Source organism: Phoenix dactylifera, chromosome 2 (assembly GCF_009389715.1).
Source record: "Phoenix dactylifera cultivar Barhee BC4 chromosome 2, palm_55x_up_171113_PBpolish2nd_filt_p, whole genome shotgun sequence".
Classification (NCBI taxonomy): domain Eukaryota; kingdom Viridiplantae; phylum Streptophyta; class Magnoliopsida; order Arecales; family Arecaceae; genus Phoenix; species Phoenix dactylifera.
In genome coordinates, this window is record NC_052393.1 from 9,047,139 (window position 1) to 9,162,922 (window position 115,784).

Genomic DNA, 115,784 nt, shown 5'->3' on the forward strand with positions numbered 1-115,784 from the left:
CTCGCCGCCACAGCCGCCGCCGTCCAGCCTTTGTCCCAGCCGCTCCTCTCTCAGCATGAATGAAAGGACCAACTCTTCCTGTGGTGCAACGAAGCTAGCTCAATCCTCCAGCTTTGCAAGCTAGCCTTGAGGTTCTCCCCACCTCTCAGCCCATGGGGCATCCCTCACCGGCGCGTCCTGAGCTCGCATGGTGATCGACCCCCACCTCCGCGTCCCGCAGCGCCCCCATCGACCTCGCCGGCGGGTGCTTCACACTCTCCACTTGCACCATCACCAACGTTTCCTCCATCTCCGCCGCCACCACTTCTAAACTACAGTCAGCAGCCACATAATAACAAGTAGACACCAAAGTCAAATACATCATTTTTTAGCAAGACTTCTTGAGTGATAGGTATGTCTTCTTTCTACTACTTATTTGGTATTGTACATATTGCTTCTTCGTGCCTATGTTGAATGGAAAGGAATTCAAATTATAAGTTGCAATTGGACAAGAAAAGCCATAAGCATACAATAATTTGGTAAAATTATTTTTTCTTTCTTTAGCTTGATCGGAGATTCCTATTATTTCAATAAAAAAGATTAGGCTTGGCGAGAAAGAGGCATTCGCTACTTCTGAATAGGCTATATATACATGCTTGCTCGAACCGGTGAACCTCATGGTATTGTTGCGGCATGCCTGCGTGGGTTTGTATCAAGGTTTCTAAATCTTGACCAATCTCGTTTATCTTAGTGGGCATGGTAATTTAGAAAATCTAGGGAGAACCGAGATACCGAGGTAAATCCATACCTAAAAACTATATTAGTTTAAACAGACTCCAAAACTTATTAATTGAAAAATTAAGTTAAAAGAGATAAAAATATGATCGAGAAATATTGGCCAATATCTCGAGTGTTATTGGTTTATATCAGCAGAGATTATAGAACCAAGATTTATACATATATCCTATTGGTAAATGATTAGTATCGGTATAAACCAAGATCAAGGCTGTTTATAAAAACCTTGGTTTGTACGAAAAAAGCATGAGAAATATTAAAGAAAAAAGAGGCTCTAAACTACCTAATAGATGTCTTCATCTTTGGCGGCGACAATCTATCTTGCTAGAGATACCAGACTCTATGGCTATATGACAACCACATGCCATCGATATTTTATATTTATGTGGATGGCTGCTGTTGCGCTATTATTTGGCATTATAACTTGTCTTGGCACTATGCGGGATCGTGCATCAAGCTGAGGTATTGGGCCCAAAATGTAGGTCTATGTTGTTGGCAACTAATTTTCAATACGATACATACTTTTCTATTGTAGTATCTCTCATTATTTATCTGATACTTTAGAAAAAATACTTTGCAACACTAATAGTTGTTGGCCTAAGTTCCAAAAATGTACTATCGTCTCATCTCATATCTTTTCATCATTGGAAGATTTGGAGGAGCAGAGAATGAAGAGAATAATGGAATCATGGAACCATAAGAATCAGGGGATGAGTGATCTTTTTTTATTAATATTTTGATTTCTGCACAACTTAGCTGAATGATGACTTATTTAATATACTATGGCTTGGGCATTCATGTAATGAATGTGACGAATGTATGGATATATAATAAATATAAGAATATATGTTTCCATAGCCATTACGTGCATATTATTGTGTATACAAGTTTGACATTGTTAAGAAAATCAAAAAATGGTTAAATAACTGATAAAAGATTACGACTGGGGGCCTCGTCTCAACCCTTTTTAGAGAATACAAGAAATATGGTTTCCTCTCATCCTCGTCTAGCCTTTTACCATAGCCATCAGATCTTGGACTCACCTTCCCTTTAATTAATCCTAGCCCTTAATCTATTCCCCTCCTTTTATATATATAAATCATATGATTCATGTAAGGACTTTAATCTAGATTGTGGTGAACAAATACTTACAGCAACATTTTTATTTTGGGGGCTCGTCATCTATTTTGCCCTTTTGGGATGATTCTCGCACACCAACATATAGTGTAATAACCTGTCTTAGGATGATGTGTATCTGTGCATCAATATAACATACACCCTAATACCTATCTGAGATGTCCCACAGAACCAGTAAAGCATCAAAACACGATCCATGTCTGTCTCCAGACCACCTCTGCAGCACCTCAGTTCCCTACACGTGTGACTCAACAGGCTGGAACATGCAAGCACCTCAGTCCTACAACGTAACACTGCCAGGCTGATACGTGCAAGCACCTCAGAACTCCACAGTGTTCTTTAAAAAGATGCCCCTTGTATTACGACATGGTCTCCTTTTTATTTAGAGAGAGTGATTTTGAGAGAGTTTCTATAAAGCATGGCTTTTAGACACAATTGCACCATTTTTTTTCTTCTCCTAAGTTTGGCATTTCTAACTATCAAGATTATTTCTTGACATGTTCTCTCTTTTTTCTTTTTTTTTTTCCTGAGCAAATGAAACTGCGCTTATGTGCAGATTTGAACTCCTGAATACTTGTGTGCATTTTGGACATGTTTTAAATTACACGAAAGACGACCAGCTTTAAATTAAACATTCTAATCATAACAAAGAAGACCGGCTTTAATTTGTCATTCTTTGCCATTGCTTTATGTAAAACTTCATTGTCACCATCAAACCAAAGCAAACTACTGCAGCTTATCTCCCACTACTTCTTTCCTATAGAAACTGCAAAAGAATTGTTTGTGACAGTTTACAATAAATATGGAAAATCAAATCAGCTGCTTCAAAATATTAGATCTTTGAAGCTATTTGGTAATTCTGCTCAAGAGCTGGGAATCGAATGCAGCCAGATAATGCAGCTACAAGCCTTCTAATATCCTCCGAAGAATGAGCAGCACTCACAGTAATCCGTAACCTGAAAAAAAGAAAAGAAAATACACATCATGGTTCCAGATACCTCAATATCACGGCAAAGGCCTAAGATAAAATGATTAGATTACCTGCACGAGTTGGGAGGCACTGTAGGTGGTCGGATTGCTGTCACATGGAATCCAGATTTAAGCATATGCCTGTCCAAAGAATCAACGAGATAACACTCGTCTTCAAAAACAGCATAATACTTGAGATCGTAGAATGCAGAATAAGGAAGGGAGAAAACCTGCTAGCACTAAGTGCAGCTTCTTCACTTCCGATGATCAGGGAAATTATAGGACTGGTAATATTAAGTTGGGTTAAAGAATAGAAGTCATGCACTCGACTCCATACTGCTATTCTACGCCACTTCTCCTTTCTTGCCACAGTGACAGCAGCTGCATGCATGCTCAGACTGTTATTTTTAAAGCATTGTAAAAATTTATAATCTGAACAGTTGAAAAAGATGCAGAGATAATATGAAAATGAAAATATTAAAAAAAAATGCATGACAAGGAAGTCTGTCAATAATGTCATACAAGCAGTCAGGAAAACTTGTTTGTATGCCTATATATGCCATCATTTATTTGTCCTCCAGATTATTTTTCCATTATAGCTTGAGATGCATCTTACCTTTTCGTTTGCCAGATGGAATATGATAAAAGAAGTCATTGTAACATCTGTACATCAGTACAAAGAATTTAAGAAACATACCATTATAATTAAATTCAATAAAAAAAGCCACTAATGAATTATCCAATCCTAGTTTCTGGGCTTGGCTTCCAACACCTATACAACATCAGATTCCAAGCATGCACCCAGAGCACAGATATGCGAAATTGCTTGTCGCACATCAGATTGCCACTTGCTGCATCCATTTATAATGTCAACCGACCACCAAACAACTAGCAGATGCAGATGCAGACATACTATTTAAGCTTGTAGATGGAAAGTTCTTTGCAGGTTGGACAGTTGAATTTTCTTTCTGACTACCATAAATTTAGCAGTTAGCATCGTCTTGAACTCAACAGTCAAACCATGCTCTTTTGTCATCAACATAGACACTATAAAACTTTTTCATTGAAGTCCATGAACAGAAGGATTATGAGAATTTTTTGCAAGATATATCACATACTAATGGTCTTGCAAATTTCTTTTCACCTAATATACTAGAGACAAAGGCTTTGAACTGTCCATTTAGTAAGAATTTAATAATCAGTACAGAGCAAATCCAAAATGAGAGATCTGGAATTGAGGGTCTCATCTTTGAAGGATAAAGGAGATATCTAGATATTACCAGAATAGCCCCAAAAAAGGGCGTAAGAAATCCTTAAATGCCACCAATCCAAAGCCCAACTAACTGTTGGAGACACCTCACCAATTTCTTAAGGCTAGAAGGTTTAATCAACATGTCAGCAGGGAAAGTAGGTCTAAAGGAGAGATGTTTATAATTCCCAAGTATTCTGCTTTCAAAATGTGATGTTTACCCTAAGATGTTTGTTTTTTCTCTTGATTCATTCATTCACATATAACTCCACAAATACCACAAGTCTTAGAAATGCTAGTGTTCTGTAGTAGTCCTACTAATGCTCCAAAGCCTTGGTGGTGTTCAATGACAAAAAGTGTAATTACTGTCATGCCTCAAACCCATCACTCAGGTCAGCCATGTTACATGGCATCCTCAAAACAACAAAAGAAATTTCCTCTGGATTACAACAAAATGAGAGACATCAATGGTAGAGGTGACTCTGTTTGTGAGAAACAAGAGTTCAAGTAATAAAAGAATCAGGTACATCTCATGATTTGCATTCGAGTCCTGATTAATTACACTCTTAAATTAATGAACAACCTTCAATTATGTTGGCTGAAAAATAAAGACCCTTTACGTTAAACAAAAATCATTAAGAAAGACGATGAGATAAAACATGATCACTGCAAATAAAACCGAGGTTTTGAGAAAAAAACCTGCATCTCACATAGGTTACGGTTTCAAAATCGAAACCTTCTTCATGAGGTTCAAAGCTGAACCCATCAATGAGAAGGCTCTTATTCAGAACCTTGCTAGTTTAAAAATTAGGATTCAATTAAACCTAATTAAGGCTCGAGTAGAAAAGGGCTTGTTGCTGCCATCTTCAATAAGATAAATTGCTGTAGCTTCGGGTTCATAACCAGTCATTGGGTCATCATAATACTTGGGCCTGGGGAAGAATATGAAATGCATCTCATGTTTATCAGACGGGTTGTCAATCAGATGATTATACGAGGTATGAGAAGACTTTATGTTAACAGATATTTGCAAGTTTCTTGAGGTTCCAGAGTAGCTAGTCCAAAAGTCAAAGGATGCTGGATTGAACTCCACCATTGGCTCATGCCAAAAAAATGGAGGCAAGGAAGTTCCATAACCCTTCTTTCAAAATCTAAAATTGGATCATAAATCAGATAAGGAATGAGAGCGCTACAGCTCCATGAACTATCAAGTATCTGCATCCAGGCTAAGAATTCAGGTATAATGATCCATGTTCCGAAAGCAAATACTCCCAGATCTGCCATTGGCTTTTGTAATCCAATCGACTTGGCATGACTTCTTTCAAATAGTTCAAGTGGATGATTGATCAAACTATCAGACAAAAAGCAATATCCTCTGAAACCATCAGGCATCCTACAGTAATGCCCAGAATCCAGATTTAGCCACCTGCACTATGAGGGCGATCCTCCCAGATCCAATTCTTAGAGTACAGCAATAATGGAAGCTCCCTAATTGCTGCTGGTCCATTGGATCATGTGGATCACCTCTGATGCGACACAGGATGAAGATGGGCTTTTGATAACAAAGGGATTAAGATGGGTTCTTCTAGATAATTTTAATTTGGCCTTCACATAATCTACTCAGATTTTTGAGGGAAAATTCATTGATTTGAAACCAGCTTGTCCCTGGTTCATTGGGCAGAGTTCAGTTCAAAACGGACTCTAGGAAGGAGAAGATCATAATTGCAGCAATGCCATCAGGTTGCCTATCTTGTATCAAATTGGTTCAAGTTTGACCTGACCTTTCATGGTCCAACCATCATGAATTGAATTGCTCATGTAGGTGTAAATACACCTCCAACAGTTCCATTTGCCAAGTATTACTCAGTACAGGTTAGAGTTCCTCGAGACTAGCAACATGCCTTTTATAGACACCCCTTTCATCCACAGATAGGACAAATGCTTTAATTTTTTCATCCTTAAACTACCAAGTATATGAGGCTCAAACACATTAAAAATCTAGATCAGCCATTAGATAGTGCCCAGCATTTCTTTCAGAAAAAGAGGACACGGGTATTGGAGAACAGAGGCAATCCCTGCAGTTTCTCTTCTTATTTCCCTACTTCACTACACTCTCCATCGCCCATCATCAGGGTCAAATATTAATTGTAGAATGGTTTCTTCTTTAAGTTTAGACCTCATAGTCCTGATGTGTTAATAAATAATTCTCAACCTATTCTAAGAAACTCTGGTGATTGAAAAGAAACAACTGTCAAAAGTTTTCCTTGATTATTTACAATTGCTACATTCTTTAACTTGCAATGGATAAACTCACCATCATTGGGAGTCTGATGCTACGATAACAAATAGTTTTGCAGTGTGAAGGTAAAGATTCTGAAACTTAAACCAGAAGTTTCTTTTCTTTTGGTGGGGGTACACTTCTGGAATGGATACAACTGAAGCCACACAACAAATGCGAACAGAGTGCAATAAAAATACTGCACAACATTGATGTGTGTGTGACAGAGGGCCTGGACAGAGAGAAGACCCAAGCTAGCATGGTCGGGAATTGGGAGAAAGGATTTAGAAAAGTTCAAAATAAACATAAAGAAATGATTGATGAAAAAGGATTCATAAAGCCCAACTAAATAGTTGGGACAGAGCTTGAAGTTGCCCAAATTGCTCAAGAATTGCTTTGAAACCCTAGATTTGCTTTTGAACAGTCAACAGTCAAGCTAAAGAAATTTCTACATCCCATGTGCTGGAGATAAGAAACTTTATTACTACCAAACAGCTATGTACGTGGAAATAAAAATGGACAAGGATCAAAATTAAGTTCCAACTTTTTAAATATGTCATCATGAGCCATGTCACTTTCAAAGGCAATCATGAGGTTTAGGTGCCAGTATGCTGCAGAAGATCTGGACTAGAAGAAATGGCTTGCACTCCACAAAGCAGCACAAGGTTGCAGGAATAAAAAATCCATACTTTATATGAAAATGTAGTGGTCAAATCCATTATATTTAAGAGAACATAACTAAGACATAGCATTTACAATATCACCCATTTGAGCATCGTCCAAATATCATATTTTTTATTACTAAGTTGATCAGATTGAATGGCTAGACAATTTTAAAGAAAACCATAAAAGAGACTTCAATATACAAGATTATCTTACTTAACGTATTAACAGTATATGTTTGTGTAAGCTAAGAAATATTCTAATGAACTGATTGCAAAATCTAGAAAAGAACACAAAATTTTAGCATTTCTTAACACTGTGTATGCAGTCAAAAGTGTTTAAAATAAAAACACCAAACTAGCCAGCGATTAAAGTAGTCACTGTTTTGGTTACATAAAAAATAATTATGACTAGAAAATGGTCCAAGAAATTGGTTTGTGAAAATGGTCTGATTATTTTGTTAAAGGCGTTGAGATGATGACTCACTTTACTATATTCTAAGCCTTTTAGTATTCTGGGGATATCAATAGCACTATCATTGATCTAGTTTTACTAATAGAAGCCTATTTTAAGGATGAATGACATTAGCTATATTCTGTGCCTGGCCATCTTTTAAGCTTTTTAACTTGCTCATGAGTTATATGCAAGTAATTCTGGAGCTGTTCTAAAACCACTTAAACCTTTTTAAGTTCATTAATTTTTGGTGTTCCCAACATTAACATCATGTTAAATTGAGTGTATAAAATGTGCAAGTAGAATATCATCGGGTCAACTCTTGGGTGTATAATGATACTCTAGGAAGTTTAGAAGCTAATGCCTAACAAAACAAATAATCAGAAGCTTATAAATGGTAATGTTTTCATGTATACATTGTAATAGATCTCAGTTTACAATAGAGTACTAAGTTGACGTGCATACTTCATGTAGCTTTCCTTTTGTTGAAGTTATAGGATACACTGATCATTTGTTTCTCATCGATTTTAAATTTATATTGTTGAAAGGTTGAGTACTTTGGCCACAGCACTTGAAAAAATAATGGGTAGTTTGACATCAAAGCCAACACCAAGAAAGACAACAATACATAATTTGCTCCTTCACAAGTGGCTTTGCATGTAAGCTGTGCATATTTTAAGCAGTAAATACCATGAGCAGCAGCAGCAATGGGCACCGGAATAGAAGTTGAAAATATGAATGAGCGGCCCCTTGATTGTATTAGCTGTTTCCATTTGTTGCTGCTAAATATGAATGACATGTTAAATGGAGAATTTTGAGGGCATAACCATTGGATAAAAGGCATTCATGCTTAAAACTAAGTTCACTGTATAGCAATATTTGAGCTACTCCAGCATCAACAAAATGTAAACCAGAAAAAAAAAAACTTTCTATGGAAAAACAAGAGCAAAAAAATAAGTTGAATAATCAAAATGCCTAAACAATCATTGACAAATCACTAATAACAGAAGTAAAAAAAAATGCATTTCTAATACCAAAAGAAACGACATAATTAATAAATTAGAATATAGAAGCCGAAATAGCATCAAATCTAGGTGAACCCTATCCAACTTTTCCAGATAAGTGTTTAAAAATAAATAAATAAAGTTGACATATTTGTAAACAAAGACAAGAGAAAGAAGCAGAAGTACTGGAAACTTTTCAAATATGAATGCACGACTCCCTTGATGTATTCGATGTTTCCATCTGTTGCTTTTCAACTATCACTGCATGTTAGATATAAATGCATTGCTCCAGTCATTCAAGAAAAGACATAGGTGCATCAAAATTATGTTCTCTGACAGAAAATCTCTGAGCCATTCCCACATCTACAAAAAGGGAGATCTATAAAAACAAATGATATATGCCTTCTATGGGAAAATATGAGTAGCCTGACATTTCTCATAGTAGACTCAAAAACAAAAATTTCTAAAAACAAATGATAAATCGGTCAAAATACAACTAAAAACAATTCCAAGGAACGAAGTGAGACAGCATAATCATGAACAGAAGCAAAGAAAATAACACCAGATTGGACTGTCATCTCTGCAAAATTCCACAGCTAAAAAAAAGGGAGCAATAGTTTTAAACTTTTTATGATGTTATAATTCCATGGTCATATTTTCTGGATAAAGTCAATAGTATTAAATAATTGAAATCTTAGAGAAAGTCAGCTCAAGTAGTATTTGACCCCTCCAAGAACCATCTCATGCAAACCCTACCACGGCCCTGGCATAGAACAGTGAATCAGATGCCATAACTTCCAATGAGCCAGAATCCTAACTTTAATTTCCCAATTGATGTTCTATATTTCTTCAGAAATAAAACCAACAATAGACAAGTTTTACCCACTATAAATTATTAAGCTTGAGGATCTAAGCTGGAAACTTCATGGAATGCCTACAAATCATGTTGTTGCCTCTTTAACAGAATATCAACACAAAAGAACTAAATCTTAGGAAAGTTAAGTTGTTGATGGGTGGCCATAAATGCCTCCACTACCTTCACATGTTTATTACACCCATAGAGGCAGCAATACTTTCAATCTTTTTAAGGATGATGTCTAAACACAGTGAACAAGATGCTGTCAGTAGAAAGTACGCATGCTATGCTTGTACATTTTCAATTCCTACTCTAGAGAAGTGGATAGTATCTGTCTCTTTATCAACTTTAGCACTTTGTTTTATCTCTTCTTCATCTTCAGCATAAATAGTATTATTCTTTCATGAATAGAAGCTCAGCTGAACATCATTAGCAATCAAAAACCCAAAAATTATGAGAATAAAACAAAAAGGAAGTAGATATTAAAGAGATGAGCATATATAAAAAAAAAAGGCATCCCAATACACGAGGCTCCTGCCACTATGGGGTCTGGGGAGGGTCAAATTTACGCAGCCTTACCCCTCCCCCCCCCCCCCCCCCCCAACTCCCCAAACACACACGCGTGCGCATGCAGAGAGGCTGTTTTCATATTTCAAACCTATGATACCTAAATCACAATGGAGCAACAATACCATTGCACCAAGGCCCACCCTCTAGAGAGATGAACATATATGCAGTAATTTTCTATTTCTTACCCATATTTGAGATGCAGAAAGGTAACAAACGTGTTTATTACCAAACATTAAAACCTCAATTGTCTATACTGCCTTGTATGATGTAGCATGTTATGAAACTGGAGCATCCATCACATATTAAGGTTGCAAGTTTGCAACTGAGATGCTTAATGCTCGCAAGTTCTCGTGAAGTGTACAAGTTATTTGACTATATGCAAAGGCCATTTGACCACTATATTTGACAGGTTGATGATTCACAGTCTTCAGCATTTTGTTTGTACTGCTAGCACTCGAGAGAACAAATACAGTAATTACCTGCAAGCAATGAAACCCCCCTGGCAACCCGCAGCTTTGCTCAAGGTGCCTATGCATATATCAACATCATTTTCACACTCATGCACTTCTGGTACACCTCCACCGTTCTCTCCACAAACAAGTGTTGCATGAGCCTGAAAGAACTTCAATATAAATCACAATACCAATATGTATGGAAAAGTGCATGGATTAAAATGAATCCTTATAAGTGAGACTTACATCATCAATGGCCAATAAAAATCCATGCTTCTTGCGAAGTTCAACAAGTTTGGTTATTGGAGCAAAATCTCCATCCATACTAAACAGGCTGCATGATAAGAATGCAAAATTTTTTTTATGTAACAGAACTCAACCACATGCCCTTTACAGTGTGATCTGTAGCCAGGCACTGCAAGGTAATGGAGCAAAATCATTTGATTGTCCCAACTGTCATCAAAAGGCATATTGGAGGACTGCTTTCAGGCCACTCAAGACTACAAGCATATGTAGCTTGATCTTTAAAAGTTACTCTATTGGAGTTCATTGGGCATAGCATACCTATCTGTGATGACAATCTTCTTCTCCATTTTACAACATGATCTGTTTATTAACAATGTAGATAGTACCATGAGATGTAAGGTATTGCAAAAATAGATGGCACATTTTAGATCAACTGTAAAAGGAAGGCATACAGCAGAGCATTGAGATGAGACATGTCACAATGCCTATATACAAAAACTTCTGCTTCCTGTTGCCGCTCGGCTAGACGGATCCCATCAATTATTGAAGCATGGTTCAAGGCATCTGAAAATATGGCAAGTCTTTCATCCATAGATGGTTTCCTACCAACAGCCAGAAGTGAGCTAACACTTCCCAGAGCAGAGAGGAAAGCCATGTTGGCAGCAAAGCCGGTAGGACAAAGAAGGCAATCCTGAAAGGGTTTAAACCATGCAGTGGCGTCTTAGTAGCATTTGTTGTATGATAACAAAAAGCAGAGGACATGACACAAATGATATGGCGTCTAACTCAGTAACTTACCACATTTGCATCTACAGTGCATCAGCCTTTTAAGGTGATGACAGCTAAGTTAAGCCCAGACAATAAGTAAAACCAGAACACTAAAGTCAGCTCAACAGAACCTGCATGTACATTAGTTGCTTTCTAGGGCCATAATTTTCATTAAGACGAGTGTCCTCTGTTCTTTTTGTCTTACATCTTCTCAGGCTTTATACGGTCATTGTCTCCAATACAAAGCAAATCCATCCGGTTCAAAATTCATAAATGTTAAGAATTAATCAGCATTCAAGACAATAATTGATTCAGCTGACCACGGCTCTGAAGCAAGTGTTACCCAGTTCTATCTTAATTCTCATATTACCACGCACCAAAGAACTTGAACTACTAACAAAGGATTAATATTATGGTAAACAACCTATTTTGCAGAAGGATTAAAATTTATCTTAAAGTCCATTATATAAAGTTATAAAGGCACTAGCCTTATGAAGTAAGGCATCACAATAGCGATTAATGTCAAGAACCTGTAAATAGATAACAATACACAATCCATGTTAAAAAGCAGAAGAATCAACATAATATATAAGTGGAAAGAGCACCGAATATGTATGAGTTATGATGACATGGATCCAAAATTGGCACATCAAGATTGACAGCTTTATACTAGTTTCTGGACATTTAATGGTAGCATCTAATGAACCTATAGAAACTTGCAACCATAAGACATATCAGATATATGTATTCATTGTTGTTTAAGATGTGTTTGCACAGTCTCAAATAAACAGTCTCAAGTAATTTACTGGGTAAACTAACATTATTTTACTGCAGCTATTTACTCATATAAATAAACTCAAAGTATATATAACTGCAAGACAATGTCTGTGTATCAACAAGAAATTGTGTGAATTGTATACTTATTGCTGATACTGTCACAAGCTAACATGACAATATAGACTTTGAGAAGCTTATATAATATGAGTTATCCTGATTTATAAGCTATCCAATGCTGAATAATGTTTCTGTGTCAATAGAATTTCAAATTTATACATCAGAATTCAATTCCTTGAAAGAAAAGAAACCAAAAACAGTTCCATGGGGAAGAGTTCCAAGACTTTCTAGAATAGAAACATGATTGTTCAGGAAATTTGGGCATGATTTTAAGAAAGGAAGGCATGGCACAGAGCCACAGACACAACCCTTATGCATCAGTTTGTATGACTTTGCCCTTGCGTATCATTTCAATTTACATTAGTGCATAACCATGCATATGGACTGGTGTGCAAGGTGCCGACGCACACAATTCTGAACCATGCCACTAACTTGCCAGCTTGATTTATATCTTAAAGTTGTTATGCATCGCTACACGCCAATGTGAAGCAAAACATGCTGCAGGAACACGATAGAGATACAACACCTGGAATCATGTGCTAGCTTGCCAGCAAGATATGTAACACAAAGATGTTATGGTACAAATAACCACTTGAAAAAATCTCAAATTGTCAACTAATTTGCAAAGTCACCTGCCAGCAATTAAATATTTCTTTCTTTCCGGATAATCCATGGAACAATAAGTCTATTGAGTACATAAAATTATTGATACCAGCATGTACTTATTATTACTTATTATTTTCTATAAATTTATATTCCTCTTTTACATGGTATGGCATGTTGTTAAAGCATTTAGTGTACCATCTCATGGTATTCAGAGTTGTCATCCAGCCATGCAGTTCCAAAGTTGGAAGAGGGGACATCGGTGTAAGGAAAATTTAAAAAAAAAAAGGATTTCTTTAGACATTGGACATTTGGCAAACGGCCACACCTTCCAGACTCCAAAGCGCCAATCTTTTAGTGTGATCTTTCAAACTTAGTTTCCTCACCTCCTTTGCATACCGAATTCCATTTTGCAATCTCACTTCCATATAGTACTTGTGCTACAAAAGGTGTAAAACTCGTTCCCTTCTAATTGTGAAGAAGGAAACAATTTGTGCACCTCTATAATGATTATTAAATCTCACAGAATTTCATTTTGCAATCTCACTTCCATGTAGTAACTGTGCTAGAAAAGGTGCAAAGCTTGTTCCCTTCTAATTGGGAAGAAGGAAACAATTTGTGCACCTCTAGAAAAATTGTTAAACCACGCATTTAGGTAGATAGTAAAACAGAGTATTCAGTCAAGTGAACTTTAGGTGCTGCTTCACATCAGGTGACATTTGATAAGCATGTCCAAGTCCACACACATGCACAAATAAACATAAAAAGTTCAACTTTGCAGCTAACACCCTCGCCCAAGTTCAAGCACATTTTTTTCTGATGTAAACAAGACAACCCTAGTTCAAGCACTATTGTTTCTGATATAATCATTACAATGGTAGTAAATTTCGAGTAAACCTTCTTAATTATAAACAAATATACACAGTTAAGGCCAGTTTGGATATTCCTATAGAATTGGACCAAAAATCTTATAGAAATTGGGTTTGTTGGCCCATCTAACTTGTTTCTAAAAGCCTATCCAAACCCAGCACAGTTCCTAACCTTTGGGCTGCACAGAATTTGAGCTAGGTAGAGTTGGGTTGATACAGGGCCATGCTTAAATGGATGGCCCAATCTATGAATCCTCTAGACATTTCAGCCCACTTCTGTAGGAATAGCCAAACAGGTCCTAAACAAGTTTTAAATCCTTTCTTCCAACCCAAAGGGGTCAATATATTATAGTATAATATTTAGCGTAGGCTAATGCAAAGCAGCCAAGAAGCTTTTTTTTTTTTGTGGGTAGTAATGCATAAGAATCTCACAATATAGAAGAGAAGACTTTATTTCTCAAATACCTCTTTTTTCTTCAAATCTGCCAAGGAAGCTTCAAGTAGCCTGTGATAGTTAGTATAACCACAGACTAGAGCAGAGCCTCTCGGACCCATACCGAGGTCTTGAGCAGCCTAAAAATAGACTAAATCAAAACCGAAAACATTCCAAAACAAACCCACCTGACTAAATCAACTCCACATCATAACAGTGAAAGATCATCAAGTGCACTAACCTTTGCGGCAGCCTTTCGGACGGCCGGGTGAGAGCTCAAACCCAAGTAATCATTCCCCGAGAAGAGCAGCAGCTTCCCACCGACCTTCTCATCTTTACCAATGGATTCACCTCCTGAATACATGTTAAAAAAAAATCAATTTTTTAATATAAATTTGGACCTTGGAAGTATCTCGATCAGGTGTCCTGACGTTTGTTTTAAATAATAATAATAATAATAATAATAATAATAATAATAATAATAATAATAAAATTTTAACAAAGATCCGGAAACATTGGAAGAGCTTGGATGAAGTAAGAATGGGTGCGCGACAGTCTAAGCGGGAAAAGGCCTTACCGGGGCTTGTGAGCTCATTGAGCCACTCCCGAAAGGTGGGCTCCTCGATTTCCACCTCCACCGCGGACCGGTCCCAATGTCGCGGGCCATCGAACGTCTCGAGCCCCTCCGAGGGGTCGCCAGACGGCGGCGGCGGCGAGTGAACGGAGATTGGCCGGATTGAGCGGAGGAGCTTCTTGGAAGCCAGCCTCGAGAGCGCCGCCTCGACCCAATGATCCCAAGACGCCATCTCTAAAGTTTAAACAAGAGATAGCGAGGAAGAGGGCAAAGGAGACGTACGAGGGTTGTTATCGTCGCGGAGCTGCAAAAAAAAAAAAAGCCTTCTTTCCTTTATTTTCTCGGCGGGGCCTCTAATCGGACGAAGAGCAGTGACGTCGATGCGTCGCCGCTAAGATAATGCCATGGTGGAATCGCCGCAGGATCTCTGACTCTGATGCCCTTTTGAAGGGCTGGTTTGGGGGTCGTTAGGTGTGGCTGTCTTGGGGTTGGTTAGCTGTGCATCCGTTTATTCCTTTGTTTACCCTTGTACGTTCCTTCATTTACCCAAGTAGAGGCCAACAATCTTCTTTCTAGGATTCCTTTGTGTACAACAAACTAAGATCTTAAATATATTTCCAATATTACTTGCTGCAACAATCTTCAATCTAAGATTTAAAAAATCAATTGGCTGCCATCGATGGTGGAATAAAGTCCAAGTCTCCAGCTTTGCATTGTCATCCCATGAATTAAATGCCAACATGGTATTGGAGTGGCCATAATTTAATATGCCCTTCTAAATCACATTAATCTTGAAGGGATGGTGCAATCTAGCATATTGTCCCAAATCAATTAAAAGGAGTGTCATGTAAATTAATTAGCCTAAACTAGTTCTTTTTCCTAATACCTTAAGTTTTTAGATTGCAAGTCCATGACACATGATAAATCAATAAATCATGTCTTTGAGCCTTTGATTAGATGAAGGCGGAACATGTCTAAATAGAATCTATTTCGGGCATCAAATATCGTAAAGCATGATTTTATAAGAGTTTTGAGTATGCTAGGTCCATACACAAAGTTTGGACTAAAAAAAAATATTCCTAAATTTACACTATTTTTTTAAAATGGAGTGAAATCTATGGCCCTTACGAATTACACTATTCATGAAACAAAATCCTTATAATCCAAAGTGTCGGAAACTTCTATAATTTAGATATGTAGCAAATTTTGATAGATTACAAAGGGATCAAAATGAGATTTTATATATATATATATTCATGACCAATTTTTTTTCAGTGTACAATATTTCTGATCAAAATTGTATGGCTGATAAAAATTGGGTGGAGTTTGGATCTACCATGAAATGAACACTAAGGGCTCTTTTAGTATTGATTTTATTTTTTTTCAACCTTCGGAAAAAGATGAACAAGACCGAACAACATATGTGATGAAAACTTTTCAGTTTTTGAAATTGCCTGCAAAGTCTTTAGAATTTTTAGAAGCATAAATTCATTTCTTTCAAAAAGGATAGAATCAAGCAAGGGGTAATGTAAGTTTTATGTAAATTATATCTTCTATTACATATGTATATACGCACGCACTTATATAATGGAAGTTTGTCGAATTTATGCAAAGTTCTTAATTCACCATGCTAATACTGGTATTAATATGCTTTGTCACCATAAAAACTCATTATTTAATATACAACAAAAATTTAGCTATTTGAGCCTTGTATTTATTATTATTTATTATATTATTATATTTTATTCCAAACATAATTAGAAAAAGCAGAAAAAATTGTATCTTGTATACCATGTGATGCCAATATTACCGATACTAGTATTAATGATGACTTTCTACACAAAGATTTTTTTTTTACAGAGTTTTCTTTTCACTTCATGAAAAATAGTATTAATGACAAACATTAGTATCAGCGACATGAGTTCTTGCTCGACCATTATAAAAATTGATTGCCTAATACACAACAAAATTTTGGTTATTAAATTTTTTTATTTATTATAATTTATTATATTATTATATTACATTTCAAGAATTGTTGGAAAAAAGAGAAAAATTGTATCCTACTCATCATGTGGGGCTAGTATTGATAATAAGAGTTTCTCCATGAAGACTCAGCTTGTACAAAGTCCTGTGTTTAGCATTTAAACACATTTATTGATGATATTGGCCATTATTAAAGTTGATTGCTTAATATGCAACATAAATTGAGCTATTAAAATCCTTTATTTTTTATTTTTTATTATATTATTATTTTCTATTTTGAGAATAATTGAAAAAAGAAGAAAAAAATTACATCCCATGTTTTTTATTAAGACGTGAGTTATATGCTAGTTAACGTACATCTCCATTGCATTGTTTCATTAATTTGGAGGGAAATAAAAACACATAGCAACAAAAATACCAAAAGAATCTAATTTTTTTGCTTTAGTCCATTAGTAATATATTAGATGTCGGGTTTTGTACATGCACATATCCTCCATGTGCAAATCTCTTAAATGCACTTACTATAAAGCTCACAACCGTAGTAGATCCAATAGCTCTCACAAATATCTATCATATATCTATAGTTTTTGGAAACCCTAGTTATCTAGAGTGGCAGGGAGTTTGCACTCCTTGCCATATATATCAAAGGTGTAGTATTCTATGCCCCTGCACAGTTTAACTATATATGTGGCGGTAACAATTTATGGTCTATCCTATCTATCATACTATATGTATCCTATCTATCATACTATATCTATGGTTATCATCCATCCCTCTTGCACGATAGACTACTCATGTAAATACTAATTCTTTACACGGCCTAAGGGTGAAGGATCTTTTTGTGATCGATGAAAAACAATGGAGTCAACCTTCAACTTTCCACAAAAGAGTTGGCTGATAGAGTTCTCTCTATGCCAATCCCAGTAGGTGACTGTGTGGACAGGTTGAGATGGAGTCTGGTTTGATGATCAAGATATTAGATTTTATGAGCTTTTTTTTAAATCCAAACATTTACTTAATTGTGAAATTTTGGGTATGGAGGTTAGGTGTTCATCTTAGGATTGCTTTATTTATATAGAATGTTGCATAGGATCATCTTCTAGAGGTACTTTGAGCCTCTGTGACTCATGTCCAGATGTAGAGGAGTCAATTCTTCTTGTCATACTATGGTGCAAATTGGTTTATTAAGTATGGAGACATGCTTTGATCTAGGACTTTGTTATTATCCACTCTTTCTCCCTTGATGATTTTTATCAAGATATTAAAGATACATCTTCTGGGGAAGATAGAAGACATCTAGCTGGCTAGGAATGAACATATTTTCTAAGCTTTGAATCAGAGTGCTAAAATGATTCTTCTTAGAGCATCCATACAGGCCCAAGATTTCATCCAAGCGACTACTCTAAAGAGACCTTTGACAGAAGAAAAAATCTATAGCTCTTTTCATACATATATTTATGATTTCATAAATAATATATTTCTCTTAAAAGCCACCACTCTTATATTTCCTTAAAGTTAACTTCAACAGCAATATAGATGAGAGAAGTGCTTTTAGTAGAGCGAGTTTTGTTATTAGGAGTGCTAATGGCACTCTTATTCCTACCGATGGTATCAAAGATATTGATGGTATAACTACATATTGCTTGAAAAGAGCTAACACATGCTTCATATATTTTGAGTGCCTCCCATATTTTTCTAGAACCTGACTCTTTAATAGTTATTAGATGATTTTCACCGTCTATAGAAAATAAACTTTATCCTCTCATTTAGGATTGTTGTCGATGGGTATGCTCTATAGAAAAACTAATAATGCAACTGATTGGATGTCATTTTATGTGCCCAACCAACTGATCCTTCTGATTTCTAAATATTGCCTACTCTAACATGGATGTTACCACCCAACTTTGCCTCTCTGGAACAAAATAAAAAAGATCGAGTCATTCATGTGCATCCACGTCATCAAGTGTATCGACACCGCGGGTCACCAGACCCCAGCTGACGTTGGAGTTTCCCCCTTCGCGTCAACGGCCATCGCGTTTCGAGCGGCCAGCTAAGGAAAACTCCCGAGGGGCAGCCACCGTCCTATCGATCTCATCAGACGGCCGAGATCTCACCGCACGATCCGCTGTACAAGTACAACCCGCGCAGTTGCCCAGCGGGCCTACTTAAGGCTCGCCCGCGGCGAATTCTCTTCCCCTCTCCCCGTGGTCGCTTCCAAGGCCTCATCTCTAGTTTGAGATTCTCACGTCGCCCTCTGATCGCTTCCCTATTCCAATCGGGCTAGGGTTTTCCCTCTGATCTCTATTTAGGTAATCATTCCCGATGTTCTTGTAGTTGCCTTCTCCAGTCGGGTATTTTCAAAGATTGTCTTTTTTCTGAGTTAGGTTTTGAATCTAGGGTTTTGTTTTCTTTTCCCCCTTCTCTCTTAATCTGCTTCGAATTGAATCGGCCCAAGATTTCTGGGTAAGGGTTCCTGTTTTTGGTATTGTTTGCTCTCAGAGATATCTTGTTTTCACGGAATTTTGGAGTAAAAAATGGATCTTGGGTTGGTTCAGCTCCTTTTATGATCGTTCTTTGTTTTTTTACATTGGTTTTTAGAGGCACGAAAAGAATTGGAGAGAGAGAGAGGTTGAGAGAGATCGGCAATCATGTTCGGGCGTGCTCCGAGGAAAAGTAACAATACCAAATACTATGAAATTCTTGGTGTCTCGAAGAATGCGAGCCAAGATGAGCTAAAGAAGGCTTATAGGAAAGCCGCCATAAAGAACCACCCGGACAAGGGTGGAGATCCGGAAAAGGTGAGCCGATTTCTTCTAGTTTATGCCGTAATTGCTGATCATCTGATAGTTTCGAATCATTGAATTCACGGTGGATTTATGATATATTCTAGGCAGCTTGCACATAATGAACCCTAGCTAGAGGTGCTGGTGTAGTTTATCTGTTGATATCCCTATGTTTTCTTTGTTTTCTTTTATTGCTATTAAATCAGTTTAAGGAGCTGGCTCAAGCCTATGAAGTTCTAAGTGATCCTGAAAAGAGAGAAATATATGACCAATATGGGGAAGATGCACTTAAAGAGGGAATGGGAGGAGGAGGTGGCGCTTCTCACAATCCTTTTGATATATTTGAGCAATTTTTTGGTGGTGGTGCTTTTGGTGGTGAGAGAGATTACAATCACAGATTCTTTTACTTTTTTTTTTTGTTTTGTTTTCGGTGAACAATGGTGCTAATCATTTATATTTTATACTGTGGTTGATCTGAAGGAAGCAGCTCAAGAGGTCATAGGCAGAGACGCGGTGAAGATGTTGTTCATACTCTAAAGGTGTCCCTGGAAGACTTGTATAATGGGACATCCAAAAAGCTTTCATTGTCAAGAAATGTACTGTGTGCAAAGTGCAAAGGGTATATTTCTTGTAAATTCTATATCTTTTTGAATTGATATGTTATTCCTTGATCATGCTCTAGCATGTTAAACTTAATATAATTTTATGATGCTTTCAGCCAGATTTTTCTACGGGAGTTAAACTTAGCAAATATTAATTGTTGCAATATATACATATAATCTCTGTGTGTGTGTCTATGTCCAGTTTATCTTAATATTGTGTTTGGCTTTTATATCTTTAGATGGCCTTTATGCTTTGAATTCTATTTTGTTCTTCTTTCTTTGCCTTTCTTTTATCATGAGGTGTCAACATTCTATTTTGCATGAAAGCAGTAGGTATTGTTGCCCATAATAATCTCTACAAAATTTTATGTGACAAAAACAGAGTGATGTTTTCTAATGTGATATTAAAGTGGGCAATATGTTTTAAGTGTTTCATTTGGTCATTTCCCACTATTGCGGAATACAGAGGAATATCTACTAGGTGATGGCTAGGCATCTACAATATTGTAGGAATTTTATTCAATTATTTTAGGACTTTTCTTTGTGCATGCCATAGATATGCATAATGTGTCAAATTTAAACAAGAAATACACGCACAACAACACATTTATATATTAACAACTCACTGTCTCCTAGTTCTTTTATACTTACTGTCTCCTAGTTCATCCATTGATAAGTTGCTTTTAAGTTTTGACATGACAGACTAATTTTAGTTTGGGTAGGGCTTGTACTATTGTTAGTGCCAGCGCTACCTTGTACTATTGTTAGTGTGGGCATGAACAATAAGCTGTTCAAGTGGCTATTTAACTAGGATGTGATTTTTCTTCATACCCATGTAGGCTCTGCACTTTCGCTATCATATAGTGTGCTGAAGTAGTGCAATCACTTTTGGAACTTATAGTTTCTTTAAAGTTAAGGTGGTATGATACTTGAAGTAAATATATACTACTAGTTTCTCCTTGAATAAGTTGTTGGTAGCCATGGCATTAGGGTTATTGAGATTTCTACAAAAGATTTAGGTAAATTAAGTGTTACTTCAGAAGAGAATGCTTGAATAATTGAATGAGTTCTTGCTTATGGTTAAGCAAGACCTAGTCGCCTTCAGATTAACGATAGGTTAAGTTGTTGATTTATATTTATACTGTTTTTATGAGGATGATTAAAATGCTGGTGAGTCCTTGTGAGATGATGATAGGATATGCTGGTTTTGGCTTTCTTGTTTTAATCAGGGACATATAAAGATGACTAGAAAGGGAGGTGCCTGGTCATTTGCTTCTGCAAAAGTTAGATATATGAAAGCCATTTCTGTGTTGTAAGCACCCATGCTTGTCTCATCTGCTGTATTGGATTTCGAATTTAGGTAACTGAATGTTGGTGGCCTAGAAAATGGTCATCATAGTGCAGCTCTTTTTGGACTAGTTTAGGTTTTCTCACATTAAGTTGCTTCTATCACTGCATTACTCATGGTTAAACATGAAAATTTTAGGTCTCAACTTCAAATTTGGTTTTGTTTTCTCTTATGGTTTGTCTCGTGATTATCTTCCTCCCAAACTAAACTACAAACTTCTCAAATTGTAAGGTTGGTTGATTTACCAAAGTACTAGTTGTGATAGTGGTTGATGGTTTGAAAAGTAGGCAGGTGGATATTCTATTATGAGAAACTCATCTTAAAAAATGTTATTTTGGTTAATGGTTTTGCTTTTAGATCTGTAAAAGATGTTACAGTTTCTTTGTTTTCTAAAGTTTGACCAGTCACAGTTGGAATCTTTCTTTTGGTCGCTGATGGCTATGCTAATTCCTTTCACCTCGGTGTCCTTTTGCATGGTTCACACTATTTATTTGCTGCTTTGTTTGATGACAGATGGGTTTTCAGCGATTTGTCTGTTATTTGGGTTATCCTTGCAAATTAACTCTAGTGTATATGTATTGCTATGCTATTTGGTGCATTTCGTTTCAGTATTGGAGATTAGAGTTGTTTTGAGATTTCTAACAATGAATTCTTGGTAATTATGCAATGCAATACTTAGCTTTTGATGCCAGATATAATTTTGGGATTACTGCGTTTTACTTTATGTATTTTATTAAGAATATTCTGGTAAAGCTGTAGTATTTAAGTTGGTTAGAATTCCTCAAAGTAGGGTTTATGTCTATAATTCACTATCAATTTATGTTTAATTATGAAAATGGATTTCTATTTGTCTAGGATTGATGCTTTGGAATTGTAGTATAATTCCTTGTTTTTTCAAACTTGTGACCATCCTATGGGCTTTCAGATTGCTTGTTTATCTCTTTTCTTGGATGGTGAATTTTTAGAGTTTTCTGCCTTCTCATGTCTTTGATAACCGACTCTAATTTTGTAAAATTATTATGGTGGTGAATTTGAACAGAGGCGCTACAATTGGTACTTAAGTGGAAATGATGTACATTTGATTAATCTAGGTGATTGAGAAGGGCAATTGTGAGAGGCTGTATACATGGGTAGCACGGTGGTCCTGTGATTGCATGAGACAGAACATAATCTTTTTATGAGCCCTGCAATGACTAAGAGTTCCTCTTTTTTAGTTAGAAGTTTAGATAGGTGTTGGTTAAGGTGCTGAGCTTCCATATTTTCTGATGATATCTAAATTTTAAATCTAAAATATGTTAAAGACTAATTATTGATTTATTCTTCTATTGATGTTTCATTGTTTTCTTGAGAGGAAATTGATAAAATGGGGCTGGTGCTGAGTGCTGGGTGTGATAGTGTCTTGGGTCAATGATAACCATCATCTGAGTGTTCCGTAGAAGAAAAATTCACTAGCTCATTTACTGGATCAAAATTACATATCTGCAACTCTGTATTTTCAATTTAGTTTACAAAGGTTATCTACAACATTTTCCAATTTTCCTTTTCTATCTCTATAACCAGGGTTTTTAGTGACTGCTAGGTAACTTCTGTCACGAAAATATCAATTATATGGCTACTTTGCTTTTTGTAAGAAATAAAGTAACAATATTAGGAATTCAGAATGTTCAGCCATCATACTTGCTATGTTTTAGTGCTCCTTTTTTTTGTCTTTGTATTTGATCTTATTACAAATTTTTGTTTGTCGCTTACTTTTGATATGAGATTCTAGCCAAGAAAACTCAAAGTCGAAATCAACGTGAAATTGTGGATGCAAAATACATATCTTTAATGACATTCTTCCAATATGTGATTTGTCAGCCGATGATGCCCTCAACATGCATAATGATTCTTTTCTCCATCCCAATGGATTCTTTGTTTTGACAAATTTAATTCTCAACATTATAAGCAATATCAGATGAGCTATTGCCAATTGCTGCGACTACTAGCAACATATTTTTACCATTTTGGATCTTTAGTAAGCTTAATTTTCACATTTCTACGGCTGTTGCAATCAGCATTACCTAACACTTGTTTGCTCAAGATAATCATTGGCTTTTTTTTTTTTTAATGAAGGAAAATTTTGCCACTTGTCCAATCCCAATTTTATTCCCAAGTGATTCCTAAGGCTTTCATCTTGAATCTTTGGCAAGAATTGTGCACTCTGGTGATCATATGATTTAAACAACGTCTGATGACACTGTTGTCGGAGTACAATGTATGAATTATTCGATAAGTCAATAAAGAGTGATTGGAGGTCTCCTGCTCAACACTTAATTCCTGTAAAACTTCTTAGAATTTGTGACATCTAGGTCGAAATCCTTTAGTCTATTTATTGCATGTTCTTCTAATATATTAAATTGTTTATGATAAGTACCTCTCTGTCCTACTGAGTCTACACATCTGATATACTCTTTTCTTTCTTAGGATTTTCCATTATACAGCTTTGTTGTTTATTAATAATCATACTTCTTTTTTCTTGTTTCTCCTATAATTGCTGGATGTTTGTACCCCTGGAATGGTTGACTTAGTAGCTCAGTGGATCGTAATTCTATTTTCTCTTTTGGGGCATGATTATCCTCAAATGAACAGAAATAGGTTATGGTAGACATTAAAATTCATCTACTGCCCTGATACTCTTATGTTTTTCCCCTGACTGGTTATTGGGCTCAACTGAAAGTTGAGAATGCTCCATGGAAGGAGTAGCAGATTTTTTGCTATTAACTGTCATTCTGTTATTAAAAGTCTATAATTAGGTGCTGGATTTCTAGTGAATGTAAACCAAGGCAGGGGATTCTTGCCATGAAACCTGTCTGCCCAGTTGGCTTTTAGGAAGATCTACCATATAGGCCCCAATTTAAGCCCAGGAAATGAGGACCAACCCTAAAAAATCTCCTGGAGCATCAAAACATTTAAACAAAAGGGTAAGATGATAAAATTTAGAACGGGGAGCAGTATTCATCTTGAATGCACAAATACACCAAACAGCCAAATGAAACTTAGTTCTGTTCACCTTCTCCATTTTGGATAATTGTAACTTACCTTTGGATTTTTTTAAGTTCTGGAAATTTACAAATGTTCGAAACACTTGCATTTTTGGTAAATGATAGATTAAATATAAGAAATAATCATCAATAGATAATGCATAAGCTATTGGAGTTGGAAATGGAATTATATGTTGTATTGCCCCATATACCAGATGTTGATTATGCCTTCATGGAAGGAAAATGGTTCTTGCTTCATCAACTAGAAGCATGTGACATATAAGAGCCGTTGGTTAAGAAACTAAATCTATAATTAGACTTCAGTGATAAAGCTCGAATTATAGGGGCCTCGGCACCTTTGTTGGAGCTAAAGTTCTGAAAAGGCTGAAATTGCACTTGATGGAGGATTTATATGGAGTCATCATTAGAGATGTCCTCTTCTGGTATCCATGGTGATGTTGATCTTTGATATTGGACCCTTCAATTGCAAGAACACTGACTAGTGTCGGACTGTTTTTGCTGGCAGTTAAGAAAAGGTAAGAAATGGTAGTAATTTAGAACAAAAACTGTGGTGCTAAGAAAGGACAACAGGTATCTATTGATAAAGAGCATTGATGTAGTTCGATGGGTGGCAAATCTTGCTTCTGGTGATGATCATAAAACCTTTGTGATTAGTGGATATTCTTTATGATGTTTCTTTCATGCAAATGGCTGTGACATTATAAGCAATTCTTTCTCAAATGAGTTGAAAAGAAACAGATTTTCTTTCAGACAGGTGGTTAAGAGTTGCCAGGTTTCATTTTCTATATTGTCATTTCAACATTAAATTCGTTTTGCCCTTGTGCTTGTTTTGTCTGCAAATTTGATTAGCATAATTTCCAAGTTCATCCCACATAGAGAACAGCGCATAGTTCCACCACCATGTCATTTGTTAGGAACCTTGCTTGGGTTGCTCAAACTAGGGCAGTGAGGATACCACAATATTGCTGATTATAGGATTTATGCTTTCCACCCGAAGGTTCTTATCTTTCCTGCTTAAGGTTTTTATCACTGCATGCCAGTGTTGTGCTGGCCTTGCACTGGGGTGTGTGTTGCATAATTGTGTCCCATTCTGGTCCAATCCTGGCCTGGTAAGTGCATGGTGGCTTGAACTGGCATTGCTGGCACTTCAGTCTGTGCTCCTGCCATGCCTGTTGGCTGTTCCTTCTTGTTGCTGAGGATTCTAGTCGGTAATGTGGTCCTTGTGCAAGTTTTTGGATTGGATCCTCAAGTTCCATGAAGGAAAAACAACACTCACCTTTGGTCAAGGGGTCAAAGGTCCCTTAAGGTGAAAGAAATGTGAGGGGATTGAGTAGAAATCAGATGACATAAAAGAAATTTAAGGAATGTTCAATTGGAATAGAAAAATTCCCCTTGTGAAAGAGATGATTTGGTTATAATGGATCTGATTTTTGTCAGATCAAACTGGTGAAGTGTTATTAAGGACAGAAAGGAAGAAAATAAAGAGTGATAAATAAGGGATTTCTTTAGTGGAGATATTCATTGAGATTAGATCTTGTATGGCTAGGTTGGTTTGAAATGGTGTAAAAGAAAGTTCCAAACAAAATACATGAAGACAGAGAAGACTAATAACATGACAGTATAATATATTGTTAGAATTTTCAAGAGATTTATGTAAGATAAATCGAGGAAGGATGTGGCATGGGCTGCATGATAAAAAGCAGCAGCTTTAGAGGAAGATGTGTACTGCTTATGATAGAAGTCTGAGGTGTGAAGAGGAGAAAGAGTAGGAAGAAATGCAATAATAAATAGAAAATAGGTGTTTGGTTATGGGAAGTCACAGAGCTTGGCCTTCTTGTGTTGATCTTCTCTATAGAATAAAAATGCCATTGAGTAATTTTACTTTTGCTATTGTAATATTGATGAGTACATTTTCTGTCTGTGCACAACACTAGTGGTGCATGTGTAACATTTAGATGCTGCTATGTTATCAGAGGACAGATACCTTGGTTGAATGTATATTGAGTGTGGGCGGAACCTTACCTGTGCATTGGCACCTGGTTTCAGATGTTCAATCATGCAGAGTAAGATAGAATTAATGAGATTTGCTGTGAGATATGCTTAATAAATATGATATTTTAATGCTGATTTAGTTATTGGAAGCTGGTCGATATATCCTATCCCTGTTCACAATGAGCTTCGGAATTATCACTGGATGCTGAATTGGTATACTCTTGCTTCAAGATTTTTTTTTTTGACTGATACTGCTTCTGTGTACCTCAGATAGTTTAATGGTTAATAATTGTGCGTCCCATTAGGTTTGGATTATAGAGTTCAGGATGTAGTGGTGGATGGTTGCGAAACTATGAGAAACAACCTTGAATTCGAGCACAATGTGAGATGCTTGAAATTGAGATAATTATTGATGCGGCTACTACAATTATTTAATGCAGTGTTGCATCATGGATATCAAAATCAAATTTGTATACGTTTACAAGGTCTGACTCGGCAAGAGCAAAAAAGAGGGAGACACGGATACATAGGATGACATATAAATTTAACTAAATTATACATTTATACATTTAAACAATATCTGTTTAAATATTAAAAGGAAAATGTTAAAAAGATAATGTTTGTTAAGATCTTTCAATGTTCTTGTTTCTCATTCAAACTTCCCAATTAACTTGTTCACCAATAAACTTTCCAATTAACTTAAGGAGATTACCAAAATAATTTTTTGCAAAGATATTTTAATGCTTACATCCTTAACAAATCTCGAAAAAGAATGATGACTCACTTTTAATATTAAATTAGAGGATCAAACTTGATGTTGGAAGAGTTCAACTCACTTATTGTCAGAAGAGTTCAACTCTCTTCCAATCTTTAGAAGTGGCTATCTTAGAACTTCATAAGTATTTGGCATGTATCTAACTTGGATTTTTGGAGTTGGGTGCGAGTATCCATGAAAGACTGTCTAAATGAAGATTAGAGATAGCTTAGGCAAGATTGGCGCTTGCATGATTGGGGAACATGAAACAGCTCAATGAAATTTACATTTGCAGTGCAATTTTATGGTTGAAACAAATCCAAATTTTCTACGATTCCAAATTACAATTTAAAGTTTCAGAAGACTGTTAGGAACAAGTTTCTTCTTCCTTAAAAAAATAGGTTCATTGGCATATATTATAAAATTCACCATGTATGCGGAAGATTTCATATCTTAAGAGAAGTTGGAAGCCACATGACCTTAATCGTATACATGCAACCACTTTTTGCAACTTTAAGCTCGTGCGGTTGTGGAATTTGTTGAAATTTTGTTATGGACATTAGGTTCACTATTGCACCAGAGGGATGATGATGATAACAGTTGATTATGCATGTACATAATTTTCTTCATCTAGGGCCGGTGCATCCCATGCACCGTTAATTAACTAATACCGTCTCTTACATATTATACTATTTGACTCATAGAGCAACCCCACAACATGCATTGCTGTCTCTTTGGCTCAGATGTGTGTAATGGCAAGCTAATTCTTTGATACTTGAACATCATTTTATTTATAGAATACAGACATTCTATAGTATAGTCATTAGTGTGCTCATTAATATTTTCCTCTCTATGTTTTATGATATTTATTCGTATGTTTGCTCGTCGTTTCAGAAAGGGCTCAAAGAGTGGTGTATCTGGAAGATGTTATGGATGTCAAGGTACAGGAGTAAGGACAGTAACTAGACAGATTGGACTAGGCATGATTCAACAGATGCAGCATGCTTGTCCTGAATGCAGAGGCTCAGGTGTGACAGATCTTTCATATTGTTTGTACTCTTGGTGCATTGAGGAATTTTTTGGTTCAGTTTATCTTCTAAATGTACTGTTATGCAGGTGAGATCATCAGCGATAAAGACAAGTGTCCACAGTGCAAAGGGAACAAAATCAGCCAGGAGAAGAAAGTACTGGAGGTGCATGTTGAGAAAGGAATGCAACATAGTGAGAAGATTGTATTCCAAGGGGAAGCTGATGAAGCTGTAAGCAAGCCTCTTTTCTTTCCAAAAAAAGAAAATTATAAACTACCATTTTTTTTGGCTGTTCATCATGTGTTATGCTATTACATCTATGTCAACCTAGTCAGTAGTATTTTCTTATACTCCTTGATTTTTATCCTGGGTACCGGTGCTTGTCGGGTAAAGTTTGATTAACTTACTAGCATGCCGTTCTCTCTGAATCTCTTAGTTCTCTTATGTCTAACTCTGTAAAATCCATGTTTGCAGCCTGACACTGTCACAGGAGATATTATATTCATACTGCAACAAAAAGAGCACCCGAAATTTAAGAGAAAATATGATGATCTTTTTGTGGAACATACACTCAGTCTGACTGAGGCACTCTGTGGCTTCCAGTTTGCTCTGACCCATCTTGATGGCAGACAACTGCTCATCAAGTCAAATCCAGGCGAAGTTGTCAAGCCTGGTAAGTTCTTAGATCTGTCGTATATAAGTTTTGATCTAAGCTGCTGATTTTTCTTGATCTACCTTATAACATGTATGACCACCTTTTTTGGGTTATATAACCTGCTGCTCTCTAATCAGGTCAATTTAAAGCAATCAATGACGAGGGAATGCCTCATCATGGTAGGCCCTTCATGAAGGGTCGCCTGTACATCCAATTCAATGTTGAATTTCCAGATTCCGGCTCGCTCTCTCCTGATCAATGCCATGCCCTGGAGACCCTTTTGCCACCAAGACCTAGCAACCACTTGTTGGACATGGAGTTGGATGAGTGTGAGGAGACGACTCTATATGACGTCAATATGGAGGAGGAGACGAGGCGAAAGCAGCAACAGCAGCAGCAAGATGCCTACGATGAAGATGAAGATGCAGCTCCAAGGGTACAGTGCGCCCAGCAATAAGTTCACCTTTAGGTCGCATTGGAGGTATTTTGGCTGTTCTTTCTTGCTGCGTAGGGACGTCCAATTGTCCTCACAATTTGCTCCTTATAACGTACCTGGGAACCATAGAGGTAGCTGGAATTATGGGTTGTGATTGTTTTCTTTCATACTGAGATTCTCGTGGAGCTACTGGTGGTTATTCATATCGACTTTATTGCTTTCTAGGCTTATGACTAAATATGATACTTTCAGCTATATATGTGCTAATCATGGCAGGTCTATGCCTCAAGAAGGATGCGCCATTCTGTATTATTACCTCATCAAAATTGATTCATGCTTTATGGTTCTGCCTCTACTTCTATGGGACCATCTATGGTGCTCTTTGTTCTGGATCCATTATCATAATTTTCTATGACAATTAATTAATAGCATATTCAGGGTCTCCCAATCTTGATCCTGGATAAGTCTAAGTGGAGGAAGATTAAAAATTGGTGTCGGCCATTCAGGCGTTGTGCTTCAAAGACGGATGGACAAAAAAAAAAAAATTGGGATGAACCTAAGTGCTAATGCTGCATGTATGCATATTTTACAAGTGTTGAGACTGAAAGGTTGGCCAGTGGAACTTCTGTTGTTGCTGCCACTTGAAGCCATGGACTGGGACGCACCCCCGACTTAGATGGTACAAGCTGAGATGGGACGATTAGAATGGAGAATAACACAATATTATCGTTGAAGGATATATATGCCTGTAATGAACCAATGGCAATCCGGAGAAAGAAGGAAGGCTGATGGCAATTGGTTGCTTGGTGATGTTCATTGGCATCAGTTATGGTTGGTGTAGGCTCCACTGGCTAATCCTGTGTAGGGTTTTTATTGATAGTGTGGCGATTGTATTTGTCGGTCCAATCAGTGGCCATTATGATCTCCCCTGTAAGAATCTTTTGGCACAGAGTGGGCTTGACCGATCATCAATATGTACTGTGGAATCGAGGAGGACATTGAATAGATATTGAGTGTCATGTGCTAGAGCCACTTGGAGCTGTACTAGCGCAAACAGTTCTACTAGTTATAATTTTTAATTTTGATTCCGATCAATCTTTGCCGAGCTGCATTTCCAGTAGGAGTTGGCCATCAACAATCTTTTGTTTACCTACGGTGGATGGCCTCAATGGAGTTACAGGAATAGAAGTCTTTTCCAAAAAGAACTATATACTGCACCACATTGCTACCCTGGCCATCCAACTTGCCCATGCATTTTGTTAGTTTCTTTTTGACTGTTGATCTGTACACTAGGAAACCTGCAGTTCCAAGAGCTCATTCCTTTCATCTTCAGCTTTGGTTCTATTGGGTACCATCTCCTCATAGGGTAGTTAAATTAAATTTTAGTCAAGCTTGAGCTCGATTCATTGTTAGAAATCACTTTAGTCAGATTCTATTACAAAGATTCACATCTCTAAATTGCAAGCTGCTTGGGAAGTACTTATCACAGCTGTTAACACCTTAAAATGCACTAGAATTATGCTGGAAACTGGATTAATAGTGCCTCATATGCATGGTACTCCTATTTTCTATTCAGACAGATTCATCAAGCTATGCCTGATCTCTAGTTTTTCAGAGCCTACCATATGATTGGCTAGCTGGAAAGCATACGAACATGAATCTACTTGGTTCCACTCTTCATTCTCAGCTTGTTTTGCTACTACAGTATTACTCAGTAGGTTAACTAACCCATTGTTTCTTCTTGTGGCCTCATCCCATACTAGTGCACCCCCCACCCACAAAACACACCAAAAAAAAAAAAAAGAGGGTCTTGCAGATCGCAATAAATTTTTTTCTTTTTTTTTTTTTACTTTCATTGCCCTCGTTGACGTGTAGGAACATTAGAGTCCACCTTGATGTGAATAACACTATGAACTGCCTTCAATTTGAATAAGAAGGGTTTTATGTTGGCTTCTCTTTTAGTATCACTGTCTTTTTTAAAAAAAATTTAAATTCACAAAATGTTTAAAACAAAGAAGAAAAAAGATATATTTTCTAATTATTGGTATTTTCTATTTTCAAATACAAATGATAAGAAAATGTATTCATTGTGGAGCCTGGGATATCCATGATAGCCATAGCTGTGGAATTCAGCTATATACTGAGACTTGGACAAACAGTTCTACGCACAGTTTGATGGTTCGTGAATGGATGATGAATTCTTCGTGAAATCCGCAAATGTTGCCAGCATGTCATGAGATTCGTACCGTTCCACTTAAGGGTATGTGCATTCTGTGGGGCTCAACGAGGCCAGGAGAAAAAAAGAAAAAGGAAAGAGATTGGATTCGACAGGACCAAAGAAAGTGAGCAAAGTAATGAGAATCAATAAATTCCCACATAAATGATACTATAGGTTACCATAAATATTGAAATATTAATAAAAATGGGCCCAACTACTTAATCCCCACTTCTGAAATCATGTCCCAATGAGCTCCCCGAAAGCTCTTCATGCCTGCCATCATTTTTCCTAGAACTCTCTCTACCTTTTCTTTTCAACTAAAAAATTTTATTAAATCATATTTTTCCTTTTTTGAGAATGAAAATTTTATTTTATTTCTTAAATCTCTTATTTGATTGGTCTGAAATATAACTACTTATTTTTTTTGACAAGACATAATATAACATGAAACCATGTAAAGTAAATTGTATTCATACAACTATTATATACACACACACACACACACACACACATACATACATAGATTTTTATTTATTATTACTATTTATTTAATTTTCTGAGTTTCATCCAAATTTTTGAGATTTATCATTTTTTTTGAGTTTCAACCTTCTTGAATTATATATTCTCGAACGTGGAATTTATGATTATGATGGTAACTGTAGAAGTAGCATACATTAATATATATATATATATATATATATATATATATACACCCTTACAAGTATGCTATAATCTTTTTACAATACAGTTGAAAAATTTAAACACTCAATTTATATTATAAAGATATATACTTTTGTATAAGTTTTTCAAGAGTATTAATACAAAAGGATATAATGTCATTTTACACTTAAAGCAGTTTTATTAAATCATAAGCTAAAAATACAAGCGGTAGGAGTATCTATGGAAAAACAGAATAATTTGAGATATATATATTAAATTTCAAAAAATAAGCATGCAATAAGTATTTGCATGGGGGTGTAAGTACACATTGTTCTGATGGTGTTGATGGTGTCATCAGAAGATAGCAGTGATGATAACGATCCCCTTGGGGGAAAAAAAACTTTTTTTGTTTCCTTCTTTGAAATCTGTCCTCAAACAGAAAACCTCACCAGACTTTGTTTGAAAAAATAATAGGGCTCGGAAAACTTTATTTTCGTAAGAAAAGAAACAGTTCCTGCGGCGGCTATGTTCGAGAGATCGAAGATTTGTGTGTGAGAGGCAGAGAGGAGGTAGCTTCTAGCGTAGAAATTTTTGGTAATATTTAGACCAGTTTGCACAGTTTGCAGCTATCGAGAGCCAATCCATGAAAAGAGAAACGCTTGTTAGAACGGACAAGTATCGTTTAGAAGTATATATATATATATATATATATATATATATATATATATATATATATATATATGGACTTTAAATTTGTTTAACAGTTTACTTTCTGGGAACTGAAATATCGGGAGAGTAATTTGTAGAAAATACAAAATAAATACGTTCATTGGAATCTGCTTCCATCTTAAAGAGGCTTTCCAGTGTCTCTCAAAGCATGGGCAAGATTGCGTACGTGATTCTTAATCACTTTATCTCCCCTTCGAGCATTTAGACAAAGCTGTTTTCAAGAGGATAAGCTAAGCATATCTACAGCACCAGAAAAAATGGTAAGAACTTGGACAATTTAAAAGCTTATATGGACATGGTTTCCTCTCCTTAGCTTGTAACTATTCGTTAAATCACTGGGTCGCACATATACCAACTACTGTAATGGAAAAGGATCCATGTTTTTTTTTTTTTTTTTTGTTAAAGAAAGAATTTGGCAGAAGCCCAAAGAGGATCCATGGATATAAATATATAATTTTTTTTTAATATCTTCCTTGAAAGTTGGCCATTTTCTTTGCTAAGAAAGCAATAAAAGAAATATGTCAGCCAAGATTCTTGCTGAGGTGATTAGAACCATCCATTAAATCAGATTCATGCATCAAATGTGCTCAACGGTAGTATTTATTGAAACCAAATGATTTTTGATGAAGAGGGAGGCAAAGCCACCCGCCTTTATCACTACAAAAAGAAAAAGCAAAGCCGACTCTTGAATGCCGACGCTATAGAAAAGCGTCGGCAAATTTGGTTGCCGCTAGAACTTTTGCCGACGCTTCTAATAAGCGTCGGCAATTTAAAGGAATCCACGACGCTTAAAAGTATCGTCATAGTCTTCAATTCCAAATGATGCTGGGAAGTGTGGGAACTGGTTATAGGGCGATGCTATTACGCGTCATTGTTCTTCCAGACCTACAACGACGGTTATAAGTGTCAGGATAACACGACGCTTATAAGCGTCGATGTTAGACGACGCGTATAAGCGTCGTCGAAGGCGAGCACACCACCCTAACCTAGTGACCGACCCCGATCGAGCCCTCATTTCTCCTCTCCAGCGCTGCTCGAGCTTCCGTGTTGCTCCTCTCCGGCGCTGCCCTAGGTTCCGTCTTGCTCCTCTCCGAATTGGGGCAGCCCATCAATAGAGCTGGAAGTCTTCTATCAAGCTTTTTAGGATCGGTTGCACGCAAGAGTCAGCTGTGTCCGCTCAACTATACGAAGTGGAATGACATACTTCCTTCGTATAAGGTTGAGCTTCTTAGACTCATACAGGTAATGAATTGAATTTGTTCTTTTTAATTTGACACCTTCTGTATGTTAATTTGCTTACTACCATAATTTTACTTTTGAGGTTTAATATTATTATAACATTCTGTATCTTGTTGTAGGATAAGTTTGTACTCCCTCCAGAGAGCCATGATTGGGTGCTAAAGTCCCTCAACCGCAAATGGAAAGAATATAAAGCAAAATTGAGGACGGACTTCAAGCGCAAGGGTATGACAGAGGAGGAGGTTGCTCATGTGACTCCTCCTGATGTATACCCTCTGCAGTAGAGGGAGCTTGTTCACTACTGATTTTCTGAAAAAGGACAGGTCACGTATATTATTTCAATATCTTATATTATCTTTATTATTAATATAGATTGCAAATATATACATTGAATCATATTATACTGTGTGCTTTTATTTTGGCAGACATATTCCAATATTCTAATATTGGCAGATATAGGAAAGAGCTACAAATCTTATTTCAGAGCGCGTCGGGAGTCATCATCATCCGACACGACCAGTCGCATCGAGGCTCAGGTCTATGCCGAATTGATGGGCCTAGAACGTTATGGTCGTGTGAGGGGTTACGGTGTCGGAGTTACCTCCACTCAGCTATCTGCAGTGAGCCGATATACCCAAGATGCCAGACAAGGTACTAGCACTGCAGAGGTTTGTAATTTGAAGACAGATGGCATAGATAAAGCAATCATATGAGACAAGGATAGAGGAGACGAGGCAGAGTCATATGACTGATATGGCGGAGTTGAAGCAAAGCCAAAAGTTGAAGATACAATCTTTGCAAGATCAGCTTGACCATATTTCATCTTTTTTACAGAGATTTGCTCCTCTGGTACATAACTAAATCTATTTGAATATTTTATTTAATTATAATGTATTCTTGTATGAGCATGATGACTTTCGTATTTTTAGTTTCTAAAATATTTTTTTTCTTGTAGGTTGCTGATACTTCATCTACTCGTAAAGATGATGATGCCGTCGACCCTTGGTACATATCATAGATTGTGTACTTAGGAATTTGAGATTTATGTTTTTAGAATGTTTTTGAAGTACAATGTAATCAAATATGATAATATGAATATTTTGAATGAAAAGTTCTTGTTTGTGACGTGTATCTTGTTATATATGTGATTTAGTGTATTTGTTTTGTTAGAATTTAATGTAACAGAGTATTAAAAATTACTTTTACGAAAAAAAATAAAAAAAAATTCTATTGCCGACGCTTTTAAGCGTCGGAAATAGCAAGTGGCACGAAATCTGGCACGCCTTTAACGACGCTTTGTAGCATCGGCCTAGTCCGACAATAACCAACGTCGATCCAAGTTCGCCGACGCTTTTAAGCGTCGGTTACATCGCGAATGAACGACGCTTAAAAGCGTCAGCATAGATCGACGACGCTTTCTTGACGCGTCGGGCTAAACCGAGCCCACGCCCACCCGCCCGACGTCTTACCCACGCTCTGGGGGCGTTGGCAGAAAATCTACCGACGCTTTTAAGCGTCGATAAAGACCAAACAAAGCGCCGGAAGATATCCTTTCTTTTGTAGTGTATTAGAAAAGAAAAGTTTACATAAATTATTTATAAAAAAAATTCAAGAAAGAAAAATATAAAAGAGCAATAATTTTTTTTTACAAAAGATAGTGGTCTATAAGTAGGCCTATTAAACTATTCAACAAGCGGATCAATCTCCTAAGTGATTTGAGAGATCTCTGTATCTTCAATGTGTAACTATATAAGCTCTTTATCCTGATGTGAGTCAATCTTCTTCTAAAATATAGATTAACATCTTTTAGCGTGCAACGCCAATGTTGCGAGGTTATTTCAAATTTTTAAATGAGAATCAAGCAGCTTCTTTAAATACATATGCTTTCAATTGAAGAAGATTGGTAAAATTTTCTATAAATGATTCTCTTATGAAAATCTCTTGTTGCAATATAAAGAGATAAGGTTTGCCGGGACAAGTCCTAGGTCAACCCCCGCCCCGCCCCTTAAATAATAATAATAATAATAAAAAGAGAAAGGATTTCTTAGAAAATATACAAAAGAGAGCATATATAAGACAATTTGAAACCCACGCGAGGGGCGCCTCTTTCTGTTGTTTAAGCTTTTGGCAGAGTAAGGTGAGGACCAGTGGAGTAGGTGAGGCCTCTCGGTACTCTTAGCATAAGAAGAGAAGTATCTGCCCGTATAAAAATAAATGGATGAAAACAAAGGTGCAGTTTGGTTTCTGCGGATCACTTCCGTGAGATGGACGCCGTGGCGAGTTTGAGGCCACACAAGAATCCATGGCGATGGCTTTCGTGAGGTGGACCACAATAGGCATCGAGTACTTGCTGCCATGGTAATAAGTCACTGCTCTCCTATGCAAGACAGCAGAAAGAGAAAGCCTCTTGCACTGCAAGAAATGGATTCCATCCAATCGCCACTGGAGGCATCAAACTTGAGATTTTAATGCATTGATCTAACGTGTGCGCTGGTTAGGTGATACGAGTGCCCATTTAGAGTATAGAAATGGCAAAAGAAATAAAAACTACTCCATCTGGATATAAGCTTCCAATTTCTTGTGGGTGCGGGTAACTTGGAAGATATTATAGTTGTCAATTGAGATGGGCAAGAAAGGAGCTCTCTCTCTCTCTCTCTCTCATTCACTCACTCACTCACTCATCACTATCACAAACACCCAGTGGATTGAACTTCGTTGCTAGAAATAGTTTGCAAGCTACAGATTTCAAAAGGCATTCATGTTTTCTTCCAACATGGTGGCCAGAGATCAACTGTGTCTTTGGGACAAACACATTCTGACATTCCACAGCTGCTATGCTGTCCAAACCATCAATGGTGGATAAATGTGTTTGAGAGACGCTGCTAATCGCCTAATAAAATTATATTTGCAACCACATTGGGGGTTTAAAAAGCTAGCTTCTGACCCTCAAAGAATGCAAGGAAAAAGCTGGTCTAGACTGTTTGGTCCATTGTGGCTCACTCATTTGGTGGAATTGAGTTTGTGTGCGTACATATAGTTGTTAGAATTTAGAAATGAAGTACATAATTTTTTTGGAACATCTATTGGTAGGATTTTTCACCAACGACGATCTGATAAACTAAGTCACGCAATAACTATATATAATAACTGATAACTAGGAACTAAGTAGAGATCTATGGCTACTTGGCCTGTTAGCTGAAGCATTGAGACGGCACTTCCTTTTGGGGGCCAAACGTTTGCTTCTTTTCTTTTTCCTTTTGTGCACAAGGCAACCAAACAAGTTAAGCTTCTTCAGAGAGTGGAGTTATCCTCAATCTCATATCATTTTTCTTCCAAACATGGAGATTATCATTGAACTCTCCTATAAAAAATAACAATTCTGTTCGCCTATGCTTCAAGCTCTGCTTTTGATTGTGTGAGGTCATCAATTGTTGGAGCTTGACTATTTGATAGCATTAGTATGTTGTTATACAAACGATTAGATTTCTTAGACATTGAAAGACGGCTCAGCGACCCATAATTTTCAGGACATTTTATAACTTATCTTTATTAAACTAAACTATACATGGGCGGGAGAAGAGAGGGTGAGAGTGAGAGTGAGACAGACAGAGAGACACAGGGTGAGAGTGAGAGAGAGATTAAATCTGAAAATCCATTATACTGGCTTAATATGGTACAAAGTCGGATTACATGCAATAATATACCTATCAAAGATTGCATAAAGAGCATGATTATTCTGTGACATAGACAAACCTAACAGAGCTTTCTGCTTTAAATCAAATTCAATTGCTCATGTCTGAACTGAATCACCAAACTCGCTAATATGTCGTTCATTTATTCCAAGTTGAATTTTGTAAGCAAACAATGCTGCCATAGTTTGCCCCTCTGACCTCCTAACTGCACTTCTATGGACAGTTTGCTGGCCCATTGATCATCTTCGACGATGCGGAGCCTCACATGTTCTCCATGGCTGAAAATGTTTCCTTCTTGCAAGGGTGACAGCAGAGACTATTTTTGTCTTGCTATGAGCCATTAGAAAGCACAAGATTCATGATCTGGACTAGTTATGTATTCCTAATGCTGAATGCATTCACTCCAATGCCTCTTCTTGTCTCTTAATACCCGTTGTCAGCTCTTTGATGGAGATGAATCATATATTATATTAGGAATATTTGTTGCACTGAGAGAGTGAGAGGGTCCTTCCAAACTAATTTGATTAGAAAAGGGTGGGGGCTAAACCTCCCGTTGGATGATTTATTTAAGAGAGGAAGGTGCACTAAATAGTTAAATGAAGTTGGTGGTGAGGCTCATGTGGGGGCTAACTTCTTTGAAGGGTTTCGGCCTTTTTGGGGGCTACACGACGCATTTCGTTAGGTGGCGAACCAAGTTAAATTAATGGCTATCATGCAGTCAAGCAGGATCGATCCATTTGTATTTAAGATGGGTGAGGCAACCAAGGAGTCTTTCTTTTCTTTTCTTTTCTTTTTTTTGGTGGGGGTAGATCATCAAAGAGTCTTTCATCAATTGGCCATTAGATACTCTTGCCACTAGGAGGTTCAGACTAATTTTTCCGGGCCATGGTCATTGCTCCCATTTTTAAGAGGAAACAGCGGAAGGAGGCTGAAGTAGCAAAAGGAAATGCAGTGAAGAACACTTCCCTTTTGGAACCCATTTAGCAACCAAATTGTGTCCTTTTTCTTAACAAAGATCTTTAAACTCCTCATCATTTTGTGCGGTTTTGGTGTGGAATCTCGAATATGATCTAACATTGCTTTGAATGTCATAAATAATCACCTTAATGGTTGCTCTTCCTTTGCGGACTTACAGTGTATCATCTCTCCAGTGGTTAAATAAGAGAAGAACGTCCCTGTACCCCCGAAAGAAAAAAAAAATAAGAACCTTCTTTGTTTCCTAATATATGCATGCTACACTCAAATCATTTTTTATTTATTGTCATTTGGTGGGTTCAATTAAATCCATCACATAAGACAATCCCCTTATTCTAATACTTCCCCGAACCGCACAAGGAAGCACTCTCTTTGCTTAAGCCTAACACCAGTGGAGCCCCCAAGGAATGGCACTGTTAACGCACGACTTGCTCATGCGCCGAGGCATCCCTCGGCCAAGCCAATGTAAGGGTCAACAGATCTATGCTCAAGAAAAACGTTTAGGCGAATAGATCTCATTCAATTAGGAAGCAGATGGCATTGCCTTGCTGCCCCCAAAAAAAAAAGAATTATTATGAGTCATCAATAATGGTACTAGAGAGGTGATACTCAATTAGTTTGCTAATCGCACAAGTAAGGTGAGATATTGGACAGAAGCATGGAATCGAGTCGCCCGATGTTCATCGACTCATGTCTCATATGTAGCCGGCTGCTACTGCTCGAGATTCGATTCGGGGCGTGACACATTGTGTTGGTTAGGGAGCTCAATTTGGTTCAGGCCATCATCCAACTCAAAGAAGGTCAAAAAGAGCACGGAACATACCATTTCACACACAAGAGTCCTAGTTTTACTTGATCCTCTCAAGGAACTTGGGGTGGGAGCAGTAAAATATGGGCTTCCAAGGGAAGTAACTGCAACCCTCCCTTTTAGCATGGGCCCATCCTCCTATTTTGCTTTTGCTCGCTACTGCTGCTCGCTCTCTCATTGGGCATTCATAAAAGCCCGTCCCATAACAATTTGTGCAACCACTTCTCACATTCCCCTTCCAAACAACACTTTGCCTTCCCCTATCATGGAGGAGCCACTCACCCATGAATGTGGTGAAGGTAACACCTCCCCCTCCTCCTCTTGCACCCCCACAACTTCCTCCTCCTCCTCCTCCTCCTCCTCCTCCTCCTCTAACTCTGCTTCCTCCACGGCCATCACCACCACCGCGACCACCACCACCACCACCTCTTCTTGTCCCAATGCCTCACCAGAATTAGGCCAAGGTGCAAAGATTCTTATGGAGGCCACCCATAGTGGCTCCAAGCGAGATGCGGAGGCGAGCAGCGGCGGCGAGGCTAAGAAGCGAAGCAAGGACGGCAAGCATCCTACGTACCGTGGCGTCCGGATGCGTAACTGGGGCAAATGGGTGTCGGAAATCCGAGAGCCGAGGAAGAAGTCAAGGATCTGGCTGGGGACCTTCCCGACGGCCGAGATGGCAGCCCGAGCCCATGACGTCGCCGCCCTCACCATCAAGGGCCAGTCCGCCTACCTCAATTTCCCTGAATTGGCCTGCAAGCTCCCCCGGCCGGCCACCTCCTCTCCCAAGGACATCCAGGCGGCGGCTGCTCTTGCTGCGGCCGCCACATTCGGCGACTGCAGCCCAGGGTCATGTGGGAGCGTGGAGTCGGCCGCATGCCGGGACGAGATCACGACGACCTCCGACTCCCCGCCCCCTGCAACCCCGTCTAGTGGCAACGACGATGCGCTCTTCGACCTGCCGGACCTCCTGCTCGACTTGAGGGATGGCTTCTGCTACTCGTCGACATGGCTGCCCCCGGCGCCGGAGGAGGACAGCACGATCGGATTCCGTCTCGAGGAGCCATTCTTGTGGGGTTACTGCTAGACCTCCGGGTGCAAAACATCCGAGGATCTCAACCGCATTTGGTGAAAAGAGCAATGCGAGCACCACTTCCTTTTCAGGTCTCGGCAGTCCGAAAGCATCAAATTTCAGGTGGAACTCCCCCCTCAACTGGAATTGAAGGCAGAGGTCAAATCTCAGAAATTCTTCAAACCTTTTGCTTGCTCGCTTGCTTGCTAGCTTTTCCAATTGCTCTACAAGGAATCTCGAGGGTCCCAGCTGTAGCTATTTGCAAACTGTGGTCTTTCCTCACCTCTTCAACACACATTAGGCAGTGCTAATTTTGTCTAATATATATATATCTATATATTTGGTTTTACATGTTTTGGGTGATCGATCACCTTTAAACTCTTGTGTACATGAATATGGAATGGAATGGCATTCGAGGAGGTGGATTCTACTGCCTTTCTTTGCTGAAATTGGAGAACATTTACTTTGATTACGTGCTTCAAAGGAATCACCTGGGGACGAAGGTGCCCCGAAAATCCTTCTCATTCTTTATTTCTATTCATATTTTTACTTTGTTGGGGGGATAACTTGAGCATGATACTTTGCATTTAATTGCAAAGCTTAAAGAAGGATCCGCATCAATAATTTTTTGCCCCCAAGACTTTCCTTGCCTTGGTTGAAGAAGATATGGTCTGTCTTTGTCTAGAGATAACGATAATGATGCCTTAAGGTGAGGCTAGCATTTCTTTTAGCTTTTCTTAGTGAAAGTGTGTGATTAAGGGGAAAAGGGCTTAGCCCACTGAAACAAAACAAAAAAAAAAAATTTCTCCAAAGAGGCGAGTGGTGCATGACAACGACGACACTAAGCTGTCAAAATAGCGAATCATTGTAGCCACATGTCGCCCCCTCATTAGCTGAAGCTCGCTTTTGGATTTAGCTATGCACCAACAAGCCAGGTGGAAGGTATTTGTAAATAGTGATCGACCGGGGATCGAAGTCCGATTTTGTCTGGTGGACAGGCTGGCGGGGTAAATTCGACATGAATGGCACGTGCAACGTGCATAATTTTGGTGGCCACCAATACACTGTTTTCGAGTCCAGAATGGCAGGCAAATGCGTGAATGAGAACACTGGTGATGAGTGAAAACAAGAAGAAGTTGATGGGCTGTTTAAGCTTAAGGTGGGCGGTGGGCCCGTCTGTAAATAAATGACTTCAAATGGTGAATGAGACCATGTATCTGCCCCTCATTGTTATGTCATAATGTGTCATTACCCTAATTAACAAGTAAGTAATCAGCTAGAGAGATTGGTGCATTCGATCGTATAAATCTTTTTCCCCTGATATAGAAGAAAGGAGAAGACGAGAAAAAGAAAGGATGGTTGGTGACAAACTTGGTACAAATGGGTTGGTGACTAAGGCCCACAACAGAGCATACAAGAGGTAAGATCTTTCTCAAAGGTGTGGAAGCCTTTGCAAGAGTAGTGAAGAATGATTCTGGAAGAGCGAAAGATGATCGGCAGGTAATGTACTAATGAACGGCACTGTCGAGCAAACGTCATGCTTTAGTCTTGCCCACAATAAGTTTGTGAGTCCAAAGGGTATTGCAGCCGAGAGAGAGAGAGAGAGAGAGAGAGAGAGAGAGAGAAATAACAAGCTAGATGGTTGCATGGAGATAACTATACTTTGATAAACTCAACTCTCTAATGATAAGCTTAGTTATGTTTTAAAATAATATTAACTTTTTATTTGGCAGTGATATTCATAGTCTAAGCTTAAATAGGGATTTTAGGCCTCTTTATCATATCCAGACAACACCTATGGCTGATGTCCCATTTTTTCTGTGCAACTTTTTTGAAACTTCTTATATTCACACCAAGGAGTAAGGAGGTTAGCACTTTGTAGATAAATTTGATTTAAATGCACGTAGGAGGAAGCTAGTGGTTAACTACTTGGCGAATACCGGTTATGTAACCTAAAAATTGGGATCTTTGTCATGTGTTGGGCACAAAGAGTGCCATGTTTGCTTGGTATAAGGGAAATATTTAATCCAGTCCGCTACCACATACTCTATAGGGATCGTTATTTGAAGTCTATGATCACTTAATTTGTTGTTCTTAGCATGCATGCAACCGAGTTCCTTCTACTGTATATCCTTTTGGGATAATAACAACAAGAAGCAGCAATATTATTATTATTCATCTCTCTGAAGTTCCAGAATCCACATCCTATTTTACCTTTTGGGTAAGGACATGATCATCCATATATTGTATGCATAGATTGAGCGGACTGCGTTAAGATTGATGTAGCTAGGACGAACATTGTTTTTGTAATCTGGAAAAGGGACCGTGGCTAATAATTTTGATTTAAAAAAAGGGTAATGACTAGATCATGAGAAGAAAGATGCATTCTTTTGCTTGACTTAGACCTAATGGCCCTTAGGAAAAAGTTGGACGAGGGTCAGCACAAGCAAAGCATAAAGTATCACATAGATTTTCATTTTTTTTTCCAAGGAAGGAAGGAGAAGGGTAATCTATAGCCAGCCTTAACTTTTCTTTTATGTTGGAAAGAAGCTCATCATATGCTTCTTTTATCCACCATCATGAGATACTTGTATGCTTTTGATGTATGTTTGCCCCCTTCATTTTCTTGGGTTGTCTTTGGGACCCAAAAGAAGAAAGGGGGAGGAGCCTCATGTTACCAAGGGGAATAAGGGCAGGTGCAATACCTGAGCGTCAGATTCCAATGATTATAAAATCATGGTGAAGCAATACTTTTTTCATTTATTTTTAGTTCAACAATGTTCTTTAAAATATAATCAAATAGTTGCTAGATTAAGCCCATTTTTGTATAGACTAACCAAGACATAGCAAAGCAGTTTACGAGTTGCTTGATTGATCCAAAAGGATCACCAAATCTAATGTGGACCACTTTGGCTACTACAGGTAAGGCCGAACAAGATCCAATAGTAAGATCTACCATATTAGAAAGTCAAATTGCATGCTAAATTTTCAGAGGTTATAACTTGGGCATATGATACTCAATTGAGATGATATTTTTTTTTTCAAATCAGATAACTTTTCGAGATCTACAATATGTAGAACCATTCCTATAGGGGGATAAAAAAAGGCCGAAATTCCATCATTTGTCTCCCAAAACGGGTCGATCAAATCAAAAAAAAAATTCTCAAGAAAGATTTTTATCGGACGTGTCTCCCAATCCAAGAAGAATTAGATAGAGCAAAAGGCCAAATTGATGTAGGAGTTAAGATCTACTTTCTATAGGATTTTAAGCTTTTGTATTTATTTCTATTACTTATATCTATTTTTAAAAAGCTAGTCCTATTTGAACTAGCAAAGGATTCAACTTGAATTATGCGAGGGCGAACCTCAATGTTATTATAAATAGGGGCTATGTTCCTCAATCTTTTCATCAATTGTATCATCAATGAAAGAAAATAGGGATGTAAATTCTTCTTTCGCTAATTCTTCCATCTTTTTTTAAATTTTTTTTAAGAGATTCGAGTTGAGAGAGTTGAGAAAATTCTTCATTCTTCTTGATCAACTCAAGTTTATATCAGAGCTTCAATCCTCTATACGCAAGTCTTAGTTTATGGTCTAAACATGCTAATAATATACTAGTAGATGGAAGAAAGGCTATCCATATTTAAAGTACATCGAAAAACAAAAATAAGTATGGCTGCTAATTCTATCTTGATGGATGCTAAGATAAAAAAATATGTCACATAATTGGAGGAGAATATAGCCCAACTCACTTATCTCAATTAGCCATGCTTTCAACAAAGCATTAGTAACTCCTGTTGCGAAGTTGTCTCTCACATTTAGGGACAAGGATCTACCATCTAGCAAAGAAGAGCAAAGCTAGAAACCATACTCGAGAAAAGCTAAGTGATTCGCCTTTAAGGCAGGGAAGCATGTATTTTCCTACCTTCAATTTTGATTTATCAAAACATAAATCCTCTAAATAGGGCGAGCTTTAATGCAGGATGATCACCAAGCTCGATTTGAACTATTTTAGCCGCTACAAATAGGACTAAATAGGGTCTAGAAATAAGATCCGCTACATCAGGAAGCCAAATTGTATGCCAAATTTTTGGAGATCATAATTCAATCATACGACATCCGATTAAGATAATTTTTTTAAAAAATCGGATAACTTTTCAAGATCTAGGATGCAGAGCCACCATCCTATGGGGATGAAAAAGGCTAAATTTCATGATTTGTGCCCTAAAGAAGCCTATCAAATCAAAAAATTTCTTTTCGGAAAAGATTTTGATCGGATGTATCTCCCAATCCGAAAAGAATTAAGCAGAGCAACATTGAGCAAAATTGATATAGGAGTCAAGATCTACATTTTGTAGGATTTTAGCTTTTTATGTTTATTTTTGCTAATTATGTCTATTTGTGAAAAGCTAATCCTAATCGAACTAAGAGATCCGATTCGAATTGTACAAGAAAGGGCAGACCTCACAAAAGCTATGCACATCAGTTTTTAAAACAGTTGGATCATCAATTGACTCATCAATAAAAGAAGAGGAGATGTAAATCATGCTTTTACCATTTTTTTCTTTTTTTTTTTTTTAGGAGATTCAAGCTGAGCAAATTGAGAAAATTCTCCCTTCTACCGTTTGGATCAAGTTAAAATTGTGCGAGACCAAACTTCTACACTTCGTTTATATGATTGACAAAAATGTGACCCTTATCAAGAAGCATTATCAGCGGCCCTATGCTGATGTGTATGTAGATTATGAGCATAATGCTCTCTGGTGGTCCAATATCATCATAATTTGGATCTACATCACTATGACATCGAAAGATGCCTATAGGGACGTTCCGTCAAACACTTGCTTACTTTCCACGTACACATATTGCATGCAAAATAGCATTTGCAATTTGATCACCAACTTATTCGATCGTTAAAGCTTTATTGTAAAGACTTCTATGCATCAACTTAATTAGCATGCACTCATCATAGGAATCAGGAAAGATCGACCACCATGCACATACACATAGAGATCTGTGCCACTTAGTAATAACTACAAGATATTTCAATTTGTATTCTATAGCATACTGGAATAATTTACAACTATATTTTTCTTTTATTTCATGGAGTGTTGTTGGGGTTGTTTCTAATTCCACGCCTACAAGGAGAAAGGAACGTAGCACCTACCAAAAAGAAAGGTGATGAGAGCACTGCAGCGAGACCGCCCCACGTTTTCTGAAGGCCGCAGTGGATCGCTACAGCCTACAGGATAGAACTATAAAACGATAAACGAGGAGAAGAATAAAGGGGTAAAGCAGCACCAATAGCTGGCAATTCCTCTTGAGATTTTTTTTTTGGTCGTAGGCATTTCCAAAGGAAAACTCACGTTCCTGCTCATACCACGCGATAATTGGCCATTGCCTTCATCGTAGAAGACAAGAAGGTATAATTATTAATAAAACAGGAAACGAAAGAAAACAAAAGGATACGAGAGACGCATGGAAAACAAACAAAAGGAGGGAGAGGAAGCAAGGGAAAGAGGCTCGGAAATAAGGAAAGTACTGACGGTGGAGCCCGGAAGCCAGCTTCAAGCACAAGACGTGGACGAGTTCAGCTATGTGGACAGGTCAAGTTGGGTTAAAATTATTCATGCGTGTCCATTCTCATGGAAGAGAACAAAACGCACGCAATATTCTCATAACTTGTCGAGTATCACCATCACATATCCATTATTTACATTGCTGCCTTTGTCAAGCCATGCTTTCTGTATAACCCTGCTTCCAAGAAGAAGTGAAGCCCAACCGTGATTCATTAGAAGAATGTGTTCTTAAGAGATACAGTGCCCAAATAGTACGTTCTATATATGTCCACATTCGAAAGATAGCATTTCTAAAACTCCATTGGTGTGTTCGCCAGTCAATTGCTGACTTACCTAATGGTTTTTGAATGCGGTGGGAATGGAATGTTCCAACTACGTACTCCGATTCTTCGCTTCCGGATAATGACTGTGCTGTGCTCCAAGAAGTGATTGGTAGCCAAACTTGGGCCTTTCTGTTCAAGAGTTCCTTTTGTGGATTATAAATAACCATATGATTTTAGAGGCAGTAATGCGTCTCAATTGATCCAATGATAAGTCCACACATAGCCTCTAGAGATTAATCACCATCTCTAGCCCTTAATCACACCTTGCAGCTTACTTAGTAGTTCAATTTTTTAAGATCATAATGCAATTTGTTTTCGAATGAAACATTGGAGGGAAGAAATGCGCTCTATATTTAATGGCAATTCCTCGACTAGTTGCAAATATGCTCCTTTTCTTTTTTTAAATCCTGGATGAACAAAGATATCTAACAAGGATATCAATTGGTTCCGTTGGTAAGGTCACAGAGTGTTGGATACCATGATTTTGGTTTGAAGCCCATGCTCGCCCAATTTTGGCTGGAGACTTTAATGAGCAGGGATATGATTAAGCTCCAAAGCAAGCTTAGGATTCAAAACCACTAAAATCCAGTGCATAATTGTAAGAAGCATTCCGACTTGTCCTTATTAACATGTACTTGTCCAAAGTTTCTCCCTTCATTGCACATAAGTAGACCTAAAGGCAAGCGGTCACATTTAAAATGAGTGTAGGTCAACAAAGTAGTTCTACTCGAATGTTTGTATCTCGCATTCAAGACATGATCTAAGTTTTTTGAGAAAAAATACATATCCAAAATCACTTCTTATTTAACTATAACCTGTGATGATCGACCAAAATAACATATACGAAATTGTCATCTTGACCATGTTGGATAAAACTAAACGACCATGTCTAATTTGTTACTTTCATAATCTCTATTTCCGACATGGGCAATGCGATGGCAATCGGTGCATGCGCAGCGTTCTTCACGACAGAGGATTGTGCATCTGAGTTTCATGCTAAATTTAGGCTCGGTCGGTTAGGAATAACACATAATTGACATGAGGCTAAGCTATCTATATTGATTGCCACATATACTCGTATTCCATAGAAGTTAAAAGATAATTAATTAATCAAGATGCATGTTTCAACTGAAAACAGGCTATCTGTTACTTCAAGAATGGATCCTTAATTTGAGACAAGGCTAAACTAACTGTACTAACTCCTGTATGTATAGCAATCTCCAATGGCATGCAGTTGGGATTTATTAACTTCAAACAGATTGTTATCCTAAGACAACAACTTATGCCTTCAAATATTCTGTGTCATGTATGTCCAGCCAGGTAGAAAAAAAAAGTTATCAAATGGTCCGTGAGGTACAAAATTTATGATCTGGCGATCAACCTCTTCCTGCATTCCGGATGCGATGGAATAGAGAATTGAGGCAATCACAATAAAATCATTAATTATCAACAATCCCAGGGCACCTTAACTTGACCGGTGTCATCTTCTGCTTGCAGTGCTTAAAGTATTGCATTCAATGCACTTATGAGGGGATGGTAGTGATGGGGTAGGTACTCCTTTCATTCTAATGACAAAGTAGCAGGTATTTGTGGGGTTTGGCTCTCCTCAAACATATCTGAAATCTAGTGTGATAGCGAGGGTCTACCATTCAATGTTGTATCATACTGCCACCTAACGCGGATTTAAACATTTCTATGTGCTCTACACTTGCCAAAGATCAGAACTTGTCCTTCCTCCTTTCCTTTGTTATTTTTTTTCTTTGTTTTGTGAGCCACGCAGATATGAAGATTTTCATACTAGAAGGAAGCTACTGGCTCCATTTCGAGTTTTATTCCTATCGCTTTTAAAGTCTCATGGTGGGACGCAATTATGTTGTATTCTAGTAAAGAAGAGTTATGTGTTTGTTGTTAATTATTCTTGGGTCTGGTCCTGGAAAGCCTCATACTACATACACGTTTGGAGCACTCAGTCAGTCTATTCTAAAGTAGCAATATTGCATGCAGGGATGGAACGAGGGAGAACACGAACCGATCTAAGATTAGTTCTAGTTCGGCTTGTTTAATAATCGAGCTGAGCTCGAGCTAGCTCATTTAATTTGGAACCAAGCTCCATGCTAAAAGCTTGTTTAAGAAATATAATGAGAATCTCAAATTATATTTTAATCTTATGTTTAGAATATGTTCCGACCTGATGGTATCCATTTTGAGAACGTCCAGTGGCAAAGTCACTGAATGGGTACATATTTAATAAAACATTTTGAATAGAGATGATGAAAAAATAAAATCATTTTTGTTGAAAAAATTTTTACATGCTGAACTCGAGGGTGTTAAGTCTAGCTCTTGCTCGGCTCTTGTTTAGCTGAATGAGTTTTTTCTCTCTTTTTTTTCTCTTTCCTTCTGAGGAAAAGGAGGCAAAATGCCACCCAGCCTTCATTTCAATATGAGAGAAAGAAAACAGAAGATTTTCACTGTTTCAATTACAGAAACAGAGAGATCAGCATGGTTACAAAGAAAACAGAGACAGCATAGCAGCTGCTGCTACAAGGATTCAAGGAAAAAAAAGATCAGGGAAAAGATTATTTAGCTCAGATATATTTTTTGCCAAACGAGTTGAGGTACATGGGGTTGCGTTTCACTCTAAAGTTATTCCTGTATTTATACAACAAACAGAAAAGAGAATTTGGAAAAGAAAATATGTTGTATAGGCCACCAACCAGATCCTTAACCCCAATGTTATATTTGGTTTATCACAGTCCACTAGCAGGAGAACGAGAGAACCAATGCGAACCAAAACTTCGGAAAGGGAAAAAAACCCAGCCCACAATAAAACTCCCAGCCCATAATTGCAGTCCACGGATACTAAACCGAGCCTGTGGCTTGGACGCAATGTCTACTACAAATAAAAAAGACATTAACTAGTTATGGCCCCAGAAGAAGGACAAATTTAACCTTAAATTTTAAAATTATTGTGGGGCAAAAGATAACCCATTATAATGATTGCTCTCCCAATAAAATGGTTTTTAAATTTGTGAAATTAAAATATTAAAATTTTAAAATCATACAACTGTAAAAATATAATGCCGATCCTTAGGATGGGCTCTGCATTGAATGTTTCACTCGACTTTTATATATTGCATTATTAGAATGTAGAAATGCACTTAAATCATTTTTGATAAAAACATTTTTTAAAAAAATGATAATAATGTTATAGGAAAGACCTAGATTTCTTCAATTTTGATAGGATAGGAGAAATAATGCAACATGAGGATATGTAAGAGGGAGGAAAGAAGAGGGTGAGGAGATTGTAGAGCTGCAAAATAAGGATTCGAAGAATTCATGGCTTCATTGAATCATAAGGTCAGACAAATAGCAGATGCAGCAATAAGCTTTGGCTGAGTTTCAGCTTGCTGAAAAGTTTTTGTTGTTTCTAGTACCCCACAGTAGGCATGGAAGAAATGGAATTAGAGGGTAGCACTTGATGGCATTGAAGGAAATAAAGTTCCCAAGTTTGTTTGGCTACTGGACAATTGAGAAACATCAATGTCTTCATTCTCACCACAAACATCACAGTTCAATTGAGAAACAACCAGTAGACCTCTGCGAACAAAAAATAGAAACTTAGGGGGCTATCTTAAGCTTCCCCAAGAGCCGACTCTCTTTTGGAAGCATATATTATAATTTTCTTTTTGGAAGCATATTTTTTGTTTGTATGTATGTACGTACAAAAACTCTGGTTTGAAAAAAAAAAGGCTCTTTTTTTTTATATTTTCTTTCCTCTATTGATCATCAAATACTTAGTTTGAAACCATTTAGCCTTTTTTTCTTGTATTTGTTTCTCTTCTCTTTTGACAATATAACTCATCTCTGTTGTAAATATGATTAAGCTCCTCTTCTTACTTTTAATTAAAGACTGGCTCGCAAAAACAACAGCTATATATTGTTCTTTGCTGACTCTTAAAGATCCATTTAACTAAAGGTAACCTTTGCATGGCATCAATGCATGTTGAATATCTTCCATATTGTTTCTTTGCTGATTCCTAGGGATCCATTTAACTAAGGATAACGTTGATCATGGACCTTTGCAATGCATCAACACTTGTTATTGTCCCTCCTCGTTCTAGAATAAAAGTCAGAGGTTTGATTAAGTACAGACTGTAAATATTCACTCAGAGAGATATTCTATCCAAAGAAAGAAAGAATTATAGGCCATTCGCCCAAAAAAAGAAAACAAAGAAAAATAGGCCCCACAGAGATATTTTATCATTTTATCATAGATTAATAGATATGGTCACACCTGAGACCATTTCCTTCACAAGATCAGTTACCAAATCTGCCGTGCGCAAGCCGCCAGAAACCCTAGTTCCGGCGAGGGAGATACATCCGCGCCCACAGATGCTTCCCCTTTATCCTAAACTTTGCAGTCTGCTGCCCGTTCAGCACCACCGCGATCATCGCAATGCTCGTAAACACCAGCCTCCCATACAGCGGCTGGTTACTTGCCGGCGCCTTCTCTATCATCACGGTCTCCACGCACGGCCCATATCGCCTGCCACAAGTTCTAGCGTCAAAATTAATCAAGCTTTTTTTTTTTTTACGATGGAGTGATCGATAGTAGTAATATGTATAGTCTTTGTTTAGGACTATATATATATATATACACTTACGTTTTAAAGAAGTCGCTGATGTCCTCTCTGGAGATAGGGTATCCCTTGGAAAAGGTGATGAACATGGACCTCTGCTCCTCCGGCGTGTGATCGGTTTCCGGGGACCAGGGTCTAGCCATCGGGTTCAACGCGGAGCGCGACGACGGCGGCGTAGCAGGAGCCATGTCGCTCATTGCTTCGACCTCCTCTTCGGTGCAGGCCTCCGCTGAAAGCCTGCGAACGTGCAAGCCGCTCGAGAGCACTCGCCGGTGATCGGGGTGGCTCGAATCTCTGGCAACCCTCTCCATCGGTGCATCGTCGAAGATGATCCGGCACACATTCTCGAGGAAGTGCCGCACCCCGTCGAATGCTATGTCCCGGTGGTACTCGAAGAACCGGAGGTCTATGGGCTCGGCCATGAGGGAACTGGTGAAGGGAAGCTCCTCGCTCCGTCTTGAGTCCCGGTTGCGCATGAGGCGATCCAGACAGGCCTCGCCCTCGGCGATGAACCGGAGGATGACGTCGTCCTGGTAGGCGGCGACGTGCCGGATGAAGTCGTGGTGCCCGAGGGACTCAAACCAGAGCCACATGGCCATGACAAGCTCTATGCTCTCTCGAACCTGGCCCAGCTCTCTAACAAGCCGGTCATAGAAGTCCCTCTCCATCTTGTAGAAGAGCATAAGATCAAGAGGTCCAGGATTTACTATTCCCATGGCTGATCTACGAATGGCTATTTGTTGCGTTCTGTTCTATTTTTTTTTTGGGAGAAGAAATGATTAAATTGCGTTGAGAAGTGAGCAGGAGTGGGATTGATTTGAATATATAGTGGGCTTTGGGAAGCTTAAACGTCTCTTGGAGAATGGCCTGGAAGTTGTGGGCGGATGCGTTGTTTGAACTTTGGCACTGTCCGAAGGATATATACGACTCTTTGGCAAGCGCGAAACGGATTCTAATGTGTTGAGAGACGGAAAGAGAGAGAGAGAGAGAGAGAGAGAGAGAGAGTATAAGCAATTCAAATTAATCTCGAACAATCGCTCCTTCTCATCCAAATTTTTCTTCCTCCTCTCTTCCCAAAGGGTGCATCGTCTCCTCCCAAGAGACACCAATGCATCCCACTTGACACTTTCCGCCGATTGACGCCGGCAACAAAATTCCAGTAACTGCTGCACTCGCCACGTCTCGAGCCATTTGATCTCCTGTTCTTCGACTACCATAGAGACCGGGCGGTCAGGGGCATTGCCCACATCCTCGGCGGAGTTCGTAAACTCTGTTTTTTCCTATGTTAAATAGTATAGTCATAAGAAGTATACTTGATGCACGAGTACGTACGTCTATTTTCCTTCTAGAACGAGTGAGACCTTAATTCTACTGATCGAAAGTCCGCGGCGGAGATTGACTAGCTTTGAGGAAGTGCTCGGTTATGCTTCGAAAAACCCTAGCTCTCCTGCCTCCATGACCCATCGCATGGACACCCGGAACCATGCCTAGGACTTCGCTGCCTCCTGCTAAGCTGGTTCGCAAGACCTGCCCTCCAGGAAAGCTACATTTTCAAGGATCCTTTTCTGAAGTTGTGCTTATATCTTCTTCTTTTTTTCCCAAAGATTATGGAAGGGTTCCTCCTCGAGTTACACGGCGGGCAACATCATCAAAAATCTTTTTTTTTTTTTGGATCAAAACGGCATTTCATTTCCAATAACTTAAATTTGAATACATCCTACCAAATCAAAAGAAAGTAAACAATGCAACAAATGGGAAACACCTGCTAAACTCATCCAGACGTTCTATTTGCCTCTCGATACACATAAACAATTTAGGTTGCAGACAACTCCTGTACTAATTTGCGAGTATCTCGAATCAGCGAGTAATCATTGCCGTACCTATCTGCTCTCCATATCCAATCAATCACTGTGGCAGAGTCTCCCTCAATGCACAGTCTATCGATGCCTAACACACGTCTCGCATACAGGATGCCCTCCCAGGCTGCCCGTAGCTCTGCCCTTACAGCAGTGAAGCCTGGTATGCTCCGTCCACGAGCTGCAATCAGTCTACTATCATGGTCTCTGATAACAAAGCCCACTCCACCAGATGCTCTATCCATCGCCATACCACCATCAAAATTTACCTTAAGATGACCAAGAGGTGGGGGTACCCAAGAAAGAGAAGCATACCTGGACGTTACAACAGTTAAACAGGTACCCATCAAAAATCTCCATTGTGGCTTAGGCTCACGCATATGCACTCTCAAAAATTGGGGAGGAAGCGAATTACAGTTAACTTGTGGCCTGCAGCTCTCAGTTCACTAAATATATTTGGCATGATTGTAAGATATATCCTGCTCGTGGATCAGCTATAGTACTTGTTATACCATCAAATTTTAGAGTGAGCTAGCATAGTCTAGTGGTGGAGGTGCATGCCACCAGATTATAATTTAACTATATCCCAAACTACTATTGTAGTATCATTCCTTATGCTACTCAATAGCAGGATGCAAGCAATACAGTCCTTTCTTTTCCAGGACTGATCTGCTTCTTGATCTAATCTGTGCTAGGTCTCATACTCAAGCTCTTGCATTAGTTGTCATTGTTTCAAGCATGTCGTGTACCTCGAGATGACAAAGCTAATGCAAGCGCTTATGATGTGAAACATCATAGTTTTTCTTCGTTCAGTTTCTTAACGTGATGAGGTTAGCGGCAATGCTCTTGGTTGCAGTCATAATCAACGTTAAATGAGATGAAACACAAAATTAATAACTAGCATAACACGCCATCAACATAATTTTGTAGTGATATCTTGAATCGAGCAATAATATTCTAACAATGTTACAGGATGTTATAATACAAAGACATATTTGTATTAATTCTCTCATATTTTGTTATATTCTACGTAAAATTAGAAAAATCGAAAAAAATATATTGATTGGAGTTCAAATGAATTTTCTCAAATTTTCTAAAGAAAATTTAGGAAACAGAATATGTCAAACTCGACAAATAACTAAATCATGGACCTGATCAAGTGCTGACATGTGTTTGGGGCTTGAAGATTGTCCAATAACAACAAGGCAACAGGGGTTTTAGTCCATTGGACTAGAGCACACCAAGTGATCAGTCACATCATTTATTACTATAGGTCATTGCCACAGCAGTGCCACATTGCGACATGTCACATCTTTTCTCTGACTCTTCTTGGCCAAATTGGGCATTTGACCCCTCCTTGCCAAGATCTTATGATGTAGTGCCTTGGTTGAGAGAAAAATAGTTTTGAAAACATGGGTCGAAACCATTTAAGAACTCGTGTCCCATGATCATATCCCAATAGGCCATGTTATGCATAAAAAGGAAGCCTTAATATCAAGTGCATAAGAAGTTGCTATAAGAGGCCATCAAGGTCCAATTCATGGCACGTCCATCATCCTTAGAATCCTAAGAAACATGAAAATTAACTAGCCTACCAATGAAAGAAATGAAATCTCCAATCGGAAGGAAGATCGATAATACACCTTTTGGAAGTGCTAGATCAATATTCCTGGATCTTTCTTTGGCAAGGATTATATGCTCTGGGCTTGTCATATTCTTGAAGATCCTCGAACTTATTGCAGCACGAATTTGCATTCAAGAATCAATTTATAATTGAAAAGAAAACCTTTTTCACAATCCAAGAGTCTTTTAGGTTCATGGATGGTAGAGAGAGATTGGTGAGAGAGAGGATATTCCATCCATGGCCTCTTCCATTTCTGATCCCTTTCCTATTATCACTACAAAAAATTTTATCTTTTTTGGTGCTTTTTAAAGTCAATACCTACGCTTATAAGCATCGGTAATTTTGGTGCCGGCGTTTTTAAAAGCGTCGGTGGGAGGAGAGTGAAAAATTTTTTTGCTGATGCTTTTTGAAATCGTCGATAGGAGGAGAGTGGTAATTTTGGTGCCGACGCTTTTAAAAGCGTCGGTGGGAGGAGAGTGGACATTTTTTTTGCGGACGCTTTTTGAAAGCGTCGGCAAAAATGGAAGACTTTGCCGATGCTTTTAAGCGTCAAGCTATCTTGGCTTCTGTCAAAAATTGCTATCTTGGCTATCTTGGGCTTTTAAGCATCAAGCTATCTTGGCTTATAAGCGTCAGCCTTTGTCGAGCAACCTCATCCCTAATATTCTTTCAAAAATTGGAAGGTTTGTTGTCGATGAAACAACATGATTATGCTCACAAAATTCAAGCCCAGAAACATGTTTCTTTTATAAACTCCATCAATAAGATGCCACAACAAAAGAGCATATAATCTCATCTGGGTGCTAATGATATTTTTTTTACAAATTATAATAAATTATATATAATCTCATCAATAATGTTTTTTTTACAAATTACAATAAACTACAAAAGATTTTCTAACCCCACCTGGGGTTTTATTTACAAATTACAAATTGCAACATCTAATCCCATTTTAGGAAAGCTCTAGTTGCCAAAGGAAGAAGGCCTAGTATCAACAATAAAACAATTGATTTCCTAGTTTTGTGGCATCCTGACATTATAAGAAGAAATACTAGATGACCCATTGAAGTGAAAACTAGACGCGAAAATCCCAACCCACGGTTGAGCATCTCCTTGTACCTCACGATGGAGTCAATTTGTTGAAGCTCAAGTTGTTGCCTAAATTAGTTGATGAAATCGTTGGCACGGGCGTCCACCTCCCCTCCTGCATCATCCTTCTCCTCTGCCTTTGCCTCCCGCCTCCCAAGGCGTAGATCACCTTTACAGCCTCGGAGACGGCGGGATCTAGGGCTAGGATTTCCATCTCCTCCTCCTCTGTGTGTGTGTGTGTGTGTGTGTGTGTGTGTGTGAGCGGCTAAGGGGGGATTGGGTTTTTTATAAGGATTGGTAGTGGAGCATCATAGGGAGTTTGACGACGCTTTTTAGCATTGTCTCCCCACTATCACTCTTACCTCCGACGACACTTTACGGTTTCTTATTCTTTTAGCCTCCGACGATGCTTTTAAGCATCATCAGACATCTTACTTTCCACGCTCCCCTAATTTAGCATTGTTTTCTGCTGACGTAACTTAGAAGTGTTGGCAAATTTTGGCGCTGGAGCGAAAATTATCGACGCTTCTATCTAGCATCAGCATCTATGCATTGGCATTGTTCCTTTTTCCTGTAGTGTATCAAAAGTGGTTGGAAAAGTTTTAAAAAGTTTATGAGAGTTGTAGTAACTACACCAAGTAGTTATCACTATAAAAATAACTCCCATATTAACCAGAGTTGAACCAGGCTCAGGTGTGCCCTCATAGGTGCCCAACCTTGGTTTTCAGCAGCTAATAACTCTACCCATGGAAATTTTCATTTCTCCTAGTAAAATGGATAAATTAAACCAAGTGAGTATAAGTGCATCCATAAGAATCAACAAATAAAATATTGAATAAAATAGGAAGATGTGTTCTAGAATTCTATAATGTTGATCATATATAATTAGTTACATAAGATGCCATCCAGTTAGTCAGCAATACTATTAACTTTCCTGTATATGTGAGAAACCTCAAATGAGAACAGGAAATGCAATAATCGCTAGCATCCAATGGAATCTTCTTTAGTTTAAAGTGTTTTCATTGGCAACCATCTCATCCAACTTTCACTGGTTATGGAATTAAATAATAATTAGATGCATTTTGGGATCATAAAACCTTTAAGATTTATCTTGGATAAAGTTAAGAACTATGTAAGACTATGCGCTTGTCTCTATGATGGCTGAGGCAATTAAGTTGTATTCTTTGTTTCACAAGGCCCTGATCGGATGTGAATTTACTATCCACGAATAGGTTGTGAATGGTAGGACCATCCTCTCTGGACAGAGGTAATTTACATCATCAATCAAAAAAATAATAAAAAAAAAGAGAGATGGAAGAGAGAACACCCATGCTGTAGTGTCTTCTAGTCCATGTAGGCTATGATCCGAGTTCGCTCTGATACCATTTGTCATAATTTAGGACCTTATCCAAAAAGGCTACTCGAAAGGTATTTTTGAAGTTTCTTAGTCTTGTATAACATCTTCTCAGCGAATAATCGATGTGAGACTAAACACATATCCATACGGGTCTTCACAAGTATTGCCCGCAACTGGATTTCATTTATCAAGAAGAGGTAATTATTGGGATTTAGTAAATTGGAATATGTCCAGCTACCATCTGCTAGAGAATTATAAGGAGAATTATTTTGGTACTGATGATCACAGAGAAGTTGGAAATTGGAGGTCCCATAGATTATTTGTCATGGTCCTTCAAACTTCCTAATTTGCTGAGAGATTCAAGAAAAAGGATATCTTGCATGGTTATTTCAATGTCTGCATCCTCCACCAATCCCTAAGAAAAAATTATCGCTTTGAACATTACTATGGTGAGTTGAACTCATTATTAGAAGAGTTAAATTATCCATCTATCGGTAAAAGCTGAAAAAAAGAAGTTAAGTATCGAAGTATCTGATGCGCATCCAATTCAAATATATATCCATATCAAAGCCAGACATTTGTACCTCTCTTTCCTCTCTGCAGACAGGAGACGGAAGGATGGTCGTTGATAGCACATTTAGCATTCACTGTGAAGTTAATGCAAGCTAATATCCTCTTCCTGGCTAACATTTTCTATTATCTTATAATTTCTTCAGTAACCTCCGTTTAATAGACTAATAGTTATATTCACAGTCCGGTTGAATCAATAATAAAAAATTCTGTCACGCATGTCATATTTTTTCTGATGTATGTATGAAATGCTGAAATGCATGTCATATTCTTTAATGTATATGACATTTGGAATGCCTGCAGGTTTCTGTATCCTACACAGCACAAAATGAGAGGTCTCTTTTTCCAGGAGTCGTAAATCCATAGTTTTCTGGACTTGCTTCAATCGTTTTAGTCGATTCATTTTTTTTCTTTTCTGAATGAGTTGCTTCATTTGAATCCTGCTCATTCTAGTTCTTATTTTGCATAATGTAGTCAATATCCCAGAGAAAGTGATATCTAAGTTATTTCTGTCAGCTCTGCTTCTATTTCTATCAACTCTACTTAAAAATTCTGTTCCTATTACACAAGCTTTAATTAAAATAGGGGTCTAATACCAAGCTTTATCTTCTTTTCTAAGCATCACGTACTCGTTGTCAATCACTTGCTGCTGATTGTTGTCAAACTATATTGCCTGTCTTCTCTGAAGTCTTACACCACTGTCATGTATGATAGTATTTTCTGCTCAATAGCATGCTCCTTTTGAACCATATATTCACCGAAAGAAGAAGAGGACCACTTGATGAATGATGATTCCTTCATTTTCAAGTGAAGATAATTCAAGTGACTTTCACAACTGAATATTGGCCTCTGTTGCTAGGTTTGAATTCCCTGGGTCCATAAATTTTTGTAGATTTTGCTTCAGATTTTTTTTTGCATGGATACCTTTCTAAATATCAAATTTTATATGAATACCCTTTCAAAATTAATATTTGTATGTATATCCTCATAAAATACTTGTTTTGCTATTCTATCCTTTTCTATTCTTATTTTTACATATATATATACACACACCACCTAATGCCATTAAAAAATTAACTGTTTCAAATTAAAATGACTACAATATTCTTATTGGGTAGATGTGTAAAAAAAAACATTTATAAGACGATCGTGATGTAATTTCAAAATTTTATTTTATTTTAATTAAAATAAATATGATTTTTATTAACGACTTTAAAATAACCATTATATTAGGAGCATTTGTGTAAAAAATAGTGTTTTATGATGGTACAGAAATAAATATAAAATTTAAGAAAGTATTCATGCAAATTTAATTTTTTAGAAGAATATTCATGCAAAAAAAAAAAATTTCTGCTTTTTGTGAGGCATTTTCTCAAAATGCACATTGAATAATATTTTTGGAACATAGATTTTTTTTTTTTTTGTTGGAACTTTTATAGGACGTTTTATGTGCATGGTCCCTAACTTTTATGCTTTCACTTTCTTTCTTTCTTTCTTTCTTTCTTTCTTTCTCCCTTTTCTTATCCTAATTTCATTTCCATTTCCATGTCGCATCAGACCCAGGCGCACTTTGCTCACAATTGGAGCAACCCTTGTCCGGGCTGGGCTCAAGGCCCAAAAGACCCTCCAGCGTCATGAGAAGGAAGCATGTTAGTATTTCAGAAAGCACAAGTTTCCTACTGTGGCCATGGAGTGGATAGTATGTGGGATTAAGGAGCATGATCTCCTTAACGAATATGGACTTTGTTGCCAAATATGGAGTTTGTTGCCGAATATGGAGATTGTTGCCGAATATGGAGTTGCCAAACAAGGGGGCGTATGGAAGCATTTCCCAAGTCTCTCATCTCTTCTCAGCAATAAACCCTAAACTACCTTATTTATAATTGGAAAATACTGAGTTAAACTAGTATTCAAATAAATCCGGTCAAAGGATGTGGTTTATTTTATTTGCTGGTTCCTCTTAGCTTGAAAAAATGGCAAATAATCGACTAGAGAGGGTTGTGGGCAATGGCAACCCTTGAATCATGCTTGTGTAAGTTGAGACAGATGGGAATTTCATGGGTTCTTAGGTGGTTGCCCAGCATTCAAGCAAAAGGGATCTGTGAATCAAACATTGTCCCTTAAAATCAAGGTTGTTATTGGGAAATGGAAGCCATAATAAATTTTGGGAGATTGATCCCGCTCAGTAGAGCTGTTGGCAGTAAAACTTTCGAAAGTAAAACTTTTTAAATAGAGCCTTTTGAAGTAAAAAGTTTATAAAAAAATATTTATTGTTTGATAACTATATTTATAAGACGCTTTGAGACTTTAATATGTGTTTGGTAAATGAACTAAAAAAATATTTTTGGTATAACAAAATGACTATAAAAAACATTGCATAGTATTATGCAACATAGTATAATAAATTATAATATATATTAATACATAAATATATAACATAGTATAATATTCTTATAATGTAATATAATATTATTAAAATATAGTAATATAATGTTGTATACTATAGCATAAGAATATAACATAATTTGATATTATATAACATAATATATTAATGTATTATGATATAATGTAATATAATATAATATTTATAGTATAATATAATAATAAAGGTATAAAATATTATAATTATTATCATTATATATTAATATTATTAATTTTTTATAATTATTTTGGTTCAAAAGAATAAATTTTATACCTCAAAATAGTTTTTTGATCGAGTCTAAAAATATTTTTAGAGGAAGCTCCAACCAAAAAATTGTTTAACTTTTTAAAAAAATTAAAATAGTTTTTTTTTTTAATTTTTTTACTCATCTGGGGGCCTTAGTGACTTATTCTTCAAAGTTGTAAAAAAAATTGTCAGTGGGGAACTTCATTTGGACTCAGAAGGCCAAGCGTCACGCGCACGGCAAAACCTGCTATCAAACGGTCCAGATAAGCAATCTCGGAGCACACCGCGACCGCCACGTCCGCAGCCTCGTGGATGCTTCCCGAACACGGCGCGCCGAACGGGCGCTGCCGCACCGGCACGACTGGAGAGCGCCATTCGATCTTCCTTGCCCTCCTCATTTAAATCTTCAAATCCCCTTTCTTTACCTTAGCCTACGAGCTCAACCCTTCCTTCTTCCAAACCCTAGACCCCTCCCCCTTCCCATTCTTATGACCCCACGCTCCTCCTTTCCCATGGACGCCCAGAACCGCGCTCAAGACCTCGCCGCCTCCGTCCTCGCCGCCACCTCCCCGCCCCAGATCGCCGCCGCCTGCTCCGCCGTCGACGCCTTCCTCCGCCGCCACGCCTCCGACCAGTCCCGTGCCTTCTTCTCCATCACCTTCCCCGCCCTCCTCTGCCGCCTCTTTGGCTTCGACGACTCCCCCCGTCGCCCCTCCTCCTCCCCCTCCCTCTCCTCCTCCTCTTCCGCCTGGATAGACCGTGCCTCTGCCGATCCCCACCTCGCCGCCTCCATCTCCGACCTACTCTCCCCCCAGGGCATTCTCCTCTCCTCCATCTCCTCCGTCGATCACCACGCCCTGGTCAAGTATGTCTTCCCCCTCGAGCACCTCCCTCAATGGATGCGCTTCGCCCTCCAGAGTGATAAACCCTCCTCCGTCCTCTCCGATCTGTGCGCTCTCTTCAGGAACAGGGTCAAGGAGGACAAGATCCAGGGATCGCGCCAGCTCCAGCTCAATGTCTTTGAATACTATATGTTCTGGTTCGCGTACTATCCCGTTTGTCGAGGAAATAGCGAGAAAGCTGATCGTGCCATCAATGATCGGAAGGGCCGGAGGTTTAGGTTGGAGAATTGGACCTCGTCCCTCTCGGTCCTCTCAAGCTCGAGTCGCCGGCCAGGGCAGAAGGCAGAATGTAGCTTGTACCTCCGTCTTCTTTACGCTTACCTCCGAGCTTTTGTGCCGAAGTATGGTCTGGGATCTTACCAGCCCTACCGCAGTTCTCTTCTTCATTACTCATTGAGCTACGATGGTTCTGCTTTCTTGCAAGCCGAGTTCTTGGTGCACACTTTTATACACTTTTGGATGGTCGATAACGATTTCTCGCCTTTGCCAGTGCGTGTGTCCCAATCTCTTGTATTGTCATTCCCTTATCGACCAGTTTTGGGTGAGACTCCTCCTACTGCTGGATTGGGAGAAGTGTTGAAGTTATTCGTGAATTATCTGATTTGTAGGTTTACTGCTCCCAACGATGAAGGGAATGACCAGACGGTGTATGGTGGAAGTCCTGTGAGGAAGGGTTCTGTGGATGTTGTTCAGTCAAGGGCTATGATGGTTCCTGGTGATAATTCTTTCGGTTCTTGGAACTCAGTGATGCAGAGGCCTTTGTATAGGTTTATATTGAGGACTTTTCTGTTTTGCCCAATGGGAGCTTCTATTAAGAATGCTGCCCAGGTGTTCTCTTTGTGGGTGACCTATATGGAGCCATGGAAGACTAGTCCAGAAGATTTTGTTGAGTTTGACACACAGGGAGCTGCCCAGAATCCGGGAAGTTTGAGAAAGGAGAACTTTGGGAAAATTAAGGAAGATAAAGAAGGGAACCGAGTAAAATCTTTATACTCACCTGCTTGGCAAAGCTATGTGTTGTCCAGTTATCTGTTCTACAGCTCGCTAGTTGTGCATTTTCTTGGGTTCGCACACAAGTTTCTCCATGCAAATGTGGAGTCTGTGATTCAGATGGTTTCACAGGTTTGCTATTCTTCCTTTGCTATCGAATCTTTTACCATTTACTTTAGAGTTTAAAGCTGGTGCATTTTCAGATTTTTGCTTTATATTGCATGCCATATTAGTACATGTAATCTGGTGGAGAACTGGTCCATGCTGTGCATTTATGTATCTAAGTGTCTACTTATGTGATAGTTGTTATGTTGTAGATACAATAGAGCAATATAGGTATCAGAAAAGTGTAATTCACATGCAGCTTCCATGTGCAAAGATGGTTGAGGTCTGAAAGAAACTTTTTTTTTTTTGAAGGATATGTGTATTAACGTGATCCTGGGCAATTTTCTTTTATTATATATATATATGTATATACATACATATATATATATATATATATATATATATATATATATATATACACACACATATGTATATACGTATACACATATGTATATACGTATATCCATATGTATATACGTATATCCATATATATATATATATATATATATATATATATATATATATATATATATATATATATATATATATATATATATATATATATATATATATAGCATCAAATTGCATGGAGTATTGTTATAAGAACACCCTTTTTTTCTTAATCATGTCATTAAGTTTGCTATGATTTTTTTTAGGAATTGGATTTTACTCAAACATGATACAAGTGTAGGTGACATTTATCATCTTCTATCAAGCTTATCAGTCTTTTTAATAATGATAGAATTCACTTAAATAGGTAACGATGTTGTGCGTGCAATTTTAGGTATCACTTTTTGTCTCGTAAGAAAATGGAACTAGTACGAATGCTGAATAAGTAGGCTTTCCTGGCATCTATCTCTACAAGCATTGCATAATCAAAGTTCTTTGATATGTTCCTTTTTAATGCCAGTTTTGAACCTCCTTTTTCTACCTTAGAAGTATAGATATTTAAATAAGAGCAATTTGCCCTAGCTGACCTGTTTAAATCCTGCAATCTCTGCATAGGTTTTTAAAGTAGGATCCTGGACTCTACTGATATCTTTTAGACTTGCATACAGTCCAAAAACTGATTTTTGTTGTGTTTTTGCCAACACTTGATTTTGCAACTCACTTCTTTGACAAAGTGCTCCTTCATTCAGTAAATCTGTTAACACATAACACAACCACTCAAAATGCATGAAAACCTCATAATCGTGTCATAGTTTCCATCCAGTCTATTAGCTTACACTTAAAATCTATGATTTTTGTTACTTGTCAATCCAAATCTCCAATTCATATTGTAAGTCCTTCACCAAGTTGACATTGCATGCACATTGGTTCTCAATTATTTGTTGCATTCTAGCACATAATAAGCTGTCAAGAGAAAATAACTGCAATAGACCATCTTTTTATAGGTGTAAACTTTCTCTTGAGATATGATACATATGAATCTCTTCTGTTACCTTTCATCTGTTTTTCTTTTTATCTTCATGTTCGATTGTGGTTTATTATTGCTTGAAACATGCAATTTCTTTTATTATGCTAATGAGTAATGACTCAGCTTTTATATGAACATATTTTCAGGGGGTATAAAAACAAGATTGATGTTATAATTTTTAAACTCTCCCGTTATCAAATACAAAATGTTCACCACTCATTTGACTGTATTATATCCTTCCAGACACCATTCCCTCTCTCACAAGCTTTGATGAGAATGGTTGCACCTTCGTTCCGTATTATCAAAACCATGGACCCGTAAACTCTCTCTCTCTCTCTCTGTGTGCGCGTGTCTGTCTTAAACACACATACATGTAGACGAAAATATGTTATTGAAGCAGTGACTCTCATTCTTGCACAACAATACCCAAGTGTTCAACCTTTTACTAAAATCATGCAACTTACTAGAAACCCAAGAAATGCCTTAAGTTTTTCTACACCCATTCCGATCTGCTGCTTTTATTCACTTTTCAACTTAATTTCTTGAATGCAATCATATAAGTTCTCATAGTTTTGTTAAATTCATCTTGAACTATTACATCCCTATATATCAACATCTAGTGTCTTGACTATTACTGCTGTTCTTGCTGTTACTAGTTCACGGTTTCATATTTCAAAAAAATTATGCAATCCTTTTCTTTTATTACTATTGTTCTCTCTTTTTTTTTTAATTTTTATATCGCTTCTTTTCACCTTTCTTAGAAACATGTTTTTATATATAGTTTAAGCGACAGTTGCATAACCCTTCTCATTCGACTAATCTCGGCATTAGACAAGGAAAGCTTTGGTAAACATGCCTTCGTTTTTTTTTTCTTTCCTTCCAGTATAGTTGAGATACGTCATAAGACAGACATCTTCAAAGCCTTCCACTTGATCCATTTCATCACTTACAAATGGATGAACAAGTCTTTTAATTTGACAGTATTACTCAGCCACAGTGTTTGCGACTAAGCAAAGGGATCGGTTTTTTCTTTTTTGTTGAAGGCTATTCTCATCCACCATGTCTGCATTTTAATCTGATTTCCTAATACCTTGGTATTAACCTTGCAAAATAGTTCTACCGGTAGAAACTAGTGGCCTCTTCACTGACAATAAAACTTCAATCATACATGCAATTAGTAAAGCTGCATTCATATCCTGTCTTAAGTGTTGCATGGGCTAATATTGCAATAGAAAAAAGCACAATAGATTTAAAGGGTGGTTGTACTGGTTTTGCTTTTCAGTGCTTCTACAAATGTGGAAGGTTACTCAATAATAATATTGAGCATTTTGTTGTATTTGATCATTATTCTTATTATGCATATTCTTTATGAGGCCTTCTTCTCATGGGGATAAATGTTTGATTGTTCACTAGTCTCCAATTAGGGGACCTGATAACACTGTTGCTGGCATATGGAAGTTCTGAAAGGATTCTCCATTCAAATGATAATGGTTTTCACATGGTGGTTTGCTTTTGATTCAAGGTTTCAAGCATTCTCTATGAAGAACTTAGCAGGAAATGCCTTCAAGATTAAGGAAATTTCCTGTTATATAACTTGTATAATTGTAGATTGACATTCATATATTGTACAAACAGTGAAGAGGAAAATTAACAATAACTCATCATAGTTACTTTTTTTTTTTTACAGAATCATCATAATCATGATAATCATGAAAGCACTATTTGGGCATTATAGTAAGTTTAAGAAAAATCTTGGTGGTGATGGATGCAGGAATCTAATATTTGGGGATTGTGCAGTGAACTCTACTTCAATTCTTCTTACTACCAAGCTTGAGAATTTATAGCTTGACAGTTTAAGAAGCTATATTTTCTTGTAGGAAAGATGCTTGCTTTTTTGCCTATCAGTTGGCAAGGACCAAAACATGACATTCGATTGAAGGAACAGATCTCAACAAGAATTGGAAAGTGGAGGTTATTGAGAGAAGACTCTTTGGTGTTTGAGACATCAAAACTAGATATTGGTGCATAAGTTGAAAAGACCCATTAGGTATTTGTAGTGGTTGGAGCTCCAAGTTCTTGTTGGCATGCTTGAATATCAGCAAATCATAAGAAAAAAGTTAATTATGATGAAAGGCTGCTTGTTATTATCTCTACTCTTGTATTTCTTAAATGGAAGGATGCCTTTGTAGAACAAGTCCTTGGGTGTATAAGAAAATGCTGTTTGGGACGCAGCTTTCCCTAAATAGGTACTATTAAAGTTCACTGAATACGCTAATTTAATTATGTCTTAAGAAAGATGCTAATGAATGACAACTTTGGTGAGACTAGCTTGACAGTGTCTTCTTTTCCGTTAAACAAGATGGGAGCTAGGTAAGATTAATATCTATTTTCCACAATCTGCATTCAATCATTTGCAGTATTAGGTGGCATAACCCTTATTTTTCTATCTAAAAATGGTAAAACCAACTTTTAAAAGCTCACTTGAAATTATTGCTATAATAATGAACCAGTGGGTCAGATAGCTGGTACTCATGCCCAAAATGTTCAACTTCAATGTGACTTGTGGCTGATCCATAATGACCCACAAATCCCTAACTGTTTATGCATTGTATCTTGTTGGATTTGCAGGAAGCTCCAAAGTTGCTGCCATACCTAAAAGCAACTGCCTTGCAAGTTAGCAGAGTTCATTTTGAAGACTGTGATAAACTTAGCAAAATTATCTCTCAAATCCAAATAATCCATTTCTGCCATGTCTAGAGGACTGATGTGCAATTTATTTATTCATTCTTACACATATTTTTGATCAGCAAATGTTCTCTTGAAATTTTGATATTGGCTAAGCAAACTCTGCTAGTATTCATATTCAATTCAGCATAATTTTATTGTTCTTAGGCTTTGCAGTGAATGCGTATTTGATGTAGTTGTGCCTTATTGACTGAAGAACAAAGTAGCTCTTGATTAATTAATAAAAGAGAATAGGGGATGCTTGTGTTGGTTTGCCTTTCTTGTGCTTATATCATTATTACACTACATAAATATGCTAGTTCAAAAAAATGGACTATGGCTTTAACCCGTTCATCTTGTCCTAGTTTTGATCAGGATTGTCATGTGACCTGTTCCACAGGTGCTAAACATCTTGACTTCATCCAGAGAGCTGCTGGAACTCCTTCGGAAAGTTGACGCTGCATATCATTCTAAACCAGTTGGGCCTTCTTCATATTCTTCTGATGAAGTATATAAATATGTACCATCAATTCGTGAACAGTTGCTGGTAATAAATTGTTTTGACCCTTGCATGAGTTTTCATTAATAATTTAAAAATGAGAGATAGTAATCTATATGTGTTTCCAAGTCTATATTTCTGTTTTTTTTTCTAATATTACCTTCTCTTCTCGTAATTGTTTTTTTCTCTAAGTTGGTGTGTTTGGCAAGTTTCCTGCTTGAGCTAGCATTTAATCTGTCTGATGACGACATATGTCCATTTTTATGTTTTGATGTCAGGATTGGGAGGACGGTCTATGTGAAAGTGATGCAGATGGGTCTTTCTTACATGAGAACTGGAACCGTGATTTGAGACTTTTTGGTGATGGCGAAGATGGAGCTTATAAATTACTGCAGGTACCTGCTCTGCTTGTGAAGCAACCATCATTACCATCTTTGTACCTTGCACTGGCAGCTTATATGACTTTTTGCTAAATTACATTGACATAGAACTTTGGTGAGCTGAGATGGAGTATAGTGATTAGATAGAACAAAAATTGAAGGTTAGGCATTATGTGATGTATATAGTCAACCCAAAGGGCATTGAATTTGCTTTAAGAGTTCTTCAGAGTTAGGGAGATTATGGTATCAGCTTAGAAAGCCTAGGTTATTACATTTTTACTGGGTAGTAGTTGACATGTTACTGCTGTACCTCTGTATTGCTTCTGATCTTAGCTAATGTTATTTCTGATCTGTTTTGGCATTTTCAAAATTAATAATCCTGTTTATAGTAGTTTCGTTGATCTTTCTATTTTTCCTCAGTTGATAAAGATATTGCTAATAAATTTGTAAATTCTTGTCTATTGTGGTTGATGCTCCAGCTGTTTGTGCTGCGCGCTGAGCATGAAATCCGACTTGTTTCTGGGGACGTCTCGCATAACCTCCAGGCATTGGATTCAATGAGATCCCAGATGAATATCCTTTTTGGGGGCCCCATCAGGAAGTCTTTGACACCCATCTTATCCGAAGACACAAATGACCTGCAATATGGACGTGAGATATTCACTCCTAAGCATCCAGGAGTGGGGAAACGTACATGGGCTGATGTGAAATATAAAGGCGATTGGATGAGGAGGCCAATCTCAGACACTGAAGTAGCATGGCTAGCAAGACTTTTGGTCAGATTGTCTGACTGGTTGAATGAATCTCTTGGCCTTTATCGAGTTGATGATAATGATTCTGCAGGCCCAACATACGTGGAGGTGGGTCATGATGAACCTGGCACTGTGGGAGGACCAAAGGAGGCTCTCTATATGATGCTAGCCCTTTTGAGTTCCTGGCTTGGGCTGTTTGGCCATGCAGTAATAAAGTTCATGAGAATGCATCGGATGAGGATCAATTTGAGGGTGCTGGCCTCAAAGAAATTTGTAATGGTTTTGGTGTTGTATGCTGTTGTTTCTGCATTGAAGAAGGCTTTTTGTGCGGCCTTCACAAATTCCAGCCCTGTGTGATCGTGCTTGGCTACCATGTCATGAACCCCAGTTACTAGAGTCTGCTGCTGACAAGTCGTAAATATATGTACAGTCATACATACAAAGATATTAGGGTTTTACGAGTTGTTTTGCTACAGTATGAGTGCAGGAAATCCAGGTGGTTTTGACGAAAATGAAGGGTTTCTTTTTCTTCAGATTGTGTTTTTGCTGTTTGAACTTGGTGAACGATCAATTTCATCCAGTAAAGTTTGATACTTCTAACACAACACCAATTTCATGAGGCAACGTTAGTAGTAAAGCATGTCTTGGTAATGATTTATCACAAACTAATTTAAGGCAGTTGTTGAAGAACATCAACTTTGTTCTGGTAACAAGGTTTCTTACTGTGATATGTATGAAGATGATGCGGATTACAAGATCTTTGATATATTTGTAGATTTTAGAAGTGGTTGCTGTGTTCATGATATTCTTGAATTTTGTCCCTGATGCTACTGTATCTTAGCAGCGTTGCTTGCTCTAGCCACCGCTCAATCAATTTTTCTTAGGGTTGAAATCTGTGGCCTGGTATTGTATTTTTCTCATTTTTGGTGTCTCGGGCTTTCAGCCTCAGTTCTGAGGTTATAGGGTATCTGCAAGTATTTTAGACTCATTTTCCCTGCCCTCTTTTTATTGGTTTCAGTTCTCCGTTCACCTACAAACAAAAATGTTATTTTGATGTATTTCATGTCATAATGTTTTTTGTCTTTCTTTTGTTAATATTTAAAAAATGTGCTCGTTGGTTATTATTATCTATACAAAACAAGATATCAATTATTTCAGCTTCTAGGTTTGCTAAAACTGTGTTCTGCAATGATGAATGTTAAATTGAAATATGAGAGATGCATGCGAACTATGTGCTCGGACATGTTGTATAGCATGTTCCTACCGTGTAAATCAATAGTTGGATAGCTTGCCAAGGAGTATATGCAAAGACTGGGCCTTCTCGAGAGGGAATACTATGGAATGCGAGATGTTGGCCACAATTTCGACTCTAATTCCGAAATCAGCGAGGGAGGAAGAGAAAGAAAAAGATTTAAAAAAGAAAAAAAGAAGTCCCAAAATTCTTATTGGTGGCAAATAAAGTAGCTCGAAGCGTGAACAGATTCCAAGTATGCCCATGTCAATTTATTACTGTTATGTTACATTCAGGAATCGAAGATAATGCTGCATCTGGCGGTTCTGATCCCATTTACATAACCCTGTATGCGGTTCACGATTCACAGCAATAGTTTTTTTCTTTTTTTTGCGCTGAAATAGATGATTTATATAGGTTTACTATAAATATATTTAATAAAATTAGAAAACAATAAATTTTAGAGTGTGTTAGACAACTTTTTCTCTCAAATTCACAAAGTGCACAGCAGAAAAATTAATAAAGTAAATAATTTTTACTAATTTTCGGCCATCGTTGATTAAGCACTCTTGAGATTAAACACGCACCCACATGAGAGAGAAAAAGAAGAAAAGAGACCTGAGGGAGAGGAGATTCGAAGTTTCCAACTTATGCAGAATTTGAGTGCCTTAGGTGATGGATCCACATACCATTGATAGTGCTAGGTTAGAGACGTGAATCCTTATCTTTAAGGTTTATCTCTAATTAGTTTCTATCCATCATAGAAATTATCAGATAAGATAAACTTCATATAACCTCTTTCTTGATTGGATTTAATTGCGAGGTTATTTTGATGTATGAGGTTTATCTTAATGTGAGATAAGCTTGATCAAATAGGCAACATCAAGTCTTTTAGAATTAGGAGACGTGCTAACACTGTAGCCATGTATGAAGTCACTCATTTTCATTTATCTGTCTAAAAAATATGCTTAACCGTATTTGTACATGTTATGTTTGAAATTTTCGTTTAAAACAAATAATAATAATAATAATAATAATATGCTTGGCCGGCTCATTGTTCGTGGTTTATGGTTCGGTTTTGGCCATACATCGACTCCTCGCCAACCAATCCGAGTTACGGGCGAACCCGTTCTCTGCTTCTCGCGCATATCCTTCCTCCCCCGCGATCCTTTCTTCTATTCTCTCTCTCTCGCATTATTAATTACGATTGGATTGGATTTCGATTCGATTGTTAGCAAAGGTGAAGATAGAAGGATGGTGCTGTCCCAGAAGCTTCACGAAGCCTTCAAAGGGACGGTGGAGAGGATCACCGGCCCCCGCACCGTCTCTGCCTTCAAGGAGAAGGGCGTCCTCAGCGTTTCCGAGTTCGTCCTCGCCGGCGATAACCTCGTCTCCAAGTGCCCCACCTGGTCCTGGTTAGCTGTCTCCCCTCTCCCCCTGTTTTCCCCAATTTCCGTTGTTTCCTATTCTATCTTTTCTCGCCTTTTTATGGCTTGCTTGCTCCATGGGATCTGCTAGGGAGGCGGGCGAGCCGAATAAGAGGAAATCCTACCTGCCCGCCGACAAGCAGTATCTCATCACGAGGAACGGTATGGGAACCCGCGTCCCTTGATTTTTTTTGAAATTCGGTTCGTTTTTGTTCCAAATTGATGTTTCGGACTAGCTAGGGTAATGTTTGAGCAAAAAGATTGAAAATTTTGGCACCCCACAGCTCTTGATTTTAATGAGACGATTGGAAGTATCGAAAAAGATAGAATCTTGGGTATACGATGTTCTTGATTTCAATGAGACCAGTGGATATTCTTGACACGCATCTGAGTGTTGCTACTCTGTTTTCAGTGCCTTGTCTAAGGAGGGCTATTTCGGTGGAAGAAGAATATGAAGCTGCAGGAGGGGAAGTTCTGCTTGATAACGATGATAATGATGGCTGGCTTGCGACTCATGGGAAGCCAAAAGGTGAGGCATTACTTCTTCTGGATAGGGTTTCTTGCCATGAGCCCTTTATGTTGATGGCTTGGCTTTGAATTTCCAGAGACTAAGCATGATGAGGAGGATAACTTACCTTCGATGGACACCCTAGAGATCAGCAAAGGCCAGGCTATTCGGTCCATCCCCTCATATTTTGGTGGTGAAGAGGAGGAAGATATACCTGACATGGCAGATTTTGAAGGTTCCGATAACCTAGTTGAGAATGATCCGGTACGTTGCATTTTCTTTCAGTTTGTCACTTGAGAATTTGAGGATGTTGCTTTGCTCATCTGATGTGCGTTTGCCTTTCTTATTGCCAAGCTGTCCTTGCGTCTGTGATATTCTGTCATGATTCCACATTCTAATGGCTCATTTTCTATCTCAAATATGAAACCTATCCGTTGCTTATGTATTTTGAATTCTATTAAGGCCTGTTTGGTTGCCTGCAATTGGGCATCCGAACTCAGTTTGTCCTAGGGAATGTACTTCGGGCATTTGGTTGGCTCAAACCGAAGCTGAAGTAAGTTCCTGCAATGGCCAAATTTAGGGCTTGAAGTGGCTTCATCCTGAGGGGAGCCACAACCAGTTGATTGAAGTGGGCTCCCGCTCGTCCGACTTGCACCAAACAGACAGGCCCTTAGAGGGATACTTCAACTTTTGTTGCATGTCAGTGCTAGTCAAAAAAATTTATATCTTAGACAACAAGTACTCTACATATACAAGTCATTCTTTAGATATAAAGTTCTGTGTTACCAGACTACAAACAAATGAATGGGAACTAATTCTTCTGCTATGTCATCAGGAATGCTTAAGATAAAGAAGCATGTAGAGTTTGGAGGTTGATGTGGGACAGCCTCAAGTCTCATTAGAAAGGAGTTTGAGATTGTCAATTTAGGAAATAGAGTTTTACATAATACTAATTAGATAGATAAAGGAGAAGACAAGAAAATTCCATTGTGAGAAATAAGGGTAATTTACAACAGTTGCGCAAGCATTGGATATCTTATATAGATTGTTGAAACCAAAACCAAAATTCAATTTCAGCTTAGACCTTATCCAAAACTGAGGTTGTTTTGTAGTTTTGGCTGAAGCCAACTTATGAGACCAATTTCATTGAATATACAGGATGTTTATGCGAATCATTTGCATCTCTTTATTTCATTAAATGCAGGAACAATTTTATCTAGATTAATCTTAAATTTAACAAGTTTTGAGAGCATTTAGAAGCATTGTGATGTCAGATTTAAAGAGATCTAAGGAAGAAAGTTGTTTGGCATGGATTTGGCCATTGCAGATTTCAAAATTTCGTACAGATTTTGTTAAATTATGTTACGTTGCTAATGTATCTTATACAAAATTGCCAATGAATTTCTGTCCTGAAGTGATCACAAGTCGCAACCCTTGAATTTAATTGGGTAGATCAAATCTTGGAAGATGAGATTTAATGACATCAAGACTCTAACAAACATTTGGATTTAAATCATTCCAACTATAACATTGAGGAAAGGAGAGTCAGAGCTCCATTCAATGTCCTTTGCTTTCTTGAGACATAGTTAAGTTGCCCGCTTTCCTTGAAAATCTCTTTTCTTCATGAGGCCTTGTTGGGTGCCTTCTCTAGTTGAAATTCTTTGAATGCTACCATTAAATGATATTGATCTCAGAGGATTAACCAATATCATTGCTTTCTATTTAAAACCTAGTGCACAAGGCTCGCACCATTATGGAGTTTGAGGAGGGTTAGATATACACAATCTTACCCTCATGTGCTGAGAGACTGTTTCTATACTTTGAACCCATGACACTTAGGTCACAATGGAGCAACCGTATCATTGTGCCTAAGGCCAGCCCTCTGCTTTCTATATTAAACCAATTGTACCATAATAATCAGAAAATTATAACTCTGGATAGTTGTGATGGAGCTTGTAAAACTACATCAAATGGTTACTTCCATGAGTCAAAATCTTTCCTTGTTTTTGAATTTGTGTGATCAGAAAAGTCTGATCTCTTGAGAAAGCTAAGGGACTTTCTGACCTATGCACTAGCCAAATGTTTCAACCCCTCATGTCCTGCTGATTCTTTTTTCCTTGACAACATGGGACTAGAATGGGTATACTTGTATTCTTCTACCAATACAAATGAATTAATACAAAATCTTAATTGTATTTTCAACAGTTGAAAGTCTGGCCTGATAGACTCATTGACCCACCATATAATCCCAATTCAGAATTGCATAAGTTATTAAAATCTTACTATCCTCAAAATTAAAATTATTTAATAGATTATATAATAACTATATTTTTTTCCTTAAGATGATATTTAACCTAACAAGCAATTGCACATATACTTCGACTAGTAATATTATAAACATTAAACATGCTTCTTAATTTTTTATTTTTGAATATTTATTTACTTCTTTGATGCAAAATGGCTGGCATTTTTTTTCTTTTGAAATTTTTCTAATTTATTATTTTTCACTATATGTTCCTTCACACTTTATTTTACTTAATTTAAGCTTGCATTTTTAGGTTTCTTTATAATTTCAACTAAACTGATGAAATTAGAGTAAAACCATTGTTACAAGCAGAACTGCCAAAATTAAAACTCATTTGTCATGGCCAAAACTGATGACATTCATTTCGTTTTGGCATAACTTTGATATTTAATTGTTGAAAAGCATCTATAATTATCCTTTCAGTATATGGAAAGTTTAAAAGATTCCATCCAAAATATTCTTTTTAGATGAGACTTTAATCTTCCAATTGGTTCTAACTTCTGTACTTATAATCACCATCATAAATAACGAGAATCATTTTCGTGTATTCCTGTATGATATGTTTTAAAATGTTACCAATTCTTGTACATCCCTTCTATGCCTTTACAAGCTCACATGGACCCTTAATTGGCTATGCTTTTGACCTTTGCTTGTTTTATCAGGTCAATTTCTCTTAAGCATTCTTTATATCACATATAGAGTGGTCTTTTTAGTGATTACTGACTTTGAATTGCTACACCACTTCTTCTGTCACTTATAGAAGTAAATTTCAAATTTTGATCTATATGTTATTTTGACTAAATGCAGGCTACTCTCCAGCCTGCTTATTTTGTTGCACATGAACCTGAGGATGACAACATCCTTCGAACCAGAACATACGACGTTAGTATCACGTAAGTGCTTATTTGTATGAAAATCAAGACCATTCTCTTATGTAAACTGTCTCAAGGATACAGTTGACATATTAGTATCGCTTTCAAGAGCTGCATGTCTTATTTCATTTTATATAGTTATTTTTATTTAATATTCAAACACAAATGGTTAGTTGCATATACTCATATCACATAGTGCTCATCCTTCGAACATGTGCACATACATGCATACTCACAGTCTTCTTTCCAGATTTAGTTACAGCATTTATTTTAGAATGTTCTGTTTGCTTGTAGAGTGTGGTTGTCGGATGACTGACAGTATTATATTATTGGTGCCTGGGAAGGCTCTTTCCTAGATTGAATAGCAGACACCAAGCTTCGGTTGGCACAGATGCCTAGCTGGCCCTTAGTTTCGTCCTGCCACCTAGTTGGTTTCTAGGAGGCGTGACCAGATGGTCTCTAAATTGCTCAACTTAGCCTAGATGACCTATATTGTTTAGTTTTGTACTATCTTTTCGTATGGGTTTGGTTATCAGACAAGGCAAATGAATTATAATCTCCACATCCCGTTGGTCTAAAAATCCCTAAGGTTACCTGACTTGCAGTTTTCAGGTTTCATCAGTTCGTTTTTTCCCCAGCTTTGTATTCTTTATCTTTATTCGGTAGGGTTAAATGGTGCGTTTACTTGAGTAATTAGGCATGTCATTTTGGGGTGGCCAATTGATGTATTGTATTGTTTGCAGGAAATTTTCATTTTATTAATTAACATGTTGTGCTACACTTAAGTAGTTCCTTGAGTACGTGTTAATTGTTTTCGTGTCTTTCCTTAATATTCTTAATTTTTAGATATTTCCCTTTAAATATTCAGATAGGAAAAGAGAATAAAGAGGAAAATATGATGAAAAAAAGGAAGCAAGAATGGTCCAAAATCTGGTAGGGTGATGTGTACCTCCCTTGAGCTCTTTTTTGTTGGGGTAACCATTTAAGGGTAACTTATGGTTTACCAGTTAACGAGTTGCCTATTGCATTGATTTTGGCCTATGACTTTGGCCCACATACATTAGGGAACCCCTAAACATCTCAATAACCTGATAAGTAAATCCAAGAAATAAAAACATCAAAAATCAAATCATCGACGTTCCTCCTCAAATTGGAGCATAGAAATTTGAGCAGCCAAGCCTTCCCTAGCCCACAACTATTTTCTTGTGTTGCTACACTTCTGTGAACATACTAGCTAATTAGTCTTTGCCTGATGTTTGAAGTGGCCATTTTTATTTTTTTCATTCACCATGTTCTCTCTACTAAATTGATAGTCCACTTCATATGTTTTATTATCCATGAAAATACAGTTATCAATCAGCTTTCCGCGATTAAGTGAAACTTTCATTCATGGCTGTTCATGGAACCTTATCCAAACTCATTAATCTAACCTTCCTTCTTCCACTGTCATGTTAATTTCATTGCTTATTAATTATGCTTACAGTTCATATAAACTTTGTTTTTATTTGTTTGGGGATCAGGATACAGAAGCTATAACAATATTACAAAGGTCAATAAGGTTGCCATCATGGCAGTGGACTAAGAAAGATTCAGAGCTCATGCCAGTATATTATAGTGTCCCTTTCCTGTTTGTAATCATGATAGCTTGTATTATTACTGAAATGTATAAACTATATATATATATATATATATATATATATATATATATATATATATATATATATATATTTGGTCACACATAGCTATTGAATATCTTAGAAGTTTGTTAGCCATCTAGTAAGTACAGTTGATATCAAAATTATTTAAGATCTTTTACACTTTTATGGGAACTCATTAAACTAGCTATTTTGGAATTCTTGAGTTTTCTTTTCTTTAGCTAGGCTTATCACTATATCTTTGTTTCCTACAGTGCATGCTATACGTATCTTTATTTTTGAAGATATTTTGATAGTTTTGTTATTCTGCATAGGCCTAACCTAGCAATTCTTGCTGCAGGTACGATAAATATTATCAAACTCCTCGTGTATGGCTTACTGGATATGATGAGGTTGTGCCACTATACCTCTATATTTGCAATATTGTCAATACATGCAATGTAGCAATTATATTGAAAGTAACCATATATTTTATGAGAGGAGTTGGATGCTAGATAGCTATATCAATCACTTGTAGTGGTGGTAGGCTTTTGGCCACCTTTTGGTATTTAGTGTTAACAAAGCTACTACCAACCGTTTAGAGGTATAGAAATCCTAAGTATAACGTGTTATACCTAAAATAACTATTCCATAATGAGTGGTTGATCCACCAATCTATCTTAAGAATTAGTAATATTTCCTCAAATATTGTTGGACAAAGTTGCCATAAAAGGAACCAAATTATACTCACTTCCTGCAACACAGTTGTGTAATTTTGTTTTTATTTGGTTCTCTTGATGCTGGATTTTGATTTATTACCTTTTTGGAACTTGTTTAGTGATTTATTTATGTGAGGCTAAGTAGTGTTATGTATCAGTGCCAAAACTTAGGAAAATTGGATTTTCAAAATTAAGATTAAGAGAACCTATTGTTGTCTTCTTTTTTCTTTTTTCATTTTAACTTTTAAATTATAGCTTTCCTTTTTCGTTTATTGGGTATGTATTTATATATGACTGTGCTGGTTGGGGACATTTTGCAGTCCTAGTTAGAAGTTGTTTTACTTATTGTTGTTCGTAAATGAGGACTGTTGGAGTCTTGAACATAGCTAGAGGTGCTGCTATCATGATGGGTGACTTTTGGGATTACTTACTGGACCAGTGGGCTTGATGTTAATACAAGAATAAACCTTAAAATAGTATAATTTTGCTAGGCCATTTGCCTTACTTATCGACTTACTTCAATGTGTTATTGCAGTCGAGAATGCCTTTACAACCGGAGCTTGTACTTGAAGATGTTAGCCAGGACCATGCACACAAAACGGTGATGACTTGTAACTGTTATTACTGTTCAGAATGTGCTTGGTATTAATTTTTGATAACTTGCTATATACTGGACCTTTTATTCCACTTACAACCTCCATGTTTGCTAGTCTGACACATTCTTAATTCAAATTGCCATTTAGTGGATTTGCATTGCAACATTTGTATTTTATGAGAACATAAATACGTGCAAATGTATCTCCTTCTTTTGTGTCGTGTACGGGCGCACATTCAAACACATTTATATAGCCATCTTTTGTCAAATTCTTGATTAAGGGAGCTTTTCTCATAATCCGTCTTCCATAAACAGAAAGTGAAAAAATTTCCACAAATATTTTAGTAGATTATTTAGAGGAAAAATGTCTTCTTGCTGTGCCTAATTTCATTTCTTAACCTTCTTGCACTTGTATAATGCCTTTTCAGTTGTGTTTGTTGCTGCTATTTTTGTCCCTTTTATTTGATAGTAATGTTGCCATTTCATTTCATTCTTTCCCAGACAACATAGATCCTGTTGGAATATTGCTCTGAATTAATCATTTTCATTTTGATTCATTTTGATCTGTGTCAATGCTGAAGCTAAGATAAAAGAGCAAATATCTTCACCGTTTGTATCCCTATACATTGGACATGCCCAAAGAGATGATTTTACACATTTAATCTCCTCTTTCCTAATGAAGAAGGTGGCACTAAAGATCAAACAATTTTGACGGCTTGGGTAATTGTGCAGATCTTCAAGACAATTGGAGGGACCTTATTGGCATGAAACTAAGTTGCTTGACCCATCACGTTGAAGTGTCTGTTGCACTAGAAAAGGATAAAGTTGAGACATGTCATATAGCAGTTTACATGATGTGCATGACTGACTGATCATTTTCCTGGCTTTGAACTTGAGTTCATGATCTTAACCACTTTTGTTGTTAGGCATAAAATGAACTTATTTATGATAGAAAATGAGGCATGCTAGTACTTGAATGCACATGCATAACAACCTTATTTCTAGAATCCTGAAGAATCTTTGAATTATTCACAATTTTTTGGTTAGTAGAGTGATTCTTTAAACTGTTCTCTAATATGAAAATCCATGAATTGTTTGCTTGTTCAAGAACTTTGAGTAATTTATGAATTGTCTGCAACTTGTTCATAAAATTCTCATTTTGGAGTTGGTGTTCTTTTTGTTTATTCTTGTTGTGTTTATCATATTTTTGCTTGGCCAGTTTAAATTATATTTGTGGTATTTTCTTCATTTTTCTAATTTTAAGTTATTCAAATTCTTTGTAATATTCTGTTAAGCTATTTGCATTTAATCTGAACTTTGTAACTTCCCTAGCCAGATTATTTTGGAATTTTGGAATTGTGGCTATGTTCTAGCAATTCTTCTTCAAGAATTGCTTGAACTAGCTTGGTTATAATTAAAGGGTGTATCACTTTTCTTAACCTACTCTAACAACCTAAGGTGGTGATGGGTGCATGATGTTGTTGGCAAGAGTACTTCAAAATCAATAGTAGTATTATGAAGTCAAATCTTTTAATGTTGGTGTTCTGTGCCTTGACGAACATAAGCCATTTGCATGAATCAGCAATCATCTTCACGCACTTATGTGCATACTTTGTGCTGATCTTGCCTTCTTTGCTTCAAGACCTTCCCTACTTACCCTTTGGCTAAATTATGCTCTTGCCTTTGATCGGAATCTCTTGCTTTTATCTTTAGATGCAGTCATGAACTATCGCTTGGCTCAAAGTCTTAAATGCATCCCTACATTCTCCTTTTGTTTGTTATTAAGTTGCCAAGTCATTGCATTGCGCAGTTGACAGCTGAGATTTCTAACTTATGGTTTCAAAACTTATTCTATAGCTACAGTTTATATTTTACTCCATTTCTTTATGCCGACATATTGTCCCTTGCCCTCACATTAAACTTTGTTTCTTGCTCTTGGTTTCAAAGGTTAGACCTCTCCATTTATCATTCTCCAAGATGTCATCTCAAAGTGTTTGCTTTTCACTGGCCTTCATGAAACCTGCCACTTGGGATGTTCACTTGGTGATCACCCTCCGTGCAACCACATCTTGATACCAAACATCATAATATGAGTGTTCCCTTAAGTTTTTAATCTGTTTGATAATCATGAAAGTTCCCCTGTATCAAACTTGTGTTAATAGTAACCCACCACCCTTTCTTTGCTCTCTCCTCTCCCATAAGGTTTTAGTGGTTTTATCAGTTTGCTTTTAGAATTAGATGAACTTTGCTTAGATTAACAAAAATTCTTTCTTTATTTACAGATTGTACCATATCTGAAGGGCCTAAGGTGATCCTGATTGGAAATTGCATGATGGCATAGAATATTTCAAAATCATTTTTGTATTTATGCTTTCTCCTAGTATACTAGATATAGAGATATTGAACAGATCTGAAGTATATTAAGTTTTTTATGGTTTTGCCACAACCTGTTCAGAACTTCCAGGCTTTACATGTCCTTTTGAAATTTTAGCATCCTAATCTAAATGCCTTAGGCGATCCTATGCAGCAATTGTATATTAGTCAAGGATAATTTAGTATCGGCTGTACAATTCCGCATTCTTCTTTTATGCAATATACGTAAGATTACTCCAAACAATGCTAGAATTTTCAAGGAAACCTTTTAGGCTCCTTTAAGTGAGGGCATAAATTTGTCAGGTCAGGCTTGGGCCAAGATTTACTTGAGCCACAGGCTGCTAGCCATTAGACCATCTGGTCGATCCAAATTGTAGTGCTTGTTGCTGGATTTGGCCATGGGACATCTGAATCGATGATAAACTGATTCATCATGATTTACAGCTTTGTTAGTGCTTACAACATCATGATTTTCCATAGTGCTTCTTCCCTAGGACTTCCAGTTTCTCTAGCCTCACCGGGATGTGGTTGTGTACAGCAATCGAGAACCAGTGGAATCAGTGAAAAAATGCACTAGTCAAAACCCTTCTTCAACCTTTGGTCCTCAAGGTGGGGAAGAGGACCGAACGGAACCTTGGTGGCTGGGAAAGAGAGATCCCGCAGAGAAAAAAAATTGATGATCTTCCGATTGAGATTCAAATTTTAGTCAGCCTCTTACCCATTCCTTTGAGGTTGGTGGAAAGTGTGAGATCCGAATCACTTTCTTAGTCTGCTTATATTCTTCTTGTTCGGATGTGTCACCTACTTTACTTCATTGGGAGAGTTCTGTACCTCAATGGTGGCAAGAAACTTATTAATTAGTCATCATGTAATTACTAACAAATATCTTTTTCACAAAAAAAAGCTAAAAAAGGAACAAATGATTTGTTTTGAGCTATGGGTCAAAAATTACCTGTACAGCTTGAATTTTTTGTCGATGTTTTAGTGTATGCATTACACAATGAACAATGTTAAGTATCATTTTCATTCATCCACTCTGCATTTCAGGGTAGGGTATGAGAGACATGTCTTAGAAACAATTATGCATGCATTTATATATGACTTGTAAAGAGAAGAGCTAAGGTTGTGGTGATGCTTTAGGTGTTATTGGTTGTTGCTTCACTATACTGTGAAAAAAGGGAGAAGAAAGGAAAGATGAAGGAAAGAACGGAGACAAGCAGAAAGGGGTCCATATGAGCAGTTGTGAGCTTGGTGTGGTACGAGAGCAATTAGGGTGAGCTACCAGAGTTTGGTCTTTGATGCATCTGAGCTTGCTGTCACGTTTTCTGAAATCCTTTGATAATATCATGTGTGATGTGACCCAATAGTGTGAAAATTCAAGCCTTATCTTTATCCAACAGTTGATTCGAGCCTGGAGATCTAACACCAGGTCTAGTTGTTGAGCCATGTCGAATAAGCCCAAGCCTGAAATTTTTTGGTATGAGGCTTCAAGCTGACCAGGCTGGTATTGCGCATAGGTGTGCCTACCTCTCATCTACTGATGAAATCACTTAGATTCCTATGGGCCTCCTTGTGTCCTCCTTATATGCATGCCACATGGAGAATGCGTGTTTTATTTCACATGCTCCCATGCTTGTGCATGCAGTTTGCACAGGTCAGGATGCTATCACGTGATTGTGGCATAGTTAAGGTTTATTAATTTACCAAAACAAGATATTTCCTAGTGTGTTAAAATCCGGTGCATGCAGCTACATATGTGCCCATGCATTCTGATGCAGCCCCTTGACCGCACCACATTGCTTACATACAGTTACAATATGCAGTCATGCTGCATATGGCTGAAAAGGAAGTGTACTTAGCATTATGTGGCCATATACGTGTCCTACTTATAATTCTAGGGTCAAATATACAGCCCACTCTTATGCAGTTCTGTGCAGATGAACTAGGTTCAAGGCTTCAAGAGGATGGTTAGGTTTGATGTGGTTTTCAAATGGGCCTAATAGGGATATTAAGCACTGGGCTGCCTTTTTTTAATATTATAACTACTACTGCTATTAGTATTAAGTACTGAGCAGTAAGAACTAATTGCTAGTTGTTAATTCTATTGCTGTCGTTTATCAGGGAAAATATTACTGTCATCTGTTGTTTTTATTGGATTTAATGTATTTTTTAGATAGTTTAAACAATAGTAACTGCATATGCGGCTTGCATACCAAAGCAGTCTCCTTACCACCCGCATATTGCAGCCTTCTTTTAGAATATATTTCCATTCGGGCTTTATCTCATTCTCCCTTTGTTGAGTTCTATAGCTGGTGCATTATTGGGATAGCCCAGGAATATGCTCAAGGAGCATGGAAAGAGACAGTGTGCAGCTGGTGGAAGCTGCTTTTTGTCGATAGACAAGTTTCAGTGAAAAATGTTATATGTTAAATATGTTGTTAAGCTCATGAAACATCTGAGGTTTCTGAGTTAGGCAAGGGTCTGTTATTTCCAGGAGCAAAGGCGAATAATACTGTTATATGATTGATTATTAGATGCTAGTTAGGCTTATATATAGATCTGTCCGACTGGTTTTTATACATTAAAGGCCACAAGCGGAAGGATGTTCATAGTTGACAGAATGTCCAACAAAGGTGTGGTATCAACACCCTTTTGTTTGTCTGGAATGGAGAAGTTACTCATTTGCATTGGAGTCATGCTCTCCTTTTTATCGTTATTTGAAAGAACCTTCCTCTAAAAGCAGGTTCAAATCTTGCATTGTTGTTGTGTGATGAATTTGTTGTTTGTTCCTTGGATAAGATTTCATTTTATACCAAGGCCTTTCTGATGTTATCATTATTTTCTCTGGAAGTTGAATTATAATGTCTTAACTTTATGTTCTTATCCTTTTGATTTATTAACAATTCCAATCACATTTGGAACAAATGCAGGTGACAATTGAGGACCATCCTCATCTGCCTGGGAAGCATGCATCTGTGCATCCATGTCGCCATGGGGCTGTGATGAAAAAGATCATTGATGTTCTAATGTCGCGTGGAGTTGAACCAGAAGTTGATAAGTAATATTCTTTGTTGTGACATACTTTATACCTCAAGCCTGTATAATGCATTCATGGTGGCATAAAAATCCTTCCATTTCTCGTCCTTGTTAATTTTTAACAAAGATACTGTCTTGTTAAATTGGGCAAATTGGATCAACAGTATACATTCTCTCGAGCTTTTTCATATGATATGCAGAATCACATTAATGCTTCCATGTTGATTATGTTGTTTGCTCATTTCTGTAATTCTCCCTTCAGTTGATAGCCATCTTTTTTACCTGTCCATTTTAATATTTTGTAGACAAAGTGTCCTGCTCTGCATGCTTTTGAACTATTCTTTTCCTTATATCGCCTCTACGCTTTCATGCAGATATCTTTTCTTATTCTTGAAATTTATGGCATCAGTGATTCCCACCATCGAGTATGACTATACTATGGACTTTGATCTTGGTAGTTCCAGCCACTGTTAAGAGAGGTACGCTACCTGTTATTTGATTTCTGATTGAGTCACTATTTCATTATCTTCAGGTCTGAAAAGGAGGGAAATAGAGTTAGAAGTTAATATATTAAGTTGTTGGATGAAAATATTAGATGCAAATATCATAGTAGGGAAAATTTTCACTTGCATTCACCTTTTAGGTTAACTAACTTTGTGCGGGCCGCGGGGGGTGTTGGGTTTGAATGTTGTGACTTGTTGGCACGCTATCACAGCTTTTGATTTGCTTTCAGGCTTCAAGCAGGTGGCAGCTAGGGTTGTTGAGAAGGTCGCCTGAGGTATAGTCATTCATGTCCATTTGCAGCGTATCTTCGTAGCCAGGGTACATACCACGAGTGTCATGCATATGTGAATACTCAGTAAGATGATGACAGCTTGTTCGGACTCTTTACTGGTGGTAATATAGATGAAACAGTTTGATGTTTATTTGCTACTCAAATAATATCAAAGAAAAAAGAAGGAATTGTGCAGTGTTGGACATGGTATGTTAGCAACATTATTCGTTCGACTGTTCTTGCTTGCTTTCTTTCTTTTGAAGAAAAAAAAATGATGAAGTTGAACCTTGCTAAATCATCTCGGTTTTTTCTCGGCTATTCTGGGAAGACGGTAAGCTTCCTCGTGTATACAATGACTCGGATTCCTATGTTTTTGCTAGTGATAACGTTGGATAAGTAGATCGAGCACAATCAGCTGCGCTCCCTCTTTGCGGCTGATTTCTCTCTTTGGCTTAGCCAAATCGGCAATTGGCAAATGGCGGTTTAAGAATACTGATTAAAATTGGATGCACGATGTTTCGAGATGCGTATGCATTGATTGTAAGTAAAAACAAGGCCGCTTTGGACCCGAGAAACTCGATATTTGACATTTTGACTCCCGCGGTTCAACTGATGATCTGATATGATGCCATCTTATTGTTATTATTTTTTTTGGTACATATATGATGCCATTTTATTAAAAAGAAGTTATGGTGATGATTTGATATGATGCCATGTTATTAAAAAAAAAAAAGTAATTTTTGGTGCAAATGTTATTTTTTAGAAGCAAAAAAAAAAAAAGTTTACAAGACACGAGATCTTGAGGGCACATGGCGGAGTCAGACCTGATAACGTCTATCATGTAAGATGGCACGAGAGAGAGAAAGGTTGTGCCTTTAATTTGTCTCCCTGTCATGGTGAACATGGCGTCACAAAAGCAAACCGGGACCAGCGCATCATCACCACTCCTGACTGGGCCGGCTCAATGATCCAGTCCGCCAGGAACAGGGCCGCCCTCCCCGAGACTCCCGTTCATGTACCGTTGCACTGCAAACCACGATGCACCACGTTGCCGGTGGCCCCCACCCACGCGTCCTCGCTCCACACCGATCTTGGTACGGACGCTCCCTCTCTCTCACGCGCGCGCGCGCTCTCTCTCTCTCTGGACGGATGGATGGCAATAACTATAAAGAGCACCCACCGCCACCTCTCGGAGACACAGAGAGAACTCTCAGAAGAAGAAAGAGATGACGGTTCGCCGCTTCCATTCTCTGTTACTCCTCCTCGCCCTCCTCCCCTTGCTAGCCTCCGCTGTAAGTATAAGTTTTGTGCATCTGATCTATTGTATTTAAGTCCGTTGTTATGATGATTAAACTAAAAAAAATAAGGGAAATGAAATGGAAGCAGGCGCAGGAGGGGGAGTGCGTGTACACGGTGTATGTGCGGACGGGATCGGTGATCAAAGGCGGCACCGACGCCAAGATCGGGGTGTCCCTGGGCGACGCGACGGGGCGCGAGGTCCAGGTAAGGGACCTGGTGTCGTGGGGCGGGCTGATGGGCCCCGACCACGACTACTTCGAACGGGGGAACCTCGACGCCTTCAGCGGGCGGGGCCCATGCGGGCTCACCAGGCCGCTCTGCCGTCTCAACGTGACCTCCGACGGGGGTGGGGCCCACCACGGCTGGTACTGCGAGTACGTCGAGGTGACGGCCACCGGGCCCCACCTCCCCTGCTCCCAGACCCTCTTCTACGTCCGCCAGTGGCTCGCCACCGACGCCCCGCCCTTCCAGCTCTACGCCACCGTCGACGGTTGCGACCAGGCCAGCGCTCCGAGGAGGCCCAACCTCGTCCTAGGAAACCGCCCCGACACCGACTCTTCCTCCTCCTCCTCCTCCTCCTCATCTTCTTCTTGATCTCATAACCTTCAGGTGTTTTTGGTTTATTCCCAGATCCAGAGGTTTTGGTGTATTCCGTGTGAGATGTTTCAGCTTGATGATAATGATGATGGGCGATGATGGATAAACAATACCAAGTCTTTCTATGGCTGTTATTTCATGCTTCTGTTCTGTGATCTATCTATTTACTTTAGATCCAGCTTTTTTTCTTTTTATTTTCGTGATTTTGTTGTCCCAACACTTGGGTAAGATCCAGCATTGGCCTTTATTAATCGTCCGTGACGGTAAAATAGAGCTGACGAAAGAACTCTTTCCATAGTTCACCGGTGCTTGGTATTTAAGCTAATGAAAATAGTATCGGACCGGACCAAATATAGCGTACAGGAAGGTTCAAGATCCAAATACACATTTCTTCTGCGAAGATTGCCAATTGTATAGGTGATACCAAGTCCACAGTCTGCACCCAATCCTCATCGAGTCTGAAGCCGAGTTTAAGAAGACAGTTTATGATCTACATGATTATCATAGGAGACAAAAGGATTTTAGCAATTAGTCCTGAAAAATTTTATATTTGCCTATTGTTACCTATATTTTATGCATTTATAATTTAGTAAAATCTCGTATTGCTTGTACGTTTCTCACGTTAACTAGATGATAATAAAATGTTCTGCTTATATTCTCCTTCTTACACTGATTTGACCCCTTGATCCATGTGACCAAGTCTCGAGAGAGAGAATGGTGTTAGCCAAAAGGGGCCAAACCTTGAGCTCATTTACAATTAATAGGTACAGTTTTATCCCTTTGCAATGGTGTTAAACGAGATTCGGTCAATGAGAGCAAGTAGGACCGGTCTGTACAAGAAGTTCTACAAGATTTATATATTAATACGAAAATGATAGAGATTGGTATGCAAATATGAAAAAAATTAGAGATTAATACACCCAATTTAAAAAAATAAATAACTTAAATAAATAAAACCTGCCCATCTACTCATATACATACAACCACAACGACACAAGCCTGAATATGATTACAAAGTGCCTTTTAAGTTAACAAGAAAAAGAAAAAAAAATTACACCATCACCATTTATATCTCTCACAATGAGGTAAATGAGAAATCTAGCAGCCGTAGAGATTTCAACGCAATCCATTCGGATGTGAGAAGACATTTAAACATATGCTTCCTATTTTCACATCTTACAGTCCCAAAAAAAAAAAATGATCGAACCAGGCCACAGACCTAAACCACCCTAGGCATTTTTAATCAGGCTTCAGGCCAGACTAAATCAGGCTCATGATCATCTTCGGAAGAGATCCCAGGGACTTCAGATCCCAGGGAAGGCTCGCAGGCACATCGAGCTTTATCCCACAAAAAGAACCAAGAGCAGAATGCATCATTATAGCTTTGAATATTTCCAGACATATCAACATCTTATACCGAACGTACAATCAAACCAACCGTTCTAAACTAGATGGCAAAACTGAACTATTCAGAAAAAAAAGAAAGAAATACCCAAGAATCTTTGATACACCGAATTTCACAAGCAGCTACATCTATAGATGTACACAGGGCAATGATGCCTCAGGTCAAAGGCAGGTGAAACAACCAAAACTTTACCATGCCACTCTCTCCAAAGAAACGTACAGGATACAAACTGTTAGGATCAACAAGAGCAACCATAAAATTTCTTATTTGCTAGTGCAACCCGACTTCAGATTAATTCGATACTGCACAATGCAAGCGATGCAAGGGAACAATAAGGCTCTCCATGCCACTTAAGAAACAATAGAATGGATAGGGTAGGCCGATGCAATAGTTCAATGGATGCACATGGGGCTATACAATAGACGGCCTGACGATCATGTAGAGAAAGACCTGCAGCTTTTACCATGGCCCTCCAATTTCCTGCAACCTGCTATGGATAAGGAGGGGCTGCCAACGCACCTATCCAATCAATTCCCCACGAAGATATGTTACAAACATAAGCATGCGCACAGCCACAGAACTGTTGTGCACCAGTATCGCAATGCCTTTGGATTTCTATCTTCAGCAAAAAAACAGCTTGCACATCCAGATTATATATAGATAGGTTTCACATCATTGGGCCCAAAACTCATTCCACAGGTCGGACACCTCCGTTGGCGGTTTCCAAGGGTCCTTTGAATGCACTGATTACAGAATAAATGGTAGCATTTGGCAATAACCACCTAGGTCCATGAGAAAAGAATTGCAAATCAAAATATGCGGACAACAAAGAGTAGAAGATTTTCTTAATTAAATCAAAAAAAAAACCAACAGCAGCAGCAAGAAAGAGAGTAGAAGCAAGATGATTAATATGATAGCTTATATAATATATAAATAGCTTAATGGGGCCAATAAAAGGTTAATGTTATGTCAATTTCCAAGCTTCAGTTGTTTAATCAAATGGGCTTCATATGCACAAAGTAAATTATTGAAAAAAAAAGAATCTATTTTGAGTTCTCACCACGTTTTGCCTGTCAAGGCAGATACGACAGTAAGTCTATTTTGAGTTCTTACTAACCTCTTTTTGTCTGTCAATTATTTTTTTTTTTAAAAAAAAAGGAATTTATTTTGAGTTCTTAGCGCTTTTTGCCTGTCAAGGCAGATACTATAGTAAATCTATTTTGAGTTCTTACCTCTTTTTGTCTGTCAAGGCAGATACTACACTTCAGTATTCCCCTGTATTCCCTTACTTCTTGCCTAAGCTTTTCTAGGACTGAATAGCCCTCAGTTTGAGCCCTAAGATGTTCAGCTTTCCTTGACATGACTTCCAAGTCCTCCTCTAGTCTCTTCGTGTTAAACCTGATTGACTCAACAAAAAATTCATGAGGTTTAGCAACACAATCACATCAAGAATATCAAATAGAAGATCAGTTAATTACCTCTCCTTCTCTAGCTCTATTAGCAGCTCAGTAACATCTAGCCGGCTTGCCCCCGCCTTACTTTGTATTTCATCCAATGATTGCCTTATCTGCTGAGACTCGCTCCACCCATCCAATAGCCTCCTCTGGGCATTCTCCCAAATAATAGAATTTTGCCTCCCATCCTCTGCAAGTTTCCCAACATGTTCTGACCAAACTTTTAACTGCAAAAAGTACAGAATTAGATTTCAAGTACCTTTGACTGATTATCTCTTTTTTTTTTCCTCTTTTGTTGGTGGGTGGATTGGGGGAGGGGATTAAAAAAGTAACCTGCTCATCCAAATGTCCGACTTCCAGGCTGTACAAAACCATGACTGAATTCGCTTGCTGCAATTTTTTGTCCATCACTTGTATTTCTGTTCGTAGCGCATCATTCAGTTGTCTTGCTTTCACACCCTCGATAACAAGCTAGATAAGGAATTTAAAAGAATGAGGCACAACTCAAAGTAACATGTACAGGTGAAGCAATGACAACTATTTTCACAAGTTCATATTGCAATTTAAAGTATGTCCTTGCTAGCATTAAATGGAGTAAAATGTCTATCTTAGTTAGCAGAAGCAGATGCCGAAGCAGGATTGAAGTAACAAGAATCTTTAATAAATTAGAGGTGTGCATAAGAAAAATGGCAAATGCAAATATCTCTAAAGAATTGGAAGCCCTCCATTGGAATAAACTTTTAGCTATAGAAAATGTAAATAATCTAACTCCAGACATCTTAAATCTAGAGCCAAAGCAGACACTGCTCACCTAACAAGGTCACTTATCCAAGGATAAGAAATGTCCTATAACCTACTAATCCCTATTTAAGGTAATCGTTGGAATATAATTAAGCCTTCAAAATTCATGGCTTCCTTATGGTATCCATACCATAAATCCTAAATTCTGTAACGATAACATGGTCAAGACATGTTTTTGGTAGGCTGGAAGCTCATCTTGCCTCATGCCTTGAGGCAAAGTTCTTTGAAAATGCCTTGAGGTTCATGGGGGAGGCTACATATAATGTGACACCTAAACATTGTATTATACAAGACGTGTTATGCCCACATAATGCCTTTCACAGGTGCAGTGTTAAGCTTTAATTATTCTCACAACCAATAGAAGGTAAGGCATGAATTCTCATACTTTTGAATATTTTTTCTTTTTGTGGTTAAAATGCAAATTATGGGGATACGTCATTGTATTTTTTTTAAGCTTTGCATGTAATGGTGATATTAGACCAACTAAATTTTTCACCATATTTTTGAGAATGGAGTTCTAGATCTTTACTAACACAAAGTAAACTAACTACCCCTGAACACAATAGTCACATCATCTATCTTGCATTTTCATGTAATATTCTCATTTTCTCAATGCTTCATTTAATGAAAATAGAACTTATGCAGTTACTACCCTAGGTTTAAGCAATGCCTTGATGAGAGACTAGTCAGCTCATACTGTTAAACTTAGAAACTTCTGCAACAAGCCTCTTCATCTGTATCATGATTAACTACTTAGGCAAATTTCTTCCCAAAGATGCCATGACTGGCATTATCACTGGCTCACTGCTCACAATCCCTCCCTCTAGCCATTCAGAAACTAGCAAAATCTTATAAGACTTTTCTACCTGATCTATCCAAAGGATGCACACTCCAGGCCGCCTCATAGAATGGGGAATCAATTATTGGGGCAATACACTTCTGAATGAGTCAATAGCTAGAACTCTGAGTAGGTAAATAAACCTTCTATTTTCAACCAAATTATTTTAGAGATCCGACCATTTTCCACAATATATTGGAAACAATACATATTTGGATCGTAAGTTGCAGAGTCAATGAGGGGGTCTACGTGAGACAAGATTGACCACCCTAGCACTGATGGCCATAATTGAATCCATGCAGAAAATGCAATGAGCAAGACCCAAGCCTATCTAACCTTATGAGCTTGTCTGTATGGGGACAGGGTTGTATCTTTCATGCGAAAGAAGGATTCACCTTCACATGAATCTACTAGTGGATCGCACAATGATTGCTTCGAAAGCTGTGCAGGCAGATGAATGGAAAGGTTTGGAGTGCTTTGAGATCTGTGCAAAGCACGATCCAATGGGCAACATCGCGAAAGAAGATCAATCACTCTTTTGCATGAACGATAAAACCCAAACCCATCTGTGTGAACCTCCAAAATAATTAGAATGAGACTTGAAATATATCTTCAGATTATGTACCCAACAACCATTCGAGTCCTTGACGCCCAAGAAAAAGAAGGGGAGCAAGGGAGCACCAACAATTGAAAACCAGATCTGATGAGCAATTCATATTGTCAGAATATTCTAAAAGCTCGCAGAGAGCCATCCAATCCAGCCAAATGTCAGTCTGCAAAAAATTTTGAAGCAAAGTCATCCGAAGCAAAGAGGATGTTGTCCCGTGCTTCTGATGATCAACTCAAAATAATCAGATCCTTTCAACAGTACAACATCAGCCCGACAACCGCCTCTAAAGCCCAATTTAGATCAAAGTCGTTTGATGGCTCCATTCCACAGCCAAAAATGTGAGGCATCACATGCCAGAATCCTGAGCACAGGCATCAATGAACTAAAATTTTGTATGTCATAAATTATCCATTTCTGAATAACAACATAAACTTCAATAACTTGTATCACAGCTAACCAAAGTTTACATTCGAGCACATCTTGAGCTGCATTGATTATAGTACAGATGAGGGAGATATGGCCATTTTGTTTAAGGTTTGTTTTGCTGAAAGTTGATGACAAGGATGCTAATAATTATGGTTTTTCCATTGCATGGCTAACTCGAACTTACAACTCGATGTAACAACTATTTCTCTACTTTTCTTACTATTCATTGTAGGAAAGATTGGTTATCAAGCTACTAAGTCCCATTAGGATTAGAAAAGATATTTTTGTCTTATTTTCTCATTAATCGAGTCCTTCAAGAATTAGGCAATGAATCCAATATTAGATGAGACCTTGACTCTCAAAAGTTTGAGGAAACCAATAGGCTATAACTGTAAATACCGACGTAGTCTTCTCTTTTGCATACAAAATCGAGTTAATAAAATTTAAAAGTATTCTATCTTCGTATGTTGTTTGAGGTCGTGGTAAGAGGCTATGATTTTTTCACAGTGAGATGTTGAGTGACTTCAATTGAATTTCTTGATGATCTAGTCAATCCAAGACACTTCTACCAAAGCCTTGCTAAAGGTGTGAGACTGACGGTGAGAAGAGACAAGTGCAAGGTCAAAGGTCATGCCAGAAAAGGTATATGGCAGGATCAGCGGAACCGTCACGAACTGGACGATTTCAGTCGTACCGAGCCGTCCCGGCAGCCAACCGAGACAGTTTTGGCAACGAAAACGAAACCGTTTCTGGAGGGGGAGAAGGCGAAGGAAAGAGAGAAAAAGAGAGCACGTGGAGGAGGGAGGGAGGGAGAGGGAGAGAGGCCATCGGAGGGTGGCGGAGGGCCGTCGAAGGCTGACGCCCGGGCGGGAGGCGAAGGCTGCAATCAAGTCCCCTGTTTCATTCGAAACAAGAGTCCAACCGCTAAAAAATTTTGCAATTAAGTGAAGTCGGCGAAAATCGCAAATTTTTTAGCGATCGGACCTCTATTTCGAACGAAACAGGGAACCCAGCCATGACTTCCGCCTCCTATCCGGGCGCTAGCCTCTGCCGGCCCTCCGCCGGCCTCCCACACTCTCTCCCCCTTCTCTCTCTTTTCCTCTCTCTCGTTCCCCCTCGCCTCCTCAACTGTTGGTCCATGCTCGGCATGGCACAGCACGGGTCCGTACCGACCCGTACCGCCAGGCAACCAATCCGGTGCATGATGCCGGTACAACAGACTATGGTGTATGGCCTTATAATTATTTATATTGGTTTACTTGAACCTTACCATATTCTCCATTTTAGTTCATTATTGCCTCTCCCAGTGTCCATCAATTTATACCCCTTTCACTTATTTATCTATCCCACTGCTCTTACTCCTGACATCACAGGAAAAGCTAGAATCCTACAATTTACCTGCATCATCATCAAAGTTTTAATACATAACTCTATTGCGGTGATCTTAAAAGCAGTTCATAAGATTAGTAATATGACCTATTAGTTAAGCATTATGAAACCCGCATATTGGAAATGATGACAATGTTTTTCAGCCTTTTGCTTTTTCTCAAATCAGTTCTCCACTCTTCTCTTTGATTGCTTCCATTCCGGCTTTATTCTTCTATTACCATTTTGCTCATTTTGTATGAAAATATTACCTTAGAATGAGTATGAAAAGTCCAAGCAGAATAACACCTTAGTGTTCTCCAAAACCACCAGCAAGGCCTCCACTTAAAGAGAAGCTCCAGCATTAACAATCTATTTAACTATGCCAAAATTCAGCCAACTATTTATATTTCACCCCTGAAATAAGATAACGACTGCAAACCCTCATCGATAGGCCAACTGTACACTGCATCATAATTAAACAAATTGACATATTCTGTGGAAGCTTCCTTATTACCGTTAATTTACAGAAAATGTCATTAGATACTCCAACTCAACATATATGCACAGCATTCTTCCTTTTATTAAATTGTTTTAATGATTTCACACATATCGACAATTGGATTATTCACAATTCTTAGGTTCAACTATCTCCATAATATTAAGGGTTTCAATGCACGAGGCTCACGCCACTGCAAGGTCTGGGAGGGTTGAATTTATGCAGACTTACCACCGTCTCCATAATATTAAAGGCAAACATTAGATTCTCCAAGACAAAGGGCTTTAACCTTTTCTCCGCAATGTAATTGTAATTTCTATTTGCTGACCATAACATAGAATATACATCTAACTTGTTATATTTCTTACATACATGTTTGCATAATTGTAATGTCAACATGCATATGCCTTTTAATTGCTGTAGGAATTGTTATCACTGTATCTAGAGAAACGAATGCCTGCACAAACGTCCGGCTACAATTTTATACTGGAATGCATGTGGCATCGCAAGAAAGCTTTTCTTGTAAAAGCATTCACTGTTAAATCTTCAGAAAATGACTGAAATAGTTACCAAAGTTCCGGTATTGCATTACATCCTATGATTTTGTACCAAGAAAATTTTACTTGCTTATTCTAATCCTTTTACTTCTTAGAAATAACAGTCTTCTATGTTTTTATCATGTTTTCTAAACATGGTGATGCTCTCTAGAGGAAGGTAGGTTACAAGGTGCCATGACCAATATTGAAGGAAAAAACTATTAACAAACCCAACTTCAGCCATTACAAAATATAAATTTAAAAATCACCTTGATGTTGTAATCATCTCTTTCTGTGATTTGTTGCAACAGGTGTTGATTTTGAGTTTGCATATCTTCATATGCTTGCCCAATACTCTGCAAGGAATGTGTGAAATATTTACTCTAAAATATACTTCCATCAATTATAACCCTCGCATTTAATAATATTACATAAGCAATTTCAAACCTCAATCTCCGATAAATATGCTTCGCCTTCTTCATGTTTGGATTTCAGAGTCTCAGAGTATTTACATATTTCCCTGGATAGAACGTAACAGGCATTTCATCATTTACTTCTTCAAGCACAATAACAAAGAAAAGACTCTAAACAACCCACTGGTTACTATTCCTCTGCTTGACCAAATATAGCAGATATAAGTCTTAAAGAATGAATAAAGGGCTGAAAGCATGATGAGTTTAAATTACTAGACAATGGATAGTTCTTGAGCCTCTAGATCATTACATTAACATTCAATTACTGCAAGACGATACACTCAATTACATTAACATTCACGCATTACTGCACCAATTATTAGCTTGCTTGGAAAATTTACTTCACCGAACTTTACTGGCACAAGCTCTCTACAAAGTTATAAGAGTAAAATAATAATAATAAAGAATATTATAATCCTAACATCATCAATCGAAGATTCATTTAATCTGCAACATGTTAAACCTGACATCTAGAACTTATATTGCTCACAAAGTATGAATCTACACTAGTATGTTTAAAAGTTTGTCTTCCTTCAAGAAGCCAAGAACCGTAGAGAAAACAGAACAAATACCTCCCAGAATCTTCCAACTTCTGCCTCAGCTCAGCGATCTTAGCTTCAGCAGTGGCTAGTCTCTGCTGGGATATTGCTTCAGCTTCATTGGCTGCCTTCACACGGTGCTCCAGGTTGTGTTCATCAAGAGATGACTTAAGGCTTTGAACAAGAGCCCATGACTTGTATTCCATGTCCCTAGATTCTATGACTTCTCTGCATAACAAAAAGATTCAAGAAGCAAGATTGGCGGTAAGAATCAGATCAAAACAATAGATTAACATACATTAACGAGCAGACGCACTGCACGTTTTATACTGAGATATAAATGCGAACATTAGCATAGAGTTACCTTGCTTTTGTGACATTCACACAACCTGCCAGCTTGTCATGGTCTTTTTTGTTGCTTAACAGCATTACTTTTCTAAAGGCATGCCATCAACTAATAGAATTAACTAATCTACATCTAGTGAAAACACAGTAATGCTTAGAATTTTCAACTTCAAAACTTGATAAATATAATGCAATGATGTCCCTAAAAGCAACTTATCTCACCTGCAACTGCAGACACAATTTTTGAATCATAAAACTAGATATTATATTTGTAATGTGCATATTTAGATGGAGAAGGGGATGAGATTCCACTCTCTTTATATTCCTTCGATAAAATTAGGAAATTCACCAGATAGAAAGAGGACTTAATACATTCAAGCAACGCTTGTAGCGTAAATTATAAAAGAGTAAGAAAAGGCAAGTCCACTCAAATAGGCTCTTATAAAACACTTTAGAAATCAAATTAACGTACAGGCTCCCCTAAGTCTTTTCTTAGCAATTTATGACAATCTGGATATGAATGGCCATTAAAGCAGATTTACCATACTACAATTCACAACCATTTTAGGGAAACTTATGAAAATTTGACTTTACCATGCATGCCCACCTGCAAAGCATATAGCAGTTCTCATGGAAACTTCAATTGACTGAAGATAGTATTCAGATGATCAGAAACACATACAGAAGTCTAACCAATTCCACTTATAGCAACCATAATGAGCACGCTAAAATCATGGAACAATATTTACAAGTATATTGCGTAACAATGCAGGATTTATGAAAGCAAAAACTTTTTATTCCTGATTAATGATGTATCCCTTGGATCATGCACATCAGTGCATTAGGTCATCAGGACACCTATCACAACAGTATAAAATTCATTCCAACTTGCAAGGTTAAGGTTCTGTTTAGTTGTTGACAAGGTCCGCCGTACCGACCGTACCAACGTACTGATAGGCACCGGTACCAGTACCGTACCGAAAGTGCGAACGGGCGGTTCCACGCATTTTTCTCGTTTCCCCACTTAAAACCGCAACCGCGAAACACATTTTCCGGCGCCGTTTTCCTTGTGGGCGCGTTTCCCGCGCAGGATTTCCTTCCTTCTCGAGCCTTCTCGTTTCTTCTCCTCTCTCCTCCGCTCTTCTCCTGCGAGCAAACGCCGACGAGGATCACCCCGACAAGGCCCGGTACCAGTAAGTCTCCTCTTTCTCTTCTCCTCTCTCTACTTCTTCTCCTCCTCTTTCTCTTCTTCTTCCTCTTTCTTCCTCTTCTTTCCTGTTCTTCTTCTTCCTCTTCTTCTTCTTCCCCGCGCCGGTACCAGGTGGTACCGGTGCCAACCTGGTTCGCACCGGTAAGCAGCAGGAACCGTTTTCCACAGTCGAACCGTACCGATTAATGGTACGGACCGGTTCAGCATACCTTGGTTGCTGAGAAAGTGGACAAAAAAAGAGAGGGAGGGGAGAGAATTGTGGGAGTCTTCTTTTCCAATATTTGGTAGCCAAGAGAAAACTCTAGAGGGAAGTTCTTGAGAGAAAAGTTGGGGCCACTAACCACCCTAAAATTTTCCCTCCCCAAAAGGTAGCGATTTTTAGAAAGGAAAGCAAAAAAAAAGGGAAAAAACTCTTGTGTTCAATTTGGCTGGGTTAGTTTTCTGTTTTCTTTTTTAAAAAATCTGGAAAAGGAAATTCTATTTCTATTTTTTTGAGATTTCTGACAACAGAAAATATGTTTGATTCACTTTTTTTTGTTCAACAAGGGCCAGCGACGTGGTCGAGGACAAGAGAGAGCTTGACATCATGCAGAGAGGCAGTCGAGGGAGCGGCAGAGGAAACGAGGTGTCATTATAACACTGAACTGAACATTCAAAAGCTTACAAGTCTCATATCCCGCCCACATCAAGACTGTCAGCAGCAATACACTAAACTCTAAATAAAATTATAAAATTATAAAATTATTTTCTTCTGTCCCATATAAGTTGTTTAAGGATAATGCCGCAGTACATAAAAAGGCCACACTATTTTTTTTCCTAAGCCACACTAATTGAAGTAGAACATAAGTAGACTGATAAGGATCTGCTGGCATGAATAAAAATCACAGCACCTGGTCAAATATATAAAAAAAAGACACCAATATAGAAACGAAAAAAGGTGACAAATGATTGGTGTTCTCATAGCAAATTTTGCAAAAACTTGCGCCACCAAGCAATGCTTAAAATAGGCCAATAACAACATAGCTCTGTAGTCCTGAACCTCGAGCCAAATTTAAGAACCAAATCAGAATTGAGCCTGACCTGTGTTGACCTTGAAGCAAATTCAAAGCCCGTTGCCCTTGGCTGAGGCCCAAAGCCCCAACAGCTTATATGCTGGTTGGAGGATTGATGTTACATTCAATCGCACTTTCAAAATCCTGTGGGCGATTGTTCATTTAGATTGAATCCTGCTTTTACCGGTCCCTAATCTGCCTCTTAAAACAATCCAGATTGTCCATTAGAATGGGCAAATCAAATCAAAAGTTTAATACTTAATCCCAGCTCTAATACTGTAACCATAGCCCATCACATCCCTCTCAATTACCCACCCTATCCTCTCTCCTGTCTAGCAGTGCCTCCATTGCACTTCCCACCATGGCCATCCATCATCATCGATCTTTCATAAGTCATCTTGGTGTGTTTGTGCGCGTGCACGTGCGTTAGGAGAATTCTTGTTGCACCCAAAACCAGCTAGTCTCTCCTTCCCCCTCTCCCTTGACCACAACTTGAAGGCCTGCTTTTGCAGAGACAGTGACCAAAGCCCCACCCTAGGGATGACGCAACCTCCAACAGGAGCATTCCCATTCCTGACCTCCTTCCCCCTCCCTAATCTGCTCCAACACTATGGAAGCTCCAAGAACAATCTTCCCTGTTTTGCTTGCAACCAAAACACCCTCAATCCTCCTCCTACTTTTATTCAGCCAAACCTCCTTTCCTTGAGGTGGGGCATCGCTAGAGCGCAGGCTGTTTTCAACTAACTTGGGCTAGGCCCAGCCCGATTTCAGCCCTGATTTAAAGAGGCATATATGCAAGGCAAGGAGCCCAGAATATGAATGAGGCAAGGCATAAAACACATTACACTCACAAAGGTTTAAAAATGTATTAAAAGTAATTGAAAAATAAGCAAGTAAAGAGCATAGCTATTACACTCACAAATGTCTACAATAATTGGAATGTACAACACACCCCACATACCAATGTGCACAAATCCTAATGATAATAACAATATCATATGCAATGTTTTGAATATCAGTGGGATGGAGTATTCCATCATCCCGAATGTGAGGATGAGTTGAGATATAGACCAAGACAAGATGAGCTATCCCCATCCCAAGTGTCAGGACACAAGGCATCCCCTTACACAAAAACTAGGATGGCCCCATCCCATAGTATTTACAACCTTGATCGCATGCACCTAGGTTTGAATATGAGTCCCCACACAATAGCATGCAAAACACATCAAAAGATATCCATTTCTTATGGTAACCTAATTTGCATGCTTCCTATATAAGGCAAAATTTATAAATTCAGGGTATGCAGCTCACATGAACTGCTTAACTTGACACACTTCACATTAAGCCTCAAAATGTTTTTTCAGGCCCTTTCCTTCAAGCATAAAATTAGGCAATCCTCAAACAAATCTTTCCCAAAAAAATGCCAATAAGTACTCAGAATGAAAATAAGTCAATCAACTAAATTCCAAAATATTAAAACAAAAGCCCCTGTAAATTCATAGCCTTAAAAGAGGATAAAATGCAAGAAGTATCAATTGATTTTACAGAAAAGGATAAAACTTACTACCTGGAATCGGTAGATTCACGCCTATACATCTCTAGAAATAGCTTCAACTCTTGATTAGCCTGTCTTAAATCTCGAACCTACATCATCATAAACATGCAACTTATGGTAAAGTAGATAGAGCAAGTGCAATATAAACAATATAAAAAATAGCATATAAAGCAAAATATAATTTAATACCCCATAACATAGAGAGAGAAATTAGTTTAAACGATCTACCAAATGTAAAATTGGTAAGCATGATTTTTACAGGTAATATAAACCATCACACAGGCTCATCGCCAAAAAAGTTGTCGATTTTAATTAAAAATCAAAGTGAAACGTGATGTTACAAATGCAGGCTAGTTTTTTAAATACAAAGTTTTAAATTTCTTGGGATGGGGGATCCTAGTTTCTCCAAGGAACAAGATGCCCCACTATCTCCCCCTGTCCCGGTGGCTCTCTCAGTCAAGCATCTTGACAGGCATTCTCCATCTCTCTCCCTTCTTTCCTTTATTCTTTCTTCAATTCTTTCTTTTTCTTCTTTTTTCCTTTCTTTTATTTCTTTTCTTCTTCCTTCCTTTCTTTCCCTTTTCTTTTTCTTTCCCTTTCCCTTCTTTCCTTCCTTTCTTTTTCTTCCTTCCTTCCTTCGTTCTTTTTCTCCTCTTTCTTTCCTTTCTTCGTTATTTCCTTCCTTTCTTTTTTACTTTCACTTCCCTTCTTTCCTTTTTCTTTTTCTTTCCTCTTTTTCCTTTTTTCTTCTTTTCTTTCTTTCTTTCCTCTTTCTTCTTCCTTCCCCACGTAGATGGGTTTCAGAGTCCCACCCCATCCTAATTCCTGTTTTCTCACAAGAAGAGGACAAGACGGCCGAGAAATCCCCCATCTCACCAAGATTTAGAGCCGTGGTTTAATATATGCAACAATAATAGGTACAGGCTATTAGTCCAACTCAAAAAATTTGGCAACAAAGGAGATGTGTGGATAGGATGAATATGCCAAGTTGAGGATGGACATATCGAGAAACAAGAGAGTGCCCAAAATCAACACACCATGGAAAGATTGGGACTAGAACTAACTGAAAGAAGAAAACAATGTACATCCTTCTGAATTTGCTTAGAAATGAGCAAAAATCAAGTCAAAAATGTCAAAACAATCGAAGGACGAAAGAAGGAACAAGTGCAAAATCAGCTTCAGGTACTTCCCATTTCAAAGTATTTTAGCCTTTAATACGATTAGATAATCCAATAGCAAACAATGCATTTTATTATGTTTTATATGCATGAAAGAGGTTGTGCATGGGATGTTGTATTTCATGTCACCAGCTTGTATAGCCATTTTTTGGGGTGGTGTAACAAAGTATTTGTATTGATCTATAGTACATGAAGCAGTTGTCCGTATTAACAAGATGCATTGAGCCAAGAGGTAATAACAAACCCTCCTCCCAGACTTGGGCCTGAGCTAGAGTAGCAGCAAAAGAGACTAATCAATCTGCTGGTTGGTTAGCCAACTTGAACATGCAATTAATATGTAGAACTATTAACTCAAAAGCCATATGCTATCTAATATGAATTAACTAATTATTGTAAGTTTAAGAATCCTTCCTATAAGATGCTAAATACTAAGATAACACTTATCAAGCTAAGCAACATCTTCAACTTTTCAATTTTCCAGAAAACTAAGCCTGTTTGCCGAAGCTTTTGGAGAGCCAGAAAGCATTTTCTAGCCCTCCAAAAAGACTTTTGGATCGTAGAAGATATTTGTACACAGAATGGGAAGCAGGCTTTTCCCAACTTTATCTTTATTCAGCAAGAGCTACTTTCCCTGAAGTGGGAGAGCTCTGATCTAGGAGAACCACCTGACCAGCCATGGACCAAACCGACTACTTTATGTAGGTCTGGAGAAGCTCTGAAAGAAAGATTCACTGCACTCCGGACTCAATCAAGTACCGAAACTTCAGAAAGTCATAACATCTAATATGGGAAGAATTTGGTGATACAATTGAAAATGAATTTAATAAAGGAGTCAAGATTTAGCTTCCACTCGAATTTAAAAAAAACTTTAAATATTTTTATTAATTTTGTAATTTGTATTCTCTTTTAATTAGGAGATAAATCCAACCTGACTTAGACTAGACTTCCCTAGCGTAAAAAGAGAGAGTTTTCATCCTCTTCCAACTAGAAGAGGAATCTAACTCAAATAACGAGAGTGGATCTCTATAGAGCAGTAGACAACTTGAACCTTCTCCTCTTTAGCTAAAAGAGGAAAAAAATGATTCAAATAAAGACTTCACTAGTAATAAATGGATGGCATAGACCATGGTTTTGGAAGGGGAATTTGAAGGAGAGAGAAAAGAGCATAGATTCTACTTATCACCCCATAGAACCCTGGCAAAAGGAGTGAAAACAAAGATAATATACTCTACTTTCCACCCATGATATACACCACAATTTGTGGATCATGAAAAATTAATGAAAGAAGAGGGGACCTAGACCCTGCTTTTGCTAATTTTCCTATTTTCTATTTTTTTTTTAAAGAGATTCAAGTTGAGCAAGTTGAAGAAATTTCTTCCTTCTCTCATATTGGATCACCTATGAATAGCACAACCACATATTATTCTTTTAATTCATGCAAGCCAATATCATACAATAGAGACTGAAATTGCTCATACAGATATCTTAAAATATTGATATCATAACTGACATTATTCTTTACTCACATTGTCATAGAACTTAGCATTAGAGCTGATCATGGGTCGGGCCTCAGGCCTAAACTCTATTCATTTTTAATCGAGCTTCAGGCCGGGCCTATGTAAAATTTTACATTTTGTATGCCCAAGCACAGCCCATGATCAGCTTTACTTAGCATATAACCAATCTGACACTTCTTAGTTAGTCCTTCGCCGATAAAACTACGATAGTCAATTTTAAGCAAGAAAAATCCTACTTTAGAAGACCCTTTTGGTTCACAAATAACCTTGAAAAAAGTGGAATAAATTTCATTTACACAACTCTAATCAGCCAAACAACTTTTTCTAGGACCCCTATAAAGTAGAATAGGGAAGGGTACTTTTGCAATTTCAAAAAAGTGAAAAGCACTTTTAGGTATTTGTCCCTGTTTAACTGGTTAAAATTATGTGGCCATTATAGCCAAATAGTTTTCAAGATTAAGAATAAATAGGTAGATATAATTAACTTTATGCAGTAACTAAGCAGGACCTAGGTCATTATTGATTTTTGGATCTTGTTCACAAAAATATTTGTGCACATTCAGACTTCTAGCTTACAGGCAACTGTTTACTCGAAACAAAAGAATAAAAGTAACAATCAACTAGTAATTAAAAGGCAAGCTTTTGACAATCTACAACCCTATTTCATTTATATATTTGTGCATATCCAGACTTTTAGCTTACTGGCAACTGTTTACTTGAAACAAAAGAACAAATGCAACAAATCAACCTGTAATCAATGGGCAAGATTTTGGCAATCCACAGGCCTATTTCATTTATTTACTTGAACTAGCAAATGAGGCTCGCTATCAGTTGTTGGTAGGCTGAAAATAAAAACATATGTACAGAAGATAGCGAGCATACCGTGGACTGCAGTTTCTTTACCTCAGAAAGCTGGTTAGCATATCTATCAGATATAGATTCCAGCTCAGCCTCCTATAGCAAGAATATGGTTTTAGTCCTTCCAACAATCTAATATGGACAAACTAATGTAATGCTTTTGTTTATGGCCTGTATACCCTTACCTTCCTTTGTAACATACTGGAAAGAGATTGAACTTCTGCTCGGAAAGAATGGAGTTCTGAAGCAGCCTCCTTACATTTACTAAGTTCACTTTGCATGATTCCCATATCCTTGGGTAGTGATGATACTAGTGCTTTGAATTCTGCGATAATTTTTTTCCTACCTGAAATGTACAAGGGTGATGCCTAAAAAGAGCATATCGAATGACAAGGTAAAGAAATGCTGATTTTCTGATGTAGAACCAAACAAATTTTTCAAGATACCTGGTTCTCTTAAAGCCTCTTCAAGCTTGGTTTCCAACACAATCCTTTCCTCAGCCAGTCTCTGCAACTCCTGATCTAGCTCAGCGGTTCTAGATTCAGAAAAGACAGATACTCTCCAAGATATCTCGGCTAGGTCAACTTTCAAAGTCATTTCTTTTTCATGCCAAACAAAGTTGTCCTTTTCAACCTATCATAATAAATATGGACAAAGAAATCTAAGTACACCTAAAAGTGAGTCACACAACCAGCATATCTAAATAGGCTACTTAAATCTACCGACCAGTTACCACCTGTAATTTCTCCAAAGATGCCCGATACTGATCCATTTCCATGTTTGACTTTTCTAATTGATCATTCAGCAATTGAAAAGCTTTGGATGAAGATATACTCTTGATATCCATCAAAGTGTTCTGCAAATTGTTTTCCCAAATACACATCAAAGTTTCAGCTGTACTCAGATTAAAAAAGTATAGAATATAGTATACAATCACATTAAACTAATAGCAGAAAATTAAACAACAAAACCAACCTGCAAATTAACTAACTTCTTCAAAATTTCAATTCTTTCTTCATGTAGACTCCGAATCTCTACCAGCCGGCTTGAAACTAAATTCTGGTCAGGATTCCCACACCAAGACATGAAACTATCACATCAATTAAAAGAGCTGCTAAATATCACAAGAAATTATGTGCTGATATGTACCATCGACTCCTTGACTGTGGACTCTAGGTCATGTAGTTCTTTTTGTTTATCTCTAACCTTATCTCCACCAACATGTTTATTTCCTAAAGTTGGAAAAAGAAAAGGTGTTCCTTGTGTTGTATCCCTTTGTGCCTTGAGGGTTGCCAGTTTACGATTGCTTTCTTCCAACTCAGCAACAGTACTTGCCAACTCCTCTTCACAAGCAGAGAGGTAAAGGTCAACAGCAGCAATAATAAATAATTACTGCATGCGAAAGGAACAAGGCATGCTCAAAACACAGATCCATGTGTGCAATCAAGAATCTTCATGCGCACTTATGGACAAAAAGCTATGAACTCCACTATTGAAGATGTAGCATGAAGTTCGTTGCAAGAACGCCAGCATGCACTGCATGTATGGTATACTGTAAATTTTAAGAGGATCTTCTGTAAGACTTAATGAAAATACCTGCCAAACGGTTATGCTCAGCCTTATTTTTAGCATCCGCATCTTGATGGTTCTGGAACCTATCTGTCAACAGTCTGTGTTTCAAATGAAGATCACCTAATGCCACTAAAAAGTTCCCAAGTTCCACCTCCAGATCATTCGTGGTCTTCATTAATTGTCTGCTGTTCTCTATGATGCACCAAACCAAAATAAAAATAATAGGTCAGAAACAAGTTACAAACACAAACCCGAAGTGAAAATTGTTGAAAAATAATCTACAACATGAACTTGGATGTTTTACCGTCTTCAGGAAGAGCAACCAGGAGAGCAGCAGCAAGTTCCTCATTTACATGGCACACATCATTAAATGAAGCTATGATATTCTGTAAGATGTTTTTTGCCCTCAATTGCATTGCTCCTATATCATCTTCCTTTTCACTAGGGGATACATAATTCGAACTTTCAGTAGCACCAGTTTCTAGGAGTCTGCTTAAAAAATCATCCTCTGTGGGGCAGGATGCTCCATCTGAATGAGAAATTAACAATTGTTCATCCAACAGCTAAAGAAAGAACACTATAAAAATTAAAAAAAAAATGAATGAAGAAAGGACTATATGAGAAACGTAAAGGTGGAAAAAAAATAACACTTCTCCCATGAATGAGCACACAAAATGATAAGCAAGCTGATGGAACAGTGTCATGCCAACAGATGCCCTGCATACAATATCCCTGACACACACAAGAAAAAAAAGAAAGAAAGAAAGAGGCCCGAGTGAAACCTGATCCATGGCAAGCCCTACCATAATGCAAGACCTAAATTGCCCTCACAACTCCAACATCCATTACCTTATCATCTCAAACAAAGAAGGATTTTAAGGTTACATCAAATAGCTGCACAACTTGAATGATTTCAAGTGCTGGTTCTGCCAGTTGGCATGTAACAAGCCCAAGGCAACATTGGCACCTAGCATGGGTCGGCATGGAATCTATTCAAATCATTTTGAAGTTTTAAAAGGGTTCTTTTTTATTTTTTATTTCTGTTGCTTCAGCACAAAGAACAGTGCATGGCGTGCCACAGCCAGCAGCGCTGCCAAGAGCCAGGTGAAAGACCAAATACAAGCACCTGATTCTAATACTGGCTACAGATTAGACTATCAGTTTAAAAGAATCCAAAAAACTATGTTTCCAACAAGTTGTATTGTAACTTGTGAACCATTTGAAATATGACCACTGAAAAAAATGTATGAACCTTAAGCAGGGGCGGCCCAATACATTTGGAGGCCTAAGGCGGATTCAGTGAATGAGGCCTTTTTTTAATAATAAATTTTTTTAATAAATATAAAATATTTTAAAAAAAGATATGAAAATAGATAGCTATCAAGTACATTATTTCAACAAAGATACATGAATGCAACAAAGACTGACAAAAAAACCTTTTCAGTTTAATATAATTTTTGAATGTAGGTACGAAAAAGTAATTACTCTAAAGGAAGGCTCATAAAACTGATTAAATAACTGAGATAATGCTTGGCAGTACTGTTTACCATGTCAAGCAAGAGCAGAATAGGAATAGGTTATCCTACGGCACTTCATGGTCAAGGTAAAGGAAAGAATTTGTCCAGAAAGGGACCTCTCTATAAGAGAAAGTAGGGGCATTATGGGAAATTCACTCCATCTAATTAATAAAAGTCCCATCCCACCTTCTCCCCTTCAAGCGAGTACCCAAGCAGCAACTGCAACATCACGGCACAGCAGCCATTCAATCTCCAACCTCCCTCTTTTTCTCTCTCTACCAACCAAGAGGGGAGAAGAAACCGAGAGGAGAAAATTAAAAGAATCTCCACCCTCCAAGAAGTCCATCTCCAATCCCCCTATCTTTCTTCCTGATGGCCCAGCTGGATCAGGAGTAATGTGAGGGAAGGAAAACCAAGACCAAAACCAAAAAAGAGAAGGGATGAAAGATACGAGTGGCTTCAGACGTGTATCAAGCCAACCAAATCCCTCCTCTCTCTTTCTCTCCACCCAAAACAAAACTACTGTCCCCAACTTCCCAAATTGCCCCACTGCAGGCCAGGAAACTCTCTGCACGTCCCTTCCATCAAGGGGGAAGACTCGTAGCCAGCTCCTGTTCCCGTTTTATATGGGGCCTTTGCTTCCTTTTGGTCATTGGCCCGGGGCCTTTGCTTCCTTAGTCATTGGCCCGAGGCCTTAGGCGACCGCCTCAGTCGCCTAACACTCGGGCCAGCCCTGACCTTAAGTGCTGGATCTTTGGATGGGGAAAGGAAGGCAGTATGGAATTGGTTAGTTTAGCTAATGTACAGAATGAATATGGCATGACAATCTAGCAAGCCTACCAAATTTTCACTATAAATAAATTTACCAATTATATATAGAGCTTTGAAATGCCAAGCAATACCAAGGAAGCAATAGGTATATCATATATTCTTTCGAATAGTATAGAGCTTTGCAATAGGCATCACCATGAAAAATATTTTAAAATTATCACTTATCTAAATGTCTGGCATCTGATTAATATCTGTTGCAGAAGCACTTTTTATCCAGTGACCAATAAAACAAAAAGGAGGGAAAAATAAGACGGACAAGGCTTTAACTAAAGCAATTTAAGTCTTCTATTTTCTTGAAGGCGGAAAAAAGGGCACAAGATGTGCATTAAAACTCAAAAGCTGGCCTAGACTTTATTGGGTACCTTTTCATCTTATCCTTGTGTAGCAAGTCTTGCAAATGGTGTATTTGCAATCCCCCCAAACCAAGTGAAGCAACTTCTAATAAGCCATTAGAAAAAAAACCAACTGTTTTCTTGTTAATGAATTTTTAAGGCAGCACTGCAAAGCACTCGAATCAAATATTTATATGTACACAATCTTTCATAAAGATCAGCAATCTTTTGATCATGAGCTAAGGCAAAACTTTTTAATCGTTTGTCCAATTTATGCTAAAAGTAATCTCTGAACAATGAGCACAGGACAAGCTTATCAGGAAGAAGGCTAGAAAGTCTCACCCTCTATCATATGAGAATGTCTTAAATCATATCCATCATTTGTAGATCCACTTGTGCAAACAGAAAGTGATTCCAAATCACCGACAAGCTGTTTAAACATCCAAAAAAGTATTCAAGGCAATGCACAATAGTTGGTGGAATATCATAATTAAATAGAAGAAATGGTTACTTACTCGCTCCCAGGAGTTATTGACCACAAGTAATGTGTCCCTGTAATTCTTATGTTTCTCTTTCAGCTGAGTGAGCTTATTGTCAAGAGCAAGACACTCAACTTTCTGAGCTTCTAATTGTTCAACAAGCTTTTGATTCTTGTATTGAAGGACAGCGACATCAAGCTACAAGAATTAAATTACCAGAACAAATTATTTTACATCTTAAAGAAAGAAAATAAAATATTGAGATACAAACATCCAACACAGGCCTGCCTTTCCTGTTAAAATTTATAGATGGAAAGTTTACAACATGACACTAAACATCAGCATCATAATCCAAAAAGCACAAACAAATATATGCTTTGTACCCAAAGCCAGTTATTTCATCTTGTGATGGTATACAGTGCTCGGGACAAACACAAACTTCAATATTGAAGTTTTAGACCAGTATATCCTTTATCCTAGCAGCCTGAATTCTATCAAACACATATGCTTGTCCCATCTTTATTAACAAGAATGCATCTTTCTTTTCAGATAAGCTTATCAAAAGATAAATAAACTAATATAACAGGAGGATGGATTTTCCTTTCAAACAGTCACTCTTCCCAAAAGAAAAGGAATAAATTCAATGATCAGTTTTTATGGGATCACAGACGCAACTAAACAGTAGCTATTAACCACATAGGAGAAAAGAATAAAGAGCAAATGTGTTCAAAAAGAACACTTATCAAGCTTCCAAAGTTATGCTTTTTCAACTAAAAAATAAATAAATCATGCATTACATATTGTGTATTTCAAGAATATCTTCAGATGCCTGAATGATTAAAATGAAGCGCAAGATCTAACTAAGGATAGAGACAAACAACCTCATAGCTAACATCTTTTTATTAAAAAATATTATTTCTGCAAAAATGTACAACAGTAACCATCTCCAAAAACAATGCAGGTGCCGCTAAATGACAAATTTCGGTATCTAAAAACTTTAACCGCATCTTTCACAAGAACTTGATGCTGTCTACAATAACAAAAGACATGGAAGAAAGATTAAAGAAATAATTATTTTTATTTAAAAAACATTATGTGAAAAATGTTGAGCATTTGTCCAATTATCTTCAATAGTAAGCTTCTATTATTAGATTTTAACAAAAAAAGCAGAGCAGTAGTCTGATATATCAACAAGAGGTTTACTTCCAAAACAAAAGGTAATCAATACTCTTCTTGCCAGAAAATGATTAAGTAAAGAAATAAATATATGTAACTCTTTAGTGTTTAGATATTTGACAACCATATAATGCCAGATAAAAATATTTTTTATTCCAGAATGCAGCATACCAATAATAGGTATTCCATTCCGTTCAATCAGAAACATGGTGTGGGAGCAGGACAAAATAGTACATTTTAACCTTCATGGGATTTGTACTGCTTGCAAAGCTAGCTATGCAGTCTCAAAATATCTATTCATCTTTTTGAGAAATTAAGTAGGTACCATGATTGAGAATAATATTTTAGTGGTTCTCAACTACTACGCATGTATAATGCACATTTGCTTCACATAATGCATACCACTGCATTTACATGCACTTGTGTTTAGATTTATACATCAAACACCCTTCATGTGTCTAGTACAGTTGTTTTATAATTATTTAACTAACATGTGCTTGTGTCATTCGTATGCATGGGACTCAAATTCATAACTAGCTCAGTTAAGAATTAGGTCCATGTATAGGACACATCCCAACCAACGGGTCTAGGTATCTTATCTAACTGGATCTGATTCTGATACAAGTCAACTAAATCAACCTGCGAAACATGTCAAGCATATGCAATCAAAATGGGCATCCCATAATTTGTGAAATTTGGAATATTATACTGTTTACTAAACAATAACGTGAAATTAATAGCTGATAATCTCTAATAACTAACATTTTTTTCTTTACATGCTTCCTAATACTGGAAATTTCAATATAACAAGCTACAAACTAATGCATGTACTTGATTGATGGCAAAATGCTGTTTCTTTTCCATGATAGAAAGTTGGTGGCTCTCGACATGAAAGGAAGGGAATTGCACCAACATGTTAATCATCTACGTATTAAAAGTTGGATATAACAAGACAGTAATCTGTTCATAAAATAATCTGATGATTAATTATAAACTAGCTTAACCTTTAAAACAACAAGGCAACCACTAAACAAAATATTGCTTGAGATAAATAATTAAATCAAGCTTAACACCTTTTTTCCTACGATAGTCATTACTTCAGGTCAAAAAATATCAGAATATAAGAAAACATAAATTGCAGCCTGTAAAGAAATGACTAGTATAACAGGAAGAATTAATTCAATAAGCATTAGTCAATCAGCCAGTGAATGTGTGTACATTGAATACATAGATCACAATCAACTTCATAAATATTAAAAGCTTGAATGTATATTCATGATAGGTTGACAATCTACTTGTTCTGATGACAAACGACATTTCCAGTGAGCAACACACATGGATATAGCAGTATAAAGATGTGAAGCATTAAGCAAATACATCAACTAGGTATAAATGTATTGGATGTTTGATATATCTGTAAAAATAACAGTAATCCACTGCAGTAATTAGATTATATGAGAGAGAATTCATGAAAAAAAACCAAAGGGAATCTGATAAAGTTTAATAATAATCAAAGAGGTTAACTTTGCCTTTAACTTTAAGCTATTCTATTTCCAGGAGTCTAATGACATCAGATCAAATCTATAAGTAGTAACAGCAGGAGGATGTAATAATTCATGCAGAATGTGGTCCAACTTTTTGTTTCCCAAAAAAAATGTACATAGACAAATTTGTTTCAACAAGATATGGTGCATCAGCTACTAATTTCAATTCCATTTTTATCTAATAAAAAACAAAGGGAATCTGATAAAGATTAATTATGATCAAAGAGGTCAACTTTGCCTTTAATTTTATGCTATTCTATTTACAGGAGTCTCATGACATCAGATCAAATCTATAAGTAGTAACAGCAGGAGGATGTAATAATTCATGCAGAATAATATGGTCCAACTTTTTGTTTCAGTAAAAAAAAAGTAGGTAGCCAAATTTGTTTCAACAAGACATGGTGTATCAGCTACTAATTTCAATTCCATTTTTATCTGATTGCCTCCGTTTTGTGGGTAGATGACATAGAAGTAGCAGAAGTTTTATCCAAATTGTTTCCCATAAAAATGGGAGAAGTTGAAGCACCTCTAAATTTAAAAGCTTCCAAGTAAGGATTGAGCAGATTTTTGTTATTAGTGACCAATCTAATTTCAAAATCATCAATGGGACTTTAGGCAAGAAGTGTATGTCATAAAACCTAGAAGGCAACTGGTAGGTACCACATAAGGCGACAGTTTTAGCTCATTATACCAGGAAATACTCTCCACAACTTCCCTAGACTAAGAAGAGAAGAAAAAAAAGATAATCACTATTCTCCACATCAAGGATTGAATGAATCTCTAAGACAACATATGAGCCAAAGAATTAAATTAGAACACAACCTCATAGATGGCATAGCATCATAAATAAATTACATCTTATGTGTTCTAGGCCTTAGTAGCAAAAAAAAAAAAAACAACCTAGGATAATGAGCCCACGTTGGAAACTCCCTGATAACTTGAGCTCACATCTGCATCATAAATACTTCCTTATTTGTGATATTTTTAGATTATCTGCTTCCCTACACCTGCACCCACTCGTGCACCCTCTTCCAGTCCAGCCAACTAAGTTCTTTCATTCTTGGGTATTGAATAAAAAAAAATTCTTCACAATCAAACAATAAATCAATAAAAGGAACCGAAATAACCATTTATTTTGGTAAATATGATTTAATGTAGCATAAAATAAGCAATACCATGAAAATCATGGTTCAACAGCTCAAGGCCTTAAGTAATTGATACTATTAACCCTGAAAATATACATGATCACAATATATTCCTACTTCATTCACTATTTTTTTGTCTAGAAGATCAAAGGCATAAGGTAAGGCTTTCGGACACTCAGAAAGGCAAGGCACAAGCCTCAAAAAGCGAGACCTAAGCCTTAAGAACATTCCTTAAAAGATTAACTAAAGAAACGCCATATCAATAAAAGCAAACATATGATTTTTTGTGTTCAGACTTGTTTCCAAAGTTCATTATATAATACAGATTGGAACACTGAGAAATGAACATAATGGTTATCATATGATAATATATCCTACCATAATTAGGTTTGGCACTTGAGTCCATACAAAATAGCATTATACAAGCATAGACATCTCATATGAGGAATAGACTGCGTTGCCAGAACTCGGAGCAGGTATGATGCGGGTTTCAGGGAAGCAGAAATTTTAGAAACTCTTGCAGTAAGGAGGCACTTAGAAGCAAGTTTGAGTTCAAGAATTGGGGAGCTTCTGAAGGAGGTAGGCTAACCTATGTAGAACATTCCGCCATTGAAGAAGTAGCACGTGGCACAAAATGGTTGCCTCAACCATGCCTTTATCACATGCATGCCGCACATTATGTAGCCTTACGTATAAGCCTCGAGGTATTTTCGAATAGTCTAACCTCAACATGAGGAGAACCTCAAATCAAAAGCATTAGATACAAAATATAAATGTCTAGTCCCATTGAAACTGATTTGAAACTTTCATTCACTTTTAAATGTTACTTTTAACCCAACATAGCTTGGTGCCACATAGCATACTGAATCATTCCCACTAAGAGTTCAGTCCATCCTTTTCCACCAACAATTCCTCAAGAAAATAAAAATACAACATATACAGTAAATTGTTTTCCTAACATATAGTCTATCTTTTCTTTAGCACATAACTCAAATAAATGTGACACAGGCACCCACAAAACAAGCATACAACATGGATATGAGTAAAGCATCAAACAGTCACAACATCCAATCAGTGCCCTCTCCTCAGCTGCAGCATTAAAGATTACTCCAAAAGGCTTGTGAAATCATACTGGATTTTATCGATTCAAAGATATAGCAGCAATTAATCAATACTGTCATAAACTAATTATGACATTTGAAGTTGTATATGATATACGTGCAATGATTTAAGTTTTATGACTTGTGCTACAATTGGACTCTCCACTCCAGCCTCATTTCATTAAAGCACTCTACAACTCCATGTGTACTTCTTAAGGAACAAATTTTCCTTGTACTTTATAGCCATGACAACCAAACAATCAACCAGAATATTAAAAATTAAAATTTTGAAGCTACAGTGAACGGTTGGGGAACATATCAATCAAATCCTTAGATCAATCCGCCTAATTTACTTTCTAATCAATATCATACAAGTCGTTACAAGATTCATCTCCTCCCAACCCCAGAGATGACAGAAATAGTCCACGTAAAAGAAGACTCTTACAGACCACAATTAGATTAGATCATGACTAAACAAAACTACCAATTGGGAGACGGTCATGATATCCATAAAGATCATACCTTCTTGTCATCGGAGCAAGGTGCCAAGGGCTGCTTCATGGCAGCTGCGGCGGCAGTGGGGGATATGGAGCTGAAATGGCGCCTCTTCCGGTCCGGCTCGCCAGTGCTCCCCATAACTATTAAGAAAAGAGAAACCCTAGACAACTGCTCCACCGTCACATGGGGGCTCAAATGGGAGCCAAATTTGTCTCTGGAGAAGCCAATGATCGATATAGCAACAGGTTTCGCTCACGAAACGAAAATTTTCAAACCCTAACTTATAGATCACTAAAATAGCCACAGAAAAAGATGGGAAAAACAAGTTCGGGCAAAACTAGGGCAGAAAAGCAGCCAAAGATTTCGACTATTTTGACCAAGATGGGATCTTTCCTTCCCCTCTATCCTCCAAAGAAGGCCAAAAATCGAGGGTTGGAATTCTTTTGACGGGTGTAGGGGGCGAAGCAGGGAGGGAGGTGGGTCCTGGGCGTACGGGTCGGGTTTATCGATAGGAGGCGAGGAAGACACGAACATAAAGGAGGAGGGTGGGGCGGTAGGGGAACGATATTCGGATCATGAGAGCAGGGGACCAAGGCGAATTTATTTTTAGGAAACTTCGAGGATATTATCGTCATTCAACAAAATGAGCTCCGGTCCCGGTCCTCCAAGGCGCCTAGGATACCACCGTGTCGGGCCAGGTTTAGGGTTTACGGAGCCAGATCCGAACCCGTTGATACTTCGGATCTAATTATTCCCTGACCGATCCATTGATGGATTGGATCAGGACCTGATTTGCGTAATAAATACGTATATCAAGTTTGGGTCGATTTTTTAGGTCGGGTCCGGATACCCATTGAATATCAAATATTATATCTTAATCAGGCTAAACAATCTATGCTTTGAGAAGTTCGTAAACATCCATTGAATATTGCAAAAAAATAGACCATGAACTAAAATACTTGACAGCTAACCATATAACAATAATTAATTAAAATCTGAAAAGTTACACATTACTTAAAGTCAAATATATATACTCAGACATGACCTAGCATGTCATTGTTTTTATTTGTTAATCGGAAGATATATAAATAAGACTAGTATTATTATATGTATGTATATAGTTACGTGAGTATATATGTATGTATAAAATCCGAACCTGAAGGTTTCAATAGATTTGGCTTTGATTCCGTCCCAACCCATTTATTGGTTTGATGGGTCCAGGTCGAGTTCTAGTTGGGTACTAGGTACGTGGATTTGAGTCATAACCCTAATGACACTATCACACTTTACTTCGGTTGTCGGTGGCAATGCATAAATTAGTTCATCGATAGTGACTAGAAAGTTTCATCAACCACCTGTAACGATATAGACATTTCCATGCAAGTTGGGAAATCTTGGGAAAGCCATGGGAATTTTTAGTGACTGTCACGTGAATAGATGTAGCAACTTGGAGAATGAATATGGTGAATCACTACCGATAAATAGCTTCTTGATATGTTAAATATAATGTATTGGACTATCAAGGATTTAGGAAGGGCTAATAAACGATTTTTAGTAATATATATTGATGATTTCTTGTTTCACATGGACGAGATGCTTTAGATTGGATCATGAACCAAGTGATCTTTTTTATGAGATTAAGAAGGCCTAATTCCCACCTTCTACCCTATACCTATCCCATCCCTTCGAGGGTTTACTTCGGGATCGAAACCCGCAATGCCCAAGTGGCAAGAGATGACACCATCAAGTGGTTAGTAGTCCATTAGTTGATTTTATATCATCAAAGGGGGGCACAAATATTATATTATGCAAGTTACCTTTCCAAGGAAAATGAAAAAGATAACTTTAGCTTGATGGTCATGCATCTTTGCTTCCAATTCAAGTCTTAGAGCAGTGTTATCCCCATGCTCTGCAAACGCCTTAACTAATATTTAAGCATAACCTTTGTCAATTACATATCATGAGGCAAAATAATGATAATGGTGGGACGTGATCCCTCTTGGTGAGGTAAAATGCATATTTCAGATTGAAAACTTATTCTTAAAAAAGGCGCCACTAATGCAATTGGTAAAAGTTTTGGGGGGTTAGTACCAAAGGTCTAGATTCAAATCTCGCTTTCGCTTTAGTTTCAATTAGGATTGACTCATCCTCGTTTTCAATAAAAAAAAAAAGAAAGATGTCAAAGCAAAGACTTATGACACTTCGGATTTTGGAGTCTCATCACACATATTTAAAATTGATTATTATATATTTTTTCTTAATGGTATCGTTTTGGTATTGGCATGTAGAATCATACTTTAATTTGTTTCTCTATTAAAATAAATAAATAAAAACCATGCCATGTCACAAATCTCTCCATGATTTTAAATTATCATGCCATAATAGATATGATATTTTATATAGTGATTCCAGCCAACCTCTACTCGATTTTTAACAAATCTAATGGTATAAAAATATGAATTTCAACTAAAATGTCATTATTTTTTTAACAAATATATAGTACATATATTGATATTATCTTTATTAAAAATAAATTATAATTTTATATTAATATTAAAAGTGTCAGCATAATCTTGAAATAGTACCGTAACACTACAAAAAAATATTTTTATTAATTCCAATGTTGATTGTGCAACAACTTTTTATGATTGTTATAATGATCCATATTGGTCCTAGCATCCTAGGACAAGATTGTTACATGTCTGATATTAAAACATAGTTATGACATTATTTTTTTTAAAAAATAAAATTCTCTATAAATTTGAAAAAGTTCATTGTCATAAAATTCAGTGGTCCAGAATAGCATGATATACACAAAAATAATATATCATCATCATCCTGCTAGATGACTATAAAATTTATTTTAGACATAGTTGTGTCATATATACTAAATAAATATCGCTTAATAATACGTTAGCTAAAAAATGATCATAAAATTGTCATCATGATCATAACGATTCCTTTTCTTCCTGACCTAATTTCACCCGAGGAGGAATGAGTCTTGGTGACTTGCCATCTTCCTCAACAACCTATTAGCCTCGACGATGATACTGCATGGTGGAAACATTGATTACAGTAAAAACCAGTAAGGAACCATCCATCGGAAAAACCAGCATAGCCAGTGTAAACAACAAAATTAAAATGATTTTTCCTTCGTGTTCTTAACATCTGACCGTTTTTAATCAAAATGGATCCACCGACTCGTGAAGAGTGTAACTTGGAGACAGATCTGGATCACCATGAATGGTCAGACACCAAAAGTACCAAAGGCCATAAAGA

General features: G+C 37.6%; 8 protein-coding genes across 12 annotated transcripts; 5 read left to right on the plus strand and 3 right to left on the minus strand.

Annotated features, from left to right (window-relative positions):
• Positions 1–2,568: 2,568 nt before the first annotated feature.
• LOC103717277 (8-amino-7-oxononanoate synthase) lies at positions 2,569–15,248 on the minus strand. Of its 2 annotated transcripts, none has more exons than XM_026808506.2 (11): positions 14,796–15,248; positions 14,460–14,572; positions 14,251–14,358; positions 11,104–11,342; positions 10,970–11,011; positions 10,652–10,739; positions 10,433–10,566; positions 8,214–8,305; positions 3,111–3,261; positions 2,953–3,021; positions 2,569–2,867 (listed from the first exon to the last, which is right to left on the minus strand). In XM_026808506.2, exons 1-11 carry the CDS (start codon positions 15,022–15,024, stop codon positions 2,744–2,746), a joined length of 1,389 nt encoding a protein of 462 aa, XP_026664307.2. In that variant the 5' UTR covers positions 15,025–15,248; the 3' UTR covers positions 2,569–2,743. The 2 variants fall into 2 exon arrangements, with proteins under 2 accessions (XP_026664307.2, XP_008803821.2); XM_008805599.4 differs by having other exon boundaries at positions 8,214–8,302; positions 14,796–15,245.
• Positions 15,249–18,933: 3,685 nt separating this feature from the next.
• Positions 18,934–29,769, plus strand: LOC103717276 (chaperone protein dnaJ A6-like). Of its 2 annotated transcripts, XM_039120322.1 has the most exons (9): positions 18,958–19,084; positions 19,173–19,238; positions 19,374–19,573; positions 19,765–19,933; positions 20,039–20,177; positions 28,190–28,323; positions 28,412–28,554; positions 28,798–28,996; positions 29,116–29,769. In XM_039120322.1, exons 3-9 carry the CDS (start codon positions 19,424–19,426, stop codon positions 29,433–29,435), a joined length of 1,254 nt encoding a protein of 417 aa, XP_038976250.1. In that variant the 5' UTR covers positions 18,958–19,084; positions 19,173–19,238; positions 19,374–19,423; the 3' UTR covers positions 29,436–29,769. The 2 variants fall into 2 exon arrangements, with proteins under 2 accessions (XP_026664306.2, XP_038976250.1); XM_026808505.2 differs by lacking the exon at positions 19,173–19,238 and having other exon boundaries at positions 18,934–19,084.
• Positions 29,770–39,703: 9,934 nt separating this feature from the next.
• On the plus strand, positions 39,704–41,253 carry LOC103717275 (ethylene-responsive transcription factor ERF034-like). The gene has a single exon (XM_008805596.4). It carries the CDS (start codon positions 39,860–39,862, stop codon positions 40,817–40,819), a length of 960 nt encoding a protein of 319 aa, XP_008803818.3. The 5' UTR covers positions 39,704–39,859; the 3' UTR covers positions 40,820–41,253.
• A 9,809-nt stretch (positions 41,254–51,062) lies between these two features.
• LOC103717295 lies at positions 51,063–52,062 on the minus strand. Its single transcript, XM_008805617.2, has 2 exons — positions 51,371–52,062; positions 51,063–51,252 (listed from the first exon to the last, which is right to left on the minus strand). The coding sequence occupies exons 1-2, from the start codon at positions 52,060–52,062 to the stop codon at positions 51,063–51,065; spliced, it is 882 nt and encodes a 293-aa protein (XP_008803839.1).
• Positions 52,063–60,796: 8,734 nt separating this feature from the next.
• Positions 60,797–69,043, plus strand: LOC103717292. The gene is made up of 4 exons (XM_039120331.1): positions 60,797–62,534; positions 67,049–67,195; positions 67,426–67,542; positions 68,007–69,043. The coding sequence occupies exons 1-4, from the start codon at positions 60,999–61,001 to the stop codon at positions 68,634–68,636; spliced, it is 2,430 nt and encodes an 809-aa protein (XP_038976259.1). The 5' UTR covers positions 60,797–60,998; the 3' UTR covers positions 68,637–69,043.
• Positions 69,044–70,596: 1,553 nt separating this feature from the next.
• Positions 70,597–83,991, plus strand: LOC103699023 (autophagy-related protein 3). The gene is made up of 10 exons (XM_039120342.1): positions 70,597–70,925; positions 71,029–71,099; positions 71,350–71,466; positions 71,543–71,709; positions 74,558–74,643; positions 76,618–76,669; positions 77,511–77,576; positions 82,874–83,001; positions 83,354–83,457; positions 83,711–83,991. The coding sequence occupies exons 1-9, from the start codon at positions 70,765–70,767 to the stop codon at positions 83,451–83,453; spliced, it is 948 nt and encodes a 315-aa protein (XP_038976270.1). The 5' UTR covers positions 70,597–70,764; the 3' UTR covers positions 83,454–83,457; positions 83,711–83,991.
• A 907-nt stretch (positions 83,992–84,898) lies between these two features.
• Positions 84,899–85,789, plus strand: LOC103717274 (PLAT domain-containing protein 3-like). 2 transcript variants are annotated; one of them, XM_008805595.4, is made up of 2 exons: positions 84,899–85,046; positions 85,141–85,789. In XM_008805595.4, the coding sequence occupies exons 1-2, from the start codon at positions 84,981–84,983 to the stop codon at positions 85,645–85,647; spliced, it is 573 nt and encodes a 190-aa protein (XP_008803817.2). In that variant the 5' UTR covers positions 84,899–84,980; the 3' UTR covers positions 85,648–85,789. The 2 variants fall into 2 exon arrangements, with proteins under 2 accessions (XP_008803817.2, XP_008803816.2); XM_008805594.4 differs by having other exon boundaries at positions 84,928–85,046; positions 85,138–85,789.
• Positions 85,790–87,004: 1,215 nt separating this feature from the next.
• LOC103717272 (E3 ubiquitin-protein ligase BRE1-like 1) lies at positions 87,005–113,070 on the minus strand. 2 transcript variants are annotated; one of them, XM_008805593.4, is made up of 19 exons: positions 112,530–113,070; positions 107,079–107,240; positions 106,906–106,993; positions 104,188–104,412; positions 103,908–104,075; positions 103,461–103,654; positions 103,287–103,370; positions 103,048–103,167; positions 102,758–102,944; positions 102,497–102,657; positions 102,357–102,407; positions 98,771–98,847; positions 94,630–94,824; positions 94,032–94,104; positions 93,854–93,940; positions 88,843–88,980; positions 88,534–88,736; positions 88,288–88,453; positions 87,005–87,837 (listed from the first exon to the last, which is right to left on the minus strand). In XM_008805593.4, exons 1-19 carry the CDS (start codon positions 112,641–112,643, stop codon positions 87,706–87,708), a joined length of 2,625 nt encoding a protein of 874 aa, XP_008803815.1. In that variant the 5' UTR covers positions 112,644–113,070; the 3' UTR covers positions 87,005–87,705. The 2 variants fall into 2 exon arrangements, with proteins under 2 accessions (XP_008803815.1, XP_008803814.1); XM_008805592.4 differs by having other exon boundaries at positions 102,336–102,407.
• Positions 113,071–115,784: the final 2,714 nt, after the last annotated feature.

Bases quoted from the DNA above. Each gene is read 5' to 3' on its own strand.
- LOC103717274 (XM_008805594.4), top strand. From the start codon at position 84,981: ATGACGGTTCGCCGCTTCCATTCTCTGTTACTCCTCCTCGCCCTCCTC. The intron at 85,047-85,137 runs GTAAGTATAAGT...ATGAAATGGAAG, and splicing joins TCCCCTTGCTAGCCTCCGCT to CAGGCGCAGGAGGGGGAGTG.
- LOC103699023 (XM_039120342.1), top strand. From the start codon at position 70,765: ATGGTGCTGTCCCAGAAGCTTCACGAAGCCTTCAAAGGGACGGTGGAG. The intron at 71,100-71,349 runs GTATGGGAACCC...CTCTGTTTTCAG, and splicing joins GTATCTCATCACGAGGAACG to TGCCTTGTCTAAGGAGGGCT. The intron at 74,644-76,617 runs GTAAGTGCTTAT...TTCTTGCTGCAG, and splicing joins ACATACGACGTTAGTATCAC to GTACGATAAATATTATCAAA.
- LOC103717276 (XM_026808505.2), top strand. From the start codon at position 19,424: ATGTTCGGGCGTGCTCCGAGGAAAAGTAACAATACCAAATACTATGAA. The intron at 19,574-19,764 runs GTGAGCCGATTT...CTATTAAATCAG, and splicing joins AGGGTGGAGATCCGGAAAAG to TTTAAGGAGCTGGCTCAAGC. The intron at 20,178-28,189 runs GTATATTTCTTG...TCGTCGTTTCAG, and splicing joins CTGTGTGCAAAGTGCAAAGG to AAAGGGCTCAAAGAGTGGTG.
- LOC103717277 (XM_026808506.2), bottom strand. From the start codon at position 15,024: ATGGCGTCTTGGGATCATTGGGTCGAGGCGGCGCTCTCGAGGCTGGCT. The intron at 14,573-14,795 runs GTAAGGCCTTTT...ACATGTATTCAG, and splicing joins CAATGAGCTCACAAGCCCCG to GAGGTGAATCCATTGGTAAA. The intron at 11,343-14,250 runs GTATTTGAGAAA...AAACCCTTTCAG, and splicing joins CAGATTTGAAGAAAAAAGAG to GATTGCCTTCTTTGTCCTAC.
- LOC103717295 (XM_008805617.2), bottom strand. From the start codon at position 52,062: ATGGGAATAGTAAATCCTGGACCTCTTGATCTTATGCTCTTCTACAAG. The intron at 51,253-51,370 runs GTAAGTGTATAT...AACTTGTGGCAG, and splicing joins ATCAGCGACTTCTTTAAAAC to GCGATATGGGCCGTGCGTGG.
- LOC103717272 (XM_008805592.4), bottom strand. From the start codon at position 112,643: ATGGGGAGCACTGGCGAGCCGGACCGGAAGAGGCGCCATTTCAGCTCC. The intron at 94,825-98,770 runs GTAGTAAGTTTT...TTTGTTATGCAG, and splicing joins CGTGAATCTACCGATTCCAG to AGAAGTCATAGAATCTAGGG. The intron at 88,454-88,533 runs GTAATTAACTGA...TGAGTCAATCAG, and splicing joins ATAGAGCTAGAGAAGGAGAG to GTTTAACACGAAGAGACTAG.
- LOC103717275 (XM_008805596.4), top strand. From the start codon at position 39,860: ATGGGCCCATCCTCCTATTTTGCTTTTGCTCGCTACTGCTGCTCGCTC.
- LOC103717292 (XM_039120331.1), top strand. From the start codon at position 60,999: ATGACCCCACGCTCCTCCTTTCCCATGGACGCCCAGAACCGCGCTCAA. The intron at 67,196-67,425 runs GTAATAAATTGT...TTTTGATGTCAG, and splicing joins CAATTCGTGAACAGTTGCTG to GATTGGGAGGACGGTCTATG. The intron at 67,543-68,006 runs GTACCTGCTCTG...TTGATGCTCCAG, and splicing joins GAGCTTATAAATTACTGCAG to CTGTTTGTGCTGCGCGCTGA.